This window comes from Populus trichocarpa, chromosome 1 (assembly GCF_000002775.5).
Source record: "Populus trichocarpa isolate Nisqually-1 chromosome 1, P.trichocarpa_v4.1, whole genome shotgun sequence".
NCBI lineage: Eukaryota > Viridiplantae > Streptophyta > Magnoliopsida > Malpighiales > Salicaceae > Populus > Populus trichocarpa.
Genome location: NC_037285.2, coordinates 1,652,959 through 1,774,854, shown reverse-complemented (window position 1 = coordinate 1,774,854; position 121,896 = coordinate 1,652,959). Strand labels below are relative to the sequence as shown.

The 121,896-nt window shown below is 35.7% G+C and overlaps 9 protein-coding genes and 1 long non-coding RNA gene across 35 annotated transcripts; 3 read left to right on the top strand and 7 right to left on the bottom strand.

The window, feature by feature from the left end:
• Positions 1-1,752: 1,752 nt before the first annotated feature.
• Positions 1,753-4,590, bottom strand: LOC18109213 (putative disease resistance protein At3g14460). The gene is made up of 4 exons (XM_024608777.1): positions 3,285-4,590; positions 2,707-3,191; positions 2,373-2,461; positions 1,753-1,849 (listed from the first exon to the last, which is right to left on the bottom strand). Exons 1-4 carry the CDS (start codon positions 4,588-4,590, stop codon positions 1,753-1,755), a joined length of 1,977 nt encoding a protein of 658 aa, XP_024464545.1.
• A 2,427-nt stretch (positions 4,591-7,017) lies between these two features.
• LOC7487018 (glycosyltransferase-like KOBITO 1) lies at positions 7,018-12,679 on the top strand. The gene is made up of 11 exons (XM_002297735.4): positions 7,018-7,510; positions 8,074-8,223; positions 8,359-8,411; positions 8,712-8,820; positions 8,930-9,064; positions 9,199-9,243; positions 9,700-9,887; positions 10,178-10,319; positions 11,395-11,441; positions 11,539-11,626; positions 12,107-12,679. Exons 1-11 carry the CDS (start codon positions 7,136-7,138, stop codon positions 12,377-12,379), a joined length of 1,605 nt encoding a protein of 534 aa, XP_002297771.1. The 5' UTR covers positions 7,018-7,135; the 3' UTR covers positions 12,380-12,679.
• A 5,028-nt stretch (positions 12,680-17,707) lies between these two features.
• On the top strand, positions 17,708-19,091 carry LOC7496022 (uncharacterized). The gene is made up of 2 exons (XM_024590722.2): positions 17,708-17,990; positions 18,681-19,091. The coding sequence occupies exons 1-2, from the start codon at positions 17,721-17,723 to the stop codon at positions 18,849-18,851; spliced, it is 441 nt and encodes a 146-aa protein (XP_024446490.1). The 5' UTR covers positions 17,708-17,720; the 3' UTR covers positions 18,852-19,091.
• A 447-nt stretch (positions 19,092-19,538) lies between these two features.
• On the top strand, positions 19,539-25,873 carry LOC7496023 (uncharacterized). 6 transcript variants are annotated; one of them, XR_002979137.2, is made up of 5 exons: positions 19,542-19,683; positions 20,260-21,359; positions 21,991-22,020; positions 22,671-22,752; positions 25,080-25,873. XR_002979137.2 is itself a non-coding variant. In XM_024590691.2 (4 exons), exon 2 carries the CDS (start codon positions 20,417-20,419, stop codon positions 21,347-21,349), a length of 933 nt encoding a protein of 310 aa, XP_024446459.2. In that variant the 5' UTR covers positions 19,540-19,683; positions 20,260-20,416; the 3' UTR covers positions 21,350-21,359; positions 21,991-22,020; positions 25,080-25,873. The 6 variants fall into 6 exon arrangements, 3 of the variants coding, with proteins under 3 accessions (XP_024446459.2, XP_024446475.2, XP_002297773.4); XR_002979144.2 differs by lacking the exon at positions 25,080-25,873 and having other exon boundaries at positions 19,539-19,683; positions 21,934-22,020; positions 22,678-22,983; XR_002979141.2 differs by lacking the exon at positions 25,080-25,873 and having other exon boundaries at positions 19,539-19,683; positions 21,934-22,020; positions 22,671-22,983.
• A 1,869-nt stretch (positions 25,874-27,742) lies between these two features.
• LOC127905285 (uncharacterized) lies at positions 27,743-32,454 on the bottom strand. The gene is made up of 2 exons (XR_008059135.1): positions 32,207-32,454; positions 27,743-27,813 (listed from the first exon to the last, which is right to left on the bottom strand). It is a non-coding gene; the product is annotated as an uncharacterized LOC127905285 (long non-coding RNA).
• A 17,147-nt stretch (positions 32,455-49,601) lies between these two features.
• On the bottom strand, positions 49,602-54,048 carry LOC7487019 (uncharacterized). The gene is made up of 2 exons (XM_002299185.4): positions 51,988-54,048; positions 49,602-49,816 (listed from the first exon to the last, which is right to left on the bottom strand). The coding sequence occupies exon 1, from the start codon at positions 52,941-52,943 to the stop codon at positions 51,999-52,001; it is 945 nt and encodes a 314-aa protein (XP_002299221.4). The 5' UTR covers positions 52,944-54,048; the 3' UTR covers positions 49,602-49,816; positions 51,988-51,998.
• A 24,775-nt stretch (positions 54,049-78,823) lies between these two features.
• Positions 78,824-83,286, bottom strand: LOC18094328 (uncharacterized). The gene is made up of 2 exons (XM_006368529.3): positions 81,239-83,286; positions 78,824-79,059 (listed from the first exon to the last, which is right to left on the bottom strand). The coding sequence occupies exon 1, from the start codon at positions 82,192-82,194 to the stop codon at positions 81,271-81,273; it is 924 nt and encodes a 307-aa protein (XP_006368591.3). The 5' UTR covers positions 82,195-83,286; the 3' UTR covers positions 78,824-79,059; positions 81,239-81,270.
• Positions 83,287-93,573: 10,287 nt separating this feature from the next.
• Positions 93,574-102,382, bottom strand: LOC18094324 (uncharacterized). Of its 20 annotated transcripts, none has more exons than XM_024583733.2 (4): positions 101,948-102,382; positions 100,868-101,854; positions 97,606-98,608; positions 93,574-94,746 (listed from the first exon to the last, which is right to left on the bottom strand). In XM_024583733.2, the coding sequence occupies exons 2-3, from the start codon at positions 100,910-100,912 to the stop codon at positions 97,622-97,624; spliced, it is 1,032 nt and encodes a 343-aa protein (XP_024439501.2). In that variant the 5' UTR covers positions 100,913-101,854; positions 101,948-102,382; the 3' UTR covers positions 93,574-94,746; positions 97,606-97,621. The 20 variants fall into 20 exon arrangements, with proteins under 20 accessions (XP_024439501.2, XP_024439587.1, XP_024439576.2 ...); XM_024583808.2 differs by lacking the exon at positions 93,574-94,746 and adding an exon at positions 98,980-99,064 and having other exon boundaries at positions 97,265-98,608; XM_052450027.1 differs by lacking the exon at positions 93,574-94,746 and adding an exon at positions 97,265-97,503.
• Positions 102,383-108,716: 6,334 nt separating this feature from the next.
• On the bottom strand, positions 108,717-109,463 carry LOC112323522 (glycine-rich protein 23). The gene has a single exon (XM_024581987.2). The coding sequence runs from the start codon at positions 109,327-109,329 to the stop codon at positions 108,865-108,867; it is 465 nt and encodes a 154-aa protein (XP_024437755.1). The 5' UTR covers positions 109,330-109,463; the 3' UTR covers positions 108,717-108,864.
• Positions 109,464-111,133: 1,670 nt separating this feature from the next.
• LOC112323520 (glycine-rich protein 23) lies at positions 111,134-112,174 on the bottom strand. Of its 2 annotated transcripts, XM_052450020.1 has the most exons (2): positions 111,467-112,173; positions 111,134-111,436 (listed from the first exon to the last, which is right to left on the bottom strand). In XM_052450020.1, the coding sequence occupies exons 1-2, from the start codon at positions 111,801-111,803 to the stop codon at positions 111,333-111,335; spliced, it is 441 nt and encodes a 146-aa protein (XP_052305980.1). In that variant the 5' UTR covers positions 111,804-112,173; the 3' UTR covers positions 111,134-111,332. The 2 variants fall into 2 exon arrangements, with proteins under 2 accessions (XP_052305980.1, XP_024437748.1); XM_024581980.2 differs by having other exon boundaries at positions 111,134-112,174.
• Between the last annotated feature and the right edge of the window lie 9,722 nt (positions 112,175-121,896).

Below are 121,896 nucleotides of genomic sequence, written 5' to 3'. Positions count from 1 at the left end.
GGGCAGGATCTTAACTCATCTCAAGGCAACCGTTCAGCTTGTTGAACTCGCAACCTGTACACAACAACCAGTCTAGCTTTGGCTACACTGCTTTATCTTTGCATTGCAGCTCAAACTGAGACAATTGTTACCCTAATGGACCACAAAGGGGAAAAAAAACCCTATAAAAGAAAAGAGAACATTTAAAACCATCTATTGATGTGAAAGCAAGGAAGATATTCCAATTACCGACCAAAGCAATGCATAAACAGGTCCTCCTTACCAAAACATTAGAATAGTATAATTTTCTTTAGGTATAAAGTGCCAGAGAATCGTATGAAATCATTCATAGAGCCTTAACTAGCCGTTTATGCTTTTGTATTGAGATAATTTTTTAACAAGCAAACGTTTAGAAGCTCGAATTTTATTATCTTCGTTATATCTAACAAAACTATGTATAAGATCAACATTTTAATTTTTAAAATTATACCTAATGGTATGATTTTTTATATTTTTAATGTTGAGAAGGTTATTTGATATGAAAAAATATCTTCATTTCTGTATTCTTTTAATAGAAAGATCAACAAAACTAGGCTACTCTATGCTTTTATTTAGGTGGAAGAACATTCCATTTTGAGGTATATAATAATAGAAGAAATCAAGCAGCCATTCAGGAAACAAAGAACAAAACTTTAAAGGAATGAAGCCAAGTCAGATACCATATTCTTTGAGTATTATCTATTCTGATCTTCAGGGACCATTCAAAAAGTTCAAGCAACTAGCTCAAGCACTTTTTGAAAAACAAATTCCAATTTAATTTGGTTGAATTAGGCTCATAGGTTGATAAAAAGTGAGATTTTAAAGCCAAAAAAAAAAAAAAATTACTCTTTAAATATCCATATGAGAAGATATTTTCTTCTCAGCCAATAAATCTTCACTCGCAATACTCCTTGACATTTGGATTGGTTCAGAGTTGATTTTTTTTAAGCGGTTCTAGCTAAGACAAGTATGTTTTTAATATACAAATATAAAAATAGATAAAAACATGTTTAATTAAAAATATAAAGATAAAAATATATATTTTTTTTATTTTAACACAGACAAAGACATTTTTATCATAAAATAAATTTATATGCTAATAATATCTCATCTTTATCTTTTCTACTTCAAAACTATAAATAGTCTGCCTAAACTAAGATTGTTAATTCTGTTTCGTTTTATCCGGAATGGCCGAAACATTTCATACTAATTAAAAAAAAAAGAATAAAATAGAACAATTTTCATCTCATTTTAAATCTCGGTCCGTTCCGGATTTTTCAGATAAATTTCGGTCGGAATCTTCCAGTTTCATTTCACATGTTTCGTTCCGGATTTGAAAAGCCATTAAATCAAATTAATATTTTGTTTAATTTGAATTACTTTAAGTTAAAGTTCTATTTAATCTTGACTATTTAGAAATATTTAAATTTTAAAATTATATTTGTTTGACATTGTGTTTGTATTGCATCATTTATAATTAATTTATTTTGAATTTGAATTATGTTTGTTGAATTATATATATATGAATAATATAACCATGAAATGGCACACTGAAACACTCTAAAATCAAAATATTTCTTTCCAATTGAAAAAACAAAACACTTACCAAAACGAAATTAAAAATCTTGACCTAAATACACATGCCTAGTGCTTACAAGCCCATTAACAGAGTCCACGAAATTCTTTGTGCCTTCACAGTAATGGATCAATACAAATGACAAAACTCTTCATGCATTAGTCTGCCCCAACTTCAGTCATTGCAGAGTTAGAGTAACCTTTAACATCCATGTAGCAATAGATACTTTTACCAGCCAACACCGAAAGTTCATGACTGCAAAAGTAGGGCATCTACGGACTAGAGGCATGAAAATCCAAGATTATGGAATGGAGATGAGAACTAGGAAGCATCTGCATTTCCTTCTGAATATTTTCATATCTGGAAAACCACTGGCAGGACCAGGACTTATGGCTCACAAAGATAATTGAGATGGCCAATATCAACTTATAGGAGCTCAGAAGATCTGGAAAACCCCCTTTTTTTTTTTTACATCAGTATTAGACAATCATTATTCTGCCATTTACATGATTGATCTTCATATTATGCTAGCAGGCTCTGAGTGCCTGTTTTTTGGACAATGAAAGAATAAAGTCTGGTATCAATTTTCAAATACAGGGAAATATCTACTTAAAATTTCAGAGTATATAAAACAAGATAAAAATGGATTCCATCCATTTTTTCATCATCTTATACTCTTTTCTGTTCAATTTCTTGAGGTTTAATTGACATTTATCATCATGGAAGAAAATGATAGCTTAATGCTGATAAATATGTGTACTTCCAGCAACTGACATACTGAGTCGAATACAAGAATAGGAGGAAGCAAATATCAGCTTCTATGCTGTTGCTTTCTTCTGAGATGAAATGGAATTCATTCTTCATCCTCTGAATCATAAATGAAGCTGTTATCAATATAAACACAAGGGATGTGGGCTATCTTTCCCTGTATCCTTTTTGCACTTCTGTTTTAGTAGAGGACAATCATGGATGTATAGTTCCAAAAGTGAGGAAGGCAAGCCATTTTCTGGTAGGGATTTGAGCATTGGGCAATCAGAGATCCAAAGCTCTTGAAGGAAGGTGAGGTTCTGGAAACCATTGGAGGATAATTATTGGAGATTCGGGAAATTTACAATGGACATGCTGGATAGAGAAGTTGACAGCATCATTCCTGTCTCCTCACATGGAAAAGATAAAATATGTGCACATCCGGCTGTAATGAAGAGGCGAGTAAGAGAGGCAAGCCTGTGTAATCCCCAGTCTAAGAGAGGCTTACAGAAGTTGAGATTTGTGATCAGAAGTGATGTCAAGTTTGTTGGGAAACCCTCTTGTGGGAAAGACACAAAGCTCGGGCGTGTATGAATATCCAACTCTACAAGAGAGGTGAGACTTCGCAATCTTTCCGGCAGAGCCTTGAGCTTCTCGCACCAGCCCATGTAGAGCTTTCGCAGACTGGTGGCAGGAAACCCTCCTTCAGGGAACGAAAGTATACTTGAACAGTTACATATAGTGTTCTCCTGAAGATGACTGAGCATGTTCAGACCCTCAGGTAAGCAAGCGAGTTTTCCACAATATTTGATCTCGATTTGTTCAGGAGACATGTAGCAAAATGTCTCAGCTATTGAACCCAGTTCTGGACAGTCTCAAATCACAAGCTGTCTAAGAGGAGCAGGTAATTTTCTTCTTGACAATAAGCACTTGAGAGATGGACAATTCCTGATATCCAAGTACTCAAGAAGAGATGTGCTGCTAATGTTGGCATCCTTTTCCTCCTCCAGCAAATACTGCAAATTATCACAGTAACTGATGCATAGCCTTTTAAGAGTGCAAGGCAAAGTGGTTTGAACAAAGGAAACCAGCCCTGCACACTTTTCAATATGTAGCTCTTCAAGGGATCTGAGACCATGCAAAATTAATGGTTGCTGAAGGCTTTCGCAATCAATTAACTTCAGCATTTCAAGAGAGCAAGGCAAGCCGAGTTTCAGCTCTTGTCCTTCCTCCTCTGCACCAAAGGAAACAAGTCTGGAACAACTTCTGATTTTCAAATAACGTAAGGAACTCAGATGTTGTAGTAATCTGACTCCATTTTGCCAAAAATCTGTGATCTCCTGGCAACCAGTAATCTTTAAATTCTTAAATTCTGCCAACCCTTGCATGAAGCCCAAAGTTAGAAAACTGAAATTTGAAATGCATGAAAGAACCACGGAGTTGAGTGAGCTAAACTGAGTCGTGCTTCTGCAGATTAATTCCTTGCATCCATCAACATCTAAATTACGGAGCATCGGAAAACTTGAAATAGAAACCGACAAGCACTTGGATTCACAAATAACTAGCTCTTTCAATGAAGGAAGATAATATAGCAATCTTCCCAATACCCGAGAACAATTCAAGAGAGAAAGCTTATGCAGGCGAGGGAAAACTTCAACTTGTTCTTCGCCGTTGGCATGCCAGTAGTTCCATCCAGGCATGTCTTTGAAATAAAGAGTCTCCAGTGAAGGAAAAGGATTTGAGCAGCATTCCCCGTAAATCTCACGACCTATGCTCTGCAGTCCACTCATCCCAGTGATGGAAAGGTCCTTGAGCGATTTTAAAAGCCCAAGAGCTGGCACGGATGTGCAGTTTTCACAATTCTCCAAACTTAGAAGCACCATGTTAGAGAAGGAAGGATCTCCAACCCAAGATGGAAACTCTGTGGAAGAATAAGAGTTGATTGTCAGCTCTTTCAGCCCCTGATGAGGTTGCAGCATGTCTAATACATCATTTTCAATCCTTTCATTTCTTGAATCGGTGATATCAGAACTCCATTTCAGCACCAAAGCTTCTAGATCCTGCTTCTCCGGTAAATTGGCCTGCCTTGCTCTCCGATGATCAACCACATTCTCTAACCTTGAAATGCAAAGCGTTCCACAGAGAAAGTTTAAATCCATTAGCTCCTCTATCCCATGCCCAATTTTCCTGCTGACAACAGAATCATACAGTTTGCGAAGACGCTTAAGATTTTTAATTCCTAATGGCATCTCACCTATCAAATACACATCTGTATATCAAGATAACATAAATTGATTAAATTCCCCATTTTTGAAGGCCACTTTGTGAGATAAGAACAGTCACTTAAAATCAATGTCTGCAAGTTGTATAGGAAACCTGTTGACTCCAGTAAACTTCTAATCATGGTGGATGAGAGGTCCAGGTGCCTCAGGAGTTTCAACTCCCCAATGGAACTAGGTAGCTCAGAGATGTTATAACTTATAACCACTCAAACTTAGAACCCTCAACCTCTTCAAACTTGGCAGCAAACCAACGACATTATAGTTACGTAGCTCGTCTCACCATGTCGGAATGGTAGAAAGGCCCTTGAACACTTGGCTTTATGAAAGGCCTCAAACTTTTTTATGCCATCATAATCATCATGAGTGTAAGAGTGTCTGTGGTATTGCGGTAGTTGTTGTGGTTGTGGTTTGAAAAAAATTATTTTATAAAAAATACTTTTAGTTGAGATTGGTTTGAAAAAATAAGTGTTTGATTAAAACTGTGGTTGAAATTGAGGTTGAAAAAAAAGTAGTTTTAATTTGTTTGGTTAAAAAAATGATTTTCAAATTGAGGTTATAAAATAATTAATATATATATATATATATATATATATATTAATGATTTTTAATTTAAATATTGTAAATTTAACTACTGTTATTACATCATGAAATAAATAATATTGATATCAAATATTTTTTATTATTTCATTAAACTATGTGCAATGTCATTAAACTATGGTTTCTTAAGCGCGCAACAACAAAAACTGAATTTTTTAATTTATGTAGTGTTATTAAATAATAAAGATTGTGATATCTTTATTATTGGAATTGCGATCAAATTTCACAAATACTACGTCATCATGCGATATCTTTCTAATTTATGTAGTGTTATTAAATAATATTAAATACTAGTTTTTCGAGTAAAACATAATTTTTTTAAAAAAATTTACAATTTCATTATAGTATGAGTAAATTTAATTCACCTTAAACTAATTTTTTTAAAAAAACAAAAAAAAATATTGTATATGATTAACTACACTGGTGTTCGGAGAAAAAAAAACTAAACTTTTCTTATTGGTTTTTTATAAAAAAAAAAAACTAAACATTGCGATAGTGGAGCCTCCACTGTTCCTAAAAATAACCACGAGAAGCATCTCCAATCCTGCGGCTGGGCAGCAAAAATTAATAGATCCTATCAAATAAAATCAGATTTATTTCTTTTACCAAACATTAAAATATATGGCTGCGGCGCATTACCAAATAGCATCTAAGAAGAATAGCGAGACCTTTTATATATTTCAGCCTTTTCAGGTTGCAATGAGCCTCCAGTTCATCCTCGAGCCCAAAATATGTTTCCCCCGCAGCCCATCGAGCAAGATCATTTACTAGGTCAAGCATCACCTAGAGAGAGCAATCAATGGTTGCCACTTGAAATATGGACCATGAAACAAGCTCACGAAAATACTCACCACCTCACTCCTCCAGCTGCCTGCTGTCATCGTTCTGCTGAATCAAACCTTCCGCCATCCATAGAAGGACTAGCTCTTCCTCCTCAAATTCCTAGGCGAAGCACCACTTCATTGTGGAGGCAAATGATGGTAGCTCAATCGTAAAACTGGAGAATGTCACTTTCATAGCTGTTTGATATATTTAATTTTTTTTTAGTTTAACGTGGGTGTCCGGGTCAGCTTACGTACATCTCGACTAATCCCACGAGCTCTGAAGTTAACGACCATGTAAGTCTCCAGTGGCCATCATATGAGCAACTACATGGCTCGAATCTGAGACCACAGAGAAAACAAATTTTTTGATCCCAAACTTTTATTACTAGGTCACTAGATGGTTAATATATTTAAACTTTAATCAATAACATTTTAGTATATATTAGAAAATCAACATATAAATTACATCTTTGTGATTTAAAAAGTAAAAAAAATAATAAATAAGAGGAAATTTTAACTAAAAGCTTTAATTTATAATATCTTAACATAGATTTATTATAAATTATCTCTACAACCTCATGACATAATCTTTGATTAAAGGTATATATTATATTTCTTTTATAAGATTAAAAAGTAAAAAAACTATCTGCATAGTGGTGCATGTTAATTTTTTAAAATGATTTTTAATTAAAAACATATTAAAATATTATATCTACTGGCAGTGTAATATTTAAATTATATATTATTTAAATCTTTATTACCTTTTCAATTAAAAATATTTTTAAATTAATATAAAAATATATTTTTAAAATCACACACACAGATACACACACACACACACACACACACACGAATTTAATTTTAATCTTTGGTGGGAGAGATTCGAGTGTGTTCATTATATATACCAAAAATTAAAATTAAATTCTTCTATGACTTAAGTACTAGCAGTCTATATATATATATATATATGATTAAGAACACACTCGAATCTCTCCCACCAAAAATTAAAATTAAATTCCCTGTAACTTAACTACCAGCAGTCCACCGTTCCATCCCTCTCTCTCTCTCTCTCTCTCACTCTCTCAACCACCATGCCCAGCCACCACCTCCACGCTCCCCTCCGCTCCTCCACCGCTACCTCAACCACCATATCCACTCAATCCTTCACCTCAAGACTAATCCTCCTCCTAACTCTCCTCCCTCTTTCTCTTGCAGCCTTAGCTTTTATCCTCCAATGGAAAGGCAATTCTGGCTTCATGATGGATCCCACAACAGCCAACTCTCGTTGGGCCCCACAAGGGTCTCACATTAAAAACCATGAGATCTTCCCTGGCATGGAATTATCTGTTTTATCGCCTAAAGCTCACAAATCATCTGACTGTTCTAGTCTTGGACGTAGTGGGGCACCTTCTTTTCCTTATTTTCGTGATTGGAAGTTTGATTTTCAAGCTAATTTGAGGCCTAAGGTCTGTTTTTGAATTGATTTTGTTTCTGGGTTGATGTTTTTTGCTGAATTTTAATGGGTTGTTTTTTTTTTTCCTTGTTGAATTCTGATTGGTTTTGAGTTTTGTGTTTGGACTCGCATTGGCTTCTGAGGTTTGGTGATGGATCTGTTTCTGGGTTTTGGGTTTTTTTATTGAATTTTGGTCGATTCTGTGAGATTTTAGCTTTAGTTATGAATAATTAATGGTTAACTATATGGTTTTATGTTTTTTTTTTTTTGCTGTGAAAGATGTGAACTTCGCTGATCCTGGTTTGCAAGATATTTTGGAATTGGAACTGAGTGATGTACTCTTCTTGCTTGTTGAATAGGATTTGGTTTCATTTTATGAGTTAATTTATCTGTGATCTGTTTGCTACTTTGGTTGATGAGGGAAGGGAAATGAGGGAAAGTTTTAAGCTTTGAATGTTCTTTAAAATGTTAATGCTATTTTGATTTTGAGAAATGAAAGATTAATCAAGTGAATCAATTGTCTGTAAGTTGAATTATTTTATTTGACATTTTGTTGGTTTGTTACTTAATTTGCAGATATGTATCACAACAAGTACTTCAGCTGGTTTGGATCAGATTCTACCGTGGATGTTTTATCATAAGGTTATGGGGGTGACAACCTTTTTCCTTTTCGTGGAAGGGAATGCAGCGTCTCCTAACACGTCTAAAGTTTTGGAGTCCATTCCTGTGAGTTCACATGACCTTTGATGTTACCAATTTGTTATTGTTTGTTTTATTCTTATATTGGAGTTCCTCTGGTTTTATTTTCTTATGTTTTTTCTTCTGAATTATTTAGTGTGAGCTATTTTGTTGATTTCCCAGGGAGTAAAATTGATTTATAGAACAACAGAGCTAGAGGAGCAACAGGCTAAAAGGTTGGCTAGTTTTCATATGTTCATGTTTAATTCATTTCTGTTTCATTTTGAAGCAAACTGAATATATTTTCTTTGTATTACCCTTATTTCAAATGAAGAAAGAAAAAAGATTCACTTTTGCTTAAAGCTATTTAATGTTGATGATTCTATGTCTAACTCTTTGTGAGTGTTTATTCTGTTTGAACCATGCATTTTGTTCCTGTATTCACAACTTAATCATCTTGAAAACTTTCAATATGGTTTCTGTTTTGTGTCTCCTCTTAACTCTTATCGTTTTTATGCTCCTTTTTTCTTAATCAGTCGGATATGGAATGAGACATGGCTGTCCAGTTTCTTTTACAAACCATGCAATTATGAGCTGTTTGTGAAGCAATCTCTCAACATGGAAATGGCAATTGTCATGGCAAGGGTATGCATTATGCACCACTATTTACTCATCTATAACAGTACTCTTCCTATTTCTAGTAATAACAAATTGTTTTGAACATTCTCTGTTCTCACAAACAACAAAATTTTAGGATGCAGGAATGGACTGGATACTTCATCTTGACACTGATGAACTGATTCACCCTGCTGGTGCCCGTGAATATTCTTTGAGGCAGTTGCTGCTTGATGTTCCTGGAAATGTGGATATGGTTGTGTTTCCAAATTATGTGAGTCACATTGTGTGGAACGTCTTTTTTGTGATAATGCAATTAGGGGATTTGTAAATGTAAAAGTGTCAGTCCTATTAATATTTCTCAGCTATTCTTTTTCTTCTAAATAGTGTTGATTCTTTATTTGTCAGGAGAGCAGTATTGAACGAGATGATATTGAGGATCCTTTTGGTGAGGTAAATCTCTCAAACTATCCATTGAGCGTGGCACTTTGTCTTGGAACATGATGAATTTATTGTATGCTGTATATCGGTGCTCTGGTCTGGTTAAATTCCTTGTGCTTGAAAATTTTATATCAATTGCAATGTATTTGATCATTATACATGGTTAAAGTTAGAAGTATTTCTTTTCTGGGGTTATGTTCAACTTGCTTCATGCATGACACTTCAGAGAAGCTGCTTCTGATGATTTAATTTTAAGAGTTAGAAAGGGATTCAATGATTGTGGATGAGTTATATTTTTTAAGAAACTTTGAAGCAATGGTGTGTCCTGCATTTTTCTAGTTTCTAACCATAATTTTCTGGATTTAGTTTTCTTATTGTTTTGAACAATGCTGTTTATTATCAATGTTTGCCTATCTTTGAAGATAAATGCGTAGTCTATCCCATGTATTCATGTATCTATGCTAACAGGTGTCGATGTTCAAGAAGAATTATGACCATCTCCCAAAGGATACGTACTTTGGAATGTACAAGGAATCTACTCGTGGCAATCCAAATTATTTCTTAACTTATGGAAATGGGAAGTCAGCTGCTCGAGTTCAAGATCATCTACGTCCTAATGGCGCACACAGATGGCACAACTATATGAAAACCCCAAAGTACGGCAAGCATGTTTATATGTTTAGCATAGATTCTTCATTTTTGTGGGCTACATGTCTTTTTGCATGTATAGATATACATCAGTAATTGTCAGCAGTAGCATTATTTTTAAATTTGTTAAATTCCTCCTTTTGTTTCTTGATTTACCACTTGTGCTAATGCTATTTTCTTCAATATGAGCTCTTGAAAATTTGTATGGCACTGCTGGTCCTTAATTGACAATTATAGTGACATGAACAGTATCTTTCCTTTCTGACAAAGACATTATATCTGGTATACAAATTGTCAGTGAGGTGAAATTGGAAGAGGCTGCTGTTCTACATTACACGTATTCCAAATTTTCTGACTTGACTTCTAGACGTGATCGGTGTGGCTGCAAGCCTACAAAGGAGGATGTCAAAAGATGCTTTATGTTGGATTTTGACAGATCTGTGAGTTTAGTTCTTTCTGTTAATATTTATCTCGTTTGCTCATTTCTGCTGCTGCCTTTTCATGACAAGTAGCGGTAAGCATATGAATATAAAAATTACAGTGTCCAATTTGAGCACATCTGCACAGGGGACTCAAAGTAGATTAGCTTGTTCATTTAGAACATGGTGCCTTTTAAATTTAACTTTGAAGAGTTAAGTTTCCAAAGAGAAATCATTTTGAACGTGGACCTTTGGAACATGTTAGGATAATTGTGTTCTGGATCCTTTTTTTTTTTGCTTTTTGTTTCAAAACTCATGTTCAGCAAGTAAATATGATTGAGAAATGCCTGAGTAGGTGCTTTTCTTAGCCCTACATCCCTGTGTGCATAGTAGCAGTGTAGCATACAGGGACAACACATAAAAATGGCTGACAATGATACATGACTCAAGTAATGATGTTTTTGATAGTGGTGATGCCAGGCAGCTACTTCTTCATTCTTTGTGGCTTACAAAACGAGTTAGTGGCTGGTTAAGTTGGATTGGTATATAGCAGTGACTGGGTGGCCAAGTTGCATTATGCTAGTGCCAATACCTAGTGGTGGCCACTATGCATTGTTGACTAATAATGATATCCTTGAGAAGGGTTTCCCTGCTGCATTCTGCAGATATAGGAGGCATGTGGTTTACGGCTTATGATGTCAGTGCACAGTGCAAAAACTGAAGGCAGTCTGTTTCCTAGAAATAAGATCTGAGTTCCATTAATCAGGTCTTTGTATCATAGTACCAGTTCGCTGAGGGAATGCAGATGGTGTAGGTGCCTTTTGTTTTACAGATTTTCTCATAACTCTTGATTCTTAGTTGAACCAGGGAATTAAGCCCTAGATAACTGCTTCTTGGTTAGGGTTCTGGTAATGACACTTCCTATGAACAAGAGATAATTACTTTGGTTTATTTCATTTCCTTATAGCTCAAGTTGATGGAAGAATACAGGGGTTGAAGCTTTTAACTAAAACATTGTTTTCAAGAAATTTAGCTTGTTTTGAATTCCATTTTTTTCTTTCTTACTCTTCATCTTATCAAGCGAATGTTATTGCAGGCATTCATAATTGCATCAACTGCAACCGAGGAGGAAATGCGAAACTGGTAAGAAACTTCCTTTTCTTATTTCTGTGAGGACTGCTGGCATTCACATGTTTCTGGAAACATAACAATACTTGAAGGTGTTTTATTCCCATTTTAGGTATCGTGAACATGTCGTATGGGGTGACAAAGACTTGAAATTGAAGCTCCTGAGGAAGAGCATTTTAACTCGCATATATTCTCCTATGGTAAGCAAGACCAAGACATCTTCACAAAGTAAAACGACAAGGATACAACCAAATATAGTTCGTTTTTTTTCCCCAACTGTCCATCTATAAATTAAGGGAGAGCTAATAACCAAAACACAAGAATAAGTAGGGAAGGAGAAAGCATTACGATTTTACATGGTAACACGCCCTTTGTGATCCTGACATGAGGGCTTACTAAGATCAAGGCTTAGTAACTTAATCTGAATGGAATTCATAGCTAATTGTTTATTGCTAATAAAAATAAACAGATCAAATGGAATTCATAGCTTAAGAATTAAGACGGTGGAAATTATCCTGTACAAACCGAGAAAAAAAATTATGATGTGTGCAATCAACTAGCTGATCCTTGCCATCAAGATGTGAAAATCTCTAGGCCCAAGGCCAAATGCATCTGAAGCGTGTGCATCAATTGCTCGGTGATTTCCTTATTGATTTATGATTGCTGCTTGTATATTTCAGGCCATAATTCAGGGCTTAAGAGAGTCGGGTGTCTTCAGCTCTGTTATTCAATCTGCCCCAACAACACTTTCACGAGACAAGTTTCTAGCATCTGTCGATAGTAGTAACTCGTCAAGAACAGTTGCCTCCGAATCAATGCAGTCAAGAAAGACCATCAAAAGTAGAGAGAATCAAGCAACAGCTAGGAAGGTTTTGGGTTTAGAAACTACTGTGGTATCTCATGAAGCAGCTGTTCCACCACTTTCTCCTCCAGGATTGCTTGTGGAAGCATGATCCATGTTCCTGGCATGATTGCTGCTGCTTCTCATTCCTGTTTGAATTGAAGGGAAGAATCAGGAGAGAAAAGAAAGAGCAAGCAGGGCTTCTCATTGCAGTGTATGTGTTCAGTTATAATTGGTTCTTCCCGATCGCCATCCAAGCGCTTGTGTACATTTACCCAAGGAGGATTCTTCTCCATTTGTATGCATGGCCACTTCGTGTTTTTTCCTTTGCAACTAGAAAAAAATACTTAACCTGTTATTCTCATGTATAGAAACTACAGTCTTGACAGTAGAAAAAGTTTATTATTTGTCATTGGAAGTTCATCATTTATATTTTTTCTTTTTCAAGAATTTTTCAGGGGGGAGCTTGAAAAATTGAAAAAAAAAAAGTATTTACAGCAGTTTTTTTTCAACTAAAGGTTTATCACTTACCTTGTGTGAATCAATGTTTGTCTCCGTATCTTAAAAGAGAAGGTTTTATAAGGTTTTTTTCAACTAAATGATTTAGAAAAAGGTTTTATAAACATCTGTATTTTGGTTTTTTTTTTTAATTTTAGTATAAGTTTATCAAACTCTATCATTTGTTTATTTTATTTTCTATAAAATTTTATGGTTTTATAACTCAAATCACAGGTGTGGGGGTTAATCTTAGTTGGTTAATGTTTTTTTTATGTCATTGTTTAATTAATTTATATTTTTAATTTATTTTTTAATATATATTTAGTTAAAAATTAAATTTTATAATTTATTTCAATAATTAAATGTAGTTGAACTTGTGTTATTGGTATATCGGTATTAAAATTTAAAATGTGTATTTGATAAGTCAATCTAAATTTATTTATGTTATTTTTTTAAATAATTTTTTTTAATTTTATTATTTAATATTAAATTAATTACAATTGAAATTTAGAATTTATTTAATTTATTTTTATAAAATTATCATTTCGTCAAATTTTCAAGATGAAGTCAAATTATTTTAATATTTAAAAATAAAATATTACCTTAAAATTATTTTTTTATTTTATTTATATTCATGAAAGCTTTTGTGTCTTTTCCAAATCAACTTCATTTATATTAAGCTAAAAAAATTTAAATTTAATCTTATCTGATTTTGTAAAATTTCTAAAATCCTCCGGGCAACCCTATTTGCCCCGCCGGAAACCTCTGTACTCTCAGCTTCAAGCAAATGGGAAAATCCAAATCGGGCAGGCAAGGCGACAACCTTAATATCCCTGTAAGAAGATCTGAAAGATTATCAGACAAATTAAAGAAACTCCCAGATGACTTAATCCTCAAAATCTTGTCAAACTTTCAAGATGACCCCAAGACCCTCATGTACTCCCACCGACATCTGATGGTGGTTTTATGATGATGATGAAGGGTGTACTTGGTAGTAATGGCGATATCCATGTTACGTATCGAGTGGCTTTGGAAATCGGGTATTTGACAAGGGAAACAACCCGACTTGATGACCCATTGGTTCTTAATTTGAATCATCGTTATTTCAAGTTGTTATGCTTGCCTTTTCTTGAAAGTTTTTGGCCTGTTAATGATATGTTAGCACATTTCTTTAATGGGTTGTGTAGTATGGCGATTTCGAGAGATAGAGTGAAGGGGCCTGGATTATCTAGAGGGAATTTGTTTATGAGAAAGGATCAGGTGTTTGAGTTGGCGAATTTGAATTCGCACAAGAGTGTGTGTCAGAGTTGGATCATGAACCCGGAGAATGTGCTTTTTTGGCTTAAGGATTCGGAGAATGAGAATTGTATTAGAGAGGAGGTGTGGCTTGTTGGGCAATGGGAATCACATGGTACTAATGAAATCGGGGAAGGGCTAGCCAGGCACATTGACATGTTGAGTGCCACGGAGAGGGATGTGAAAGAGTTACTGGTTGCGTTTGATGTTGACGATGATATGGGACATTGAAAATATAGAGATTTGTAATGGCAGTAAGCTCTCAATCTACTTAGCTCTGTGTTCAAATATGTTTTTGGTGAGGTTAATAGCATAGTATTAATATTAGATAGGACTTCAATTGGAAGTGTTTTAACTGGATGCTGAATCGTTGCATAGTTATTATGGATATAGCTGAATGTAGTTTGACCTGTGCAAATGTGACTGACTGTTGCGTGAAAATGGAGAAGATGGAAAGTCTCGTACTTTTATGGATTTATTTTATAGCCATTATCAATGATAAATCTTATTGTTCATTTTTTGTCAAATTATAATTGATATTTTCTTCTTAATTGTGCTCTAACGCAAGCATAGAATTCATGCTGTGCTTTATGACATTCTAGACGTTGTGCTCCTTGGTCTGATGGTTGTGAAAAATACAATTTTGATTCTGGCAGTGGATGCCATGAAGATCTTCAATAACTCACCAAACCAAAATTAGGGACTAGGCTTAACTGAATATTCAGTATAGATGCATCATGCATCCTAGGATTATCAGGTGGCTTCTCATATATATCAGTCATGTTAATCTTTTAATCCTCTGAAGTTTTTTCCTGCTCTAGAGTAATTATAATCCTTTAGCTTTGAATTGTCGGTGAATTGTTGCTCCTTCCATAGTTGGGAATTGCTAGATAAATGGATGCTCAGACGCGTTCTCATATTTATGCAACCTGTGATTTTTTTCTTTTAATCCTCTTTTAAGGGTTTTTTTTTCCTGCTATAAAGTAAATATAATCCTTCAGCTTCCACCTTGTTTGTGAATTATCATCTCTCTCATAGTTGGGAAACCAGTGGTAGAATGGCCAAAAGCCATAGTCAGCTGTGCTGGTTGCCAGCTATCGGAGTGGAGTTCTATCATCTCCAATCACGTTGTTCGAGGGAAGCTCCTCTTGGTTCTTGTTTTTCCCACGTAACCTTGCTCCTTGCCGATATTGCTGTCAACTTCTTTGTGATACAGCCTAGCAATGAATTATATTAATCTTTCTGCATATACCTCTTATAAACTGCATTCACCTCTCAAGATTTCAGTAGCGGTTTCAGATTTGAATGTTGTGGCCAGTGCATTACTCGGGGAACTTCTTTGAACTAGGATTGCGTTGTGTTTTTGTTTTGGAGGTGTTTGTATGTACTGTAGGCAATATCAGTTTAGTTATGAGAAAAACTATTCTTGTTATCAAGGTAAATGCTGGTGGAATTGACCATCGTGTGTCGTTTCGGGTCATCCAGTTGGCAAGTTAGAAAGAACAGCAATGGGATTGCAACCACGATATGGTGATCAAGCTGTGGCTGGTAATGTTGCGGACAAAGTTGAACTAGAAGTTGTCTTTCCCAGATTTTATTTCGAGTGCATGAATAATTTCTGTTATGCATGGGTTGTGTTTGGGAACGCGTTTGAAACCGTGTTTTTTAAATAATTGAATTATTTTTGCTTAAAATTATATTTTTTATGTTTTTAGATTGTTTTGATTTATTAATCTCAAAAATAATTTTTAAAAAAATAAAAAAATATTATTTTAATATATTTATAAATAAAAAACATTTTAAATCGCAACCGTTATCACATTTTCAAACACATTTTTAATGCTAGAATAGAGTTAAATTCGCAAGTTAGATGGTTATTTTGGTATATCTATTTGGAAATATGATATCTTTTTTTTATTTAAAAAGTACATTTATCTTGAAAAATTAGTAGTTTTTTTTTTATAATTTTAATATGATAATGTAAAAAGAAATAGAAAAAAATTATTTTAATATATTTTTAAATAAAATATATTTATAAAAAATAAGTTGCATAACAATACTACATTAGCATGAGTTTTGGATGGTCAAAATCTTCATCAATTTAATTAGAAACCCCAACCTTGTTTAAGCTCAAGGTCTTGAACCTAACCGATTCAATGACTTTTTTTAATTTTATTTTAATGGGGATAACGTTTTTTAATTTAGAGCTTTTCCTTCCATTTGCCTAAAATTCTGTTTTGGTAAGAACACTACAATTTACTTGAGTCTAAGGAAAGTTTTTGCTCATTGGCACGGCCTATAGCTTAATTCACAGTCTGACTTTGATCATGTAGGGAAGACCAGCCTTGTATTATCATAAATTATTAATCAGAAAATCATTATTTTTATTGACAAAAATTATATTTTAAAAAATTATTAAGTCTATTTATTCAATTTTATTTTTTATTTTTTAATATTCAATATAATTATGTAGATTTTTGCATGTTATTGATAAAATATTGGAGGGTGAAACATGGTTGAGTGAATAAATGAAAAACATGAGTTCCCTAGCTAATTATGATGATATTTGTGTTTAGAAACAATAATTAAATTCCCATCAATTAAATTCCATTAATTTTATCATCCTAAATTCATATAGTTTTTTCTTCTTTTACTTGGAAATTAGCTCAATTTATTCTTATATTTTATCCTTAGTTTCCAATTTTTATCTATAAATTATAACATTTGATTTCAATTCTCCCAACCAAGATATTATAATGATGGAAATAATTTATTATTCTTTCATGTATTTTCATAAATTTAATTTATTTCCAATATATCAAAATATTTACAACAACAATGATATATATATATATATATATATATATATATATATATATATATATATATATATATTGATTAACATGGGTGTCCGGGTCAGTTTACGTGCACCTCAACTAATCCTACGACCTCTGAAGTTAACGACCATATAAGTTTTCAGTAATCATAAGGTTTGTGCGACTCGAATTAGTTACCTTTAAAAAATAAATTTAGCACTTGATGAATTAAATTATACTTCTCGTTATTTGAAATTATAATTATGATATTTAAATGCATAAATAATATGCAAAACGTACCACCACAAATTAAATGCTAACAACATGACCTAATCCCAGTCATTTACTTATTAGATTATATTTGATATAGCTTTTACAAATTTATTAATTTTTTTTTTACTTTTAACTTAAAAAAATATAAATATATTTCATTATAAATAACTCTTAACTTAAATAAGCTCATTATTTTACTTTTAACTTAAAAAAATATAAATATATTTCATTGTAAATAACTCTTAACTTAAATAAGCTCATTAGAAAATCGAATCCAAAATTTGCTTTAATTAATAGTAAAATTTTAAACATTTTATTTATATTACCTTTTTTAGAATTTCATTAAGTCAATTATTTTTTTATTAAACGTGCTTCTAAGCTAACTCATTTTTATTTTAAATTATTTATAATTTTTTTTAATTATATCTCAAAATCAAAATTCATTTTTCATATATCATTCCAAACAAGATTTTAGAAAAAAAATCCAAAAAAATAAATTTTTAGAATCGTTATTTTTTATTTATATATATATATATATATATCCACTCCGACACTGCTACCAAAAAAACCATGGCCAGTATCCCAATCCCCTTCTCTCCTCTCTCAACCACACCCCCACGTGCCTTCTTTAAGCCTCTTCACCTGCCAACCTCACCGGCGATTCGTATCTCCGATGACCCTTGGAGGAGGAAGAAGAGAGGTTTGACAGTGGTGACACGTGCAGGGCTCAGCGCCAACAGCTACGTGCTGGCATTCCTGCTCCCTCTTTCTCTCCTTGCTGCCACTATCTTTACTTCTATTAGAATTGCTGATAAGCTTGATCAAGACTATCTTGAGGAGGTACAAAATACTTCAATTTTTAGTCTTTTGCTAAATGGGTTGTCTTGGTTTCATGTTTTAGTGAGTTTTTAGTGTTTTAGATTTCCATCTTGGTTCTTGAACGGATATGATTTGAGTAACTTGGAAAGTGATTTCATCGTGTGATTTTAGTGAACAAGCATGTGAAATGGTGAATTTAGACAAGCCAGTTTCCTAGCTGCCTGCAAAGTGTTATCCTTTTTAACCATTATGATTGTATATGACTAATATATTATTTTGTAGGCTAGATTTCTGATCTTGGAGTCTCAAGTTGCTTTAGGTTTTACCGGGAAAAAAATTATGCAATTTGAGATGTCTAAAATGTTCAAGCTGTGCCAGATTACTTGTTTCTAATTGTGGCCAAAGTGAAATGAGTTTCTGAATGTTAAAGCTATAACCTGCTCATTTTGGCTATTGGGTGCCAGTTGCTTGGATTTCTTGCAATTCTTTTGTCTATCTTTTGCTGTATTCTTTTATGGGAAGGGGTAATTTTTTTATTTACTCCACTTCTGCTTGTTCTTTCCGGGGTTAATTTATTTAGTGGGAGAGTGGCTGCAGTTTGAGATCTCTAGAATGTGTGCAGAATGATCCTATTATGCTTGTTTTAAATATTTATGTGTTGAGAGTGAGATTGTACTTGGACGATTCTTGACTCGCAATTTTGTGGCAAAGCTTGAAATCATTCAAGCAATCAAGGAAGCAGATGAAGAGGATGATGACAGTGACGATGGCGAGGACTATGAGAATGCAGATGACAATATTGTTGACATTTCTTTAGAGGAGGAATTGCAGCCTGTGCTTCAACGTACACGAACTCGCAACCGGCCTAAGCGGGAAGCCTAGGCTTCATCGTCCATGCTTTGCATGATTTTGGTCAGGACTTGGATGTATTCATAGTCATAGCTACACAGAGAGCCAATTTTAGCTCCTCTTTTTTTCCTTAACCAACTTGTTTTTCCAAATCTTCTAGTATAGTCATTGTAACTTTGTATCTCCCATTTTGATTTAAATTGTTTTCTTCCTTTTTTCCTTGTATGGTGAACATTATCGTTAGATAATACATATGATAGAATATTTGCAGTAGCATTGATCTTGGAGAAAAAATTGTTGTAGCAGAGCTGCATCAAGCTGGAACGAAGTTTATCAAGGGATTCTTGAAATTCAATGGCTGGCCATAATGGACTCGGCAGAATTCTCTTTCTTTCTTTGTTTTTTTTTTTTTTTTGAAAAATCAACAGAATTCTTAGCAAGCAATTTCCAGGTAGCTGTCTAGCTTTCTTTGAGTTCTTCAACTTTCTCTGGAATTGTGTAGCTTGCAAAACTTCGAATCTATAATAGTATTGTTCAATCTGTTTAAGTGGTGATTTCTGTTTTGAAAGTAAAGAATCTCCGTTTTTGTCTACAATCAAACGTACTATGGCAACAATATTCATGATTCACTCCCATATCAGTTGCCACCGAATCTTACAAGCTTGTAATGTTCCATCATGTCAATTGTTTCTAATGTCTCCGATCTGTTTGATTTTATCGTTTAATAGTGTTCATTCTATACTTGCACATTGCAGAAATCTTGCCGAAAACAACTTGAGCGGGAGTCTTCCTTGTTCCATTTCAAGCATGGTTTCTCTTAGCTACCTGTGAGTGGCTTGTCTTGAATGCATTGAAATTTTGTCAAGTAATTGCAGAGTTTAGGTTATTCGCTGATTCAACATCTTTGGTTTCACAAATGTAAGCCCTGATTCACTGTCAAGCCTCCAGAATATTTCCATCTTCCACAAAATATATATAAAAAAAATATAAAAGAATGGTGGAAAAGAAAGCAACATAGACATAAAACAAATATATTTTCAGGACAATCTTGATTTGAATTTTTATAGAAAAGTAAAGTGAGACATGTCACTTTTATCCCATTATCTCTATCTTTTTATTTCAAGACAGTATCCGAACGTGAAAAGATCACAAGAGTGAATTGTCAAGAGTATTAAAAAGAAAAACTACATTATCTCTATCTTTTTATAGATGTTCATTTTACTTTACAACATCTATCATCAACCAAATAAAATATATAAAAATTTACTTTGTTATAAATATTAATTTCATATGATTTTTAATCTCTCAGGTGAGTTTTTTTTTTTTTTAATTCAGACCAGTTTTCAATATAAATTCGACCCGTCCGAGTCGAGTTTGTTTTCGATGCAGAGTCAATAATAAAACGGTATCTAAAGTCTAAACACATCATTTACTTGGACAGAAGTCACAAGTTCCATGCGTGCTTCAACTATCAAACAATGCTTATGTGTAAGCAAGGATGTCCACAGCGCACACCTTTTAAAGCCCTATCAACTGCCACAAAAAATGGTGACTTTCTTCCGTATCCAATTTCCTATCCTACCTAGTTTCTTCAAGAAATGGGAAAATCCAAGAAGACCCAGCATAAAGATCAAGACTTGACGCTGAGAAGATCTGCTAGATTGGCAGACAAGTTCAAGAAACTACCAGAAGAGTTAATCCTTAAAATCCTGTCCAAAATCCGGCAAGACCCCAAAACTCTCATACGCTGTTCCTCTGTTTCCAAGAACTTGCATTCTCTCATCTCCAAATTTGACAGTATCTCCCTCAGATTATCGTATCCTGATGAGGACTATGCTTCTCTTCCATGCTTCCATTCACATCACCACATCCCACAAGCGGTCGTTCCTGGTATCATAAGGGTTTTTTCAAATCTCAAGTTTCTTCAACTTAATCTCTGTCCGTGCCCTTCTCCGTCTTCTGAAGATGGAGAAATGTCCTGGTTGAAGTTCTTGCGTCATAATGATGACGATGATTATATGAACTGCGAAATAACGGTTGCTTTCGAAGTTGGGTTCTTGTCTGGGACTCGCACAAGCGGAGATTTACCTCTGAAATTGAGGCCCCAGATTGTGAATACTGGCGTGGTTGAAATGAATCTTCTCATTGTTAATACGATATTGCAGCATTGCCCGAAAACGCTGAGGAGCTTGGTGGTTTCGAGTGCGAAGATGCAGGGGTCTGGATCAAAAGGGGAGGTTTTTGTTAGACAAGAAGTGATGGGAAAGTTGGCTGATGTGGTTTCAAGTTTGAGGGGTTATGAGAGTTGGGTTAAATGGCTTAATGACCCGAGGAATGTGGCTTATTGGCTTAAGAATCCACTTAACGATGAGCATCGTTGTCTTAGAGAAATTATGTGGGCTGTTCGTCGTGTAGAATTGCCATGGCCATGGGAGGAGCGCAATGAGCTAGTTGTTAGAGAAGGTGATGTGAAGGAGTTATTGAGTGTTTATGATTATAATGATGAGCAACAACGAGGAGATGGAAATTAACTTCTTGAAGGTATATGGTGCTTGAATTTTTAGTTTTTTCTTAACATTAGTTTGCATCTTTATTAATATTGGCATTGTGCTCTCTGATTTGTTTTGATTTGTTTTACTCTTTGTTCAAATATGTTTAGCAAGGGTATAGGATAGTGTGATTTGTGAAGGTATACAGTAGTTTAATTGGAAATGTTGTAGTTGAATGCAAAATGGTTAGATAGTTGTTGAGAATGCGGTTCAATTTAGTCTTCATTTTTCTAGTTAAGTAATGCAGCTGATTGCACTGCTCCTTGACAATTGACATTTCTGCTTGCCTGTTTCCTTCTTAGAATATATTGGTATATTCTATGTTTAAAACTTAACCATTGAAGAAGATGAAACAATTACCACATAAGATGTCATAGTGAAGATGAATAACCTCAGCCCTTTATGAATTATGTAATTTAACCTTGATAGATCCAACATATTTCCTGATTGTCAACTCATTTTATCAGGAGAGATGCATGCTAAGATTTTACAGCGATGTCTTGTACAGATGTATTGAATCCGATCATATTTTGTTAACTCTATTTAATTTGGTTTCCTTTCTACAGTACAATTGTAACCCTTTTGCTCTCTGAGTTCTCACTGAATTCTTGTTCTTTTCATAGGTGGCAAAGTCAGTGGTAGTTCTTTCAAAGGTAATTGTTTTCTTCTTAATGTATTTGTGCTATGATTGATTGATTGGCATATGGCCAAAAGTTAGTTTTTCTGGCTTATCATGTATTAATGTTCATGTGAGGGTATTTCTGTTAGCATGGATTTGTTTGATCTCCAATCATACGATTGGAGGTGAGTTCCCTTTTGTTTTAATTTTGACCATACAATCTGGTTCTTATTGATGTTGGTGTCAACCTGCTTGTTTTACTGTCTCATTCCTGGGACTGGTACAAACTGCCCATCAGTTACTTTGATCTTTCTGCATATGTTCATTACAAGTTGCATTTGGATATGAATATTTAGTTTTAGTTTCAATTTCAGTTTTTGATTCTATGGCTTATTGATAACTTAAAAAGTTTTGATATACTGAATTATGATTACATCATGTTTTATTCAGAATATGTCTGTTTGTAGTATCTACTGCCATGCGATCTTGAACTATATTAATTCTTGTTATCAAGATGCATGGTGGTGGCATTGACAATCACTTGTGAATTCTGATCGCATTATTTCCTTTGTAATAGTGAGAACTACGGTTATGGTATGGGACAGAGTTAGCCCTTTTGATCTGGCTGTCTTGTCTGTATTTGTTCTGCAACTGCTTGAACCATAAACATTTCATTCTATGCAGAGTGCAGATGATTGATGAGCTGCTTGAAGTACCATTGTGGTTCAAGAAGTGATTACAGAATCTTCATCTAGAACCCTACAAGGCACGAAAAAGGCTTTACCTATTCCAGTTTTCCTTTTTCTCTTTTGTTGAGCTTCCTTTGTTTTTCAAGTCACTAAGTACTTCCTAAATTTATAATATTGGAATGGACAGTAAACTTGAATAGTTGACCATTACCAAGAACAATTGAGGTGAGATTTGTTCACTTTGCCCATGGCTTAATGCATTATTTGAATGGAATGAAGAGGAGCTTGGCCTCATCTTTGGCTGTGAATTATGATAGTATTAAGGTGTGGTAACGTTCTATAAAATGCCAATGCTGAAATTGGCCTTGTATCATATCGAGCTAAACCATTTTTCATGTGCTATAGCACGACCAAATCCATTTATATATTAGGTGTCTTTAAAATAGGATCAGTATTCTTTCCTATAACATGAATTTAGAATCATCAAAAATCTATATATGTGTGTGTGAGTGATCCAAACCTCCATTTTTCTGATTACAAGTATGGTTGTAAGTTGTAAATATATACTTAGGTGCACTAGATTGTTTATATCACATCATGATCTGTTTTTATATCAAAATAGATGTGCTTATTTATTTATTTATTTTATTTATTATTTATTATTATTATTATTATTATTATGGATATTGGATTTAAATTAAGAGAAAAAACCAAGCTTTCTACCTTTTCTCCCAAGCCTAAGCAGGCATGCAAGTGCTTTTTTTTTTTTTTTTTTAAGAAAAACCATTTGATTTAAAATGTATTAACATGTGAATTATAAAATGGTTTTCCATGTTCTTGAATGAGTTATTAAAAAACTATTTGCACTCTAAATATAGAAAGTATCTTTAAAATTTCATTCTTATGTTTTAATCATTACTCTTTTTTTTCCTTTTGTTATAAAGAAATAGCTCGACGTGAAACCTTTTTGAAGAAAGAGGACATGAGTTTCAAAGGCAAACTTACATAGATGCTCATTGGCAAAATTCTAGAACTTTGACCTCTTTAATTATTTATTATTGTTATTAATTATACGAACTAGGAGAAAAAGACACGTATGTTGCCTTTTGTGACATTTCAATTTTTTTTTCTTCTAAATACTTAGATGTCAAGTAATCAAATGGATCTCAGTTTGAATTCAATGATTTATATTATATGAAAGGAAAAATATTAAATAATTTTATTTTCCATTTCAACATGTGCATTTGTTTTGAATTTGATCATAATAGAGTTTATCATATGAGGATCTCAATACACCCTATGTAATCTGATCCTCTCTCTATTTCCACACTCCATTGAAAAAAAATATCATTATGAAGAATATTGTATCGAGAGAAAATTGATGCTATGGAAGGTTCCTCCTCATCGAACACATTTCTTCTTTCTTAACAAAATATGTTGATTTGGCCTCAAGGGCCAAGGAGCTTGGTGATTTATGGTTGGAAGATGTAGGAGTCTGGAGGATCACGATGCGAGGGTTTTATAGAAAAATAAAGGGCTGGGCAAGTTTGGTTGATATTTGAGTCTTGAGTGAATGGGTTGGCTTATGAGCTTGTTGTCTTAGAGAAGAGGCATGGATTGTCTATCATTTAGAATTGCCGTAGATAAGTGTTAGGAAGTCTATCATTCAGCTGCGAGTTTTCACTGGTATTTTTGTTTCTCTTGTAGTTAACAAAATCAGTGGTAGTTTCTTACGAGGTAATGCTTGGTTCCTTTCTATATGTCGTGATAAGATTGATCCATGGGGAAATGACCAAAAGGTCTTTGGTTTCTTGCCTATCATGTTCTTTGATTTTCTTGTTCTGGTTAGTCTCTTTGCTGTGTTCTTATTGTCTCCAGTCATGCTACTGTAGGAAAGTTCTGTTTCTTTTTTATTTTGTCCATTTATTCTGGTCCTTTCTATATTGGTGTTAACTTGTCTGTGTTAGAGTTGATTTACTGTTCATCTATAAGCATAGTCTTATTATGGACTGCATTTATATCTAAAGATCGCAGTTTCAGTTTGAGTTTGAATGCTGTGGCTAGTTTTATTACCTATCAGTCTTGGTACTGGATTATGATTACATAAGGCTTTTATTTGGAAAGCCTCTGTATGTATGTCTAATTTAGGATTGCTATAATTAATTATTCTTGTTATCATGAAGATGCATGGTTCCGCTGTTGAATATTGCATTTGCATGCATGTGGGTCTGGTTTTCTTGTTGGCAAGCTAGAGAAGGTGGGAGATGAGATTAATTATATTTTTTCTCAGTTTGAGAATTATGGTTGTGGTGTGGGCAATGCTGGTCTTCTTGTTCTGGTTGCGCTATCCTGTGCTTTACTTGCTCTGCCGCTCTTTGTAACAGATGATGCCCTTTCTCTGCAGAGCACAGGTGGTTGGTGGACTGTTTTATGTACTGATATGGTCGATGAACTGATGCAAAATTTTGGGGAGAGAAACTTGCTGGCAGATTTTGTGAGGCACGGGAAAAATGCTCAGCGTTTTTTTCTGATTATTTGTTCTTGAGCTTCCTTTGTTGATATTCATCAACTCCAGATTTTCATGTGTTTTAGATGATTCCAATCTACATTATGTGGGCGAAAAATGAGTGATGAGAGTGAAACAAGAACGATGTTTTCCACCTCTCAATTTCGAACACAGTTGAATACCACTCTTGCATGTGGTTTTGGTCTCCTGTTGTCAAGTAAGGGTAACGGGTGATGGGGTGACAGCAACTGTAGTTGTTTTCACTGTACAATTATGGCGATGGAGTTGTGGATGTTGATGGCATCAGTATACTTGTCAATTTAAGAAGTATGGTTACAGCGCAGCACGATTTCAGTCGTTTTGTTCTGTTCTCAGCAGTTTCACCAATATTTGTTGCTCATCCTTTGCTTCATCTGTTCAGCCACACCTTGGACGAGAAGTACGTTTTATTTCTCTGCAGAGTGCAAATGGCAGATGAAGAGCTCCATGGACAAACAAGGCTGAAGGGTTGATTGCATAATCTTTGATTATGAATTCAATGGTTCATCACCACCTTAAAGAACAGAAGAGCTCTGTAGACCTTTTTCTGTTGAATAATCTTGTGTTTAGGTTTCTCTAACCCGAAGGGTTAGAAGCCTAGATTATTGGATGATTAATCTATCTTATCTTATATATATTTTTTCCATTTATCATTCACATGTGCATTTAATAAATCTCTTTCTTATATATAAACCTAGCCCACCCTTCAATGAACCATTGATTTTGATACCAATTTGTTAAGGAGCTTTTTGTATTCAAGGAGATGCACAAACATTAGATTATTAGGTCACAAGTTTATTTTACATACACATATTTTTTTTCCCATTTTTAATGTAAAATAATACCCACTCAGTGTTATTTCTTATATGTTTTCATTTTTCAATAATTTCTTGGGAGTATATGAGACTGAAATCATATATGCAGCTACAATGGAGCCCAAGTTCTTTGACATGCCATGCCTAGAAGAGCAATCCAGTTCTTCAGTTTAAACAAATGGTGTTTCATTTAGCTTTTGATAAGTTTTGAAAAGCAAGTAATGGTTCTAACTCAATTGATCCTCCAATTAACTTAAAAAACCATTACAATATTTTTGGAATGATAAAGCAATTACATTTTAAATTCAAATGATTTTTACACATTTGAAATGGAGTTTGAATATTTTGAAACAAAAACAATACTAGTTAAATTAAAAAAAAAAAATTCAAAAGGTAATTGATCTAATCATTCGATTAACTCTGTCTAAGATTGAGATCATGAATTGGGATGGTTAAATGTAATCAAACAATGTTTTTTTGTTTTTTTTTTTAATTAAAACATTTTGAATTTTTTTTTTAAAATTTTGATATGTTAAATTGACTAAAAGGTTTCAAGTAGTGGTGAGCAAAAAAACTAAAAAACCAATTAAACCGAGAAAACTGGACAAAAAATAATTGAAAAAACCGAACCGTAAAAAAACCAATTAAAATTTTGAAAAAATCGGTTAGTTCTGTTCGGTTTCGGTTTTATAAGCAAAAAACCAAAAAAACCAAACCGAACTGAACCGAAAAAAACACCGAGCCAACACAAAAAAAAACCGAGCCAAAACCGAGCCAAACCGGTTTGAACCGGTTTTTGTCCTAAAAAACAAAACCGAACCGAAACCGGTCGGTTTAACCCGGTTTCGGTTTTTGTTTTTTTTTAAAATTTCGATTTGGTTATTTTTTTTTATAAAAACCGAATCAAATAAAAAATAATCACCCCTAATTTTAAGTTAGCAACCTTCATAACCGTTGTGGTGGGAAACTAGAAAAATTGCAGATGTCTACTAAATCCTTGTCTACCTAAGATGGAAACTAAAATCTCGTGCCGTTCACCATTTCCATAAATTCCCTCTCATAGGAATCGAAATCTTGTCAACCTTAAGCCCCACCAACTACAATCTCTGCAACTTCATCTCCAAAGAAAAAAGAAAAAAGAAATGAAGAGATCAAAAGCAACCCAACAAAGCCAAAATCAAGATTTCCCGTTGAGAAGGTCTGCAAGATTAGCAGACAAGTTCACGAATTTACCTGATGAATTGATCACCAAAATCTTTTCAAAAATGGAAGATGACCCCAAAACACTCATTCGTTGCTCCGTTGTCAGCAAGAAATGGGCTTCCTTTGTCTCCAAAATTGTCAATCTCACCCTCAGATTCTCGAGGAATGGTCATTTTCTTGCATGCTCAGAACATCACCACCACACTCCATTATCTTCCCTCCCTGCTATCATGAAGGTGTTTGCAAATCTGGAGTCTATAGAAGTCAAGGTCTGCCATCCAGCTTCAGAGCCACCTGTTTATGGAAACATCACCAAGATGACGGTCACATGGGAGGGTTATGTTTCTCAAACTGATACATGCGTGGCATTTGAGGTTGGAACGTTATCAGCTATCAGGGGAGCTATGCTGTCTCATGATTTTGACGAAGAGAAACTTGCTACCATCAAAAGTTCTTTGGTAATAGACTTTTATGTTGGAAATTTGGCAGAAATAGAGAATAGAATTGAAAAGGATTTAGGTTGCACACTCTCTAATTTGGTAGAATACAATACATATGAAAATGGTACTCTCACCCTTTTTCATTATGAGATTCATACAATATATAGACATTAATAGTTGTGACTCTTCAATACTAATACATGTAACTCTTCAATACTAATAGTTATGACTCTTTAATACTAATAGATGCAACTCTTCAATACTAATAGTTATGACTCTTTAATACTAATAGATGCAACTCTTCAATACTAATCTTGATAAATAAGTTTAATAACTAACATTCACCCCTCTTAAACTTGTTTCATCAATCTTCACGATTCCAAGCTTCTTCTGCAGATAACAAAAAACTTCAGTCTTCAATGGCTTTGTAAAAATATCAGCAATCTGTTCATGAGTGTTGACATGAACTAACTCCACATCGCCTTCTTTTATGTGCTCTCTAATAAAATGAAATCGAGTATCAATATGCTTTGAACGTTCATGATGCACTGGATTCTTTGCAAGAGCTATAGCAGACTTGTTATCAACGAAAATTTTTGTGGCTTCACTCTGTTTCTGTTGCAGATCTTCCATCAATTTCCTTAGCCATATTGCATGACACACACATGATGCAGCAGCAATGTATTCTGCTTCACATGTGGATAATGCAACAATAGATTGTTTCTTGGATGTCCATGTGAATGCTGTTTCTCCCATGAAAAATATGAATCCAGTTGTGCTTTTCCTGTCTTCCAAGCTTCCTGCCCAATCACTATCACTATAACCTGTGATTTGGAAATTCTGTGATGATGAATAACATAATCCATAGTTTAATGTTCCTTTAATAAACCGAAGGATCCTCTTTGCTGCCTTCAAATGTGAACTCCTTGGTCTCTCCATGTATCTGCTAACTAAACCAACTCCAAACAGAATGTCTGGTCTGGTACAAGTTAGATAACGCAAACACCCCACAATACTTTTGTAATATGTAGGATTAACTAAATCTCCTTCTCCTTCTTTAGTTAACCTCGTTCCATACTCAACTGGATTGTCTGCTGGATCACAATCTTCCATAGCAAATTTCTTTAACACTTCTGTTGCATACTTGGCTTGAGAAACGAAAATTCCATTACTGCATTGCTTCACTTCTAATCCCAGAAAATATGCTAGAAGACCTAAGTCTGTCATCTCAAATTCCTTTACCATGGATTGCTTGAAATCTTGAATCATTGTAGGATCATCCCCTGTGAACAGAATATCATCCACGTATAAACAAACAAACATTATTCTACCATGCAAGTTTTTCTTCACATATAATGCATGTTCATACGGGCATTTTGTAAACCCCTTCTGAGAAAGATAGCCATCAATTCTTGAGTTCCATGCTCTTGGTGCTTGTTTGAGTCCGTAAAGGGCTTTCTTCAATCTGCACACCTTTTCTTCTTCTCCTTTTACTACAAAGCCAGCTGGTTGCTCAACATATACTTCCTCTTCAAGATTGCCATTCAAGAATGCTGATTTTACGTCCATCTGAAATATCTTCCATTGTTTCTGAGCAGCCAATGAAATCACCAATCTCACAGTTTCAATTCTTGCTACTGGAGCAAAAACATCTTCATAATCTACTCCATATTGTTGCTTGTACCCTTTTGCAACTAATCTGGCTTTATGTTTTTCAATTTCTCCTTCAGCATTCTTCTTTGTCTTGAAGATCCATTTTACTCCGATTGCATTGTGACCTTCAGGAAGTGTTGTCAGTTCCCATGTATTGTTCTTCTGAATGGAATTGATCTCCTCCTTCATTGCTTTCTTCCACTTGTCTTCCTGATATGCTTCTTCAAATGTTATGGGATCATTTCCTGAAAACAAACACAACATGTTGACATCATCAAGGTTCATTCTCTCTGTTGCGTCATAGATTTCTTGTATGCTCTTTGTTTTTCTTGCTGGACTTGAAGGACTAGCAGGGCTGCTAGTTGATGGGGCTGGATTGATTATGATTTCTTCTTCATCATTCTGCATTTGTTCTTCTTCTACAACCAATTTCTGCAACTGTTCCTCAGTACTCCAGTTCCATTCTTGCTCTTCATCAAATCTCACATCTCTTGACATGATCACCTTTTTTGTTACTGGATTGAACAATTTGTAACCATACGAATTTTCTCCATATCCTAGCAGTATGCATTTCTGACTTTTATCTTCAAGCTTGGTTCGTTTTTCATCTTGAATTTTGGCATAAGCTATGCTGCCAAAAATCCTTAAGTGATCAACTCTCGGTTTCTTCATGCTCCAGGCTTCTTCTGGTGTAAGCATATGCAACCTCTTTGTTGTAAATCTGTTCAACAAATACACAGCACACACAACTGCATCTCCCCAAAACTCTTTAGGACAATTCTTTTCTTTTAACATACATCTAACCATGTTCATAATAGTCCTATTTTTCCTCTCCGATACTCCATTCTGTTGTGGAGTCTGTGGCATTGTGAGCTGATGTGCTATACCATTCTCTTTACAATAATAATCAAAAGCATGAGACACATACTCTCCTCCCCTATCAGTTCTCAGATTTTTCAGCTTGCATTCACTTTGCTTTTCTACTAGATTTTTAAATTCCTTAAACTTGCTCAGCACTTCTTTTTTTTCTTTCAACACATATACCCATGTTTTTCCACTAAAATCATCAGTGAATGTAAGGAAATACCTGTTTCCCCCTATTGTTGTAGGTGTAATTGGCCCACACACATCTGAATACACCAATTCCAGAGGCTGAGATGCTCTAGAACTCTTCTTTGGGAAGGATTTTCGGTGCTGCTTTCCCATCACACACACTTCACACAAATCGTTTGTGTGTTCGAGCTGTGGTATTCCCAGAACCATCCTGTGTTTCTCCATCATCATTAATGATCCACAATTCAGATGTCCATAACGCAAATGCCACAAGTTCGTCAGATTTGAACTTTCTACCTTGAAACAGTTTGACATACACACATTTAAGTCAAGAGGAAACATCCTATTTTTGGTCATCTTGACTGAGGCAATTAAAGCTCCAGTTTCATCAAAAATCTTCAAGTTCTTATTCTTCATCTGCACTTCAAAATCTTGCTCCAGAAATTGTCCCAGACTTAAGATGTTACTCTTCATGTCTGGAACATAAAATACTTCTGTTATGAATTTCTGCTCACCATTCTTGAGTTGTATAAGAATTCGGCCTCTTCCTTCAACAGGTATCTGAGAAAGATCTCCAAAAGTGATTTTTCCTTTGTAACTCTCATCAATATCTGCAAATGCTTCCTTCATGCCACACATATGATTTGATGCTCCGGTGTCTAGATACCAGGTACTAGATCTGCTATCATCAAATTTTCCACATGCCAGCAGCAGTGCAGGTTCTTCTGAATCACTTACCTTCTCAGCAAAATTAACAACTTTGTCTTCAAATCTGTATTGTGAACAGTCAGAGGCGAAATGACCATATTCCTTGCAATTATAACATTGCACGCCTGCATTGTTATGTCTCCAGTTTGAGTATCCTCCACGACTTCTTCCTCTGAATCTGCCTCTGCCTCTGCCATTGAAATTCTGATTTCGTGCACCATGAAATTCTTGATTTCTATATGATCTTCCTCCTCTTCCTCTTCTATGCAAAAATCTGCCTCTCTGGAATGCTCCTCTGTTGGATTCATTTGAATTCTTCAAAGTTAGCTGTGTTTGCAAAGCATGTTCAAGTGTTCTTCCTTCTCCTCTTCTGTCAATTTTCTGCTCATGGGCTTGCAGTGATCCCATTAACTCTTCTACTGTCAATTCTTCTAAATCTTTTGATTCTTCAATTGCTACAACCACATGGTCAAACTTTGAATCCAGTGATCTCAAAATTTTCTCCATCACACGAACATCATCAATATTTTCACCATTCCTTCTCATCTGGTGAACCAAAGTGATTACTTTTGTAAAGTAATTTGAGATTGTCTCATTGCCTTCTTTGTTCAGCTTCTCAAAATCTCCTCTCTGAGATTGTAGCCGAACTCTTTTTGTTTTTTCAACTCCACTATAAGTTTTACTTAGCATTTCCCATGCTTCCTTTGATGTCTTTGCTGGTGCCACCATCTCAAGGGTTGCTTCATCAAGCCCTTGATAAATTGTGAATAACGCCTTGTTGTCTTTCTTTCTTGATTCTCTCAGTGCTTGTCTCTCTGCATTGCTCATCACAGCGTCTTCTCTTGGTTCAGTATAACCATCTTCAACCAGCTCCCATAACTCTTGTGATCTAAGTAGTGCTTTGTATTGGATGCACCATAAATCATAGTTTTGTTTGGTAAGGCGGGGCATATGAAATTGGGAATAGTTGTTGTTGGAAGTCATGTTGTCTCTCGGGCTCTGATACCAATTTTGTTGGAAATTTGGCAGAAATAGAGAATAGAATTGAAAAGGATTTAGGTTGCACACTCTCTAATTTGGTAGAATACAATACATATGAAAATGGTACTCTCACCCTTTTTCATTATGAGATTCATACAATATATAGACATTAATAGTTGTGACTCTTCAATACTAATACATGTAACTCTTCAATACTAATAGTTATGACTCTTTAATACTAATAGATGCAACTCTTCAATACTAATAGTTATGACTCTTTAATACTAATAGATGCAACTCTTCAATACTAATAGTTATGACTCTTTAATACTAATAGATGCAACTCTTCAATACTAATCTTGATAAATAAGTTTAATAACTAACATTTTACTGGAGAGTGATAGCTCACCGGCCAAAAAAACTGAAAACGTTGGTGATTATGAGTGCTAAGAATTATGGGGTTGGATCTGGGAAAGTTCTTATAACAATACAACAGGTCTCAAAGTTGCATGATTCGATTTCGAATTCAAGAGTGAACGAGAGCTGGCTCGATGATCCTCAGAATATTGTTTATTGGCACAAGAACAACTCGGACAAGGAGAACTTGATTCAGGAGCAGGTGTGGCTGGTTTACCGATCGAAGTTTTTCGTAACCAACAATGGACTCCATCATGAAATAATTGTCAGGGAGAAAAATGCGAAGGAGTTGTTGGATGGATTGGATGATCATGATGGTGATATGTAATGGTATTGTAAAACACACAGATCTCAGTACGTACCCACAGTAATAATTCTTGTAGTAAGTTCTTGATTTTGTTTACTCATATTTGATGTTAATTAATTTATATTATATGTTTTTGTTAAATGCCAAATCTTATTGTAGTTGTTACATTATATGCTTGGATTTGTGACAAATTATGAAAAAAAGAAGGGTTTGAAATTAGTGAATGCGGCTTCTTTTTCTTTCACGGAGTATATAAGCATGCCTATTTTATTTTATTTTATAATTTTGTTAAGATTAACTGTTGAAATGATGTCACATGTGTTGAGCAATCCAAATCAAATAAAGAAAAATCAAACAAAGAAAAATATGAACATAAAAAAAAAACTAGGTTTGTATTGATGATCATTTTATTTTGAGAATTATTATTTTAATCTAAATACAAAGAGATTATATATAAATTAAACTAAAAAAATTATTATACTTTTAATAAATAAAACAAAATAAATATATTTTTAACACCATGTTTGATAAGATGTGAAAAATAAAAACAGTAGATGTAGAGAGGACAATTCTCTTTACAATTCCTGTTTTGAAATGACAGTAATTTATTTTAAAAGTGTAATAGAAATCAATTTATTCGATGTTTTTTAATTAAATATGTTTCTGTTTTTTCTTTACCTGTTATTTTATTCTTGAGACACTAACTAAATGTATCCTCATGGTACAAGTCTGCAAGAATTTGACTAACAAATTACTATTTTAAATTGGATCGCAAAACTTTAGAGAGCATGTGCATTTCTTACCCTTAGAAAGTTTACAATATCCTAAAATAATGAGTAGCTTTGTGATTTCAAGCCGTTCTAGTTATTGAGATTTCAAGCCCTAAAGCTTTAGTTTTCATATTTATTGTTTTCAATTTTTTCATACATTGAATTTTCCTCTCTAATTTTGTTTAGGTTTTGTGGGATTGGTGGATTCTTTTTTTCTTTTTCTTTTTCTTTTTTTGAGAATTCAGGATTGATGAATTCTTGGTTTTTATAAACATGTTTTTGTTATATCTATGTATATTATTTTAACTGATTAATTTTCTTTTTTTTTCTTTAATTCATATAGTAAGGTAGTGATTAATTATTATCTCGAGATATAAAAAACATGAATATCAAGGATGAATGATATATTTCCTTATCCTCTTTGCTTTAAAAAGACATAAATTCATTAAAAAACCTCTTAGAAATAATTTATATATATATCCCTCCAACCAAATACCAAACATGTTTCTATCTTTTTTTTGTATATGTCTTTTCTATCCGAAATATTAACCAAATCCAACATAAATAATTCTGAACTTGTTAATGAATAGAGAAAGAAACCGTAAGACATTACACAAAACATTTGTAGCCTTCTATTATTTTAATAGTAGAATGAATTCAATTGGTTGTGCTTTCTACTAATCATTATCCTATAAGGAAAATCTTATTTGTTAATTTTAAATTCAGTCAACGTACGCCATTAGCAAGGCTTGTCTCTGTATTCTCGACTCACACTCAATACATTGTGCTCTCGTGCTCTATATATGTGTTTTTTGTGCTCTTACACTCTATATATTCACTTAGTATACATATGATGGAATCTGATAGGACTTCAATAGGAGTGTTAACTTTTTCAAGCTTGACAGGTACATCTAATCAAAGATGATGCATTGTCATGCAAGTACTGATGGTAATTCTTGTATCGAGTCAAGTAGCTATATATTGTGAGGATTAATTCATCTGGGAGTTTCTTGAATTTTCCTGATAATCTTTTAGATCTTTTCACAGTGATATATCAAGGTTGTGGCCTTGCTTGGTCGATATGGATCTTCTCATTTTCTTGGAAGATGTGATGGCAGAAATTTAACACTGGGGGAAAACAAGGAACTGAAGAAGGTTTGAGTCACCATTTGGGTTTTACCGAGTGAGGAAACACTAAAGGTTCTACTTTAGATTTTTTTTTCTCGAACTATACTCTGAGTTTTTAAATGTTGCTTTTAACAAATCCTGGAAGCGATTTGTAAGATGAGCCAAGAGATTGAAAGAATCATGGCTCAATCCCTACCCTAATGACATAGATGAATAACAACTCAAAAAGATAGCAAGTAAAAGAAAGACAAAATTGTTGTTGGCAAGGGTTACGTTATCATCACAAGAACTCTAATTCATATTTTATTATTATATATATTTTTCTAATTTGCCAACTCCTTAAATAAGCTACAAACATTCATTTACAAGGTAGAAAAATAAGAATCCTATGTCAAATATAAAAGATAATATAAAATCTAAAATTAAGTTAAAAATATGAAAATAAAAAAAAGAATTTGGCTCACTTAACATCTTCCAAGTTTAATTAGGGTTTTGTAATAGCTTGGTTGGTTACAACAATTGAGTGCCGCATACAATTGAGTTTGTAGAATTATTTGGTAAAATTTAAATTTGATCCGATGATCATGTTAAAAGTTGTGAGTTTTTTTTTTCCAGACAATTTATTTGGGGTGAAGAAGCCTCTTCTTGAGCTTAGTTCTATGGTCTACAAACAAGTTTAATAGATTTTCTGCACGATCCATTGTCACTTGGTGACAGATCTATATCTACCTATTCATGACTATGAGATTCTAAGGACTTGCCTAAATCTCCTAACTTCCTAGTTTTCCATTTCGTAGCTGAAAATTGAAATGTCTTTGGGATACGTTCAAAAACATTGTGGCTTAATTACCATGCCATTCATAAATTACAAATGATTTTCAAGTACTAACTAGAAACTTTCCCTCAGACATGGCTATGCATGCAAAATAATATAACTAACCTGTAACTACATGTCCGTCGAATGAAAAATTGCAATCGAATTTGTCCCGGAAAATTTCACAATAATTAGCAGTGTGACTGGATCCAGAGAATTACAACATAGGAGTAAAAAAGATATTGTCATTTGTTGTTTAGAGCAGCTGTGTGCTTAATTTGTCACAGAAATGGCCACGGTAAGAGGTCTGTTTCAAGTCTTAATTTAGAATTTAATTTACAGTTTTATATCAGCTCAAACATTTTGTTTCACCCACTTTAATGATCCTAGATAGTTAACAACTTGCCTTCCTCCGCCAACATTATTTGAAGGTGACAGGGAAATAATTTCATCCATCTTGCGAGAAGGAAACGGCGAGAGAGACAAACATCAGAAAGAAATATTACTCTCAATCCCAAGCCATTATGGCTGCCACCAAAGTTGTTTTATCTCATGTTCTTATTGTTTTAAGCTCTACTGTAGTTCTTCTTCTGTCCCAATTGAGCGCATTGGATGGAAACGAATAAAAGGAACTCAAGATTTGCGGCTCTGATGCCATATATAGTTTTGGAGATTCTTTGGCAGACACAGGAAATGCTAAGTTTAAGATGCCTAGAACGGTGGTAGAACTTGAGTACATTGGTAATAATTTAATTGCTACTGGTATTCTTCATTACACTTTTCTGTTTGGTTGGTATAAGTAAAAACATAATTGTTGTACTTATAATCTTCTACCAGATTAATTATTTCCACCTTGAAAACAATGTAATTACATAATTATGTTGCTAAATTGCTCATGCTTCTTCGATTTGCAGTGAAGTCGGCTGGTTTATCAATTCTTATATGGTATCATAATATTGTTTATCCATTCTTGTGTCCAACAGAATGTAAGGAAAAACTCAAGTCATCTCTCCTTATAATGGGAGAGATTGGAGTTAATGACTATAATTTCACCATGCCAAGAAAACAATCGAGGAGGTGAAGAAGATGGGCCTCGTGTATGAGAATGTACATACCATTGGGAAAGCTATTGAAGTAAATTAACGTTCTACTAAAATGTCTATCAGTGGAACAAATACAATGTTTTCTTCAGCTAATTTCTTACCATGCTGACATGAAACTTGATTCTTCTGGTTACATAGAAAGTCATTGATTATGGTGCTACTCGTCCCCGGAATCTACCAAGAAGGGAGTGGACCGGGCTAAGTTGCAAGTTTCGGATAATTTTTTTCACAAGAAAAATTTGGTTGTTTGAAGGAGTACAATGACTTTTTCAAATATCACAATGATCTTCTCTAAGCAACCTTCGAAAATCTGAGAAGGAAATACCATATTCGGTAAGTATACGGTGATTATTACAATGCAATGCAGTTTCTTCTGGACAATCACCAAATATTCGGTAAGTATCTTTAAAATCCATTTCTATGGTTGCATAGATATTGAAATAAATGTAATGCTAATTTTCTTTATCACTTTTTAATGCATAGGGTTTGAATATGTAACGAAACAACTTTGCGACAAGTGTACGAATCCTGAAAAATATATTTTCAAGGATCACTTTCATCCGAGCGGAAACTCAAACAAGTATTTGGCAAATTGGCTTATTCAAGATATCATCTCGAAGTTCGGATGCAAGTGATTGATGAAGTTGTAGAGAATCAGAATCCACTGATTTTTCAAAATGCTCTCAACCAAAAAACCTTCCCTCCCCCCTACAACCCAGCCCCTTGCAACCTCGTTCAAACCTACCTCATCCAACCTCGCTCCCAAACACCTGCAAACACTACTTTCAACCTCATCCATAACAAAGTACTCTCCACAGGCTACAGATAAAGGAGCAGAATCTCTAAAGTGAACAAGTATTCCTCTTAGTGCACAATCAGGAGAGACATCTCATCACCATCTTGAATGATATTCCAAATAAAAATCCAAATACCAAGATTATTCAAATATCCTGACAACTACTGTTTCATTAAAACTTTCCATAACAAATATTCTGTTTCGAATCACAGAACAACAAAAGCCCCTCCTTATTAATGATGTTCAAACCAGCCATGGCTAATGATTAGAAAATCTATTGTTTAAGGTTTCACATCTAGTTTTCATGCCAATGTAGAAACGTAACAACCCATCTATATTGACATGGAAAGCCACACACAAAAGATAATATTACAGAAAAAAGATATTCATGGATGACAGTCAACATCGCTTTTCTGTTCTTTGTGGAGCTGGTGATCCCAATCAATCATCAGCCTTATTGATACCTGGAGGACTTCATCTGCCATTTGCATTCTGCCAATAATCAAAACGTATAAGTTCCGAGGTGTGGTGGAAAAGATAAAGCACGGGGTGAGCATAACAAAATTAGTGAAACTGTAAAAACACAACTAGAACTCAAAGACCGAAATTGAAATGCACGATCAACAAGAATAATAATACCACTACTGTAACAGTGTTAAACGTGCACGAGGTGCACACTTCGGCAGGCTGTCCAAAACAGTGCCTAAGGTGGCTGGCGGCCATGCCAATAGTGGGAGAAATCGGCAGCGCAGATTTATGTGGCTGTAGGTTCGTCAAAGGAAAATCGGCAGCGCAGATTGTTGACTAACATGGGCTTGACGATGGAATGTCCAAGCCAGGCAGGAAAACTAGTCAGGGGCATAGGCTGGCGAGAACAGGGGCTGTCGAGGAATTCGGCAGCGAAGACATTGGCAGCCTGCACGCAAATGCGAATTCGGTAGCGCGCAGCAGCTTGTGCAAGTCAGGGGCTCGACTTGGCACGATCTAAAAATTAGACGAAGGACTGTCCAAGGCATACGAGTGACTCAATAGTTGACGCAACAAGAGCTGGCAGATGGGGCTGCCAGGTGGGCATGCAGAACGTGGGTTAGTGGCTGTTATGGGCATCCAAGATCATGAGATCATGGGAGATGTGCTGGAGAACGTGGGGGCATGGCTGAAAGTGCTCTCAACCCACTAAGATCATGGGGGGGGGGAAAAAACTACCCACTACTTGGTAGATGATGGGGCCATTATGTTCATGGGTGAACATGAGTGAGATAGTGTCCCACTACTTCCTAAAATGTAGGAATGGAAGTTGTGCCTTGTAAATGCTTGTCTATAAATAATAGCTCTTGGTTATGTATGCATGTAGAGCACAAGATTAGAGAGATTAACTTGGTGTAGCATGCAATCTTTGTGCATAGCACACATACGGATTTGTGTATAGTTTCCTTTGTTTACGAGATTAATAAAGGTTGGGAAAGAGTTCCTATAAAGCTTGTTGTGCACTTTAATTATCTAATTCTTTTTGTGTATTCCGCTTGTCTTCTAACTTAGGAAAGTGGGGAAACCTCTCGGGAGAGGGAAACACTTAGTTACTAGGCAAACACGAGTGAAATTGGTGAGGGAAGGCTGAGTCTAGTGTGGGACTAGGCTGCCGCACGGGTTTATTCGCGGAGTGAAAAATTACCCCGTGACAATTACCATCCCCAACTCCATCACCATAATTGTGTGGTAAGAATGATTACAATTGTTATCATCTCATCAGTTTCTCTATTTTGCACCAGAAGACCAAGACCACATGCAACAGTCGATATAATTTTACTAAGTTTGGCATACATTCAGTCCACATAATGAGCACATGAAATTATCCATGATAATTGAGTAAACAACTAATAATAGGCAATATGAAAACTGAAACTGAAGATATATATATATATATATATATATATATATATATATATATATATACACACACTTTAAAATAACTCGATTAAATAGAAATCAAAGTAACAAAAAGGTGAATGCAACATTAATTGTTAAACATTCAAATCCCTTCTTATGCTTCTAAACATCAATATAAACAAAACAAATAACAAAAATAACAAAAGCAGGCCACAAAGAACCTACTTTTGGGTATACAATGTATACCAAAAACAAGTTATTCTCTCTTGGCTTTTTTTTTTGGAAAGTTTTGCCTCTCACAAACTTACAAAGCTTAGGAAAAACTTGGTTTTTTCTCTTGGACCTCTAACCTTATATTTCTTATTGTTATTACTCTCCTTTTTCTTATTTTTTTCTTATCCTTATTTTTTTCTCTTTTCTGTTCCTTTTTTTTTTGCCTTTTTTGAACATGCTTGAGGGAGGGTATTTATAGGGTTTTAGGAGGTCTTGAATCCATTTATGACCTCTTGATCTTGAGAGGAGTGTTGTGAGCCCTTGATAAAGATCCAATAAGGAGCCTTTGAACACAAGAAAGCCAAATTGATTTTTGCAAGTCAGTGGCACTGCTAGGGATGATTGACTTATCATATTTCAAGGCTTCGTCGGAGCGATTCTGACATCATCATTGCCTGAGACCACCTAAACTTGGTAGAGGAGATGCACACCTCTCATTTGAATCCAACTTTTCTCAAGTTAAAGGTGTGTAGCTCCACATTCATGTGTTTGAATTCGTCAACCTGATCAGCCACAAGTCTGAAAATTTGAGTGATGACTAATCAGGAACAAAATGTTAGGGACTTCCTTGGAAAACATGGGATGTAACATCTAATTTCACAGAAATATGGTTGTATAGGGGATGTTCCTCTTTCATTTCAAAAAAACCTCATGCCATTTAGAGGTTTAGAACTCCAAAACAAGCTCTCAGAAAATGAACAGAGGCTGAATGACACGTTGTCTGGGTTTAAACCCTAGAAATTAAGATTTTTAATTTGAGATTTGACAATTTTTTATTTAGTCCATGTTCTTTGAATTGTGGCACATGCACCTTTAACTGACATAAAAACTTTTTAAATACAAGTAATTTAACCTCTGCCAAACTTAATTGCCAGCCCCTAAGTTGGATGACGTTTTCCTTTTGGTTCTTAATTCTGAATTTGTGCATTTAGACCCTCTATTGACCAACAAACTTCTAATTTCTTCAATTTTGCCCCTGATTTGATCAATTTCAGCCCCTATATTCACGTGTCTTTTCTATTTTGGTCCCTGGTTTTGGATTTATTTAATCAAGTCTCTAATTGCCCATCAAGCTCCAATATTTATGCAATTAAGCATCTGATTTGACCAAATTAACTCTTAAAAATTGCAATTCGAACCCCAGGATTTAATTTCTTCCAATTAAAGCCTAAATTGATTTTAAAACATTAATTTTCCAGCAATTAAGTCCTCAATAAATTCAAATAAACCTTGAAAAATTCTAATGGAGTCCTTAAACATCCAATTTTTATTTTTTTCTCAAATTGAATTTTCTTTTCCAATAGGGCGTTCATCAGTTGAAAATACATTGCTAAATTTTTTAATCCTGTATATTTGATCTTCTTCAACTAGTCTTCGGCAATTTCAAGGGCATTCTGGTATACTTTTCTTGTTGATACATTTTTTTTTATTTTCTTCCAATATTTTTTTATTTGTTTTCTAATTTCTCATGAAACTTCAATATTTATGCAATTAAAACCTTGATTTGAACAAATTAACTCTTGAAAATTACAATTCAACCCGCAGACTTTAATATCAATTTTATTTTAATTAAGCCCTCAATAAATTCAAATAATCCTTGAAATATTCTAATTGAGTCCTTAAACATCCAATTTTGAATTTTTCTCAAATTAAATTTTCTTTGCCAATAAGGCCTTCATCAATCGAAAATACACTATGAAATTTCTCAATCTTTTATATTTCTTCCTCAAATTTTCCTGAGCATTTTGGTATACTTTTCTCGTTGATATATATTTTTTATTTTCTTCCAGTATTTTTTTATTTTTTTGTATTCTTTTTTTTTCCTTTTTTTTATTTTTTTTATGTGGGGCCCCAAACTAGGTATCAACACAAAGGATGAAAGATTGAAGAATATTGTTCGTCAACAATCTTGTGTTTTGGTGGGTAAAAGCCATAATACAAGTTTTTGGAATGATGTTTGGATTTGAAATTGTTGTCTAGCAGTTCAATTCTCCATATTGTATAATCTCTCTGAAGTTAAATGTTCCACTATGGCCAATATGGGATTCTAGGATGGTATTCAGTGGATTTGGAACTTCAGATGAAGGAGGAATTTGAAAGGTATTAAGGTGTCTCTTTTCAACTCTTTATTTGAAAAGATTTCAAGAATTGTTATTGCATATGGTTTCAAGGATAGGCTGATTTGGAAGGCAAATGCAAATGGAGAATATACTATAAATAAATTCTATGTGTGGAATGATATCCGCTACTTTTTAATCCCAAACATGTTTCTCGCTTTATGGATTGTGGAAAGGCTTATTCCCCCCCGAAGATGGAAATCTTTTTTTGGATGGCTATTCTAAGCAAAATAAACGTAAGAGGAGTTTTAGTTATAAGAGGTATACTGGGGCTAATGATGCTATATGTCCAGTATGTATGTTGTCTGTGGAAATGGTTGATCACTCACTCATCCACTATCACTGTCATTGGAGTATTTAGTCGAAATTCATAGAATGGTGGGGACTTTCTTGGTGCTGCCCAAGGAATCTTTCAGATCTATTGCAACAATGGGAGTTTCTTATCCATGAGGAGTTCCAAAGAAAGGTGTGCTCAATGTTGTTCTTTGCCATATCTTGGTGCATATGGATTCCTAGGAATGATCTTGTGTTTAATAACAAACAACCTGATTATGAGTCAGCTTTTCTCCTAATTTTAACAAGATTATATGTATGGATCAAGCCACTATATCCTGATTTCTCATATTGTGCATTAGATTTATTAATTTCTCTGTTGATGGGTTAGTTAAATGGAAAAATGTCTATTTCTCTGCTAATGTGGTCCAGTGGATGCTTACTCCAAATAATAGACAGTGGTATTATCAAGAACTATTCATGTTGGCTTCTAAATTTTCATATGTTTTGAGGACCGTAAATTTCACGCATACTAGAAGGTTAGTAAATCATATGGCAGACAAGCTTGCGAAACAAGGAGTTTCGAGAATCTATTAGTTTGTGGGATGGATGTGATACTGTGGCTTCTTCAAATAGATTTTGGAACACATGATGTTATGATGTCTTGTTTCATGTTGTTTTTGTTTCGGTTAACCCCTCGAGTAATTGTCTGTCTTTTCTAGGCTTGAACTACTTTGCTGATAAAAAATAAAAATAAAAAAATCCAAACATATAACTTGACAAGTACCAAATGATTTAGCATATAATGAAATTCGAGAACTTACTTCAAGAATTATTTCTTTCGGAACTGAGATCTAGGTTTTCGATTGCCATTATCACCATCAGCTACTCCATCCAGCAACTTCATCAGATCCGCCTTTGTTTCAATCAGATCTTTCATGTTCTGTCCTTCGTTGCTTATTAAAGATTGCCATTGATAAAAAAGCCACACCTTCTCTCGAAGCGAACGCTTCTTGCGCCTTTGGTTCTTGTGCCAATAAACCACGTTCTTCGGATTCTCAAGCCAGCTCTTGTTCACACTTAAACTTGAAATTGAATCAGGAAACTCTGAGAGCTGGTCATAACTAATAAAAACCTTCCCTTCTGATCTAAGCTCATCCATCTTAGCACTCATAATCACCAAGCTTCTCATTGTTTCCGGCCGGTAATATAATACTGTCCAATACAAGTCCAGTGCTGAAGAATTTTCGACGGTATCAAACTTCTCTTCCTCTAATTCAAGAGACACCAGTGGTCCTTGTATAGTTGATAACAATCCAACTTCATTTGCTGTGCATGTGTAAGTTTTAGAATCATCACCTGCCCACTCAGCCTTTACCTTGGTAACGTGTTGATAACAAGGTGTTTCTGGTGATGGAGAAGGGCAATGACAGAGCTTAATTTCAAGAGATACCAGATTTGCAAACAGCTTCATGATACCAGGGATTGCAGATGAGGGAATGTGGTTGTGAAGGGTTGCACATGGGAGAGAATCAGCATTCTCACCTGTACACGACATTCTGATGGACAGATTAACAGTTTTGGAGACTAAGGAAGCCCAGTTCTTGCAGGCAAGGAAGCAGCGAATGAGGGTTTTGGGGTCATCTTCCATTTTTGAAAAGATTATGGTGCTCAATTCATCAGGTAAATTCACGAGTTCGTCTGATAACATTGCTGATCCCCTCAGCATGATATCTTGGTTTTGGTTTTGGCTTTGTTGAGTTGATTCAGATTTGTTCATGTTTTTTTCTCAGGTGCAAATATTGTAGTTGGTAGAGTTTACGTTTGGCAACGTTTGGATTCTTATGAGAGGGAAATTATGGAAATGGTGAGCTGCACGAGGTTTTAGTTTCCATATTAGGTGGACGAGGATTTAATAGCCATACCAATTTTATTAGGCCTCTTGAGGCCCACATTAACATGGCAGCAGTTTAGGGTTACCAAAATTTGGGTTTGCCCTATCTCTCAACTCTACCAAAACAAATCTCGAATCGAATCATGGCAGATAAAAGAAAATTGAATTACTTGAAATGCATTTAATCTCTTCATCATCTTTCCACAGTTAAGTGACATGTATTGTTATCCTGATTTTTTTTTCCATTTATGAAACATGGCTAAGCCATCTTACTCATATCGAACCAATAAAATACCGAATGGTTATGTCGGTGAGGGCTTTCAAGAATACAAATAACCTGTAAAATAGATTTATTCCCTAGTTAGTGAATAAAATCTTTAGCTACAATGTCATATTTCTAAAGGAGGTTTTGGTGATTTGTTTTTAATTGAAATAGTAGTTTTTGTTTTATTTTAATGAATATATATATTCAAATTGAATTACTTGTAGGCTCGTCTTTATTGATGTTCAAACTACGGAGTGAATTTTTATTAAAAAAAAAAAACTATGGAGTAAATCATGGCTAATTATTACAAACCTCACATTTCAGCTGTTCTAAGTAATATTTAAGGTTTCACATAGCAAGCATACATGAGTATCAACATAGGAGAAACACAAGATTATACGACCGAAAAAGAAACTGAAGATCTCTTCAGAGCTTTCTGGAACTTCGAGGTGGTGTCCCATTGAATTTCTTATCAAAATTCTTAATTCGTTCATCATGCTTCTTGGTACATGGAGCTCTTCATCTGCGATTTCCATGAAAACATATGTTACAATGTTTGGCATAACAGATGAGGCACAGGATGAGCAACACAAATCAGTGAAACTATGAAAACATAACCAGAACACAGTGATGGAAATGTTGCTTCGACATAACCGCACTTCTTAATTTGATAGGGAGAAAATAAACTAATATGAATAATATTAAATGCCAAAACTCAAAACCAAATGGAACTTCCCTGAAGCAGCACTTTTATATTTTATGGAAGACGAGAATTTTATTAATCAACTGATTTAGCCAATAAAAGGATGACTAAACAGGAGAAGGAGAAGAAAAGTAACAAAAGATAAGCTAGAAAAATTACAAACTAAATGTGAATCGAATAAATTTAACTAACTTTCTTGTTAACTGTAAAGCAAACAAATCAAACAAAATATAAATATAAGAAAAAGAACTATAATCATGCAACCAAATCATATTATGTATGAACTCCCTAAAACAACACTTCTTTTCCTTTCTTCTTGTCCATGCTCTTTTTGAAGGTTAATAGAGCACGAACATGATTACATGAAAACAAAGAGATCAACTACCATTTAGAAACTTTTCTACTAATCAATCAATTAATTTTGAAAACACATACATAAAGAGGGTTAAGGACTCAACCATTTACTTTCAAAAGAACAAGCACAAGTTTTCCAACTACAAATGGAACAAGAGTTCATTGATGAATGCTAAAAGGAGTGTATCAATATGAGTGAAGCTCGTATTGAAGTGATACTGGTCTCTGATTTGGTTTTTAAGGTAGTGAAGCACATACATGATGCATTAGTCGACAATAAGGAGAGAAGTCCTCATAGGCTTAACTTTCCTGAAATTCAATAGCTTTTCAAATTAACACATCAGACCTATAAAATCAGGTTTATCCTTGTATAACTCCATAAATAAAGGGAGCAGATTTTCAATCTATAATATCATACAAGAATCTTTCATATTAGCTAGCTTTTCCTTTGGTTTAATGGTAATCTAGCTATATCAATAAAATCTCTCTATCATTATATATAAAAAATAAAATAAAAGAATCCTTTCATATTCTTCAACAGTTAAGTTTGAAGGAAATAAATTTAGTGTTTATGTATGCCAAAAGGAACAACTTCCATTTTCATAGACTTATAATTGAATGACTATCTAACTTCACTTCTATTTTTTTTTTTGAGAAGTATATGATTTCATTGAACGCCATAACCTGACGGCATGTGAAATTACAGAGCCTGCAGCATATCAATTTTGCAGGAACTACCAAACGAAACAAGGTCTATATAGAGAGGACAAAACAACAGATATAGCCTAAGAAAGTAACAGTGGAATCTACACAAGATAACCATCACAACAAAATCCAGGGGAAACTTCCAAGAGTCTCCGGTTCATCTCTCTAGTGAATCTGAACCTCTGAAATGGAGCACATTTAGCAGCCTGATAGACATATGCTGAAAGATTGATCAAAACCAAGCAATGAAATCACTGGATCTTCGCACTCCCTGCTTAGCCATACAATCTGCAAGACTATTGCTCTCACGGTACACATGAGAAAAAGTAATTGAGCCAAAAAATCTAGTCAATCTCTGAACTATGGAGAAGATGGTATCCAATTTTCATCCCACATGTTGTAATTTATATGGCTCGCAAACAGATGTCGGAGTGAAATGGAGTGAGGGGAGCAAAATACTTTTTGGACGGCTAGGATTTTCTGGGTGGTTTAAAGTTTGCTATAAATACATGTTGTGTAACCCTATTGTGATATAATGAAAATAAAAACTCATAACTCTTGTGAATGTAAATATATTACAGAACCACGTTAAATTTTCAAACATTTATAATGCTATAAAACTAATAGTCGGATGCAGGGGCTGGAATTGTGAGACTATTATAAGCCTGTGGGATACAAAAGTACTCATGGCTGAATGAAGTCACTTTTGGGTGTGATAGGGGATAAGATAAAATTCCATCTGAATTTAATGTTTGGGTTCTCTTGTTTGGTTTTTCTTTTGAAAGCCAATTTTGGCTTCGATGTTTCTTCGGTTGCCCATCTAGGCTTTTCTTTGCCTTCTATGGTGACAATCCTATCAAAATACAGACTAGCAAGGCAAAACTCTTATTTTAGGGGTGATAGCTGATCGATAAACCATGTTATCCAGGTTGGGAAGCCAGCCTATGTTCATCTTGAACTCGAAAACATTAAAAATTTTATAATTTTGGTAATATGATTAGGTAAATTAATATGATAATTAGTCCCCTTCTCTTCTATATGGGTGTGCCGTCTTCCAAGCATCTAGCTTAAGCAACCTTTGTACACTATCTTAATATAATAAAATCATCGTTGTTTCCAGCTTGCTAACCTATAGAATCCCTTTCTCTTCTATTCCATAATGCAATTACGTTCAACTATCAAAACTAATCAACTGATAACTATTTCCACCTAAAGCCCCAAACACTGAACTCCTTCAACTATATCCCCAAACTAAGAATCCACCAACTACTTTTAGCAAGAAGAGCCTTATATAAATTTCAGAAATGATTTTTTATTAAAGGTTTCGTCTTCGTAACTCCCCAAGACAATAAGCCATGCTCGCATGGAACTTGAGCAGCTATTCTAGTCCTATAAACAACTTCCCTCTAGTAGAACCTCACACCTTAATTAGGGTTTGGAATAACAAAGCTAGTCAGGAGGCTAAGAAATGAACACGCTCAGTTTTTGAATTTGCCAACTTTTGTTCTAGAACCTCACGTCTTAATCAGAGCTCGAGGTCACAGTTAGGCTTGACAAGAAAAGAACAAGCTTATTTACAAGTTCCGCGACCGAAAGAGAAGTTGCATTTACTAATTTCAATTCCTTAATTTCATTATCATAACTTGAAATAAATGCAGACATATAATGTAACTAACAAAAGGCTTTGTCGACATTACGTACCATCCCACTTGACCTTCATCTTGGTGATGTTTTGACGATAAGATGGATGTGAAGTTCGAGAAGGGTAATTGCAGAGATTAATTTCGAAAGATTCCAGATTTGCAAACACATTCATGATAGCAGGGATTGCAGATTGTGGGATGTGCATGGTAGTGAAGTTTTGAGCATGGAATAGAAAGGCCCTCATTACGTAAACTTGAGAATCTGAGGGAGAGATTGACAGTTTCGGAGACAAAGGAAGCCCAATTCTTGCAGACAGCCGTGCAGCGAATTAGGGTTTTGGGTTCATCTTCCAATTTTGAAAAGATTTTGGTTGTCAATTTATCAGGTAACTTCTGAAATTTGTTTGTCAACGTAATCTCTTGATTGTGGCTTTGTTGGGTGGTTTTTTGGATCTCTTCTTTTTTTTTCCGGCCCCTGAAGATACAGCTAAAGAGAAGTAGTTTGTAGGGTTTACGTTTGACAAGATTAGGACTCCTGGGAGAGGAAAATTAGGGGAATGCTGAACTGCACGAGGATTTAGTTTCCAATTTGGGTGCACGAGGATTTAATAGCCATACCAATTTTATTAGGCCTGCTTGACGTTGAGGCCCACATTCTCATGGTAGTATAGGCTAGTGTAACTTAGGATTTAACTCGGTTTGTCAACCTATATCAATTATTTTTGTTCAAAATATATAATACTATTTCATTTTAAAAAATTTCACGGATTTGACATGATAGGTTTTGAATTAGATTTAGTTAAATCAACCAATTCACGAAATAACCTGCAAGTCATTGAAATTTAGACAAGTCAATATAAAAAACAGTTTAAAATTAAACTGATCAAGATTTGAGTTTAATAACTAGGCTTTTCATGTATGCTTATGACACTTACTCTTCAACCACTTCTTTAATACAACCCTATACCTCAACACTTGAAATTTATTGATTTCACATTTATTTTAAGTTTTTTTTAGATAATAGTCGAGATTTTATTAAATTTTGTCTAATGAGAAGATATATAGCCAAAGAAGTAGAAAAGAAGGCAACAACAGAAAGAAGAAGAAAAGAAGCCATAAAAGCACGGCTGCTGCAACGAAAAAAAGAGAACAGAGACCATACAAAGGAAAAAAATGGTAAAAGTCAACTGTGAGTTATTCTGTTGTTATTCCAGAATTTGATCCCATCAAAGCTGATCCCTACATCCATTCCGGAGTAAGCAAAATTGTTTCTATCGATCTTCAACCATAAGGAAAGCCTGTGAAGAATCAAGTAGAAGCAACCCTGAAGATCTGGAGTAGCATCATTAAAGATTACATTCATTTTTAGTTCCGATCAACAAAAGGGTTGCACTCGTGAAATCCCTTTACAGTCTTGTACCAAGGAGACATGGCATCTTCTCTAAAGCTAAGGGAGCGACAAACAAGCTAAATGTAATGTTATAAGAAAATGAGCAGACAATGTGGGCGCAAACACAGAGGTTACATAAGAGTCTGGAATCATAAAATTTAGGACAGTGTGGATCCTTGTTTTTGTTCTCAAGTCTGAGTAATCATAGCCATATACGTCCAATTTTAGATCCTTGTTTTTGTTCCTTTTTCTTCTGCAACAACCTTATGTTAGATGCTTCCCGAGTCCGAATGTTAAGATAACCACCAACTACCACGCCTTGCCTTTCGTTCGAAATTCCTGAGGTCGTTTCGAAACCAGAAAAGAGCAACGAGAGTGCTCAATTTCAGTAGATTTCAGATTTGCAAATACTTTCATGAGGCTGGGGTCCTGGGGATGGAAGCTACCCTTGACAACCAAAGGGTTGCATCCGTGCAATTCTTAATCAAGGAGACATTTCATCCTTGAACATGACACTGATAAACGAGATAAATCTACTTGTTAAAAAACAGTTGAATGCACAATGTGGGTGTGCATGCACAGAAGATATATAGCAGGCTCCTCTTCATTGAGGTCCAGACTATAGAATTCATCTTCCATACATTGATATTTTAAATTTTGTAAACTCCTTTTCCTTATCCAAAGAGCTATAGAAAATGTCATGGCCAATGACTACAAATCTTACATTTCAACCGTTCAAAATAATGTTTAAGGTTTCACGTCTAGTTTCCACAAAGGATTATTCGGCAGAAAAAGATAAACACAAAAGATCTGTGGAGCTTGTCTTTGAGGCAAAACAAGCCTTTCTTTGTTCATTGAGCATTTCATCAGCCTTATTGGTAGCATTTCATCTTCCATTTGCACTCTGCAGAGAATTAAAACGTGCAAGTTACAAGGTTTGACTGCAGAACAGATAAAACACAAGGAGAGTGAGCAACAAAAAGTAGTGCAACTGTATAAACATAACGACAATACATGGCGCTGTAACTGTACTTCTTCGATTGACAGTGATACTAAAGCCATAACTGTCCACAACTCAATCACAATATTTGTAAAGTAAATAATTACTTCTTCAATGCCTTTTTCACAACGCAAGTAAAAAAAATATCATTAGCTAGAAAATTCAAACCTAAATCTACCTTTTTTCTTTTATCATTTTCTCAAAATTTCAAAATTTCTTAAGATGCATGCAATAGCATTCAATTTTAATATGAATGTCCAAGCTTTTCTAACATTTTCTTAAGAATTACCTTTTGAATTGAACCTGCATGATTAGAGATGATAGGAATCCCAGTTAGCAACAAATTATCTCATAAAGATGAAGAAAATGCTAAGCAAGCAACTACCTTTTGATCACTTCCCTAATAAACAATATAACCACTACAGTTGAAAAATACAAACTATTTTCACCGAAACCTCAATCACAGTCGCAGGGCGTGTCGAGCGATGGCGGGTCTGCCTTCTGAGTGGTGTGTATTGAAAATGGGGTTTAGGTATAATCATAAAGTCATGATTATAAGGTTCAGGTCGCCACCTAGTATTATGGTTACTAGAAAACCTATGATTTGCGAGAGTTCTAGTAATGGACTGGTTGTGTAAGGGAAAGACACATCACCCTTAGTGCACTTTACCTATGGTAATTAGCTGCATTGTTGTTTGATTGTTATTCTAAGTTGTGTTCTCATTCGTCAGTCTTATTTAAGGTTCAAGGCAGATCTTCTCTTGTGAGGAAGTCTTTACCTTATTAAGTTAAAGCATAATTGTTCTAAGACCTAAATTTTAACATCGTTTTTATTTTGCACTTTGTACCTTTAATATCTAAGGGTATACTTATAATGTAATTTTATATCCTCAAATATTAAAGTTTACAACTAAATCCTAACACTTTAAATATAAAGTGAATAAAATGATTAGTAAAGGATTTTTGAATATGCATGTAACTAGTATAAGTCTAAGTGTAATGAAATGTTAGAGTTCCTTTCCCTCTATTTATCTCTAACATGGTATCAGAGCTAGATCAATCTAGTGGGGTGTTTGAGAAATTAAAGCATGTTTGTAGATAAGAGTGTTGATGTACAAGGGACATCCACAGAAGGAAAAAAAAAGGCACCAGATGATGGAGCCCAATAAAAGAATTGAGACCTTGCTTAAAAAAGAGATAGAAAAAGCCTACGAAAGAGACTTGGTGCAAGTTGACAACTTACTACACAAGAGATGAGATGTGGTACAAGAGATACACACATGAAGAAAAGAAAGAGAGAGGTCTTTCTAAAAGAGATGGGAAATGGCCAAGAAGCCATGACAAGAAAGGCACCAGCTTGATAAATAGCGAGCCAAAATAGAATGATCACTTGAAAAGCTTAATCTTGAAAAGTAGTGTTTGGCTAGAGAATTGTGGCAGCATTAACAGGAGGAGAAAACATAATTAGGAGTAGCCATGTTTAGACAGACAATTCTTAAGGAAAGGAAGATTGAAGAGATTGCAATGAGATGCCATTAGCAAGTCATGACAAAATGATTTTCAATCAAAATTCAAATTTCAAGAATTGTGAGACTTTCAAAATCAAAGGAGAGTGTTCGAATTAATTTTGAAGTCAAAGTTCTTTTAGTTCTCCTAAGTGTATGCATAATTATTAAAGATATATTTATCTTTTAAGTCTCTTTTATTATCCTAAACTAGTATAAATATGTGTTCAGAGTATTGTAAATCTAAATCCAAGTCTAAAGAGAGAGTAATATTTATATGAATGAGATTATTTTCCGCAATGCTTCCCCTTTTCTCTTTCAAATATTTCTAACAACTTAGTTAAGGCTAGAAATCGCGAACTACTACACGGGATTGTTTGGTGTTCTTCAATAGCTAAGCTTGACAAAAACAAGAACAGGCTCCCTTATGGAAACAGCAGTTGCATTTACTAATCTCAATCTCTTTAATTTTCAGAACTTGAAGCAAATCCAATAATATATATGTAATAAGTACCTAATGATTTAGCATTTAATATTAACTTCAAACAGTAAGGAAAATGCAGAACTTACAACAAGAATTATTACGGTCGGTACTCATCAGATCTGTGTTTTCTAATCTGATCACCACCACCATCATAATCTAATCCATCCAACAGCTCTGTATAATCTGTCTCCTTCACTATCATTTCTTTCATATCAAGTTCTCTGTTAGTTACAAAATATTGCCATTCATAAAGAAGCCACACCTGTTCATGCAGAAAATGCTCCTTGTCCGAGTGATTCTTGTGCCAGTGAACCACATTCTGTGGATCTTCAAGCCAGCTCTCGTTCACTCTTAAATTCGAAACTGAATCACGCAAATTGGGGAGCTGTTCGTATCTCATAAAAACCTTCCCTCCTGATCTAAACCCTTCCATCTTTGAACTCATAATCACCATTCTTCTCAGTGTTTTTGGCCGGTGATCTAACATTCTCCAATAAAAGTAGGTGACTGGGAAACCTTGGATGGCAGCAAAAGTGCTTTTGCTGAAATCATGAAACAGTATAGCTCCTTTGATAGTTGATAACAATCCAACCTCATACGCCGTGCACGTATAAGTATGATAATCATCACCCTCCCAATCAACCTTCATCTTGGTGAAGTTTTGACAACAAGGTTGTGCAGTTGGAGAAGGGAAACGACAGAGCTTAATTTTGAGAGATTCCAGATTTGCAAACACCTTCATTATAGCAGGGATTGCAGGTAATGGAATGTGGTGGTGCCGTTTTGAGCATGGAAGTGAATGACCCTTCTCACCTGTACTCGAGAATCTCAGGGTGAGATTAACAGTTTTGGAGACAAAGGAAGACCAAGTCTTGCTGACAGCTGAGCATCGAATGAGGGTTTTGGGGTCATCTTCCATCTTTGAAAAGATTTTGATGGTCAATTCATCAGGTAACTTCTGAAATTTGTCTGCTAATCTTTGTGATCTCCTCAACGGGAAAAGTTGATTTTGGCTTTGTTGGGTTGATTTGGATCTCTTCATTTTTTTTTCCCTTGAAGATGCAGGTGCAGAAATTGTAGTTGGTAGGGCTTAAGTTTGACAACATTTAGATTCCTGTGAGAGGAAATTTATGGAAATGTTGAACTGTAGGAAGTTTAGTTGCCATCTGGGGAGAACGAGGATTTAATAACCACTAGTCGTTATCCTGCGCATTTGCTCTCAGTATAATTTTCTCTCCTTTTCAATTCTTTATTTTTATAAAGATTTTGGACTACAAACGCGAAATTAAATTTGTAATATGCTATTGTTGAGTGAACACATGTCCTGAACCAATAAGTGATGTTATTTTTAAAAAACAAATCTAATTTAATTTGAAATCCGAGTCAAATTAAGTTTGGAGTCGTTTGTTTATAAAATAAATATATAGGGTAAACTGATCGAGTTTAGACAAGTCATGACGAGTTTATTAACTACGATGGATGATAACTTTAATAGAAATCCTATATAATATGTAAAACAAACCTAAAAAAGCAAGAAAAAGAACACATGCATCATGAAGTAATTTAAAAATCATTTACCATTGTAATCAAATTAATAATAATTTTAAAGATGTAGTAATTGAAACATCTCACAATTTAATGTTTGATGTTTTCAATTTTTTTTTTTATAAAAAGGACAGGAAAATATTTCATATGTGATACAAATTGATCAATTAATGGGAAATAACTAAATCAAGTGAAAACACACACGCAAAAAAAAAAAATCCCTTGAATTAATAGAATGAAAAAGAAAAGGAGAACATACCCATAATTTGGGACTATGGCTCTTACCTTTGCCAATTCTCCATAAAACTAAAATCGGTATCTTGGTTTAATTAGCAATCATATACCACCTCGCAAAGAAAGAGAGAACATACCTATAATTTGGAGATAGTTTTATTTTCTTAATTGAATAATTGGTATGTAAAAACTGTTTCTATAAGCGACTTTTTGTTTCCCATCTTCATTCTTCAGTGAAGGATTATATCCCTTTATGGGTTGTGGCTACTGATATTTGTTTGGGAGGAAAAAACACACTGGATTTAGGGTTATGCCTCTTGATAGAATTATGACTCCTGACATGTGTTTGCGTTTAGGGTTATGACTCTTGACATGTGGTTGCGTTTAGGGCTATGACTCTTTTACTTTTGATGTACTTCTCTTTTAACTAAGTTATAAAAGCCCTATAATTACTCAAACTTCCAAGGGATTCTTAATTAATATATTATATAGATAGCAAGTGCACCGTGCCTGCTTGTCCCTAAGGCTCACATTCTCATGGCAGTCTTGGATATGAAAAATTCAGGGTTCCCAATTCTCCTGATTTGATCAGATTCGACAAAGAAATTTGTTTAATTCTAAAACATATAGAATTCTAATTTTTTATAGAGTTATTGCAGATAAAGAAAAATAAATTACCTTAAATGCATTTCATTTTCTTTTTATAGGAAGGGTATCGTTGAGCTTGCTTACGAGTTATCCAAGATTTGATCCCTCCCGAACAATCTTAAAAACACATCTCTCATATCCGTATTCAAGATTAGGTCCCTTCTCGTACCATCTTAAACATGCATCTCTTATATTGGTTTAGTGTGTTTATAAAAATTTAATGAATTCTTTTTATATGTATTTTTTTAGATAATTATTGAAAGCACATTAAAAAACCCATAAAATCAATAACCGAAGCAATATACAGGGACATGACCGAACAGAAAAAAAAAAAAAAGGGGAATAAACTTAGAGAAACATAGGAAGAGAATATGGAAAAAAAGAAAAGAAAATTAGTGTTAGTTTGCTACAATAGAAACAAAAAGACTAGAAAAAAAGAAGCAAAACTGAAAATAACTAACTAAGATTTCTTATTATACCATAATTTGATGTCAAAGCAAATCTTAAAAGGTCATTTTCTATATAAATGAAGTTTGAATTCAAACCATGCAATCAAATAGCAACTCGATGAACGATGATTGAGAAACAATCAAACAAACTTATAGTTTTCTCCTAAAAAATAATATTGTTTCTCAACAACTAAATATCCTAAGTGGTACCGCTGGAGATTAGTCTCCAATATATCAACTCTAAGACTTGAATTCAAAACGTCAAGGAATGGAACAAACATCTCCTTAACAGCCTTCGAACTCATGAATATACAAGTAGTAACTTAAATTTTGCCCTTATTTTTCGGCACTCTAAAACTTACTTTCTTTATTATTGAATTAAAGTTTTATCAAGGATGTTAACGTTGAAGGAGGAAACAGCAGCGACAGTCAACTAATGCATAGTTGCATCTTCAAAATCCATTGCCATCGATGTAGCCCTAATCGCATAATCATTTGATAGAGCACTGGAATGTGTCAGACGGTGAGAGTAAAAAACTCCGAACTCTAGTAATCAAAGAACATGATGTTATGAGAGGTTCGCACTCGTGAAATCCCTTCACAATTCTACACTAAGGAGACATGCCATACTCGAACATGACATCATCTCTAAGATATGGGAGTGACAAACGAGATAAACCTTATGTTAGGTAGATGATGCATTGCACGCTTCTCTAAATTGAAGTTCAAACCATGGAGTAACTCATGGCCAATTATTACAAATCTCAAATTTCAGCAGTTCTGAATAATGATTAAGGGTTCACGTCTAATCTTCAAACCAATAAGGAAAACATAGCAACCATGTATGAGTACTAAAATACAACAGTAAAAGAAAACTGCTGAATATGTCTGCAGAGCTTTTCTGAACTTCGAGGCGGTGCACCATCGAATGCCTAATCAAAACTCACCAGACTTATTGGTACATGGAGCTCTTCATCTGCCATTTCCACTCTGCAGAGAATTAAAACATATGTTACAATGTTTGCCATAACCGTAGTTCTTAAATAGACAAGGATAATTATACCATCACCATCCACAACTCAATAACCATAATTGTACTGTAAAATAATTACAATTTTTACCATCTCATCATCATCATTTTCTCTAACTTTATAGCAGAAGACCAAAACCGCATATGCAACGTGTGGAGTTTTTTTTTTAAAAAAACCTATAGCATAGGGTCCAAATTTTTTGGGAAAATATTAATAGAACAATAAAAAATTTATTTTAAACAATAGAACAGTTCATTGAGCTGCAATATTGTCATTGATTTCAAATTAAATTTTATTGGTTACGGCACTATTAGTTTAATTTGGTCATGTCAATGATATTACCGTAACTCAATGAATTGTGCTATTTTTATAAATAAGTTTTTTACAATACAATGTCCCTTAGAAAATGTGGGCACCGTGCTAGTTTCTGAAAAAAAAACTCCAACATATGCATCTTGTAACAAGAACGATGACACTATACCTTACTAGTCATGGTGTATGTTTAATTTGAACTGAACTGAACCGAATCACAATCTAGATTGAGAGGTAATCTAAATCAAAAATAGGTTATAACTTGGCTTTAATGCAAACAAGTTGACATCAATATCAATAAATTAAGACCAGATAAAATGCCAAAAACATGAGAAATTAAAAAACATGATAAGCAAGAGGCCAACTAATAATCAAAAGAAAGAGTTACCATGCTAGCATCGTTAACCACCTAACAAGTCTTTTCACATCCCTCCCCATCACAATAGTATCTACATGTTCGATTTCTAACTTTATCGGCACATCCCGCCTATAATATTCAGTCCATGATGCTATCAAAATACAAACAAGCAATAAGCTCTCTTGGACCGAGCGCTTAGGGCACTGTTTGTTACGACAAGGGCTATGAAGAAAATAAACCAAATTGTCGGGGTTCTCAAGCTTAGCTTATTTTCATCCGAGAACTCGAAAATTTACATAAGAATTTATGTTCTCCTCAAAGGAAAGAACAATTCTCAGGCTAGCCTGTTTCTAAGTGTTGAAGGTTGATTTCTAGAGAGGTCATGGCTGGTTATTAGCTAGAACTGGGTGTTGTTGATGATGATTTTATTATTTCATGGCTTGTTTCTAGGAGTTGAAGGTTGATTTCTAGAGAGGCCATGGCTGGTTCCGGCAAGTGGTAAGGAGCGGTCTGGTTCTACACCATATCATTCATTCTCTTCCATTTTATTTTTGGCAAACCAGAGTAGGACTAAGGAGGGGATGATGTTTCAAGATGTTAGTAGCATGGACTGAAGATCTCATTTGATATGGAAAAGAAGATGAAATTAAGATGGAAAGAAATAGTAATAATATAAATCAGAAACGAGATAGGAGTTTGGTTTTATGGAAGTATCCCTTGGAAATAGCTTGGTAGTTTGGTTGTGTGGAGACAAAGCTGCATCCTTTGGTTGTTGTTACTGTTTTGTGGTTTCTTGGTCTTGTTTTTCTTCTTATTTTGATAAATTTGCTAAACTTGAGTTTATGCAGATTTGTATTTTGACGTTTCAGCCATCTTTTGGCGAATTAATGCAATACTTTAGTTATCAAAAAAAATAAAAAAAACAGCAATTGCATTTTTTAATTTCAATCTCTTTCATTTTCCTAACTTGAAACAAATCCAAGCATAAGATGTAATAACTACCTAAAATTCATTATCCGAACTAAAACATGTAAGAGTAACTTCAAACAGTAAAGAGAATCCAGAACTTACAGAAGAATTATTACTGTTGATACTGAAATCTGCGCTTTCCAGTACCATTGTCACCACCAGCAGCAGCAGCATCCAATCCATCCAACACCTCCCTCAAATCTGCCTTCTTTAAATTCAGGTCTTTCAATGTAAATTTTCTGTTGGCTAGTATAAATTGCCAGTGATAAACAAGCCACACCTGTTCCTGAAGCAAATGCTCCTTGTCAGTGTGCTTCTTGTGCCAATAAACCACGTTCTGTGGATCTTCGAGCCAGCTCTCGTTCACTCTTGAATTCGAAACCGAATCACGCAATTTTGAGAGTTGCTCGTATCTTATAAAAACCTTCCCTCCGGATCTAAACCCTTCCATCTTAGCACTCATAATCACAACCCTTCTCAATGATTTTGGGCGGTGTTCTAACATTGTCCAATAGAAGTCCATTACCGAAGAACTTAGGATGGTAGCGAATTTTTTTTCTTCGCTCAAACGATGAGACAGCTTAGCCCCTTCTATAGTTGATAACAATCCAACATCAAATGCCATGCATGTATCAGCTTGAGAATCATCACCTGTCCACACAACGTTCATCTTGGTGATGTTTTGACAACAAGGTGGTTGTGGAGTTCGAGAAGGGCAACGACAGAGCTTAATTTCGATAGATTCCAGATTTGAAAACACATTCATGATAGCAGGGATTGCAGATGATGAAATATGGTTGTGTAGTTTTGAGCTTGGAAAAAAACGACTCCTTTCAGGTGTACAGGAAAATATGAAGGAGAGATGGGCGGTCTTGAAGACAAAGGATGCCCACTTCTTGCTAACAGCTGAGCAGCGAATGAGGGTTTTGGGGTCATCTTCCAATTTTGAAAAGATTTTGGTGGTCAATTCATCAGGTAATTTCTGAAATTTGTCTGTCAATCTTGTTGATCTCCTCAACGTCAACTCTTGATTGTGGCTTTCTTGGGCTGTTATGAATCTCTTCATTTTCTTTTCTCTTGTTTAAGATGCAGTTGAGAGAGATTGTAGTAGGTAGGGTTTAAGTTTGACAAGAACTGGGTTCCTACGAGAGGGAAATTATATGGGAATGGTGAACAGCACGAGGTTTCAGTTGCCATTTATGGTGGACGAGGATTTAATAGCCACATCAATTTTATTGGTTCACTTCTTTAAAAAGATTTATTCCTTTATCACTGAATAAAACTTCTATTAAAAGATTTGTTTTCATTTGAATGAATCCAAGTTATCCAGACGGATTTCATAACCTACAGAAAGACTGATTAAACAAAAATTATTGCGTGAACAAGACTCACCATGACTTTTATACCTATTACTCCCATTACCAGAAAATTAGCAAATAATAACGAAAACATTGATGGAAAATATTAAATTTGTTGATGAAAAAAAGTGACAATATTTTTGTCGATAATTTCCAATGAAAACAACAAAAAAATAAACAAAAAAAAAAAATGTCAACAATTTCGTCGATAAATTGACATAAAAAAAATATGTCAACAATTTCGTCGATAAATTGACATATCAATAATGCTGACTAAAATATTTAATCGGTAATTGTTGATGAAAAAAAGTAACAAAATATTTTTGTTGATAATTTCCAATGAAAACAACAACAAAATAAACAAAATCAATAAAAAAAAATATGTCAACAATTTCATCAATAAATTGACACATCAATAATACTGACTAAAATTCCATTGAAAAATCTAAATGAATTAACATTCTCTTTCAAAAAAGCAGCTCCTCTCTCCCAATTAATTAGCAAATCTGATCACCTCATTCACAAATCCAACCACCCAACTCGGCGGCATCGATCTATAAATGTCAGTAGTGTTAGCTTTCCTCTCTTCGTTCTATTTCTTGTGAGCCTTCACTACACCAAGTAAGCAAACCTGTCATTTTTTTAACTCATTTATGTTTTAGGTTATTTTATTGAGATTTTTTTGTGGTATTTTAATTGACTTGTATATTCAAGTGTTTTACAGCTTTTTTCTAGATAATTTTATTGTATTAATGCATGATTTATATGTTAGGTTTTGTTTGGGATTTGGGGCGAATTGGTTTTATTTGTCATTTCATGAAATTGAGTTTGATTTTGTAACTTAGGTGTGTTATAATTGAAGAGATGATGGGTATTTAATTAATGGATATCAATTATATTTTGTCAATTTTATTATTAAGTTGAGAATTTAGAGAAAACTAATTTTTATAGAATTGATAATAATGAGAAATAAATAACTCGTAGTTGCCTTTAGTCAATTCTAACTCATATATTATTATAGTATATTACATAATATAGGCTTGTACATATTTAGGAAAAGTTTATTATTTTTGTGTTGTAATCCCTACATTAACTATTGTACATCGTCCACCATGTATAAATAGAAAAGATTGGTTAACTAATAGGTTAATTTTCCTATTATTCTCAACTTGGTATCAGATCTCTTACACTTTAAAACTCTCTTTCCTTCTTTCAATGGACTCTTCTTTTTAGCCACCAATGCATACTTCTTCTTCTCCCTCCGCTTTGGAAGCTTCCCCTGTTGCTGATAGTGTTTCTCTTCAGATTAATAACTCTTTTTAGAAACAGCAGGACCAACTTATTCTGAGTGCACTACTTTCTTCTTTTTCAATGGTTGTACTGCATCTTGTTGTCGATTGTTAAACCTTGCATTGTGTTTGGCGTACTCTTAAGCAAGCCCTCTTTTCTCCGTCTAATTCTCGTAGTATGCAACTTCATGGTTCTTTTCAAGATCTTTGACAGGTGATGATTCGATCACTATATTTATGCAAAAAGCAAAGGCATTATTTGAGGAATTAGTTGTTGTTGGCCAGTCAGTTTCGCTAGAGGACTTCAATTTGTATGCGTTTCATGATCTTCACGGTGAGTTCAAAGACTTGATAACAAGCCTTGTGACTAAGGCAGAACCTTTTTCAATGCAGATCTTCATGGTCATCTCTTAACTCATGAGTTTCTTCACAAGACCTCCCTTTAATCCATCAATGATGTCGTCACTACTCCTTTACCACCCACGCCAATTCACCCCCCCAATCAACCCATGTTGCCCAACGTTATACTTCTAGTTCATATAACAACAATTACAATTTCAATCGTGGCAGAAGACGCTTTCGTGGAGGTTGGTGTAACAATTTTAACAACAACCATAATAGCCCTCATAACAGATCTGATTTTTGAAGTTTTTATAGGTCTTCAAACAACGACCGGAGGTAGGGAAATTGACAACAAAACCAAAGGAATCATGGCTCTTCATAGTGGTCTAATGTCACGCGCCAGTTGTGCCAAACCTTAGGTAACTCAGTCCCTCAATGTGCTCAGCTTCAAAGCCATGGACAACAACAGCCTAGTGCTAATCTTGCATTCAACAATATTTCCTACACTGATGAATATTTTTCCTGAAAGCTGATGGCATATTTCGTCCATGTTTTCTAATTTTCTAGTGGTGTCCTAGTTATAATATCCAGCCCGACCCATTGGGTCAATCTAGTGATCTACTGATCCAGAGCGAGGATAGTGGAAAAGTTCATTCTTTTTTGCTAAAACGACTTTGTTTTTTGGCTTTTTTAAGAAAAAAATCAAAGTTTAGTTGGATCCATTGACTCACGAGCTGGCCCTCGAGTCAAGTATTGTAACTATGCTACCACTTTGTGAATGTGAGCTCATCCTTAATTTTCTCTATTTCTTTCTTTGTTTTTTGTAGAATAATAATTTCTCTATTTCAAGTGTGTAAAATTGGTTCAAATCTGAAATGTGTATGCTTTACCGTTTCTAAAATATCATATATATATATATGGAGAAATTATTGATATAATTGGAGACAAAAAAAATATTATAATATAACTCTTTAGTTATTATATTTTTTTTCTTATTGGACAAGGATAAATAGAAGAGATTAATCTTATTAATCTTAACAAAGTTACCTATTAAACCAACCTCTACACATCTTATTCCAATGTTAAATCAAATATTAAATTCAAAGTTCTAGGACGAGTCAGAGCAAAACTTGTTCTGTTGTTCATGAACCTGAGCATATCCTGGTACTTCTGTATTGACTTGACCAGATGCTGAAGGTTGGCTGCTTCCAGTAGTTTTCTTGCTTGGCAACTTCTCAGTGACAACAAAATTTTGCGCCAATCCCATTAACTGTAATTTCTGAATGTTTCCTGTTGAAGATTTTGGCAACTCGATCAGCCATGAATTCCACCCTCATGGGAACCATAAAATGGAGAAGATCTTCCTTCAGTGAGCGATAATCTCAGATTCTTTAACATCATTTGTTTCGCCATTGAAATTCTTTTTCACTGAGTTGAATGCACAAGGACTTTCACCCCGTATAGGACTTCAAAATTAATTCCATCTTAGATTTACCTTAGCGCTCATAATCACCAAACTTGTCAATGTTTCAGGCATATTCTCTAACATTTGCGTATAAACCTCCAACAAAGAACGACTACGAGCACTTCTTTTACCAGGTTTTCCTCGGTTCGTTTCAAGAGACAATGAAGCACTGTTTGTTAACAATCCAATCTCCAATGTCATCAACAAAGAACCTGCATAACTGTTAACATCAGAATACACCATCATTGTCTTCAATCTGTAGGTATGATCATTAGAAGTTAGCTGAGGCAGACCTTAACTCCAAGAGATTTAACGTTTGTAAAACCTTCATAAGATATTGGAATGAAGAATCTGGAGGGGAGAGTATCAAGTCTGGCGACAAGAGACGCCCACTTGTTGCAAACATAGGAACAGTGAATCAGGGTTTCGGTATCATCTTGAAACTTTGAAAAAGATTGGGAGGACTAATTCATCTGGGAGTTTCTGGAATTTGGCAGTAGGTCCTGAAGACCTTCTTAACGTAATTATGGGTTTCTTGGGACCATACGCGTCTTCCCATTTCTTGAAGATGCAAATTGCAGAGAAGCAGAGATATTTTCTTGTGAGAAGGAATGTGTCACAAAGGATTGGAGTTCAATAGCAATGGCAATTTTATAAGAAATGTTAAGCATTACAGCCCAAATCCCTGTTATTATCCTCTAATATTAGCGCCCAGCCTGATAAAGATGAGACAAGGCTGCTCCCTGCGGACCTGCGGTAAGTTCAAAGTCAAGCCATCCTATTAGCCAACACCCCTGGCTAACAAGTATATATCCCACATCTCGTTCCGTTCTTAGAGATCATCTAGCGAGTTGCACCAGCATGGAATTTTAGGGAACAGCTAATATTTGATAAAGGAAGCTCAAACATAATCTTATAGGCAAAAAAGTGGCGTTTTTTTTTTTTTTGATAGTAAACGAGTGAATTATATATTAAACAGCCCCATCAAATAGGTGGAACTGAACCAAAGATAAAATACAATGGGAATATAAAAGAATAGAGAAGACCAAAGCGACGAGGGACCTAATTAATTAGTTCAGTTCATAATACATTCAGGATTTCTAAAAAGATCTGAGCCTGTATAGTTGAAATTTCTAACTGAAAACTTCAACCAGAAGGCCAAACGGTGAAAGGTGAGATCAAAAATCATATCCCAATCCGGAGCCTTGGATTCGAAGATTAGGCGGTTGCGCGCTATCCAAATTGACCAGTACAGACCTTTGCAGAGGAGGGTAATAGCACGTCGCTAAAATTTTCCATTAATCAAACCTGACCATTCCTGTAGATTTTGATATGGGTCTTTGTGCAGACAACCTGAGCACCCGAACCAGTTCAAGAAACAACCCCAAAGAGACCATGTTATAGGACACCAATGGAAGAGATGATTAATTGTCTCAGTTTCCTTGCAGCAGAATGGGCAGTGAGATTTCTCATAATTAATGATTCTCCTCTCAGCTAAAAAACTATGTGTACTCAAACTGCCATGAAGAAGAAGCCATATGAACACATCCACTTTTGGAGGGGCATAACCATTCCATAGCAAAACAGGGGAGTGATTATTTTCAGTGGCCGATAGACTATCAAAAAGAACGCAACCTGATTGAGCTGAGTACATGCCAGAGCTGTGAAATTTCCATAACTTGCGGTCTGCACTATCTGAGAAAATGAGGCCACGCTGCACCTCTGCGATCAAGCTCTCCCTCATGCCGTTTTCACGAGGCCGAAGGGGTCTTCTCCAGGATAGGTTGAAAGATGTATCTGTCAAATTATATATATCTGCAAGGTTGGATTTTTGCTGCAGGGAGAGGTTATATAGTCTGGGGAATAAGAGTTGGAGAGTGGTTACAGAGCTAAGCCAAGAGTCAGTCCAAAACCGGATGTTCCTCCCATCACCCACCTTGAACCCGACATTTGCATGTAAAAGATTGGCAATGTTTTGTGTTGAGAGGATCGCCGAAACAATGCCATGCCAAGTTGGAGATAAAGAACCTGTAAACTCAGGGATACCGTTAATAAAGTGAGGTCGGTATTTTAGAAGAATGTGTTCTTGCCAGCCTCCTACCACTCCATTATCCAGATTCCATAGCCATTTAAATAGCAAAGCCAGATTTTTGTTGTGGATGGATCCCAGCCCGAGACCACCAGAAGATTTACTCTTTATTACCTTGTGCCAAGCCACCTTAAAAATGCCATGAGATGTTGAGGTTCCTTTCCAGAGAAAAGACCGGGTTAGAGAAGAGAGATGACTTTAATAATATCCTTTGGCATAGCAAAAACTGACATGTAGAACAAAGGAAGAGAGCTTAAGACTGATTTAATTAGACATAACCTTCCCGCTATGCTCAAAAAATTCCCTTTCCATGTGCTTAGCTTTGCTCTGATAGTGGACAACAATGGTTTCCAGGTAGAGAGTCTGCTGGGATTGGCTCCAAGAGGTAGTCCAAGGTACCTGACCAGGAAAGTATCACTACGATAGAAAACTGAGTTTGCCAGGCTAGAGGTGTAGTTGTTGTCCAAGTTGATACCTATTAGTGAGCTTTTATAGAAATTAACTTTCAATCCGGAAATGATCTCAAACCAACGAAGTATCCTCTTGGCATGTAGAAGAGAGGGAAAATCATTTGGCAGGAAAATCAGAGAGTCATCGGCATATTGCAAATGAGTTATGTAATGTCCTGGAGTAGTCTATAAGCCTTTGAAATAACCTGAAGCGGATGCCCTATTGAATAAAACTGTCAATCCCTGAACTGCGATGTCAAATAGGAAAAGAGAGAGAGGGTCCCCTTGCCTGAGACCCCTCTCCAGATTAAATTCTCTATTGGGGGAACCGTTTATCAAGATTGCTAATTTAGAAGTGGATAAGCATTCAAAGATCAACTTCCTCCAGTGTGAGCCAAAACCCATGTATCCCATGCTTGTGTCAATATGTTCCCACAAAATTGAGTCAAAGGCTTTATGAAAATCTACCTTCAGTAAGAGGCCATGCTCCTTCTTGCTGCGCACACCATGGACAACCTCATTTGCTATCATGAACCCGTCTAAAATCTGACTCCCAGCAATGAATGCAGACTGGTTAACACTGATTACATCTGTCAAGACACGTCTAAGCCTAGTGGACAGTAGCTTTGCCACTATTTTATATAACCCGTGAATCAAGCTTATCGGACGAAAATGTGAGAATCTGCTCGGCCCCTTTGATTTTGGAATCAGAGTTACAAAAGAAGAGCTGATACCCTTTGGAAGTTTACCAGTTCTGAAAAAACTTTTAACCAACATAAAAACCTCTGAGCTGATGATATTCCATACCTTTTTATAGAAGGAGAAGGTGAAACCATCAGGGCCAGGGGCTTTAGAACCATCACAGTCCCACACAGCTTGCTTAACTTCTTCCATTGAAGGTGGTCTTTCTAGCCAAATTGAATTTGCTTCTGAAATTTTGGAGAACCCCGAGCCTCCCATTTCAATTCTTTTACACGTTGGTTTCCGAAACAAGGATGAGAAGAAGTTGACAGCGCCTTCTTTTATATCATTTGAGGAGACTAGGTGACTACCATTATAATCAATCTTACTAATGTAATTGCGGCCTTTCCTTAGACTTGCTGATATGTGAAAAAAACGAGTGTTCTTATCCCCCCATTTTACACTAGTTTTGATGAGATTTTTGTCTCCAGATATCTTCAACCCTTCTGTTAACCTCCCATAAATCAGAGTTCAAACCCTGGAGCTTTGTTTTTTCTGTCTCAGACAAGGGACGCACATCGCTTAAGTTTTCAAGTGTTGTAATGGAGTTCTGGATGTCTGCAAGTTTTAGATTTTGATCCCTAAAAGTGGATTTATTCCATTGTCTCAGCTTTTTTCCCATGATCCCCAGCTTCTTAATTAGACTAAACTCACCTGGAAACTCCTTGCAGCTATCAGACCAGAGGGCCTCAAAATCTGTTAAAAAAGAAGGGTGCGACAGCCAGCAGTTTATGAAACGGAACGGCTTCCACCCCCAGTCTACCTCAGGGCTCTGGAGGAGCAGCTGACAATGATCGGACATCCCTCTAGGGTAGCAGCAAAGAGATAGAGACGGGAACTACAGCTGAAATTCCGGGGAAGCAAAAGCTCTATCAATGCGGCTCATAGACCCACCCCTAAACCAAGTGAACCGGTGCCCCTGCATATTGAATTCAACCAGTTCACAGTCGGATATGAATCTGCGGAATGAAGTTGAACCTGATAGATTGAGGTTACCACTACTTCTCTCATTAGCGTGTAGAGTTTCGTTGAAATCGCCTAGCATCACCAGTGGTAGTTCAAAAGCAAACTTAAGAGTGATGATTTCTTCCCATAGATCAGCACGTTCTTTCACTGAAGATGCAGCGTAGACACTAACTATCATACAATTAAAAGAAGAGGGAATATGCATGCCACATAGGCTAATCCACTGCCCCACAAATTCTATAGAGTTAACTTCAAAGACAGAGTTATCCCACATTGCTATAATTCCTCCTGATTTCCCTACAGATTCTAGAAAAGTCCATTTGACAGTTGCAATATTCCACAGATTTCTAATGAAGGAGTCACACAATTATTTTTCTTGGTTTCTAAAAGAAAACAGATACCAACATTATTGTTTATAAGCCTATTCCGGATGGAATTTCGTTTGTGTGCCATACCTAAACCACAGCTGTTCCAAGCAAAGATATTCATAAAGAGAACAAAACCAAGGCAAACTACACTGAGCGGGGTAGAAAACTTACAACTGGTTAACTGATGTCCACTCATCTACTTCTCTTTCAATGTTTCTCATTATGCCTTCTTCGTACCCTTTTAGTTCTTGCGGGTTTCCCAGACCTAGAGCCACAGCATCTTGTATCATTTCTTGAGTCTCCTTTTCACTATCAAACCCATTGTCTTGATGCTTCATACAGGTGATTTGAAATCGAATATTTCCTTGTTGGATTCCTGAGTTTAAGGAGTCTGAAGAATCACAATCCTCCATAGTGTTAGCAACACTACCACTGGCTTGCAGCAACTTCACTTTTCTTATTTTGTGGATATTTTCGTTTGCGTTTTCATTGGTCGCGTCTGTAGAGGTTTGTGGGCTGCTTTGAGGGTTCAACAGGGGTGGTAGATGGAGATGCTTGCCATTGGTTTCATCATCCATGGAGGCATAGTTATGGTTCTTTCCAACGCCGGATGACTCGATAACAGGGGATGACATGGTGCCTTGTACAGGTGTGTTATTTTGGGTGCTGGTTACCTTCATTGCAAGAAGGTTGGGTGCTCCATCAGAAATATGAGCTGCAAACGATCTAACTTTCATCATATTCTTCCTTTTGCTGAATGAAGATTTAGGTGCAAGCCCTCTGGTTCTTCTAAGCTTCTTATCTTTTATTTTTCCTTCCAACTCCATTTCCACTACTTGTGGTTCTGCCAGGTCACGTATGAATGCAGAGAAAGATTGCTGATGTGTATTCTAGCTCTGATTTTGGGCTAGTATCATGTGTCTCGTTAGTTTTGGGGTAGGCCTTATAACCTGGGCTAAGGAGGCTTTAGTGCCGGCTTCCCCTGCTTTTGCTGCAATAGCGAGGCAGTAAAACACGGTGTTGCCGAAGCAGTGGCAAGTGATAATTTATCATGTTTTAGCCTTTGGCAAACAAGATGGTTTATAAGCAGTAAGCAGATTGCTCTAGCATCAGACTGGCAAGTTGAAGTTCATGCCTTAAAACTCATCGACTCTTCCTTTATCTGCTCCTAGACGGATTATTGCTAATCTTTTAGCCCTCACACAAAATTCAAATAAACCTAAATTGATTTTAAAAAATCAATTTTCCAGCAATTAAGTTCTCAATAAATTCAAATAAACCTTGAAAAATTCTAATGGAGTCCTTAAACATCCAATTTTTATTTTTTCTAAAATTAAATTTTCTTTACCAATAGAGTCTTCATCAATTGAAAATACATTGTTAAATTTTTTAATCCTGTATATTTGATCTTCTTCAACTAGTCTTCGGCAATTTCATGGGCATTCTGGTATACTTTTCTCGTTGATACATTTTTTTTATTTTCTTCCAATATTTTTTTATTTGTTTTCTAATTTCCCATCAAACTTCAATATTTATACAATTAAAACCTTGATTTGAACAAATTAACTCTTGAAAATTACAATTCAACCCGCATACTTTAATTTCTTCCAATTAAAGCCTAAATTGGCTTTAAAAATCAATTTTCTTTTAATTAAGCCCTCAATAAATTCAAATAATCCTTGAAATATTCTAATTGAGTCCTTAAACATCCAATTTAAAATTTTCCTCAAATTAAATTTTCTTTGCCAATAAGGCCTTCATCAATAAAAAATACACTATCAAATTTCTCAATCTTTTATATTTCTTCCTCAAATTTTCCTGGGCATTTTGGTATACTTTTCTCGCTGATATATATTTTTTATTTTCTTCCAGTATTTTTTTATTTTTTTTGTATTTTTTTTCCCTTTTTTTATGTGGGGCCCCAAACTAGGTAGCAACACAAAGGATGAAAGATTGAAGAATATTGTTCGTCAACAATCTTGTGTTTTGGTGGGTAATAGCCATAATACAAGTTTTCAGAATGATGTTTTGATTGGAAATTGTTGTCTAGCAGTTCAATTCTCCATATTGTATAATCTCTCTGAAGTTAAATGTTCCACTATGGCCAATATGGGATTCTAGGATGGTATTCAGTGGATTTGGAACTTCAGATGAAGGAGGAATTTGAAAGGTATTAAGGTGTCTCTTTTCAACTCTTTATTTGAAAGGATTTCAAGAATTGTTATTTTTTTTTTATAGTAAACGAGTGAATTGTATATTAAACAGCCCCATTAAGTAGGTGGAACTGAACGAAAGATAAATACAATGGGAATGTAAAAGAAAAGAGAAGACCAAAGCGACGCGGGACCTAATTAATTAGTCCAGTTCATAATACATTCAGGATTTCTAAAAAGATCTGAGCCTGTATAGCTGAAATTTCTAACTGAAGACTTCAACCAGAAGGCCAAACGGTGAAAGGTGAGATCAAAAATCATATCCCAATCCGGAGCCTTGGATTCGAAGATTAGGCGGTTGCGCGCTATCCAAATTGACCAGTACAGACCTTTGCAAAGGAGGGTAATATCACGTCGCTGAAAATTGTTATTGCATATGGTTTCAAGGACAGGCTGATTTGGAAGGCAAATGCAAATGGAGAATATACTATAAATAAATTCTATGTGTGGAATGATATCCGCTACTTTTTAATCCCAAACATGTTTCTCGCTTTATGGATTGTGGGAAGGCTTATTCCCCCCCCCCCCCCCCCCCCCGAAGATGGAAATCTTTTTTTGGATGGCTATTCTAAGCAAAATAAACGTAAGAGGAGTTTTAGTTATAAGAGGTATACTGGGGCTAATGATGCTATATGTCCTGTATGTATGTTGTCTGTGGAAATGGTTGATCACTCACTCATCCACTATCACTGTCATTGGAGTATTTAGTCGAAATTCATAGAATGGTGGGGACTTTCTTGGTGCTGCCCAAGGAATCTTTCAGATCTATTGCAACAATGGGAGTTTCTTATCCATGAGGAGTTCCAAAGAAAGGTGTGCTCAATGTTGTTCTTTGCCATATCTTGGTCCATATGGATTCCTAGGAATGATCTTGTGTTTAATAACAAACAACCTGATTATGAGTCAGATTTTCTCCTAATTTTAACAAGATTATATGTATGGATCAAGGCACTATATCCTGATTTCTCATATTGTGCATTAGATTTATTAATTTCTCTGTTGATGGGTTAGTTAAATGGAAAAATGTCTATTTCTCTGCTAATGTGGTCCAGTGGATGCTTACTCCAAGTAATAGACCGTGGTATTATCAAGAACTATTCATGTTGGCTTCTAAATTTTCATATGTTATGAGGACCGTAAATTTCACACATACTAGAAGGTTAGCAAATCATATGGCAGACAAGCTTGCGAAACAAGGAGTTACGAGAATCTATTAGTTTGTGGGATGGATGTGATACTGTGGCTTCTTCAAATAGATTTTGGAACACAAGATGTTATGATGTCTTGCTTCATGTTGTTTTTGTTTCGGTTAACCCCCTCGAGTAATTGCCTGTCTTTTCTAGGCTTGAACTACTTTGCTGATAAAAAAAAAAAATAAAAAAATCTAAACATATAACTTGACAAGTACCAAATGATTTAGCATATAATGAAATCCGAGAACTTACTTCAAGAATTATTTCTTTCGGAACTGAGATCTAGGTTTTCCATTGCCATTATCACCATCAGCTACTCCATCCAGCAACTTCATCAGATCCGCCTTTGTTTCAATCAGATCTTTCATGTTCTGTCCTTCGTTGCTTATTAAAGATTGCCATTGATAAAAAAGCCACACCTTCTCTCGAAGCGAACGCTTCTTGCGCCTTTGGTTCTTGTGCCAATAAACCACGTTCTTCGGATTCTCAAGCCAGCTCTTGTTCACACTTAAACTCGAAATTGAATCAGGAAACTCTGAGAGCTGGTCATAACTAATAAAAACCTTCCCTTCTGATCTAAGCTCATCCATCTTAGCACTCATAATCACCAAGCTTCTCATTGTTTCAGGCCGGTAACATAATACTGTCCAGTACAAGTCCAGTGCTGAAGAATTTTTGACGGTATCAAACTTCTCTTCCTCTAATTCAAGAGACACCAGTGGTCCTTGTATAGTTGATAACAATCCAACTTCATTTGCTGTGCATGTGTAAGTTTTGGAATCATCACCTGCCCACTCAGCCTTTACCTTGGTAACGTGTTGATAACAAGGTGTTTCTGGTGTTGGAGAAGGGCAATGACAGAGCTTAATTTCAAGAGATTCCAGATTTGCAAACAGCTTCATAATACCAGGGATTGCAGATGAGGGAATGTGGTTGTGAAGGTTTGTACATGGGAGAGAATCAGCATTCTCACCTGTACACGACATTCTGATGGACAGATTAACAGTTTTGGAGACTAAGGAAGCCCAGTTCTTGCAGGCAAGGAAGCAGCGAATGAGGGTTTTGGGGTCATCTTCCATTTTTGAAAAGATTATGGTGCTCAATTCATCAGGTAAATTCACGAGTTCGTCTGATAACATTGCTGATCTCCTCAGCATGATATCTTGGTTTTGGTTTTGGCTTTGTTGAGTTGATTCAGATTTGTTCATGTTTTTTTCTCAGGTGCAGATATTGTAGTTGGTAGAGTTTACGTTTGGCAACGTTTGGATTCTTATGAGAGGGAAATTATGGAAATGGTGAGCTGCACGAGGTTTTAGTTTTCATTTTAGGTGGACGAGGATTTAATAGCCATAGCAATTAAAGAACAAGCTTATATGTAAGTTCCACGACAGAAAGAGAAGTTGCATTTACTAATTTCAATTTCTTAATTTCATTATCATAACTTGAAATAAATGCAGACATATAATGTAACAACTAACAAAAGGCTTGGTCGACATTACCATCCCACTTGACCTTCATCTTGGTGATGTTTTGACGATAAGATGGGTGTGAAGTTTGAGAAGGGTAATTGCAGAGCTTAATTTCGAAAGATTCCAGATTTGCAAAGACATTCATGATAGAAGGTATTGCATATTGTGGGATGTGGTAGTGAAGTTTTGAGCATGGAATAGAATGGCCCTCATTACCTAAACTTGAGAATCTGAGGGAGAGATTGACAGTTTCGGAGACAAAGGAAGCCCAATTCTTGCAGACAGCCGTGCAGCGAGTTAGGGTTTTGGGTTCATCTTCCAATTTTGAAAAGATTTTGGTGGTCAATTTATCAGGTAACTTCTGAAATTTGTTTGTCAACGTAATCTCTTGATTGTGGCTTTGTTGGGTGGTTTTTTGGATCTCTTCTTTTTTCCGGCCCCTGAAGATACAGCTAAAGAGAAGTAGTTTGTAGGGTTTACGTTTGACAAGATTAGGACTCCTGGGAGAGGAAAATTAGGGGAATGCTGAACTGCACGAGGATTTAGTTTCCAATTTGGGTGCACGAGGATTTAATAGCCATACCAATTTTATTAGGCCTGCTTGACGTTGAGGCCCACATTCTCATGGTAGTATAGGCTAGTGTAACTTAGGATTTAACTCGGTTTGTCAACCTATATCAATTATTTTTGTTCAAAATATATAATACTATTTCATTTTAAAAAATTTCATGGATTTGACATGATAGGTTTTGAATTAGATTTAGTTAAATCAACCAAGTCACGAAATAACCAGTAAAGTCATTGAAATTTAGACAAATTAATAGAAAAAACAGTTTAAAATTAAACTGATCAAGATTTGAGTTTAATAACTAGGCTTTTCATATATGCTTATGACACTTACCCTTCAAACACTTTTTTTTTTTGTTAATAGTCGAAATTTTATTAAGAAAATGGCTACAAAGATAATAGTCTAACTTACATCAGATGAACAAGTAGAGGAAAGGAAAGCACAAAAACTTTGCATGAAACAGGGGAGAGCAACAAAAGGGGGAACAAACAAATCATAAGAAACCAACTCCTCCCGACTAAACATTCTCTATATTAAGCTCTAAAGAGTTGGAATCAAGCCTCAGCCATAAAGCAATACTTTGACGCACCATGGAGAAACAGATTTGAAGGTTAGAGGCAACGTCATTAAAAATAACATCATTTCGGTAAAGCCAAAGATTTCAAACAACGCATGAGAAAAGAAGCTGCCATGAGAGATTCTGCTGCTTGCCTTTAACCATAGAAGACCATTGGTAGCACATATCATCAACAGATTTTGGAAAAACACTGCAAAAGCCCCGATTAGAAAGCAGTTTCATCCATATATTCCAAGTGAAATGGCAGTGAATGAAGAGGTGACTTGAAGATTCCAAGCCTTTATTGCAGAAAGCGCATCTTGACTCCTGAAGGGTTAGGTAGTCATGCTGAAATAGAAAAATCTCTTGTGGTTACTTTGTCTTGGACAAGGAGCCAAAGGAAAAGTTGCACTTTTGGTGGGGTTAGTTTTATCCAAACAGAAGATTGGAATGGTTTGGCACCACCGTAGAGCAGATGGTCCATCATTTTGGAGCAAGATTTTACACTGAAGAGGCCATCGCTGTTGAGGGTCCAGATTTTCTTATCCATCTTGTGGCAGAACATTGGCTTGGATTCCAGCAAGGATGATAAAAGTGATAGTTGTTCTTGTTCAAAATGAAATAGAGGTCTGCGCCATTGTAGGGACCAGAGCCAGATTCCATTGCTCCATCTACCCATGTTAGCCACCAAAGCAGATTTAGAGGAAGACAAAAAGATATAGCCTAGGGAAGGCTGTTTTGAGAGGGTAGTCACCAATCCAGTTGTCTAGCCAAAAGGACGTTAAACTACCATTCCCCAACATGAATTTGCAATGATTCGTGAAGACGTGGTGAACGTCGGTTTGAACAATGGACATAATATCCTTCCAGATCTTGGAGGGTTGGTTGTAGAAAATTGGGATCCCATTCTCATAAGCTGGATTGTACATTGAAATTTAGACAAGTCAATATAAAAAACAGTTTAAAATTAAATTGATCAAGATTTGAGTTTAATAACTAGGCTTTTCATTTATGCTTATGACACTTACTCTTCAACCACTTCTTTAATACAACCCTATACCTCAACACTTGAAATTTATTGATTTCACATTTATTTTAAGTTTTTTTTAGATAATAGTCGAGATTTTATTAACTTTTGTCTAATGAGAAGATATATAGCCAAGAAGTAGAAAAGAAGGCAACAACAGAAAGAAGAAGAAAAGAAGCCATAAAAGCACGACTGCTGCAACGAAAAAAAGAGAACAGAGACCATACAAAGGAAAAAGATGGTAAAAGTCAACTGTGAGTTATTCTGTTGTTATTCCATAATTTGATCTCATCAAAGCTGATCCCTACATCCATTCCGGAGTAAGCAAAATTGTTTCTATCGATCTTCACCATAAGGAAAGCCTGTGAAGAATCAAGTAGAAGCAACCCTGAAGATCTGGAGTAGCATCATTAAAGATTACATTCATTTTTAGTTCCGATCAACAAAAGGGTTGCACTCATAAATGTTGGAATATTGCCAATTATGTAGCTGCCATTGTCAAAGAAGATGGCTGCCATGTGAGAGTCAAAGAGGGCTGCTAGTGCAGCATTTGCAGCCCCTTGACATTGTCAAAGAAGGAGGCTACAATGGTGGGTTGTTGGTGGCAGCCAACAACCATTGTCTAATATCAAAGTTTGGTAAGTTTGGCAGCCACCATTGTTGACAAAGGAGCAAGAGAAGCTGTCATTGAAGCCTATAAATAGACACCAAGAGTGCAGCACAAAATGAGAGAGAGAGCAAGAAAAAAAGAGAGAAGAAGAGAGAAAGAAAGAGAAGGGCTGCCACCAGCAGCCCTGCTGCTGTATGCAGCTGCTGCCCTATGTAGCAATGAGAGATGGGAGTTGAGTGGATGTGATCCTCCTCCGTGTGTTGTATTCTTTTTCTATCTCTAATAATAGTGATCTCTCTCGTGGATATAGGCGATTTGCCGAACCACGTTCAATATTGTGTCAGTGTGCTTAGCCTCCTTTGAGCAATGATCATAAACACCACCATTCCGCATGGGGAGCAGAAATCCCCAACAATTGGTATCAGAGCCACCACTAGTGGTTTCTCCCACCAACAAATTGGTATCAGAGCCTATGGTTTAAAGTGGTGTTTGATTTTTTGCTCAAAAATGAAAGTTGTCAAAATTATGTTTTTACCATACCACTGTGTAGAGGAGGAAGAGACGAAGCCACTGGTGAAAATGGCGTCGAAATCGGACGTCGGACATGCCCGCACGCGCCAACACGCGTTGGAGAGGAGGCTGCCCAGGCGCACCAACGCGCCACATGCGAGCCACGCGTCTTCTTCGCCCGAATGGCAGACTCGACCTGAATACCAGATGACCCGACCCATAAGCTGACCCGGATAAGGATGACATCATCATGATGTAATCATGACGTCATCATGCATAGTCAACATGTCATGTCAGTGACCAGTCAGCTGACACGTCAGCATAGTGGGACCCACCAGCCACGAGCTGGGTTGAGCCGAGCCAAGAGGAGCCGAGCCGCGAGCCGAGGGTAGGATCCAGTGTAGCTGATCCTACGTGCAACCGGATTTGAGATTGAATCTGAGTCGCTCATCAGGCCAGAATTGTTTTGATCAAATCTTAGCCGTCTGAAATGTGATTTGGACGATTGCAGACTTGTTTTCAGCTAATTTGATCGTTCCGGATGCAATGGTATGGTTCGATCGTTGAGATTGTGACCAGAAATGATGGTGGTGAATTAACAAAAGGAGATTGCCCGATCAGGAGGCATCTGAAGGTCATCATGGTGGTCGATGGTGATGATGAAGAAAAAGGTGCACATGTTTACCCAATTACATGTGTTGAACTGCTAAATGGAGAGATTTTTTATTTGCCGAATGAAGGCAAAATTAGGACACTCTGGACACCCGATCATGTGGATGATTTAAGGTGAAGAGTGGAAATTGACGAAGACCAATCTTGACGAATCTAAGCACTGGTAGTCTCGCCAGATGTTGAGAAATCAGGTATTAAACCAGTATATTCCAGATCACTTGTAAATGAAAGCCGCAACAAAGCTAGCAAATGGTTGTATATACGAAAAGACAGTACGATGGATAAATATGGCATAAGAAGTTCTGTCTAGGAGATTGGGTTTTAAGCGGGACCAGTGTGACCCCTCCAATCTTTCCTGGGAACTTGCTTAGTTGAAGGAATATCCATACGGTACTATTTTCATATATATAGCAGTCTGTAATGAAACGGTTGAAGACTAGCAGGATGACGGCACAAGGGAACAGTTGGGTTTCATATGTTCAAGGATCTGATGGAGTGGTGATTTCTCCAAAGAAGTTAGATTCGGTGACTGTGATTTCTCGAGGGTAGAATTGATGAAGACCCTGTTAATGGAAGAGAAATACAACAAGGAGATAAAGATTGGCACCCTATTTTGATTTGGATAGGTGTTGTGACAGGATGAGCTGCTGTCAAACATAAGCAAGGAATAAGGAGAAATCTGGAGAACAGAAATTGCACGAGGGCACACGGAGATTGTGCAGGAGTACTTGTGATTCAACGAGGTACTGAAATGAGACAACAGGTGCAAGGAGAAGAAGAGTTCCCAGATGAAGCTCAGAGCAGAGATTGTGTAGAAGTTGTGTACAACATGAAGTCTCTTGTGCTCTTGATGAAGACAACAAGCGAAGACCTTTCCAATACATACAAAGATGGAAAGATGAGCTGTTGTAGAGGCACCTATTTGAGGGGGTGCAAACGCCTGTGATAAAAGGTAACCGCCTATGATGAAAGGCGAAGACACCAAAGAGAGTTGGTGTATGTGGAGCTGTCAAGCAGAAAGGCACAGAAGCTCCAAACATAGAAATCAAGGTGGAGGATTGCGAGGAGTGTACCACAACTTTCTCTTTCTATGTGATCAGTGGCAGTGATCTCTCCCATAGTCCACATGGTGGTAGAGACTTTTGGAGCCACTTTGAAGCATCTCAGATGAAGGAGGATGCGACCGCCTATGAAAGGCGAAGACACCTTAGACAGAAGGTGTGAGGGCCACGATAGGAGCCCTAGTTCAGACCGTTGTATGACGACGAGCGGAGACACCTCAGACAGAAGGTGTGTGGGCCATAATATGAGCCCAAGTTCAGACCGCCCTATGACAACGGGCGAAGACACCTTAGAGAAGGTGTGAGGGCCATGAAAGGAGCCTAGTTCAGAACGCCTCAAAGCCAATGTGATGGCTAGATATGAGTGGAAAGGTGTATAGCCAATGAAGTGGTTATGATGAGTATGGATACAAATGCAGGATTGACTTTTATGCCCCTAGGCTAAAGATCAATGAGCTAGATAACATTTGTCTTGGACAATAAATGGATGACTTGTGGAGCATTAAGACGCGACTGCTAGGAATGAGCAGAGGACATGCGCAGGTTCCGGGAACAAGTTGACTCTTGTCAAGGTGGTAAGCTCTATAATGGCATTGTAATACGCAGAGTATGAAGACAGATATGGATCAACCTTTAATGGGCTGCCCCCATGGTTAAAGGTGGAGAGCTACCTGGACTCTTAGAACTAAGAGCGAGAGACTCACGGAGATGTAAGACGTGGTTCCTAGAGTGGAACAGAGGGCAGACGCAACTCCGGGATGAGTAGACTCTTGGAAGAGTGGTGAGCTCGTGATCACATTGAAATACTCTATGACTGTCGCACTTGGAAATAGAAATTTCTGTTTGAAGGGGTGTTGTAAGCCTTGATGTGAGGCTTGATAAATCATTCCAGAACGAGCATGGATGATAAGCTCGAAGGGGAATGTTTTCCCAGAGACAAGCGTTAACACTCTTCAGATGTGATGTGACAGACCATCTGGTTGTAGTGATCCTTTTGTGTGAGAAAAGGTGTGCTTTGGTGACTCTGGTGATTGAAAGGTTTGGCGAGTACCTGTAAACTTGGCCAAGGATGTTCTCAGAATGGTAAGCTTGGAAGAGCTGCAAGATGCAAGCATGTGCTGAAGAAGCAAGAGGACAATTACCCACATAAATGGCAAAGGGGGTGATTGTTGGAATATTGCCAATTATGTAGCTGCCATTGTCAAAGAAGATGGCTGCCATGTGAGAGTCAAAGAGGGCTGCTAGTGCAGCATTTGCAGCCCCTTGACATTGTCAAAGAAGGAGGCTACAATGGTGGGTTGTTGGTGGCAGCCAACAACCATTGTCTAATATCAAAGTTTGGTAAGTTTGGCAGCCACCATTGTTGACAAAGGAGCAAGAGAAGCTGTCATTGAAGCCTATAAATAGACACCAAGAGTGCAGCACAAAATGAGAGAGAGAGCAAGAAAAAAAGAGAGAAGAAGAGAGAAAGAAAGAGAAGGGCTGCCACCAGCAGCCCTGCTGCTGTATGCAGCTGCTGCCCTATATAGCAATGAGAGAGGGAGTTGAGTGGATGTGATCCTCCTCCGTGTGTTGTATTCTTTCTATATCTCTAATAATAGTGATCTCTCTCGTGGATGTAGGTGATTTGCCAAACCACGTTAAATATTGTGTCAGTGTGCTTAGCCTCCTTTGAGCAATGATCATGAACACCACCATTCCGCATGGGGAGCAGAAATCCCCAACAATTGGTATCAGAGCCACCACTAGTGGTTTCTCCCACCAACAGTGAAATCCCTTTACAGTCTTGTACCAAGGAGACATGGCATCTTCTCTAAAGCTAAGGGAGCGACAAACAAGCTAAATTTAATGTTATTAGAAAATGAGCAGACAATGTGGGCGTAAACACAGAGGTTACATAAGAGTCTGGAATCATAAAATTTAGGACAGTGTGGATCCTTGTTTTTGTTCTCAAGTCTGAGTAATCATAGCCATATACGTCCAATTTTAGATCCTTGTTTTTGTTCCTTTTTCTTCTGCAACAACCTTATGTTAGATGCTTCCCGAGTCCGAATGTTAAGATAACCACCAACTACCACGCCTTGCCTTTCGTTCGAAATTCCTGAGGTCATTTCGAAACCAGAAAAGAGCAACGAGAGTGCTCAATTTCAGTAGATTTCAGATTTGCAAATACTTTCATGAGGCTGGGGTCCTGGGGATGGAAGCTACCATTGACAACCAAAGGGTTGCATCCGTGCAATTCTTAATCAAGGAGACATTTCATCCTTGAACATGACACTGATAAACGAGATAAATCTACTTGTTAAAAAACAGTTGAATGCACAATGTGGGTGTGCATGCACAGAAGATATATAGCAGGCTCCTCTTCATTGAGGTCCAAACTATAGAATTCATCTTCCATACATTGATATTTTAAATTTTGTAAACTCCTTTTCCTTATCCAAAGAGCTATAGAAAATGTCATGGCCAATGACTACAAATCTTACATTTCAACCGTTCTAAATAATGTTTAAGGTTTCACATCTAGTTTCCACAAAGGATTATTCGGCAGAAAAAGATAAACACAAAAGATCTGTGGAGCTTGTCTTTGAGGCAAAACAAGCCTTTCTTTGTTCATTGAGCATTTCATCAGCCTTATTGATAGCATTTCATCTTCCATTTGCACTCTGCAGAGAATTAAAACGTACAAGTTACAAGGTTTGACTGCAGAACAGATAAAACACAAGGAGAGTGAGCAACAAAAAGTAGTGCAACTGTATAAACATAACGAGAATACATGGCGCTGTAACTGTACTTCTTCGATTGACAGTGATACTAAAGCCATAACTGTCCACAACTCAATCACAATATTTGTAAAGTAAATAATTACTTCTTCAATGCCTTTTTCACAACGCAAGTAAAAAAAAATATCATTAGCTAGAAAAATCAAACCTAAATCTACCTTTTTCTTTTATCATTCTCAAAATTTCAAAATTTCTTAAGATGCATGCAATAGCATTCAATTTTAATATGAATGTCCAAGCTTTTCTAACATTTTCTTAAGAATTACCTTTTGAATTGAACCTGCATGATTAGAGATGATAGGAATCCCAGTTAGCAAACAAATTATCTCATAAAGATGAAGAAAATGCTAAGCAAGCAACTACCTTTTGATCACTTCCCTAATAAACAATATAACCACTACAGTTGAAAAATACAAACTATTTTCACCGAAACCTCAATCACAGTCGCAGGGCGTGCACGGGGCGTCGAGCGATGGCGGGTCTGCCTTCTGAGTGGTGTGTGTTGAAAATGGGGTTTAGGTATAATCATAAAGTCATGATTATAAGGTTCAGGTCGCCACCTAGTATTATGGTTACTAGAAAACCTATGATTTGCGAGAGTCCCGGTAATGGACTGGTTGTGTAAGGGAAAGACACATCACCCTTAGTGCACTTTACCTATGGTAATTAGCTGCATTGTTGTTTGATTGTTATTCTAAGTTGTGTTCTCATTCGTCAGTCTTATTTAAGGTTCAAGGCAGATCTTCTCTTGTGAGAAAGTCTTTACCTTATTAAGTTAAAGTATAATTGTTCTAAGATCTAAATTTTAGCATCGTATTTATTTTGCACTTTGTACCTTTAATATCTAAGGGTATACTTATAATGTAATTTTACACCCTCAAATATTAAAGTTTACAACTAAATCCTAACACTTTAAATATAAAGTGAATAAAATGATTAGTAAAGGATTTTTGAATATGCATGTAACTAGTATAAGTCTAAGTGTAATGAAATGTAAGAGTTCATTTCCCTCTGTTTATCTCTAACATGATATCACAGCTAGATTAATCTAGTGGGGTGTTTGAGAAATTAAAGCATGTTTGTAGATAAGAGTGTTGATGTACAAGGGACATCCTCATAAGGAAAAAAAAAGGCATAAGATGATGGAGCCCAATAAAAGAATTGAGACCTTGCTTAAAAAAGAGATAGAAGAAGCCTACGAAAGAGACTTGGTGCAAGTTGACAACTTACTACACAAGAGATGAGATGTGGTACAAGAGATACCACACATGAAGAAAAGAAAGAGAGAGGTCTATCTAAAGGAGATGGGAAATGGCCAAGAAGTCATGATAAGAAAGGCACCAGCTTGATGAATAGCGAGCCAAAATAGAATGGCCACTTGAAAAGTTTAATCTTGAAAAGTAGTGTTTTGCTAGAGAATTGTGGCAGCATTCACAAGACGAGAAAAAATAGTTAGGAGCAGCCATGTTTTAGACAAACCATTCTTAAGGAAAGGAAGATTGAAGAGATGGCAATGAGATGCCATTAGCAAGTCATGACAAAATGATTTTCAATCAAAATTTAAATTTCAAGAATTGTGAGACTTTCAAAATCAAAGTAGAGTGTTCGAATTAATTTTGAAGTCAAAGTTTTTTTAGTTCTCCTAAGTGTATGCATAATTATTAAAGATATATTTATCTTTTAAGTCTCTTGTATCATCCTAAACTAGTATAAATATGTGTTCAAAGTATTGTAAATCTGAATCCAAGTCTAAAGAGAGTAATATTTATATGAATGAGATTATTCTCCGCAATGCTTCCCCTTTTCTCTTTCAAATATTTCTAACAACTTAGTTAGGGCTAGAAATCGCGAACTACTACACGGGATTGTTTGGTGTTCTTCAATAGCTAAGCTTGACAAAAACAAGAACAGGCTCCCTTATGGAAACAGCAGTTGCATTTACTAATCTCAATCTCTTTAATTTTCAGAACTTGAAGCAAATCCAATAATATATATGTAATAAGTACCTAATGATTTAGCATTTAATATTAACTTCAAACAGTAAGGAAAATGCAGAACTTACAACAAGAATTATTACGGTCGGTACTCATCAGATCAGTGTTTTCTAATATGATCACCACCACCATCATAATCTAATCCATCCAACAGCTCTGTATAACCTGTCTCCTTCACCATCATTTCTTTCATATCAAGTTCTCTGTTAGTTACAAAATATTGCCATTCATAAAGAAGCCACACCTGTTCTTGCAGAAAATGCTCCTTGTCCGAGTGATTCTTGTGCCAGTGAACCACATTCTGTGGATCTTCAAGCCATCTCTCGTTCACTCTTAAATTCGAAACTGAATCACGCAAATTGGGGAGCTGTTCGTATCTCATAAAAACCTTCCCTCCTGATCTAAACCCTTCCATCTTTGAACTCATAATCACCATTCTTCTCAGTGTTTTTGGCCGGTGATCTAACATTCTCCAATAAAAGTAGGTGACTGGGAAACCTTGGATGGCAGCAAAAGTGCTTTTGCTGAAATCATGAAACAGCATAGCTCCTTTGATAGTTGATAACAATCCAACCTCATACGCCGTGCACGTATAAGTATGATAATCATCACCCTCCCAATCAACCTTCATCTTGGTGAAGTTTTGACAACAAGGTTGTGCAGTTGGAGAAGGGAAACGACAGAGCTTAATTTTGAGAGATTCCAGATTTGCAAACACCTTCATTATAGCAGGGATTGCAGGTAATGGAATGTGGTGGTGCCGTTTTGAGCATGGAAGTGAATGACCCTTCTCACCTGTACTCAAGAATCTCAGGGTGAGATTAACAGTTTTGGAGACAAAGGAAGACCAAGTCTTGCTGACAGCTGAGCATCGAATGAGGGTTTTGGGGTCATCTTCCATTTTTGAAAAGATTTTGATGGTCAATTCATCAGGTAACTTCTGAAATTTGTCTGCTAATCTTGCTGATCTCCTCAACGGGAAAAGTTGATTTTGGCTTTGTTGGGTTGATTTGGATCTCTTCATTTTTTTTTTCCTTGAAGATGCAGGTGCAGAAATTGTAGTTGGTAGGGCTTAAGTTTGACAACATTTAGATTCCTGTGAGAGGAAATTTATGGAAATGTTGAACTGTAGGAAGTTTAGTTGCCATCTGGGGAGAACGAGGATTTAATAACCACTAGTCGTTATCCTGCGCATTTGCTCTCAGTATAATTTTCTCTCCTTTTCAATTCTTTATTTTTATAAAGATTTTGGACTACAAACGCAAAATTAAATTTGTAATATGCTATTGTTGAGTGAACACATGTCCTGAACCAATAAGTGAAACAAATCTAATTTAATTTGAAATCCGAGTCAAATTAAGTTTCGAATCGTTTGTTTCTAGAATAAATATATAGGGTAAACTGATCAAGTTTAGCTAAGTCATGACGAATTTAATAAGATGATAACTTGAATAAAAATCCTAGATAATATATAAAACAAACCTAAAAGAGCAAGAAAAAGAACACATAATTAACACATGCATCATGAAGTAATTTAAAAATCATTTACCATTGTAATCGAATTAATAATAATTTTACAGATGTAGTAATTGAAAGATCTCACAATTTAATGTTTGATGTTTCAATTTTTTTTTTAAAAAAGGACAGGAAAATATTTCATGTGACACAAATTGAGCAATTAATGGGAAATAACTAAATCAAGTGAAAACACACACACGGAAAAAAAAAATCCCTTGAATTAATAGAATGAAAAAGAAAAGGAGAACATATACCCATAATTTGGGACTATGGCTCTTACCTTTGCCAATTCTCCATAAAACTAAAATCGGTCTCTTGGTTTAATTAGCAATCATATACCCACCTCGCAAAGAAAGAGAGAACATACCTATAATTTGGAGATAGTTTTATTTTCTTAATTGAATAATTGGTATGTAAAAACAGTTTCTATAAGCGACTTTTTGTTTCCCATCTTCATTCTTCAGTGAAGGATTATATCCCTTTATGGGTTGTGGCTACTGATATTTGTTTGGGAGGAAAAAACACACTGGATTTAGGGTTATGCCTCTTGATAGAATTATGACTCCTGACATGTGTTTGCGTTTAGGGTTATGACTCTTGACATGTGGTTGCGTTTAGGGCTATGACTCTTTTACTTTTGATGTACTTCTCTTTTAACTAAGTTATAAAAGCCCTATAATTACTCAAACTTCCAAGGAATTCTTAATTAATATATTATGGAGGTTGGGCTCGAAGGACACAAGCCTGTGGAAGGAAGTGGTCAAATTCATACACAACATTAACTACTCTAGTTTCCTGCCGCAAGCCCCTATTTCAAGAGCTGGAAGCACATGGACGCGTATGATCAACCATTGCGTTAAAGACAACAGGTTACAAGAGATTGTGTCTCATCAATCTATGATTCTTATTGGAAATGGCAAGAGAACAGTGTTTTGGCATGATACTTGGCTTACCAATTACTGTCTTGCAGATCGTTTCCCTACTCTTTACCATTTATCCAATGATAAAGATGCCAGCATTGACAAGATGGGAATGTAGGATGGTTTTGAATGGACATGGTTCTTTTCCTGGACAAGACCTTTGAGGGGTCGAAACATTGGCTTGTTAGAACAACTATATGTTTTTCTCTCAACGGTGCACTTAGACAACGAGGTAGATGATAGACTAATATGGAAGGACAACAAATCAGGAAGATTCTCCGTTAAATCTCTATGTGGGCTGTTAAGTCCCACTCATTATCCTAACAATGGCTTCTCTTTTGCTGGAAAGGTGTAGTCCCTCCTAAATTGGAGATCTTTGCTGGATGGCTATTATTAACAGACTCAACACCCGAGGTATGCTGGTTAGAAGAGGTGTTTTGGATAGCTCGGACTCAAATTGTCCTATTTGTTTAGTTGAGGAAGAGTCGGTTGATCATTTAATTTTACATTGCCATAAGCATTGAATTATCTGGTCCAAAATCATTAAGTGGTGGGGATTATCATGGTGTTGCCCAAAGAATTTGTCAGGCTTATTCTCTCAGTGGACTTTCATGGTCCATGGTAAATTTCAGAAGAAAGCATGGTTGATGTTGTTTTTCTCAGTGGCGTGGTCCCTTTGGCTTCTTCGAAATGACCTGATCTTTCAATAAAAGTCACCGAACTATGATTCAGTTTTCTTCCTTATCATCACTCGGCTATGCTTATGGTTGAAAGCACTTCATCCTAACTTTCCTTACTCCCCTCAGACATGTTAAGATCGACAGAAGGTCTAATTCGTTGGTCCAATGTTCAGATTACTAGAACTGGTGTGATATGGTCTCCTCCAACCATTGACAGCTTCAAGTGGAACGTGGATGGCTCTTCTGTTGGAAAGCCTGGACTCTCAGGTATAGGTGGTGTCCTGCGAAACCACCATGGTCATCTCCTTGGTATTTTTTCCTTGCCAATAGGGATACTAGATTCAAACATAGCTGAACTGAGAGCTGTTGTCAAAGCTGTTGAGCTCTCAGCCTCAAATTGTCTTCTTCATCATAAACATATTACTATTAAATCTGATTCTGCCAATGTAATCAGCTGGATGCACAATTCTCATAACAGGCCATGGATGCACCGAGAGCTCTTCTCCACAGTTCAGAGATTGACTAGATTTTTTAGCTCAATTACTTTTTCTCATGTGTACCGTGAGAGCAATAGTCTGGCAGATTGTATGGCTAAGCAGGGAGTGCGAAGATCCAGTGATTTCATTGCTTGGTTTTGATCAATCTCTCAGCTTATGTCTATCAGGCTTCTAAAGGTGCTCCACTTCAGAGGTTCAGATTCACTAGAGAGATGAATTGGAGACTTTTGGAAGTTTCCCCTTGATTTTGTTGTGATGGTTATCTTGTGTAGATTCCAATGTTGCTTTCTTAGGCTATATCTGTTGTTTTGTCCTCTTTGTATGGACCTTACTTCGTTTGGTACTTCCTGCAAAATTGATATGTTGCAGGCTCTATAATTTCACATGCCGCCAGGTTATGGCGTTCAATGAAATCATATACTTCTCAAAAAAAAAAATATAGATAGCAAGTGCACCGTGCCTGCTTGTCCCTAAGGCTCACATTCTCATGGTAGTCTTGGATATGCAAAATTCAGGGTTCCCAATTCTCTTGATTTGATCAGATTCGACAAAGAAATTTGTTTAATTCTAAAACATATAGAATTCCAATTTTTTTATCGAGTTAATACAGATAAAGAAAAATGAATTGCCTTAAATGCATTTTATTTTCTTTTTATAGGAAGGGTATCGTTAAGCTTGCTTACGAGTTATCCAAGATTTGATCCCTCCCAAACAATCTTAAAAACACATCTCTCATATCGGTATTCAAGATTAGATCCCTCCTCGGACCATCTTAAACATGCATCTCTCATATTGGTTTAGTGTATTTATAAAAATTTAATAAATTCTTTTTATATGTTTTTTTTTTTTTGGATAATCATTGAAAGTACATTAAAAAAAGCCATAAAATCAATAACCGAAGCAATATACAGGGACATGACTAAATAGATAAAAAAAGGGAATAGACTTAGAGAAACATAGGAAGAGAATATGGAAAAAAAAAAAAAGAGAAATTAGTGCTGGTTTGCTACAATAGAAATAGAAAGACTAGAAAAGGAGAAACAAAACTGAAAATGACTAACTAAGATTTCTTATTATACCATAATTTGATGTCAATAGCAAATCTTAAAAGGTTATTTTCTATATAAGTGAAGTTTGAATTCAAAGCATGCAACCAAATAGCAGCTCGATGAACGATGATGAAGAAATAATCAAACAAGCTTATAGTTTTCTCCTCAAAAATAATATTGTTCCTCAACAACTAAATATCCCAAGTGGTACCGCTATGGAGATTAGTCTCCAATATATAACTCTAAGACTTGAATTCAAAACGTCAAGGAATGGAACAAACATCTCCTTAACAGCCTTCGAACTCATGAATATACAAGTAGTAACTTAAATTTTGCCCTTATTTTTCGGCACTCTAAAACTTACTTTCTTTATTATTGAATTAAAGTTTTATCAAGGATGTTATACGTTGAAGGAGGAAACAACAGCGACAGTCAACTAATGCATAGTTGCATCTTCAAAATCCATTGCCATCGATGTAGCCCTAATCGCATAATCATTTGATAGAGCACTGGAATGTGTCAGACGGTGAGAGTAAAAAACTCCAAACTCTAGTAATCAAAGAACATGATGTTTGAGAGGTTTGCACTCGTGAAATCCCTTCACAATTCTACACTAAGGAGACATGTCATACTCGAACATGACATCATCTCTAAGATATGGGAGTGACAAACGAGATAAACCTTATGTTAGGTAGATGATGCATTGCACGCTTCTCTAAATTGAAGTTCAAACCATGGAGTAACTCATGGCCAATTATTACAAATCTCAAATTTCAGCAGTTCTGAATAATGATTAAGGGTTCACGTCTAATCTTCAAACCAATAAGGAAAACATAGCAACCATGTATGAGTACTAAAATACAACAGTAAAAGAAAACTGCTGAATATGTCTGCAGAGCTTTTCTGAACTTCGAGGCGGTGCACCATCGAATGCCTAATCAAAACTCACCAGACTTATTGGTACATGGAGCTCTTCATCTGCCATTTCCACTCTGCAGAGAATTAAAACATATGTTACAATGTTTGCCATAACCGTAGTTCTTAAATAGACAAGGATAATTATACCATCACCATCCACAACTCAATAACCATAATTGTACTGTAAAATAATTACAATTTTTACCATCTCATCATCATCATTTTCTCTAACTTGATAGCAGAAGACCAAAACCGCATATGCAACGTGTGGAGTTTTTTTTATAAAAAAACTATAGCATAGGGTCCAAATTTTTTGGGAAAATATTAATAGAATAATAAAAAATTTATTTTAAACAATAGAACAGTTCATTGAGCTGCAATAGTCATTGATTTCAAATTAATTTTATTGGTTACGGCACTATTAGTTTAATTTGGTCATGTCAATGATATTACCGTAACTCAATGAATTGTGCTATTTTTATAAATAAGTTTTTTACAATACAATGTCCCTTAGAAAATGTGGGCACCGTGCTAGTTTCTAAAAAAAAAACTCCAACATATGCATCTTGTAACAAGAACGATGACACTATACCCTACTAGTCTAGCATTGCAAGGTAGAAAAACGTACAGGAAATCCAAATTTCAATATAATATGATGTAAACATAATATGTTCAACCTGAACTGAAACGAACCAAATCTCAATCTAGATTGGAAATATAGCTTGGTAGTTTGGTTGTGTGGAGACAAAGCTGCATCCTTGGTTGTTGTTACTGTTTTGTGGTTTCTTGGTCTTGTTTTTCTTCTTATTTTGATAAATTTGCTAAACTTGAGTTTATGCAGATTTGTATTTTGACGTTTCAGCCATCTTTTGGCGATTTAATGCAATACTTTAGTTATCAAAAAAATAAAAAAACAGCAATTGCATTTTTTAATTTCAATCTCTTTCATTTTCCTAACTCGAAACAAATCCAAGCATAAGATGTAATAACTACCTAAAATTCATTATCCGAACTAAAACATGTAAGAGTAACTTCAAACAGTAAAGAGAATCCAGAACTTACAGAAGAATTATTACTGTTGATACTGAAATCTGCGTTTTCTAGTGCCATTGTCACCACCAGCAGCAGCAGCATCCAATCCATCCAACACCTCCCTCAAATCTGCCTTCTTTAAATTCAGGTCTTTCAATGTAAACTTTCTGTTGGCTAGTATAAATTGCCAGTGATAAACAAGCCACACCTGTTCCTGAAGCAAATGCTCCTTGTCAGTGTGCTTCTTGTGCCAATAAACCACGTTCTGTGGATCTTCGAGCCAGCTCTCGTTCACTCTTGAATTCGAAACCGAATCACGCAATTTTGAGAGTTGTTCGTATCTTATAAAAACCTTCCCTCCGGATCTAAACCCTTCTGGATCCATCTTAGCACTCATAATCACAACCCTTCGCAATGATTTTGGGCGGTGATCTAACATTGTCCAATAGAAGTCCATTACCGAAGAACTTAGGAGGGTAGCGAATTTTTTTTCTCCGCTCAAACGATGAGACAGCTTAGCCCCTTCTATAGTTGATAACAATCCAACATCAAATGCCATGCATGTATCAGCTTGAGAATCATCACTTGTCCACACAACGTTCATCTTGGTGATGTTTTGACAACAAGGTGGTTGTGGAGTTCGAGAAGGGCAACGACAGAGCTTAATTTCGATAGATTCCAGATTTGAAAACGCATTCATGATAGCAGGGATTGCAGATGATGAAATATGGTTGTGTAGTTTTGAGCTTGGAAAAAAACGACTCCTTTCAGGTGTACAGGAAAATATGAAGGAGAGATGGGCGGTCTTGAAGACAAAGGATGCCCACTTCTTGCTAACAGCTGAGCAGCGAATGAGGGTTTTGGGGTCATCTTCCAATTTTGAAAAGATTTTGGTGGTCAATTCATCAGGTAATTTCTGAAATTTGTCTGTCAATCTTGTTGATCTCCTCAACGTCAACTCTTGATTGTGGCTTTGTTGGGCTGTTATGAATCTCTTCATTTTCTTTTCTCTTGTTTAAGATGCAGTTGAGAGAGATTGTAGTAGGTAGGGTTTAAGTTTGACAAGAACTGGGTTCCTCCGAGAGGGAAATTATATGGGAATGGTGAACAGCACGAGGTTCCAGTTGCCATTTATGGTGGACGAGGATTTAATAGCCACATCAATTTTATTGGTTCACTTCTTTAAAAAGATTTATTCCTTTATCACTGAATAAAACTTCTATTAAAAGATTTGTTTTCATTTGAATGAATCCAAGTTATCCAAACAGATTTCATAACCTACATAAAGACTGATTAAACAAAAATTATTGCGTGAACAAGACTCACCATGACTTTTATACCTATCACTCCCATTACCATAAAATTAGAAAATAATAACGAAAATATTGATGGAAAATATTCAATCAGTAATTGTTGATGGAAAAAAGCAACAAAATATTTTCATCGATAATTTTCAATAAAAAAAAAATCAATAAAAAAAAATATGTCAACAATTTCATTGATAAATTGATACATCAATAATGCTGACTAAAATTCCATTGAAAAATCTAAATGAATTAACCTTCTCTTTGGCAGCCCCTCTCTCCCAATTAATTAGCAAATCTGACCACCTCATTCACAAATCCAACCACCCAGCTCGGCGGCATCGATCTATAAATATCAGTTGTGTTAGCTTTCCTCTTTTGATTCTATTTCTTGTGAGCCTTCACTACACCAAGTAAGCAAACCTGTCATTTTTTTAACTCATTTATATTTTAGGTTATTTTATTGAGATTTTTTTGTGGTATTTGTAATTGACTTGTATATTCAAGTGTTTTACAGCTTTTTTCTAGATAATTTTATTGTATTAATACATGATTTATATGTCAGGTTTTGTTTGGGATTTGGGGCGAATTGGTTTTATATGTCATTTCATTAAATTGAGTTTGATTTTGTAACTTAGATGTGTTATAATCGAAGAGACAATGAATATTTAATTAATGAATATCAATTATATTTTGTCAATTTTATTATTAAGTTGGGAATTTAGAGAACTAATTTTTATAGAATTGATAATAACGAGAAATAAATAACTCGTAGTTGCCTTTAGTCAATTCTAACTCATATATTATTATAGTATATTACATAATATAGGCTTGTTCATATTTAGGAAAGGTTTATTATTTTTGTGTTGTAATATCTACATTAACTATTATACATCGTCCACCATGTATAAATAGAAAAGGTTGGTTAACTAATAGGTTAAGTTTCCTATTATTCTCAACTTGGTATCAGATCCCTTACACTTTAAAACTCTCTTTCCTTCTCTCAATGGACTCTTCTTTTTAGCCACTGATGCATACTTTTTCTTCTCCCTCTGCTTTGGAAGCTTCCCCTGTTGCTGCCGTGAATCTTCAGACTATTTCTTCTCCCTCTATTCCGCACTTTCTCCCGCTAATGTTGTGCACTTTTCCACTACTGCTGCCGTGAATCTTGCCACCATGGATGCATCAATTGTTTCCCTATCCAATACTCATCAAGTTATTTCTTTGAAACTTACAAACACAAATTATATTTATTAGTAAATGCAGATGAAACCATATATCCTTAGACAAGGTGTTTTCCACTTTATTGATGGCTCTTTGTCATGTCCTCCTCCTCGTGTGGTTGCTGCTGATAGTGTTTCTCTTCAGATTAATAACTCTTTTTGGAAACAGCAGAACCAACTTATTCTAAGTGCACTACTTTTTTTTTTTTTAATGGATGTACTGCATTGTTATCGATTGTCAAACCTTGCATTGTGTTTGGCGTACTCTTAAGCAAGCCCTCTTTTCTCTGTCTAATTCTCGTAGTATGCAACTTCATGGTTCTTTTCAAGATCTTTGATAGGTGATGATTCGATCACTATATTTATGCAAAAATCAAAGGTATTATTTGATGAATTAGTTGTTGTTGGCCAGCCAGTTTCGCTAGAGGACTTCAATTTGTATGTGTTTCATGGTCTTCAGGGTGAGTTCAAAGACTTGATAACAAGCCTCGTGACTGAAGCAGAACCTTTTTCAATGCAGATCTTCATAGTCATCTCTTAATTCATGAGTTTCTTCACAAGACCTCTCTTTAATCCAAGGGTGTTGTCGTCACTACTCCTTTACTGCCCACGCCAATTCACCCCCCCCCCCCAACATTATACTTCTACTTCGTATAACAACAATTACAATTTCAATCGTGGCAGAAGACGCTTTCGTGGAGGTTGGTGTAACAATTTTAACAACAACCGTAATAGCCCTCATAACAGATCTGATTTTTGAAGTTTTAATAGGTCTTCAAACAACGACTGGAGGCAGGGAAATTGGCAACAAAACCAAAGGAATCGTGGCTCTTCATAGTGGTCTAATGTCAAGTGTCAATTGTGCCAAACCTTAGGTCACTCAGTCCCTCAATGTGCTCAGCTTCAAAGCCATGGACAACAGCTTAGTGCCAATCTTGCATTCAACAATATTTCCTACACTGATGAATATTTTTTCTTGAATACTGATGGAATATTCCGTCCGTGTTTTTTAATTTTTCTAGTGGTGTCCTTAGTTATAATATCCAGCCTGACCTATTTGGTCAACCTAGTGATCTATTGATTCAGAGCGAGGATAGTGGAAAAGTTCATTCTTCTTTTGCTAAAACGAATGTGAGCTCATCCTTAATAATTTCTCCATTTCTTTCTTTGCTTTTTGTAGAATAATAATTTCTCTATTTCAAGTGTGTAAAATTGGTTCAAATCTGAAATGTGTATGCTTTACCGTTCCTAAAATATCATATATATATATATATATATATATATATATATATATATATATATGGAGAAATTATTGATATATTTGGAGACAAAAAAAAATATTATAAATAGAAGAGATTAATCTTAATAATCTTAACAAAGTTACCTATTAAACCAACCTCTACACATCTTATTCCAATGTTAAATCAAATATTAAATTCAAAGTTCTAGGACGAGTCAGAGCAAAACTTGTTCTGTTGTTCATGAACCTGAGCATATCCTGGTACTTCTGTATTGACTTGACCAGATGCTGAAGGTTGGCTGCTTCCAGTAGTTTTCTTGCTTGGCAACTTCTCAGTGACAACAAAATTTTGCGCCAATCCCATTAACTGTAATTTCTGAATGTTTCCTGTTGAAGTTTTTGGCAACTCAGCCATGAATTCCACCCTCATGGGAACCATAAAATGGAGAAGAGTTTTCCTTCAGTGAGCGATAATCTCAGATTCTTTAACATCATTTGTTTCGCCATTGAAATTCTTTTTCACTGAGTTGAATGCACAAGGACTTTCACCCCGTATAGGACTTCAAAATTAATTCCATCTTAGATTTACCCTAGCGCTCATAATCACCAAACTTGTCAATGTTTCAGGCATATTCTCTAACATTAGCGTATAAACCTCCAACAAAGAACGACTACGAGCACTTCTTTTACCAGGTTTTCCTCGGTTCGTTTCAAGAGACAATGAAGCACCGTTTGTTAACAATCCAATCTCCAATGTCATCAACAAAGAACCTGCATAACTGTTAACATCAGAATACACCATCATTGTCTTCAATCTGTAGGTATGATCATTAGAAGTTAGCTGAGGCAGACCTTAACTCCAAGAGATTTAACGTTTGTAAAACCTTCATAAGATATTGGAATGAAGAATCTGGAGGGGAGAGTATCAAGTTTGGAGACAAGAGACGCCCACTTGTTGCAAACATAGGAACAGTGAATCAGGGTTTCGGTATCATCTTGAAACTTTGAAAAAGATTGGGAGGACTAATTCATCTGGGAGTTTCTGGAATTTGGCAGTAAGTCTTGAAGACCTTCTTAACGTGATTATGGGGTTCTTGGGACTATACGCGTCTTCCCATTTCTTGAAGATGCAAATTGCAGAGAAGCAGAGATCTTTTCTTGTGAGAAGGAATGTGTCACAAAGGATTGGAGTTCAATAGCAATGGCAATTTTATAAGACATGTTAAGCATTACAGCCCAAATCCCTGATATTATCCTCTAATATTAGCGCCCAGCCTGATAAAGATGAGACAAGGCTGCTCCCTGCGGACCTGCGGTAAGTTCAAAGTCAAGCTATCCTATTAGCCAGCAGCCCTGCCTAACAAGTATAAATCCCACATCTCGTTCCGTTCTTAGAGATCATCTAGCGACTTGCACCAGCATGGAATTTTAGGGAACAGCTAATATTTGATAAAGGAAGCTCAAACATAATCTTATAAGCAAAAAAGTGCCATCTTCCCCTGCTTTTGATGCAATAGCGAGGCAGTAAAACACGGTGTTGCCGAAGCAGTGGCAAGTGATAATTTATCATGTTTTAGCCTTTGGCAAACAAGATGGTTTATAAGCAGTAAGCAGATTGCTCTAGCATCAGACTGGCAAGTTGACGTTCATGCCTTAAAACTCATCGACTCTTCCTTTATCTGCTCCTAGACGGATTATTGCTAATCTTTTAGCCCTCACACAGAATTTTGAGCTTGCTCTCGGTCAGTTTTCCCCTAACGAGACCAGTAAGTTTGCATATCAGTTACACTGTTCAGGTATTCAGATTCCGATGCAAATCGATTTGGAAGCAGATTGTGAATCCAATGCTCCACAGGATTAGTATTTCTTCTTCCAATCTGTAAAATTCGTTGGTATATGTATACATATATCGGTGGTTTAGTTCAATGAGATGCTGAATTCTCTATCAAAGTTGAATACCATTCACATCGGAAGTTACGATCTTCCACACCCTTACAATTTATTACACTTCAATCAATGAACTAAATAAAAAAACATGCTTGTAATGTTATTAAGGAAACAACTATTTCATAACACGGTCCATTACACTTCCATCATCAGACTAAATTCAAACACAGTTGTAACAATTAAAGATATACCATTTAACTAAAGCAGTATTTTCTAACTTTTGACAGTAAAGCAAACCCTATAACTTACCATTATACTCTCGAACTACTGTCAGAAGAAATCTGCATTTTCATGGTTTTTCATCAACATCCTCATCAAAAGCACGCAGCAACTCATCCACATCTGTCTTCTTTACAATTGATTGCTTCATGTTGCATCTCTCTCCTTCCCATTTATGAATAAGCCACAACTTCTCTCCAAGCCGATAATTATTCTCCTCATGCTTCTTAAGCCAACATATAAGATTCTGCGGATTCTTCAGCCAGCTCTCGTTCAGTCTCGTACTTGAATTCAAAGTACGAAACTTGGCCAACTGTCCAGATTCCATAAACACATTCCCACCTGATCTATACATCTCCTTATGTTTTGGTAAATACCGTTCTAATCCATAACCCAGTAACCCAGCACTCAAAATCACCACACTTCTCAGCGATTTAGGCCGATAAAATAATATTACAAGAAAAAAGGACAACATCAGAGGATTCTTGACGTTTAGAATATCCAATGCTTCTGATTCAGGTAATAACATCCCCTCACCATCACTTGACAACAACCCAACCTCAAATGCCATGCACACTTGAGTGTGCATTTCATCGTTCATATCCATTGCCTTCAGCTGGAACTTGAAGCCATGGGTGCGAGCTATTCCAGAATACCAAGGGACCAGTGAAGGGCAAAGGCAGAGCTCGATTTTGAGAGAGATCATATTAGCAAACACTTTCATGAGGGCAGGAATTGCTGATTGTGGAATGTGATAATGTGATTTCCAGCATGGGAGATAATCGCCTGCAGTGCCCGGATACGAGAATCTAAGGGAGACTGAGTCAACTTTGGAGACAAGGAATTGCAAATGCTTGCAGACTGCCGAGCAACAAATAAGGGTTTTAGGGTCTCCTGTTTTTTTCAGGATGGATACAATCAATTCATCAGGTAATTGAATGAATCTGCACGACACATCCGAAATACAGCCTTTCTTGGTCAATTTGGACACCGACATTTTCTTCGAAAGATGGGATTCAAAGGTTTCAACTGAAATTAAACAGGATAAAGTTTTAGTCAAAAACTAAATATGGTTAGTATGGCTTCAATAGCCTCAAAAAAAAAAAAGTTGAGAGTTTTTCCCAAACATAAACAAATTAATTGAACAATAATGACTAACTATTACATTGATTATCTAAGATTTATACTTATCAACAATCTATAAGTTTCTGAGTTACTTTTAAAATTAAGAGCAAGAATAGATACACTTGACCCCACCAACCAACAAAAAAAAATGAAAGATTCAGCTGTAGTAAACAATATTGAAACCCTAACTTGAGATAGAAAATGCAAACCCTAACCTGTGATTAGTAATCTGTGAGCTCTGAGATTAGGGTTTGGATGGGAGAGATCAGAGCATCGGTAAGTTTCGAGCAGGGTGACGACAGAACCAAACAGACAGAACACAATCTCGTTTGCTTTACTTACATGGAATGGAAGTCAATCCACACCTACTCACTACCTTAAAAACATGTTAGAAAACACGTGGCAAGCACCCGTTTCACTTGGGTATACAGTTAAATACAATTTAGTCCCTCTAATTTAACAAAACTAATTAACTATTCTTTATAACCCTGGATTTTTCGATTTATTTTAATTTAGTTCTTCCACCAATTGTATGTTTTATGACCGCATTCAAAAGTTATTTTTTAATAAACCACCTTTTAGGGCACTCATAGAATCGGGATTTAATCTAAACTAAATTTTAAATTAAACTAAGTAGAAGTTAGCATAGCATAACCGATCAAAACCTACTTTACTTTTTTTTTTTTAAATCCCGAAATAACATTTTGACTTCTTAATAAAATATTAAAACATTATTGTTTTGGATTGGTTTTCAAATCAACTTAAATTGGATTAACTTACTCAACCTGAGATTAGGTTGGACTAGATTTACTAACGTTACAAATATCTTCTGAAGCATGTTTGGTAGAAAAATGTTCAAAACAATTTTTTATTTTTTTTAAAAAAAAGGGAGAAACAGTACAAGTTAAAAGCTGAGAAGAAGTGTGAAGTAGAAAATTTGAACTTGTGATCAAAACAAAATTTTGACCCGATTTTGTATCAACCTTTTTGATTTTAAGTTTAAAAGGTAATTATAATCAAACATATTGATGACTTTTCTTAAATTAAAAAGTTTAAATAAAAACAATAGTATCTTTAATTTGTAAAAATCGTTCATGTAAATTTTGCACATAAACCTGTGTGTATAGATAGTCTTGGTTTAGTTAAATGAGAAACTGGGCCCTTTATTCATGTTGGAAGTCACTATCTTTCACCCCTTTCCAATTCAATGACAGCTTTGTCATTCTCTGTAAGAGACTCAGAGATGCGACAAGGCCCCTCTCCCTTCCATAGTTATAACACCCAACTTGGTCTCTTAACCTATCCAAAACCCGGATCATGAGTTTTAATAAGTTATTCAAATGATATTATTTTAATAAATAAATACAAATTCAACATAAAACCCGACCATGGCTAGGTTTTGAGTCACCGAGTTCACTTGCTAGGCCGAACTGGGTTTTATAATTATACTCCATTCTATTCAAATTATGCATCTACCCATGCCTAATGACGATGTAGGAAAAGGCTTTCAAATCTGCTATTCTTGCCAGTTTGGGATTTCAAGCATTTCCCGACTATCAACAGAGAAAGTTGATAGACAAAACATTCTTAAAAAAAACAAATGAAAGCCACACATGCAAAAATGTCACAAAAGGGTGCTTGGTTGACTTCTCTTCAGAATCCTAATCAATTGATTAACCATCTGCAACCCCCTTGAGCTTGATAGAAAAACACTATCAGAAACATCAGCCATAACATCACAATAAATTAAAGATCAGATTAGTCACCATTGCTTATCCAACCACCATAGATCATTGCTGAATTTGAGCTTGTTCTTGGCAATTTTATCTTGCCGAGATCAGCATGTATGATTATCAACTATGCATATTCCGCCGCAAATCAGGATGGAAGCAGATTATGAATGCAATGCTAAATAGGAATAGTTTTTTCACTCTTAATCAGTAAAAACCGTTCATATAATTGTGGCACACAATACCTGTGTATATTGTTGGTTTAGTTCAATGAGAAACTGAGTTCTCAATCAAAGTGGCATGCTATTCACATCGAAAGTTACCACTTTGGCGCCTTTTCAAGTTATTACACTTCCATCCTTGAACTAAATAAAAAAACATGCTTGTATTGCAATTAAGGAAACAATAATTTCATAACGCATTCCATAGTTCAATGAGAAACTGAGCTCTCAATCAAAGTCTCATGTCTACTTTCGCGCCTTTTCAAGTTATTACACTTCCATCCTTGAACTAAATAAAAAAACATGCTTGTATTGCAATTAAGGAAACAACAATTTCATAACACATTCCATAGTTCAATGAGAGACTGAGTTCTCAATCAAAGTTGCATGCTATTCACGTCGAAAGTTACTACTTTCACGCCTTTTCAAGTTATTACACTTCCATCCTTGAACTAAATAAAAAAAACATGCTTGTATAGCAATTAAGGAAACAACAATTTCATAACACATTCCATAGTACAATGAGAGACTGAGTTCTCAATCAAAGTTGCATGCTATTCACGTCGAAAGTTACTACTTTCGTGCCTTTTCAAGTTATTACACTTCCATCCTTGAACTAAATAAATGAGAAACTGAGTTCTCAATCAAAGTCTCACGTCGAAAGTTACTTCTTCCGCGCCTTTTCAAGTTATTAAATTTCCATCCTTGAACTAAATAAAAAAAAAAAACACGCTTGTAACAGTGAAAAGATTACCATTTAACTCAAGCATTATTTTCTAACTTTAGGGAGAAAAGCAAACCCTCAAACTTACCATAGTACTCATGTTACTACATTCGGAAGAAATCTTCATTTTCATTGTTTTCATCAATGTCCTCATCGAAAGCACGCAGCAACTCCTCCACGTCGCTCTTCTTTACAATTGACTCATTCATGTTGCATCTCTCTCCTTCCCATTTATGAATAAGCCACAACTTCTCTGCAAGCTGATGCTTATTTTCCTCATGATTCTCAAGCCAACAAACCAAATTCTGTGGATCTTTGAGCCAGCTCTCGTCCACTCCTGTCGTCAAACTCAAAGCACGAAACCTGGCGACCTGTTCAGATTCCATAAACACATTCCCTTCAGATCTATACCCCTCCTTATCTTCTGATCTATACTGTGCCTTACCTTCTGACCCATAACTCTCAGAACTCAAAATCACCATGCTTCTCAGCGTTTTAGGCCGATGGCATAATATTACAAGAAAAAAGGACAACATCAGAGAGCTCTTGACGTTTCCAATATACATCATGTTTGATTCAGGGAAAGAAATCTCCCCATCAGCACTTAACAACGACCCAATGTCAAAGGCTGTACACATATGAGTGTGCATTTTATCATTCATGTCCACAGACTTCAGCAGGAACTTGAAGCTACAACTGCGAGATACTCCATAATAACAAGGGAGTAGTGAAGGGCAAAGGCAGAGCTTAATTTCAAGAGCTTTCAGATTAACAAACACTTTCATGAGGGCAGGGATTGTTGATTGCGGAATGTGGTAATGTGATTTCCAGCATGGGAGATACTGACCAGCCTCGCCCGGATACGAGAATCCAAGGAAGACTGTGTCAACTTTGGTGACAAGGCATTGCAAGCGCTTGCAAACTGACAAGCAACGAATAAGGGTTTTGGCATCTTTAGTTCTTGTCAGGATGGTTACAATCAATTCATCCGGTAATTGAAAGAATCTGTCTGAGACATCTGAAATACAGTCTTTCTTGGTCAATTTGGATAGAGACATTTCTTTCCAAAATATGGGATTCAAAGGTTTCTCCTGAAATTAAAGAGGATGCAGTTTTAGTACAAGTTAAATATGGTTGGCAAGGCATCAATAATCTCACCTGCAAAACAAATAATAATCTTACAAGGATTTTCCGAAAAACAATGAATTAAGCAATGATGACCGACTACAACATTAATTGTTTCAAGATTTTTTCTCATAAAGATTATAAGTTTCTGAATTACTTTTCACACAAAGATCAAGACTAGATACACTTGACTCACCAATCAACAAAAAAAAAAATGAAAGATTCAGCTGTAGGAAAAAAGATTGAAACCCTAGTTTGAATTGAAAATGCAAAACCTAACCAGAGATTGAGAATGACAGAATTAAAAAGGTGCTGCCTCCACCTCCAAGTATAATACCTAGATCTCACTCTTCTCGGGTTCCTCAAGTATCAATTTAGAGTTGAACTCAAACTCAAACGATTGAGTGATCAATCTTTGTGCTCTGAAATTAGGGTTTTTGAGGGAAGAGATCAAAGCATCGGTAAGTTCGAAGCAGAATGAGGACAGAACCAAATAAAAAAAAGAAATGAAATTGCTCATATGGAAGTTAATCTACACCTACTACCTGCCATAAAAACATGCAAGAACACACATGTGACAAGCACACGTATCATTTGGTTATACAATTAAATATAATTAGTCTCTAATTTAGCAAAACTATTAATTATTCTTTATTGTCCCTAGATTTTTCAAATTATTATAATCTAGTTCTTCCATCAATTTCATGTTTTATTACTCAAAGTTTGTTTTCAACTAATTTTTTACTTTGAGTCTTGATTCAAAAGTTATTTTTCACAAATAACTTATGACAGTAATGAGTTTATGTTACAAACAGGTTTGTTAAAAAAAAAAACACTTGAAACAACTTTTTTGAAGAGGAAAGATAGTACAAGTTAGAATCAATAAGTTACAAGTTGAAAATTTGATTAATACAAAATCTTTATTCAATTTTGTAACAACCTTTTGATTCAAGTCAAAAGTTATTATTAACCAAACATATTTATAGCTTTTCTTTGAGTCAAAAAGTTAAAAGAAAAAAAAACAATCAATTTGCAAAAATCATGCATTTTCTCCTAAAAAGACTAACATGCTCGCTTATCAGTTATGCTATTCAGCGATGCAGATTTAGAAGCAAGTAGATATGGAACAGAACGTAATGCCCAACAGGATTGGGATCTTCTACTCTTTAATTTGTAAAAATCATTCCTGTAAATCTAGCACATAATCCTATGTGTATACACTGGTTTAGATCACTGAGAAACCAGGTGCTTTATTCAAGTTGGAAGTCACTATCTTTCACCCCTTTTCAATTTAATGACAAACATCACAGTTTTGTAATTCACTGTCAGAGACTCAAAGATGTGACAAGGCTCCTCTCCATTTAATTAAAAGATGTTCTAAATGAGAGTTAAGGCTTTCAAGTCTGTTGTTCGAGCCAATTTGGAATTTTATGAAGTAGCTAATGATGATCAAGAAAGAAAATTGATAGAAAAAGAAAGAAAGAAGGAAAGCAACATGTCTGCAAAAGAGTCACAAAAGGGAGCCTGATTGACTTCTCTTGAGAATTCTACAATCAATTAATCAACTATCTACACCCTGTTTCAGCTTGAGCATGATAACGTGTATGAAGAGGGCAGGCAGAGCAATAAACAAAGCATAGCATAACTAATATTATACAAGACACAACCAAAACCATCAGCCGTAACATCACAATACATTAAAAGGCCAGAATAATCAACAACGCTTATCCAACCACCATAAATTATTCCTGATTTTGAGCTTACGCTTGTCAATTTTCCCCTACAGAGATCTGTAGGTTTGATTATCAGTTATGCTGTTCAGCTATGCATATTCTGAGGCAATCGATATGGAAGCAGATTGTGAATGTAATGCTCAATAGGATTAGTATTTTCTCCTTTAAATCTGTGAAAATCGTTCATATAATTGTGGCGCATGATACCTGTGTGTATATTGTTAGTTTAGTTCAATGAGATACTGAGTTCTCCATGCTACTCACATCAGATGTTACTATCTTTCCCACCTTTTCAATTTATTACACCTGCATCCTTGAACTAAAAAAATCACGCTTATATGTTCAATTAAGGAAACAACAATTTCACAGCGCAGTCCATTACATTTCCATCCTCAAATTAAAATCATGCACATCTGTAACAATTCAAGATATACTATTTAACTTAAGAATTATTTTCTAACTTTAGACAGTAAAGCAAACCCTAGAACTTACCATTGTACCCAAGTTACTACTGTCAGAAGAAATCTGCATTTTCATTGTTTCTCATCTTTGCCGTCCTCGTCAAAAGCCCCAGCAACTCCTCCACATCTCTCTCCTTTACAATCAATTTATTCACATTGCATCTCTCTCCTTTCCATTTATGAACAAGCCACAACTTCTCTCCAAGCTGATGCTTATTTTCCTCATGCTTCTTAAGCCAATAAGCCAGATTCTGCAGATTCTTAGGCCAGCTCTTGTTCACTCTTGTATTAAAAATAAAAAATAAAAGGCATGGCCAGCTGTTTAGAATCCACAAACACCTTCCCTTCTTCTGATCAATACCCCACCTTACCTTCTGAACTATGTCCCTGTATCCCAGCACTCAAAATCACTGCTCTACTCAGAGTTTTAGGCTGTTGACATAATATTACAACAAAAAAGGATAACATCAGAGAATTCTCAATCTTTTCCAGATAGAACCTGTTCCGTTCATGGGATAACATCCCTTCATCATCACGTGACAAAGATCCAGCCTCAAAATCCATACACAAATGAGAGGATTTTATTGTCCATGCCCTCTTCCATCAGCTTGACTGTGAAAGCATGTCCATGATGCACTCCATAACAAGAAATTAGTGAAGGGAAAGGGCAAAGCTTAATTTTAAGAGATTTCATATTAGCAAACACTTTCATGAGGGCAGTGAATGCCGATTGTGGAACACGGTAATGTGATTTACAGCATGGGAGATACTCACTAGCCTCACCTGAATACAAGAACCTAAGTAAGATAGTGTCAGCTTCGGAGACAAGTCATTGCAAGTGCTTGCAAACTGTGGGGCAACAAATACAGGTTTTAAGGTCTCTTGTTTTTTCAGGACGATTACAATCACTTCATCAGGTAATTCAATGAATCTGCATGAGACATCTGAAATATAATCTTTCCAGGTAAATTTCGATACCGAATTCTCTTTTGCGAGAGATAGAATTCAAAAGTTCCTCCTAAAATTAAAGAAAATACTATTTTAGTCATAACTAAATACATGGCTACCATGTCTTCAATAACCTCTCCTTGAAAAAATATCAAAAACTTACCGGCATTTTCCAAGCTCAAACAATAATGCCTGGCAACAACATTAATTGTCCAAGCTTTCTTCTCATCAAGAGTATACAAGTTTCTGAACTACTAACGAGCAGGACTAGACACACTTGACCTCGCCAATGAAAAAAAATGAAAGATTCAGCTGTAGTAAACAAGATTGAAACCCTAACTTGAGTTCAAAATGCAAACCCTAACCTGTGAGAATAACAGAATTGAAAATAAGCAGCCTCCAATTCCAAGTATGATACATCAATCTCCTCTCCTATCCTCTCGGTTTCCTAGAGAAACAAGTATGAATTGGACTCAAACTCGAGAGATTGAGTATCCATCTGTAAGCTCTGAAATTAGGGTTGAGGGGAGAGATCAGAGCATCGGTAGGTTTGGAGCAGAGTGGAGAGAGAACCAAGCACACGTCACGTATTACTTGGTTTTAGTGTGCTATATATCTTAGTCCCTAAAGTTTAACAACACTAATTAGTTAGTCCCTATATTTTAACAAAACTAATTAGTTAGTCCCTAACGTTTAACAAAACGGATTAGTTAGTCCTTATACCCCACTGAACTCTTACTATATTGTACTTATTATTTTAATACTTTTGCAGCTTAGTCCTTCTATTATTTTCGTTTTTTTTTTCGGTTATTAAAGACAGGAAAATGGATTGTTATTAAACTTAACTCGTAAATCAACTCGTAATCTAATCCGAATCGAATTTTGAAAAAATAAAATAAAAATTGATTTAATATAACATAATTAATTTGACAGATCAACTACAAATTAATGATATGTTATTTGTAAATTACATGCTAAATTTTGTTAATAAAAGAAGGATCTAATGAAAATACAATAGATTACATTATTAATTGAGTTTTCCTCTAGTTAGTGTTAATTTGATATATGGTTTTAGTTAAATCTTAATTATATTTTAAGTTTTAATTGATGATAAGAATTATTTCATATATTTATTGACTTTAAAAGTAATTATATTTTCTAATAGAATCACAATTTATATAAGACACGTAACTTAAAATATCCAACTAGTATTAATAATTCTATCATTAACATTTAATCACAATTACTGTTAAATTCTCTTGCTAGGATAAGAAAGTTTCGGCTAATTGCTTTTCAATTCCGATTCACATACATAGATGCAAATCGAGTTTTACTTTTTTTTCTTTTTCTTTTTCCCTACATCTATGGCTAACTTTCAATTATTTTCACTTGATAATTGATATAGTTAACAATTTATTTTTCAACTTTTTTGTGAAGTAACATTTTTTACATTATATAGTTAAATAAAACTATTTTTAACAAATCAATGCATTGTGGTAAAACCTGATCCGATAATCAATTTAAAATATAATTATTGTCACAGATTAGAAGGGTTGACCTCTATATTTTTATTTAAAAAAAATATCAAAACAATATCATTTTGGCTGATTTTTTTAAAAGATTAAAACAATGTTGTTTTGATCAATTTTTTACAAAAAAAAATCAATGAATTAAAGGTCAGGTCACCAGATCAGATTTAGATTAATTGAATAATAAGTCAATCTGAATTTTTAACCAACCAAACATTTTTTTTTTCAAGTCTAGACCCCTATAGATGATTTGATGACTCGATAGAGCCTGATATTATCCACTAGGGATGATTATTTTCAGTTCGGTTCGGTTTTTATAAAAAAAAATGTAACCAAACCGAATTTAAAAAAAACCGAAACCGGTTCAAACCAACCGGTTTCGGCTCGATTCGGTTTTTTAGAACAAAAACCGGTTCAAACCGGTTTGACTCAGTTTTTTCTGATTTGGCTCGGGTTTTTTCAGGTTTGGCTCGTTTTTTCTAGTTTTTTTCAGTTTAGGTTCGGTTCGGTTTCAAGTTTAAAATCTAGACCTATATTAGTTTGCATAATCAAAATTTAGTATTTATTTAATTTAATTTAATTAGAATAAGACAAAAGTACATTTTGAGTAATTAATTTTCTTAACATTAACATAAAAAACTAAAAGGCATTAGGGTTTTAATGTAGCATGTGAGGAGATTCACTATCGATTCAATCAATATAATTACTCTTTTGACCTTCATTTCTATTAACAATTGCCTTAGCATTAAGGGCAAAACCGTATTTTTCATGGAATCCAATTGTCCTTTGAGAGTTAATCGGGGGCAAGATTGTCACTTTGTATATTTTATATACAGTAAAAGTACTATACTATCCCTGGAGGCTCAAAAAAATTGGCCTCCGATCCAAGGTATTTTATGTCTTGACAAGTTTTTTTGTATAGTGAAATAACGTTAGTGCCTTTCAGGTCTTAGAAATATTGACCTTTGAGGGAGGAGTTGTTATGTCTTTGCATATTTTATGTATACTAAAATTTCTCTTTTGCCCTTTGACTTCGATAAATTAAAGGCTACCTTGGGAGAGTATTTTTGTATTTGCATCATGGTTTTTTCTTAATATTTGTATGCCGCCCTTTTTCAATATTATTATAAATTAATAAATCGATAAAGTAGGCGCCTACGCATGGCACACATGCGTAGACGCATCGTCGCCCCTCGCGTCATTCTGGTGGAGCGTAGGGGCACGTACGATGGTAAAAAAAGACCCATCGTCTACTCACCCGACACGGAAGGTGGCAACACATCTTTTAGGGTGGCGCGTGTTGTCATCTGAGCGGCGGCTTGGTGACGATTGGTCTTTTTCCTCCTCCCCTTCTTTTCTCTCTCTCATGCCTCGATATACATGCAAAGCTTTGAAAAATTCAATTGTGTCCTCCAATTTGTATTTGTTTTGGGTTTGATACTCATTCTTTTGATTTTCTATTTTTGTTAGATTTGATGCTTCTTTAAGTTTGTTTTGTTTTGAATTTTGTCCCTATTCATTTAATCTAATTAGATTTTTTTTATCCAATCTGGTCCTCATTCTTTTTATTGCTATTTTTTTTATTATGTCCTTGGGAGTTTGATTTAATTTTATTTGGTTCCCAATTTCGGTCCTCATTTTTTATTTTATTTTTTTATCCTTTTTTTCATTTATTTTGTTTTTTTTAATTTAGTCCCTAATTAGTTTCTTTTAATTATTTGTGTACATTGTTTAGTCCTCATTGTTTTAATTTTAGTTATTTTTTATTTTTTATGGTTTGAAAATTTTCTTTGTTTTTTCATGTTTTCCTTTTACAGAGTAATCTGAGTCTCATAACCTAGTTCACCAGTTTCGACGATAAATCCGGTTTAAGTTCAATCTTTTTTAAAGTCTTTTTCAATTATTTTTTTTTCTTTTCATCATTTGACATTGAATTGTTGGACCTTGAGCTTCTTAATTTGTTTTTGTTGGGTTATCCATGCCTTATATCTCATATCGAAAGTTAGTTGAATTAACTTGAGATGACTTGGTTTTTTTAAAAAAAAATTTATTTTATCCTTTGTCATTGAATTATTGATCCTTGAATGTGTTTTATTAAATATTATTTAAAAACAAATGCACGCGTGATGGGTTATCCCGAGTACGGGGTGGTAAAGTTAACCTGAGTTAACTTGTATTTTCTTACTAAGTTTTTTTATTTAACTTTGGTATTTTTTTGCTAAATGCTTTTTTGGAGGTCTGATATTTTTTCCTTGATTTTTTATGGGTTTTTTTTTTCAATTTTATTGTTTTGCATGGAATAATTTGCCCTTAAGCTTTGTTTTTTTTTTCTTTTTTTTTTTTTGTTATTACGATGACGGGTTGGTATAGTTAACCTGGGCTAGCTCGGGTTTTTTTTTGAAGTTTTATTTGTTGAACTTTGTTTTGTTTGCTAGGTGTTTCTTTTGATTTTTTTTATCTCGATTTTATATTGCGGGTTGTGAGTTTATCAAGTTAGGCCGAGTTGACTCGGGTTTGCTTTTTCGACATTATATTTTTAGATTTTATTTTATTTTTGATATTAGGTTATTAAATCTTGAACTTTATGATTTTTTTTATTTTATTCTATGAGTTGTTTCAGTTTTATTTCATGAATTATACTTTAATAAATTTAACCTAAGTTGTCTTGAATTATTGTCGGTAAAATATTATTTTTTTGCTTTAAGAAAATTTAAAGAGAGGAGTATCACGAGTCACTTTCTAGTATGCTCTATTGCAGCTATAACAAGCAGTGGTAATTTAATTTGGTATAAGAACATCTTCGTTTTCAAGGAAATCCACCTCCAAGGCCACCACCAGCGCCGCCAGCAAACCCTCCAGCCCCACCAGCACCTCCTCCCAATCCACCTCCAGCCCCACCACCAGCACCCCCACCAAATCCACCTCCACCACCAAGCCCGCCACCTCCTCCAGCTCCACCACCAAACCTAGGGCGACGAAACAAAGTTTTCTCGTCCTCAAAAGAACCCTTTCCAGTACTTACAAGTTTCCTAGCACTGGTGGCAAACTTAGCGCTAAAAAGCAAAAACAGAAGCAATTTAGGAGCCATCGTGCCAAGTTCTGACAGCAAGCTACTCCAGGATGACACTTTGGTGATCAAAAGTGGAGGGTTGAAGGAAGGTTCAGAGAGATGTAAGTGCAAGTGACGGTGGACTGTCTTAAATTTTGCTCATCTTCTCATCTACCAACCGTGTTGAGACAGTTAAGACATACAACTGCCCCATTTGAATAAAAACCTGAACCCTACCCTACTCATATGGGTTCCTGACCAATCCAAGTGGGTGTTCACTTTTCCTTTTTTTTTTTTTTTTTTTTTTATTCTTATTCTTTCATATGCAAATTATTTGCAATAAAAAAAATATAATTTGAATTCCTTAAAAAGATATCGACTTGGTTTGATTTTTAAATAATTTGGTTCACTCCTTGTATCAGATCAATATTAAAAATAATTAACTTGGATTAATACTAGAATTTAATATTTATTTATACACTTTTACGAAGATTAGGTTTGGAAGCTATGACCTGTAGGTCTACTTTATGCATGGATGTCGAAAGTATATTTGATATTCATAATGAAAGCAGAAAATTATCCTTAATTAAGACCTTTCTCCATCAACACATCTCAATCCAAGAGATCTCATGTCCTGATCAGTAGTTGTCTCTCTCTACTTGATAAAGTTCCAATCTCATATACTATGCAGCAGGGCAAGGCAAGCTTGTGAAGAAACGATCAGACAGAAACTACCTCGGGAGGCCAAAAATAATCTGTCACGCTCAGAATCTTAATCTGTGCTCACAGCAAAATCATACTCTCTCCCTGAAGATACTATGCAGTGTTTTGATTATAAACTGAAGTGTTTTTCTTTTCTTTTTTGAACTTTAATACATATATTAAGACATCCTTGTGCCGTTTACTGTCCTAAATCTAGGGGTGTTCATAGAATTTCAACTGAACCGGTTCGGTCAAAATCGGTTTATTTTTATTAAAACCAGAAAACCTAATACCTGTATCAGGGAAACAAAAACCATAAATAAACATATATTTCAAGTTTTCTAACATTCAAAACCAAGCATAAAAACGAAAATTAAACCCACATTTCAACTAGTTGAAACAAGTATTTGCAATATGAACAAGGATTCTTTCGGAAACGTGACAGAAAGGAAGAAAAAATAATTATTAAGTTATACTTATTTAAAACAGTAATAATATAGAGTGAGAATAACTTCATTTTTATTTCCATCACTATACAAAAGAAGCGTAAAAAAGATAATTGAAAGTGAAAGAGTAAAAACAGTACAGATAATATATATATTTGCTCCAAGTAAACTAAAGTCATGTTCAGTGGCAGCCGGGGCTTTGGTTTAGGGTTCAAACTAAACCGGTTTGGTTTGGTTCGATTTAATCGGTTTTAAAATTTTAAAATTAAAATTGAACTGGGCTGACTTTTTTTTTCGGTTTTCTAATCAGTTAATTCAGTTTCTTTTCTCGATTCAGTTTTTTCAATTATTTTTTTATTTTCTCAATTTAATTGGTTTTTTAGGTTTTTTTTAACGGCCCTGCCTTAATCAAGACCAATCTGTAGCATTATTATGTCATTTAGATAGTGTTTGAGAACACGACTTAAACGTTGTTTGGCAAAATTTTGAATTTTTTTGTTTAAAATTATTTTTTTTTGTTTTCGGATTGTTTTGATATACCGATTTAAAAAATAAATTTTTAAAAATAAAAAAAAATATTATTTTGATATATTTTCAAATAAAAAAATACTTTAAAAAATAACATTTATTATTTTACCATTCAAGAGCAAGACCAATCCATAGCTTCACCAGGCTATTTACTCTCGTACCAAAACCTACATTCACAGGAAATTATTTTCAAGCATCATTTCCTAAATTATTGTGACACCTGGTTTAATAATTGATTCAAAAAAGAGTTTGATTAACTAGGTCACTGCATCAAATTCTTACAGATTATAAGGTCAATTATTTAGTATAGTTGTCACACTTGGTTTAATAATTGATTTTAAATAACTATATCACCAGATCAACTGGCGAATGATTATGTCAATTATTATTTTTTACATAATAATATTTTATTTATTTTTTTAAAAAAATTATTGTACATGATCCATTCAGAATTGATAAGGTAAAGGATTAACATGATGAAATTAATTAGTTTTTATTATGTCAATATTATCTTTCATTTAATTTAAAATTCGGCATGAATCATATACGAGATCACAGATTTTCCAAGTCAATCCTGCTAATTGTATCGGATTTAACATCTATATTCATTAATATGCAGTTTATCTTTGCGTTTAGATTTTGAAAAAAAAAAAGAAAAAAAAGAAAAAAGATCAAGGATTAAAGCTGAAAGTAGAAATACTTCATATATAAGCGACAGAACATAACAGAGATACATCTTGAGTGGTTGTCTTAACATATGGTACCGCCTCCAAACCCACATTAGTAACAATAGTAAATTATTTGGAATAGCAACATCTTAATTCTTTTAAGGAAATCCGCCACCCAACCCGCCACCAGCGCCGCCGCCAAACCCGCCACCAGCTCCACCACCAAGTCCGCCACCACCACCTCCTCCAAATCCTCCTCCACCTCCAGCTCCACCTCCAAGGCCACCACCAGCACCAGCACCACCTCCAAACCCACCGCCAGCACCGCCACCCACTCCTCCCCCTCCACCACCTCCAAATCCACCACCCCCACCAGCACCTCCTCCCAATCCACCTCCAGCCCCCCCACCAGCACCCCCACCAAATCCAGCTCCACCACCTAGCCCACCACCACCTCCACCGCCAAACCCACCACCTCCTCCAGCTCCACCACCAAACCCAGGGCGGTGAAACAAATTTTTCTCGTCCTCAAATGAACCCTTTTCAGTACCTACAAGTTTCCTAGCACTGGTGGAGCAAACTAGAGCACTAAAAAGCAAAAGAAGAAGCAATTTAGAAGCCATCTTGCCAAGTTCTGATAGCAAGCTACTCCAAGATGATACTGATCTGGTGATCAAAAGTGGAGGGTTTTATAGAGATGTACGTGAAGAGTACAGTTGAGAGTCTTAAATTTTTCTCATCTTCTCATCTAATAACCGCGTCGAGAGAGTTAATACACACAGCTGTCCCTTTTGAAAAAGAAAACCTAAACCCTGACCATTCCCACTGGATGTTTGCTTGTCCTATTGACTTCTTTCGTCCAGAATTATTTGCATGCACTTAATTTGTTCTACTTTCTGCATGGATTTCAACTGTCTCTTTAATTTAGGGTTCTAGACTTCTAGTAGCCTCCATTACTACATCTTTTTGTCAACTGATCTATGCCCAACACTAAATTTAAGAGAATCTTCATTTATTGAAGAACTTCTGAGACTATATATAATGGGGTGAATTTGTATAGGCAAATTCAAGTTATATATGTATTGATTAAGTACACAATCAGAATATAATCAGGATACCAGCAGTGGTAGTGTAGCACTCACGCCATTGCTTCTTTAAATACAAGGATGATATTGCATTGTAATTTATTCCATCCACATATCAAATTCAAGGCAAGATAATTGATTGGCATTATTCATCTTACCACCATTATTCCCTTGGCTCTAACTTGCCATCCAAAAAAGTAAATGCTACGGTGTTGGATATTGCATGGCACTATCAGTTATCTTTTCAAGCCAAAGCTAATTGTTCAAGTACTTTCTAAACCAACAAGAATCCATGGTCTGCGCAGGATCTCAACCCAGCCATCGTTTCATTGAGCTTTCGCTTGATCGATTTGCTTGCCGTCTTAAATAGATTATTGTCATGATGGATTTACATTCTGTCATTTTTATTTTCCCTCTTGGAAGATACAATCACAGAGTTGATTATATTCTTATCATTACGGTTCAGGGGAGTGTTGAAAAGGGTTTTTTCCCCCTAATGGTTAGGGTATCTTGAACCATCATCGCACACCAAAACTAAATTCATCTCTGGCTAAGCCTTAAGCAGGCCATCCAAATTCAAACCGATATGCATTTAGAAAAGAAAATTGGGATTCTTTTTTTTTATAGCATGGAACAGCTGGCCAGCTAAAACCATGAGCCTGTTTTCGGCTAGATGGCAGTAGGAATTCATAGTTAATTTCCAAAAATTGGAATGGGAGACAGCGACCGAATATTCTCTTGCCATGGTATGGAAACATCCTGATAGGGGCCTGTTAAAGATGAATCCTAATAATGTAGCTTTCCTTTTCTTGCAATTAATTGAATCACGAGTGATTTTTCTTATTTTTTATGAATGAGAATTTTTATTAATTGAAAAATGAATTGGGTACCATAATTATTTTACTAGGGACAAGATTTGACCTAACTTAAAGCTCCAGTCAGTGATGTGCAACATGTAAGTTAGTGGGTTAACTTAGATCTATCTCAAAACGATGTTATTCTAGATTAAAAAAAAAACTAAAAGAACAAAATTTTAAAAATAAAATAATCAAACAACTTTGCAAGGCTGTACTAGATTTAGCCGGGTCAGCTTAATCAATCCAAACCTGGTCAGATTATTTGGGTTCATTTGGTTCAATTATTAGTTTGGTTCATTGATAAACTTAACCAAAGTCTAGTCTCGAGTTGATGAGTTTATAAATTGACCCTCTAGACTGGATTAAATTTGATAACTATGCTGTCTGCAGAGTGGATGATCCTACTGATGGTACACCTAAAAAAAAAAAGTCCGTTTAGACCACAACCTAAACGGAATGAAAGAAAAAAAAATGGCACAATGAGATCACACCAACAATAAAGCAGTAGAAGCTAAAAAAATACAGCAGAAATACTGAAACCAGATATAAATAATCGACAGTTGTGCTTTACACAAGCAGCAGAAGAGAAGTACATCTTAAGATATTGTCTTAACATATGCTCCATTAAAGCTATGATTAAGTAGTAGCAATAGATAATACATTTGGAATAAATATGATCGTTTTTTAAGGCCATCCACCTCCAAGTCCTCCACCAGCACCACCACCGAACCCACCACCAGCTCCACCACCAAGTCCACCACCTCCTCCTCCTCCAAATCCTCCTCCACCTCCACCTCCACCTCCACCTCCACCTCCACCTCCAAGGCCACCACCAGCTCCAAACCCGCCACCGAAACCGCTACCGGCACCCCCACCAATTCCTCCTCCTCCACCACCTCCAAATCCACCACCACCACCGCCTCCTAATCCACCTCCAGCCCCACCACCAGCACCCCCACCAAATCCAGTTCCACCACCTAATCCTCCACCTCCTAACCAACCTCCATCACCGCCGCCTAGGCCTCCACCAAACTTGGGGGCGTGAAAAAAAGTTTTCTCGTCCTCAAAAGAACCCTTTCCATCTACTAGTTTCCTAGCACTGGTGGAGCAAACTAGAGCACTAAAAAGCAAAAACAGAAGCAATTTAGAAGCCATCTTGCCAAGTTCTGATAGCAAGCTACTCCAAGATGACACTTTGGTGATCAAAAGTGGAGGGTTGAAGGAAGGTTTATAGAGGTGTAAGTGCAAGTGACGGTGGAGTGTCTTAAATTTTGCTCATCTTCTCATCTTCCAACCGTGTCAAGACAGTTAAGACATACAAGATGGCACTAATTTGGTGATCAAAAGTGGAGGGTTGAAGGATAGTTTTATAGAGATGAACTTGCAGAGTATATATGGTTGAGAGTCTTAAATTTTGATCATCTTCTCACCAAAATCCCGTGTTGAGACAGTTGTTAAGGCATACGCTGTCGCGTTTGAAAAAGAAAACCTTAACCCTGCCCTCCTCGTCCTGACCAATCCAAGTGGGTGTTTAATTACTTTGCCTTTTCTATTGACTTTAAACATCCAGAATTATTTGCATGCATTTTTGTTCTACTTTCAACTGCATCTTTAATTTAGGGTTCTAGTGCCTAGTTACCTCCATAGATTCGCCTCTACATATAGCGACCTGAACTTAATAATCCGGATAGAATTTCATGTTGGACGGGAAAAGATATTCACCTGGTGAATCCAATTGAATCAGGTTTTGTTTTTAGTGATATGATTAACCTGATCATACATGATTTTAACTACATGTTCAAGTCAACTTCAAAAATTCTTTTTATATAAAAAAATAAAATTATATTAAATTAACTTGATAACTTAATGATTTAGGTTTTTTTTCAAGTTAATACTTGAACCAAGTTTGACAACTATACCCTTCAGGAGGATATATCCAATATATCCAATCCCTTCCTCCTAAACCTTCTCCTCTCATCCATCCTTCTCTCAATCCCTCCTGACAAACAAGGTGTCAAGAGATCAGCTGATGCTCATAAAAATACAGCCTAGCAACCTGCTGATATTACCACATAGGTTCCAATGTAGGATGTCTTTGATCCTTCAATTGATCTAGAATCTTAGATGGTACAACTTAATAACATTACACTTCAGGATATAAACATTAATTCCCATCTGCAAGGTGGAATTAGGAGTGATCATCCGCAACAATATAAGAGAAGTCATCTTGTAACTTTTCTAGGAATGTTTGAATGAAAGTTTTGGATTGGTGGGGTATCCAATGTTGTTTACCGAGAACACTTGACTCGCTGCTTCTGCGGTGGCCCGAAATTGTACATGGCAAATTTCAAAGATCAGCTTGGAGACTAATTTCAAGTAGTACTATTTAGGGTATTTGGTTGTTGAGGAACAAAATTGTTTTTTAGGAGGGAACTATAAACTTATTTGATTGTTTCTCCACCATCCTTCATCGGGTTGCTATTTGGTTGCATTTTTTGGATTCAAACTTTACTTATACAGGAAATGACCTCTTAAGATCTTCTGATGGCATCAAATTGTGGTGTAATAAGAAATCTTAGGTAGTTTTTTTGTTGTTTGCTGTAGTAGACTTTTTTTTTTTCATATTCTTGTATTTCACTTTGGCTATTGGTTTTATGGCCTTTTCAATATACTCTCGATGATTAAAAAAAAAAATATATTGTTTACCGAGAACACTTGACTCGCTGCTTCTGCGGTGGCCTGAAATTGTACATGGCAAATTTCAAAGATCAGCTTGGAGACTAATTTCAAGTAGTACTATTTAGGGTATTTGGTTGTTGAGGAACAAAATTGTTTTTTAGGAGGAAACTATAAACTTATTTGATTGTTTCTCCACCATCCTTCATCGGGTTGCTATTTGGTTGCATTCTCTGGATTCAAACTTTACTTATACAGGAAATGACCTCTTAAGATCTTCTGATGGCATCAAATTGTGGTGTAATAAGAAATCTTAGGTAGTTTTTTTGTTGTTTGCTGTAGTAGACTTTTTTTTTTTTTCATATTCTTGTATTTCACTTTGGTTATTGGTTTTATGACATTTTCAATATACTCTCGATGATTATAAAAAAAAAAAAAAAAAAAAGAGAAGTCATCTTGTATGCTACAAAATGGTTAAATAGCAAAGGTGAAAGAGGATCACCATGTTTTAAGCCTCTCTTAACCCCAAAATATTCTCTACTGGGTGAACCATTTATTAGAATCGCAGGTCGTGATTGTGATAAGCATTACAAGATCAAATTTCTCCATTTTATCCCAAAACCCATATACGACATGACTTCCTCCAAATACTCCCATAATACTGAATCAAAATCTTTTTCAAAGTCAACTTTGAAAATAGAACCATCGTTGCCAGTATGTTTCAGTCTATGAATCAATTCATTTGCTAGCTACCATATAACCGTCTAGAATCTGTCTACCAGTAATGAATCCCGTCTGATTCGAAGTGGTAATAGTGGGCATATATAGTTTGTTTAAGTCTTGCTGAAAACAGTTTAGCTACAATCTTATATAGCCCGTGGATCATACTTATTGGCTTGTAATCAGCAAAGCTATTAGGGGACTTACATTTAGGAATTAAAGTTACATGAGAAGTATTGATACCTTTAGGCAATTTTTCGTTTCTGATAAATTCATTCACCGGCCGCAGTTCTTCTGTGCCTATGATGCCAAGCATTCTTGTAAAATGCAAGAATGAAACCATCCGGCCCAGGAGCTTTAGAGCCGTCACAATCCCACACTGCCTGCTTTACTTCCTCTATAGTTGCCTCCTGCTCTAAATGTTGAGACATCAACATAGTGATAAACTTGAATCCCTTATCTCCCATAGTTGCTAGTGATATGTTTTTCTTGCTGTACAACCCCTAGTAAGAGATTGCCGCTTCTTTGATTGTTTCTGGCATGTTTCAATATTCTACACCATCGAATTTAATTCTCAAGATTGTGTTTCTAGCCTTTCTAACATTCGCTGCCATGTGAAAAAATCTCGTGTTTCAGTCTCCAAGATCACACCAATTCTCTCTAGACTTCTTTCTCCAAATAGCTTCTGCATGTTTACTGACCTCCCTGAGAGATAAGGTCATTTAGATTGCTTTGCTCACCCTCAGTTAATGCCTTTAATTCACCCTGTTCCTCAAGGATCTGTATCTTGCTTTGCATCTCAAACAACCTGCTATCCTGGTTCCTGAAAAGCTATTTATTCCAAACCCGAATCTTGTGCGATAGCAGACTCAGTTTTTTCATCAAAGTGAAATCCCCTAGAAATTGATGGCAACATTGTTGCCAAAACTCATGAAGATCCTTCATAAAGCTTGGATGATTTATCCAGCAGTTGAAAATCTGAATGGCCTCCATCCCCAATCTTGTTGACCTGACTGAAGCACGAGTTGGCAGTGATCCGATAGACCTCTCGGATATCTTATTAACGACAAAGTTTGGAACTGGATATGGCAAGGTGCTGTTGCGAAAGTTGTAATTCCACATTGCTTTTCTCCAATTGAGGTTTCTGTTGAGACTTCATCTTTATCCTGTATGATGTAGGTTGAGAGACTGGCCATGGAATATGATATAGATTCAGGGAGTGGATAATGAGTAGAGTCTATTTCACCAATTTTGATTTTGAAATCAGCTCCATTGAGATGCATATTGATTACTGTATTTAAAATTTCCATGTTCTTGGTGCGAACTAACCTGCCAAAGCCATGTAGCATTTTGCCAATGCATTCCATTTTCCACCCAACAATTGATATCCAAGCCAATCTGTCAATGGCATAATCAACTGTATTCCAAGGTCTAATTTCATCAACGAAGTTAATCAACCATGCCGATTCACTCTCCAGTGCTTGTTTCATCTCGCCATATTCTTCAAATATGATCAGTACTTGAGATCAACCAAGGAACCAGACTAGTTTTCAGCCAAGTTTATTCCCACCAAAGAGCTTTCGTAAAAGTTTATTTTCAAACCCGAGATATGCTCAAACCATCTTAGAATTCTCTTTGCATGAATTAAAGAATTGAAATCATTTGGAATAAATATCAAAGTATCATCCGCGTACTGCAAATGGGTTATAAAATCTCCAGGATTAAACTGATCAATACCCCTGGAGTAATCTAAAGCTGAAGCTCTGTGGAAAAGCACAAATAATCAATCCCTCTGTTGCAATATCAAATAGCAAAGGTGAAAGAGGGTCGCCCTGTTTTAAGCCTCTTTGAACCCCAAATTCTCTACTGGGAGAACCATCCCTTCCGGTATCTAACTAGTTTTAAAAAAACTCTAAAACATTGTTGGATCTTAAGGGGAAAATTGTTGTCTGTGATCACGGAAGTAGTGCAAGAGTGGAAAAAGGGTTGGTTGTTAAGAAAGCTGGAGGTGTTGATTCTTGCTAATGGAATTTCTAACGGTGAAGGTTTAGTTTACGATACTCATTTAATTCCTGCTTGGACTGATGGTATTTGTCTAACTACATTGATTCAGGTACACTGAATTCAACCTTCTTTCTAGCACTTTACTGGAACGTCTTCATGTAAGTGGTGTCGCAGCCTTGCTTAAATCTGCACACCCAGATTGGAGTCCGGCAGCCATTAGATCTGCAATGATGATCACTGCCAATACAGTTGGGTTATGAATACCTAGTGGATACTCGAAATCTAATCAAGTTTGGTTCAGGTATCTAAGATTCGTACGTGATCGAGTTCGGATCGGTCATGGATAGTAATTTTGAGTTGATATTTGAATATGGATAGTACTGACCAGGTGATAATAAATTTTTACACATTTATCTAAAATTACAATATCTAAAGTTCTTGTAATTTGAACACACCACTAGCTCCATCACCTGGTCCACCATCATCACCTAGCTCCTTCCATTCTTCATGCACCTCTAGCTCCACCATTAAGCCTACCACCAGAACCACCTCCGAACCCACCATTAAGCCGACCACCAGAACCACAACATATTCCTCCACCTCTACCACCTCCAAATCAACACCCACCAGCCCCTCCACTCAATCTATCTCAAGCCTCGCCAACAGCACCCTCACCAGCTCCAACACCAACAATTTCTCCAGAACTAGCTCTAGCCCCACCACAAAAACCTTTACTAGCTCCAACACTAAACCCACAACCTCTTCAACACTCACCCTCAAGTTGGTGCATAGATATCGCATATGCCCAACTTGTTGAGACAGCAATTAAAGCTTTGGCTAGACATTGCCTTGGTTAATATATCGGCAAGTTGTTCTTGAGACCGAACATGAAGGACTTCGATAATTTTTTCTTCTAACTTTTCTTTGATGAAATGTCTATCCACCTCAACATGTTTAGTTCTATCATGTTGGACGGGGTTATGGGCGATATCGCATGCCGTCTTGCTATCACAATATAATTTCATAGCATTTGTCTGCTCAATAAGCAATTCCTGCATCAGATTCCTGATCCATAATAACTCGCAAATTGCTTTGGCCATCCCCCTGTATTCGGCTTCGGCTGATGATCTGGCCACTACTTCTTGTTTCTTACTTCGCCAAGTGACCAAATTTCCCCCCATGAATGTAAAATATCCGGATGTAGATCGTCGATCCTCTATTGACCCAGCCCAGTCAGCATCGGTGTACCCTTCAATTTTTAAGTTTTCTCCTTTCTTAAACAGAATTCCTTTTCCTGGAGATGATTTCAGGTACCTCAAGACCCGAGTAACAACCTTCATGTGTTCTTCGCTTGGGGAGTGTATGAATTGACTGATCACACTTAAAACGTACGCCAAGTTAGGTCTGGTATGTGCGAGATACATTAATCTCCCCGCCAGTCTCTGATATCTCTCTTTATTTGTATGGATTTGTTGTGGATGTATACTTAGTTTCAGATTTTCTTCTATAGGAGTACTGACTGGGCTACATGCTGTCATACCTGTTTCTTTCAATAAATCCAAGGCATACTTTCGTTGAGACAGAAATATTCCTTCTTTTGATCTTGATACTTCAATGCCAAGGAAGTATTTTAAATGGCCAAGAGACTTCATTTCGAATTCCTGAGCAAGGTGAATTTGTAATGCTTCTTTTTCCTCAGGATCATTTCCAGTAACTATCATATCATCAACGTATACAATGAGAGCTGTGATTGCCTTTTTATTTCCTTTTAAGAAAAGGGTATGATCTGAGTTGCTTTGTTTGTATCCAATAGATTTCATAAATTTGGTGAACCTTCCAAACCATGCTCTAGGAGATTGCTTCAACCCATATAGGGATTTCCTTAATCTGCATACCTGTGTGCTTCCTTGGGTTTGTAACATACATTCAGGAGGTAATTCCATATATACTTCTTCTTGGAGATCCCCGTGCAAGAATGCATTTTTTACATCAAATTGGTATAGGGGCCAGTCAAGGTTCACAGCTAGAGATATTAGGATCCGTACAGTATTGATTTTAGCCACTGGTGCAAAAGTTTATGTATAATCAATCCCGTAAGTTTGAGTGTATCCTTTGGCAACCAACCTTGCTTTAAATCTTTCAATGGTACCATCCATTTTATATTTAATGGTAAACACCCACCTGCATCCAACCGGTACTTTTCCTATGGGTAAGTCAACCACTTCCCATGTTGAATTTTTTTGAAGAGACCTCATTTCTTCATTCATAGCTTCTTTCTATTTAGGATCTTTCAGAGCTTCCTGCACACTATTAGGGATAGATATAGCAGATAATTGTTTCACAAAAGTTTTATTTTCCTTTGACAGCCTATGATAGGATACAAAATTATTCCTAGGGTAATGTGGTTTAGAAGTGAAGAGTGGTTCATAGTCATTTCTAGGTTTTCCTCATGTAGTTCTATGCGGTAGAATTTTAAGTTGAGTTTCAGAACTTACCTGAGGTTCGGGCATAGATTCAAAGTCATAAATCACTTGTTCTGTTGGCACATTATGCATGGAGAAAGCTGTGACTCAGATTCTGATTGCCTTACTACTTCTGTCTAGTCTTCAGTATATGGTTGCGGCTCCAGTTGTATCATCTCTTGTGACAGAGGCTCGGTGTAATATTTTTCACTTATAGCATCCAAGTGATACATGTTGTCTTTTGGAGCCTGCAAGTTACCTTGGTTGTCCTTGTCATTGATCCTTTCAGAAGTGGAGTAATACATTTTATCTTCATGAAATACGACATCAAGAGTAACATATAGTTTATGGGTTGGAGGATGGTAACACCGGTAACCTTTTTGGTGTTCAGCATAACCAACAAAGACACATTTGATTGCTCGAGGTTCCAGCTTGTTTCTTAATGGCTTGTGGAGATGAACAAATGTTGTACATCCAAAAACTTTTGGTGGTAGATTCGACATAGTAGGTGATTTTATGGCATCGTGAAGCACATTTAATGGAGTCTGAAACTGTAGGGTACTTGAGGGTAGTCTGTTGATGAGGTATGTTGCTACTGTAATGGCTTCCCCCCAGTATCTAGTTGGCATATGAGCTCCAAACAAGGAAGCCCGAACAACTTCAAGAAGCTGGCGGTTCTTGCGCTCTGCCACCCCATTTTGCTGAGGGGTGTAAGGACAGGTAGTTTGATGAGTAATCCCATGGTCAACTAGATATTGTTTCAGTTCTTGGCTGATAAATTCTCCACCATTGTCACCACGCAGAACCTGTATATTAGAGTTATATTGTGTGGCTATCATTTTGTGAAATTGTTTGAATAATAAACCAATTTCACTTTTGGATTTCATTAAACAAATCCAAGTCACACGGGTGTGATCATCAATAAAGGATATAAACCACCATTTATCACTGAGAGATAGGTTCTTTGTTGGACCCCAAACATCCGAATGGATGACCATAAAAGGTGCTGGACTTTTATTTATGCTTATCTAAAATGGCACACGATGGCTTTTAGCCAATTCACACACTTCACATTTAAAGTCTGAGTTAGACAGTTTAATAAAGAGTTTTGGCAACAACTTCTTTAAGTATCCAAAAGATGAGTGTCCTAGGCGTTCATGCCACAACCAAACCTCAGAGTCTGCAGATTTATTGGCTTAGAATGGCCAACTGATGAGAGCTTGCTAATGTTAATTCTAGATAACAAAGCTTCCCCCGCCTAGTACCATAGCCAATTGTCTTCTGAGTTTGAATGTCCTTAAAAACACAAAGGTTAGGCCAAAAAATCACAATACATTGCAGGGTACGAGTTATTTGAGCCACAGATAATAGGTTGTGATTAAGAGTTGGAACAACTAATACAGAATCCAAGTTTAATTATTTAGTGAGGGTGACAGAACCTTCCCCAACAACATGTGAAGGTGTACCATTTTCTGTGGATATAATATGTTGTTCAGAAGGTTTTAAAGATTGAAGACATAGATTGTCAAAGGTCATGTGGTCAGTAGCTCCAGAATCAATTATCCATTCATTACTATTTCTAGTAGAGGAAGTATGAAGGACCTTACCAGATGTTGTGATTAATGTTGAATCGTCCTTAGGTGCAATGGTGAGTTCTGCTACTATACCAGATGTTGTGACCAAGGCTGAGTTGTTCAGAGGTGTGCATGCGGTGGTGTGTTCTGCAACAGCTGCTAAGGCATGAGTGTTTGATCTTTGATTACGTTTTCGTGGTGCTTTGGCAAGATCCCACCATTCTGGATATCCAATTAATTCATAGCATTTTAACTTTGTGTGACCAGTCTCACCACAATGAGTGCAAACGTATTCTGTTTTGGCTTTTCCAATCTCGTAGCTGTTATTCTGAGGTCCTGCTGCCCGATTGATAGGTCCTGTATTGGTTGATCGGTATGTTCTATGCTTGGCTGATCATGCCATCATCGCAGATGATTCACCAAGATCGGTTTCATTGTTCAGAGTAATTATGCGAACAGCATCACGACGTACGTATGCATAGGCTTCTTCAAGATCCAATATTGCTTCTTCAAGATCCAATATTGGATCTTTTCTAAGAATCTCTCCTTGTATTTGCTCAAATTCAGCATCCAATCCATTCAAGAAGATATGTACCCGTAATCTTTCAACAGATTTTCTATAGGTAATGACATCTTCAGGATCTTTCATTATAGTTCTATCACGATGATCAAGTTCTTGGAAGATTTCCACAAGATCACCATAGTATATTGACAACAGGCGTCCCATCTGTTTCAAGGAGAAGGCTTTCTGATTTAATGAGAACAGTTGCATTTCATCTGCTCCATCATAAAATGCTTTGGACAAAGCATTCCAGATCTCTCGTGCAGTGCGTAGTCGGATATATCTCTTCATTATGTCTGGTGACATAGAGGTTAACAGCCATCCCTTAACCTTTTGATTTTTGGCATACCATTTTGCATAAGATGCATCTGAATCTTGGGGGGTTGTGTTTTGCCCATAATATATTCAAGTTTCTCTCTTCCTGCAATTTGCATTTCCATAATCTGTGACCATACATCATAGTTAACTTCAATAAGAATAACACTAGTTGTGAATCCTGTGTTTTCGGTTTGAACATGAATAATGGGGGTGGCTTCTGTTTGGTTATTCATCATGATGCAAGGTTTCAAGAATGTGAGCAAGACTAAAAAATCAGTGGATGTGGTGAACCTAACGTGAAACAGAGAGAGGCTATGGAATTAGTATCAAGAATATGGTTTCAAGAAAGCTGGTTCTTGAAGACAGACGAGTGTATCAAAAAGAAACAACTTGCAGGAATAAGTCAGATTATCAAGAAGATGAAGGTCAGTTGTATTTAAGAAGATCAAGAAGATGAAGGTTTTTTAAGCGGATGAATAATACAGAGTTTTTTTTTTGTAGAGATAGATGAAGAAGATAAAGAAGGTGGATGAAGTAGTGTTTTACGTAGAAGAAAGAGAGAAGTAATTCAGTAGTGTTTTAAGAGATACCAAGCTCTGATACCATGATAAATTCAATATTCAATATTGCTTTCTTATTCACTGAATGCAAGATACTTTAAACGTTACAATACTTCCTCTTTATATAGCAGTAGAGGTAGAATATTACTAACTAATCTATCCCTTAACTTTACGGAAACAATTTTTATTTTTACGCTAGTATTATTAACAAACAGTAAATGAAGATGTATATATATATATATACAGGATATTATTAAGGCTTGAATATCTTGAATCTTCAACAAAAAGAACCCCTTTCAGTTGCAAGAAGTTTCCTAGAAATGGTGAAGCAAACTACAATATAACATTTGGGTGATTAAAACTTGATGGTCG

What these genes read in the sequence shown, in the direction of transcription:
- LOC18109213 (XM_024608777.1), bottom strand. Translation starts at nt 4,590, where the DNA reads ATGCCATTAGGAATTAAAAATCTTAAGCGTCTTCGCAAACTGTATGAT. An exon ending in GTACTTGGATATCAGGAATT is followed by an intron (nt 3,192 to 3,284) that starts GTCCATCTCTCA and finishes TGGGTTCAATAG; the next exon opens with CTGAGACATTTTGCTACATG. An exon ending in CTATTCTTGTATTCGACTCA is followed by an intron (nt 1,850 to 2,372) that starts GTATGTCAGTTG and finishes CTACTTTTGCAG; the next exon opens with TCATGAACTTTCGGTGTTGG.
- LOC7487018 (XM_002297735.4), top strand. Translation starts at nt 7,136, where the DNA reads ATGCCCAGCCACCACCTCCACGCTCCCCTCCGCTCCTCCACCGCTACC. An exon ending in TTGAGGATCCTTTTGGTGAG is followed by an intron (nt 9,244 to 9,699) that starts GTAAATCTCTCA and finishes CTATGCTAACAG; the next exon opens with GTGTCGATGTTCAAGAAGAA. An exon ending in AACTATATGAAAACCCCAAA is followed by an intron (nt 9,888 to 10,177) that starts GTACGGCAAGCA and finishes ACAAATTGTCAG; the next exon opens with TGAGGTGAAATTGGAAGAGG.
- LOC7496022 (XM_024590722.2), top strand. Translation starts at nt 17,721, where the DNA reads ATGGCCAGTATCCCAATCCCCTTCTCTCCTCTCTCAACCACACCCCCA. An exon ending in ATCAAGACTATCTTGAGGAG is followed by an intron (nt 17,991 to 18,680) that starts GTACAAAATACT and finishes TTTGTGGCAAAG; the next exon opens with CTTGAAATCATTCAAGCAAT.
- LOC7496023 (XM_024590691.2), top strand. Translation starts at nt 20,417, where the DNA reads ATGGGAAAATCCAAGAAGACCCAGCATAAAGATCAAGACTTGACGCTG.
- LOC7487019 (XM_002299185.4), bottom strand. Translation starts at nt 52,943, where the DNA reads ATGAAGAGATCCAAATCAACCCAACAAAGCCAAAATCAACTTTTCCCG.
- LOC18094328 (XM_006368529.3), bottom strand. Translation starts at nt 82,194, where the DNA reads ATGAAGAGATCCAAATCAACCCAACAAAGCCAAAATCAACTTTTCCCG.
- LOC18094324 (XM_024583733.2), bottom strand. Translation starts at nt 100,912, where the DNA reads ATGAAAATGCAGATTTCTTCTGACAGTAGTAACTTGGGTACAATG. An exon ending in GTAGTAACTTGGGTACAATG is followed by an intron (nt 98,609 to 100,867) that starts GTAAGTTCTAGG and finishes CTTTAATTTCAG; the next exon opens with GAGAAACCTTTGAATCCCAT.
- LOC112323522 (XM_024581987.2), bottom strand. Translation starts at nt 109,329, where the DNA reads ATGGCTTCTAAATTGCTTCTTCTTTTGCTTTTTAGTGCTCTAGTTTGC.
- LOC112323520 (XM_024581980.2), bottom strand. Translation starts at nt 111,803, where the DNA reads ATGGCTTCTAAATTGCTTCTGTTTTTGCTTTTTAGTGCTCTAGTTTGC.